This window comes from Polistes fuscatus, unplaced genomic scaffold (genome assembly GCF_010416935.1).
Source record: "Polistes fuscatus isolate 324 unplaced genomic scaffold, CU_Pfus_HIC Scaffold8, whole genome shotgun sequence".
Taxonomy (NCBI): Eukaryota; Metazoa; Arthropoda; class Insecta; order Hymenoptera; family Vespidae; genus Polistes; species Polistes fuscatus.
This window is the reverse complement of record NW_025113162.1, coordinates 7,583,577-7,706,586: the sequence shown is the minus strand read 5'-3', so window position 1 is coordinate 7,706,586 and position 123,010 is coordinate 7,583,577. Positions and strand designations below refer to the sequence as shown.

General features: G+C 29.3%; 18 protein-coding genes and 2 long non-coding RNA genes across 32 annotated transcripts in view; 10 read left to right on the top strand and 10 right to left on the bottom strand.

Moving 5' to 3' along the window:
- Window positions 1-8,338: 8,338 nt before the first annotated feature.
- LOC122525132 (kinesin-related protein 4) lies at window positions 8,339-18,365 on the bottom strand. Its single transcript, XM_043647769.1, is given in 7 exon segments — window positions 8,339-11,159; window positions 11,248-11,561; window positions 11,706-11,858; window positions 11,954-12,216; window positions 12,713-12,788; window positions 12,880-17,244; window positions 18,284-18,365. Coding segments are annotated over 6 exon segments (6,705 nt in total). The 5' UTR covers window positions 17,221-17,244; window positions 18,284-18,365; the 3' UTR covers window positions 8,339-9,601.
- A 345-nt stretch (window positions 18,366-18,710) lies between these two features.
- LOC122525137 (probable 39S ribosomal protein L49, mitochondrial) lies at window positions 18,711-20,240 on the top strand. The gene is made up of 3 exons (XM_043647774.1): window positions 18,711-19,006; window positions 19,683-19,869; window positions 19,961-20,240. The coding sequence occupies exons 1-3, from the start codon at window positions 18,905-18,907 to the stop codon at window positions 20,233-20,235; spliced, it is 564 nt and encodes a 187-aa protein (XP_043503709.1). The 5' UTR covers window positions 18,711-18,904; the 3' UTR covers window positions 20,236-20,240.
- A 342-nt stretch (window positions 20,241-20,582) lies between these two features.
- Window positions 20,583-23,389, bottom strand: LOC122525133 (elongation factor 1-gamma). The gene is made up of 8 exons (XM_043647770.1): window positions 23,115-23,389; window positions 22,839-22,988; window positions 22,633-22,696; window positions 22,421-22,563; window positions 21,809-22,111; window positions 21,429-21,725; window positions 21,174-21,326; window positions 20,583-21,089 (listed from the first exon to the last, which is right to left on the bottom strand). Exons 1-8 carry the CDS (start codon window positions 23,124-23,126, stop codon window positions 20,934-20,936), a joined length of 1,278 nt encoding a protein of 425 aa, XP_043503705.1. The 5' UTR covers window positions 23,127-23,389; the 3' UTR covers window positions 20,583-20,933.
- A 262-nt stretch (window positions 23,390-23,651) lies between these two features.
- On the top strand, window positions 23,652-24,932 carry LOC122525136 (26S proteasome non-ATPase regulatory subunit 8). The gene is made up of 3 exons (XM_043647773.1): window positions 23,652-23,929; window positions 24,095-24,167; window positions 24,247-24,932. The coding sequence occupies exons 1-3, from the start codon at window positions 23,822-23,824 to the stop codon at window positions 24,864-24,866; spliced, it is 801 nt and encodes a 266-aa protein (XP_043503708.1). The 5' UTR covers window positions 23,652-23,821; the 3' UTR covers window positions 24,867-24,932.
- A 323-nt stretch (window positions 24,933-25,255) lies between these two features.
- Window positions 25,256-27,020, top strand: LOC122525134 (actin-related protein 10). The gene is made up of 5 exons (XM_043647771.1): window positions 25,256-25,533; window positions 25,615-25,767; window positions 25,831-26,115; window positions 26,190-26,469; window positions 26,540-27,020. Exons 1-5 carry the CDS (start codon window positions 25,454-25,456, stop codon window positions 26,873-26,875), a joined length of 1,134 nt encoding a protein of 377 aa, XP_043503706.1. The 5' UTR covers window positions 25,256-25,453; the 3' UTR covers window positions 26,876-27,020.
- An 11-nt stretch (window positions 27,021-27,031) lies between these two features.
- LOC122525135 (eukaryotic translation initiation factor 3 subunit F) lies at window positions 27,032-28,443 on the bottom strand. Its single transcript, XM_043647772.1, has 5 exons — window positions 28,259-28,443; window positions 27,967-28,136; window positions 27,633-27,815; window positions 27,323-27,544; window positions 27,032-27,256 (listed from the first exon to the last, which is right to left on the bottom strand). Exons 1-5 carry the CDS (start codon window positions 28,365-28,367, stop codon window positions 27,083-27,085), a joined length of 858 nt encoding a protein of 285 aa, XP_043503707.1. The 5' UTR covers window positions 28,368-28,443; the 3' UTR covers window positions 27,032-27,082.
- Window positions 28,444-42,430: 13,987 nt separating this feature from the next.
- LOC122525066 (ATP-dependent DNA helicase DDX11) lies at window positions 42,431-46,701 on the top strand. 4 transcript variants are annotated; one of them, XM_043647638.1, is made up of 10 exons: window positions 42,431-42,714; window positions 42,788-43,493; window positions 43,565-44,041; window positions 44,152-44,696; window positions 44,774-44,997; window positions 45,077-45,256; window positions 45,338-45,422; window positions 45,534-45,664; window positions 45,751-46,042; window positions 46,602-46,701. In XM_043647638.1, the coding sequence occupies exons 2-9, from the start codon at window positions 42,811-42,813 to the stop codon at window positions 45,991-45,993; spliced, it is 2,568 nt and encodes an 855-aa protein (XP_043503573.1). In that variant the 5' UTR covers window positions 42,431-42,714; window positions 42,788-42,810; the 3' UTR covers window positions 45,994-46,042; window positions 46,602-46,701. The 4 variants fall into 4 exon arrangements, with proteins under 4 accessions (XP_043503573.1, XP_043503572.1, XP_043503575.1 ...); XM_043647637.1 differs by having other exon boundaries at window positions 42,783-43,493; XM_043647640.1 differs by lacking the exon at window positions 46,602-46,701 and adding an exon at window positions 46,138-46,275 and having other exon boundaries at window positions 42,783-43,493.
- Window positions 45,663-47,338, bottom strand: LOC122525070. Its single transcript, XM_043647646.1, has 8 exons — window positions 47,247-47,338; window positions 46,993-47,153; window positions 46,735-46,835; window positions 46,558-46,675; window positions 46,308-46,384; window positions 46,079-46,216; window positions 45,874-45,970; window positions 45,663-45,785 (listed from the first exon to the last, which is right to left on the bottom strand). The coding sequence occupies exons 2-6, from the start codon at window positions 47,098-47,100 to the stop codon at window positions 46,099-46,101; spliced, it is 522 nt and encodes a 173-aa protein (XP_043503581.1). The 5' UTR covers window positions 47,101-47,153; window positions 47,247-47,338; the 3' UTR covers window positions 45,663-45,785; window positions 45,874-45,970; window positions 46,079-46,098.
- Window positions 47,339-47,597: 259 nt separating this feature from the next.
- LOC122525065 (mitogen-activated protein kinase kinase kinase 11-like) lies at window positions 47,598-62,758 on the bottom strand. Of its 5 annotated transcripts, none has more exons than XM_043647636.1 (15): window positions 62,541-62,758; window positions 62,220-62,454; window positions 61,925-62,142; window positions 61,500-61,840; window positions 61,213-61,393; window positions 60,981-61,129; window positions 60,727-60,899; window positions 60,539-60,559; window positions 60,160-60,406; window positions 59,947-60,066; window positions 59,300-59,503; window positions 57,727-57,756; window positions 54,381-54,792; window positions 53,763-54,092; window positions 47,598-47,705 (listed from the first exon to the last, which is right to left on the bottom strand). In XM_043647636.1, exons 1-15 carry the CDS (start codon window positions 62,729-62,731, stop codon window positions 47,684-47,686), a joined length of 2,874 nt encoding a protein of 957 aa, XP_043503571.1. In that variant the 5' UTR covers window positions 62,732-62,758; the 3' UTR covers window positions 47,598-47,683. The 5 variants fall into 5 exon arrangements, with proteins under 5 accessions (XP_043503571.1, XP_043503566.1, XP_043503568.1 ...); XM_043647631.1 differs by lacking the exon at window positions 47,598-47,705 and adding an exon at window positions 52,764-53,678; XM_043647633.1 differs by lacking the exons at window positions 47,598-47,705; window positions 57,727-57,756 and adding an exon at window positions 52,764-53,678.
- LOC122525072 lies at window positions 55,271-56,993 on the top strand. The gene is made up of 2 exons (XR_006305704.1): window positions 55,271-55,349; window positions 55,777-56,993. It is a non-coding gene; the product is annotated as an uncharacterized LOC122525072 (long non-coding RNA).
- A 712-nt stretch (window positions 62,759-63,470) lies between the features above and the next one.
- LOC122525063 (pecanex-like protein 1) lies at window positions 63,471-72,791 on the top strand. 2 transcript variants are annotated; one of them, XM_043647630.1, is made up of 16 exons: window positions 63,471-63,781; window positions 63,870-64,268; window positions 64,460-64,706; window positions 64,934-65,212; window positions 65,285-65,637; window positions 65,772-65,915; window positions 65,998-66,245; window positions 66,316-66,575; window positions 66,887-70,122; window positions 70,210-70,671; window positions 70,756-70,900; window positions 71,000-71,258; window positions 71,448-71,801; window positions 71,875-71,987; window positions 72,062-72,327; window positions 72,469-72,791. In XM_043647630.1, the coding sequence occupies exons 2-16, from the start codon at window positions 64,116-64,118 to the stop codon at window positions 72,748-72,750; spliced, it is 6,801 nt and encodes a 2,266-aa protein (XP_043503565.1). In that variant the 5' UTR covers window positions 63,471-63,781; window positions 63,870-64,115; the 3' UTR covers window positions 72,751-72,791. The 2 variants fall into 2 exon arrangements, with proteins under 2 accessions (XP_043503565.1, XP_043503564.1); XM_043647629.1 differs by having other exon boundaries at window positions 63,471-64,268.
- A 2,056-nt stretch (window positions 72,792-74,847) lies between these two features.
- LOC122525071 (thioredoxin, mitochondrial) lies at window positions 74,848-79,808 on the bottom strand. Of its 3 annotated transcripts, none has more exons than XR_006305702.1 (5): window positions 79,719-79,808; window positions 76,743-76,832; window positions 76,323-76,530; window positions 76,036-76,185; window positions 75,732-75,918 (listed from the first exon to the last, which is right to left on the bottom strand). XR_006305702.1 is itself a non-coding variant. In XM_043647647.1 (3 exons), exon 3 carries the CDS (start codon window positions 75,794-75,796, stop codon window positions 75,317-75,319), a length of 480 nt encoding a protein of 159 aa, XP_043503582.1. In that variant the 5' UTR covers window positions 75,797-75,918; window positions 76,743-76,832; window positions 79,719-79,808; the 3' UTR covers window positions 74,848-75,316. The 3 variants fall into 3 exon arrangements, 1 of the variants encoding a protein (XP_043503582.1); XR_006305703.1 differs by lacking the exon at window positions 79,719-79,808 and adding an exon at window positions 76,984-77,134; XM_043647647.1 differs by lacking the exons at window positions 76,036-76,185; window positions 76,323-76,530 and having other exon boundaries at window positions 74,848-75,918.
- LOC122525068 (lysophospholipase-like protein 1) lies at window positions 77,337-78,645 on the top strand. The gene is made up of 4 exons (XM_043647643.1): window positions 77,337-77,684; window positions 77,822-77,946; window positions 78,052-78,312; window positions 78,414-78,645. Exons 1-4 carry the CDS (start codon window positions 77,597-77,599, stop codon window positions 78,636-78,638), a joined length of 699 nt encoding a protein of 232 aa, XP_043503578.1. The 5' UTR covers window positions 77,337-77,596; the 3' UTR covers window positions 78,639-78,645.
- Window positions 79,809-79,837: 29 nt separating the features above from the next.
- Window positions 79,838-85,365, top strand: LOC122525067. The gene is made up of 4 exons (XM_043647642.1): window positions 79,838-80,703; window positions 82,422-82,766; window positions 82,853-83,087; window positions 83,165-85,365. The coding sequence occupies exons 1-4, from the start codon at window positions 80,622-80,624 to the stop codon at window positions 84,096-84,098; spliced, it is 1,596 nt and encodes a 531-aa protein (XP_043503577.1). The 5' UTR covers window positions 79,838-80,621; the 3' UTR covers window positions 84,099-85,365.
- Window positions 85,366-85,453: 88 nt separating this feature from the next.
- LOC122525069 (RRP15-like protein) lies at window positions 85,454-86,818 on the bottom strand. The gene is made up of 3 exons (XM_043647644.1): window positions 86,325-86,818; window positions 86,025-86,241; window positions 85,454-85,877 (listed from the first exon to the last, which is right to left on the bottom strand). The coding sequence occupies exons 1-3, from the start codon at window positions 86,636-86,638 to the stop codon at window positions 85,749-85,751; spliced, it is 660 nt and encodes a 219-aa protein (XP_043503579.1). The 5' UTR covers window positions 86,639-86,818; the 3' UTR covers window positions 85,454-85,748.
- A 977-nt stretch (window positions 86,819-87,795) lies between these two features.
- On the bottom strand, window positions 87,796-89,603 carry LOC122525061 (nuclear inhibitor of protein phosphatase 1). 2 transcript variants are annotated; one of them, XM_043647626.1, is made up of 6 exons: window positions 89,402-89,603; window positions 89,218-89,291; window positions 88,974-89,127; window positions 88,672-88,892; window positions 88,381-88,584; window positions 87,796-88,287 (listed from the first exon to the last, which is right to left on the bottom strand). In XM_043647626.1, the coding sequence occupies exons 1-6, from the start codon at window positions 89,415-89,417 to the stop codon at window positions 87,925-87,927; spliced, it is 1,032 nt and encodes a 343-aa protein (XP_043503561.1). In that variant the 5' UTR covers window positions 89,418-89,603; the 3' UTR covers window positions 87,796-87,924. The 2 variants fall into 2 exon arrangements, with proteins under 2 accessions (XP_043503561.1, XP_043503560.1); XM_043647625.1 differs by having other exon boundaries at window positions 89,218-89,278.
- A 42-nt stretch (window positions 89,604-89,645) lies between these two features.
- Window positions 89,646-91,191, top strand: LOC122525062. 2 transcript variants are annotated; one of them, XM_043647628.1, is made up of 3 exons: window positions 89,646-90,044; window positions 90,541-90,711; window positions 90,792-91,191. In XM_043647628.1, the coding sequence occupies exons 2-3, from the start codon at window positions 90,552-90,554 to the stop codon at window positions 90,950-90,952; spliced, it is 321 nt and encodes a 106-aa protein (XP_043503563.1). In that variant the 5' UTR covers window positions 89,646-90,044; window positions 90,541-90,551; the 3' UTR covers window positions 90,953-91,191. The 2 variants fall into 2 exon arrangements, with proteins under 2 accessions (XP_043503563.1, XP_043503562.1); XM_043647627.1 differs by lacking the exon at window positions 89,646-90,044 and adding an exon at window positions 90,111-90,216.
- LOC122525060 (scaffold protein salvador-like) lies at window positions 90,694-93,399 on the bottom strand. Its single transcript, XM_043647624.1, has 7 exons — window positions 93,256-93,399; window positions 92,704-92,803; window positions 92,413-92,614; window positions 92,075-92,308; window positions 91,762-91,983; window positions 91,368-91,673; window positions 90,694-91,284 (listed from the first exon to the last, which is right to left on the bottom strand). The coding sequence occupies exons 2-7, from the start codon at window positions 92,792-92,794 to the stop codon at window positions 91,182-91,184; spliced, it is 1,158 nt and encodes a 385-aa protein (XP_043503559.1). The 5' UTR covers window positions 92,795-92,803; window positions 93,256-93,399; the 3' UTR covers window positions 90,694-91,181.
- A 3,679-nt stretch (window positions 93,400-97,078) lies between these two features.
- LOC122524893 (serine/threonine-protein phosphatase 2A 56 kDa regulatory subunit epsilon isoform) overlaps window positions 97,079-123,010 on the bottom strand; it is a 27,919-nt gene continuing 1,987 nt past the window's right edge. The window contains exons 2-9 of the mRNA XM_043647379.1: window positions 99,397-99,593; window positions 99,109-99,303; window positions 98,683-98,813; window positions 98,378-98,495; window positions 97,957-98,232; window positions 97,627-97,856; window positions 97,386-97,531; window positions 97,079-97,174 (exon numbers count right to left, since the gene is read on the bottom strand). Of these exons, the coding sequence (XP_043503314.1) occupies window positions 97,390-97,531; window positions 97,627-97,856; window positions 97,957-98,232; window positions 98,378-98,495; window positions 98,683-98,813; window positions 99,109-99,303; window positions 99,397-99,593 (1,289 nt within the window). The 3' untranslated portion in view covers window positions 97,079-97,174; window positions 97,386-97,389. The remainder of the gene's footprint in view (window positions 97,175-97,385; window positions 97,532-97,626; window positions 97,857-97,956; window positions 98,233-98,377; window positions 98,496-98,682; window positions 98,814-99,108; window positions 99,304-99,396; window positions 99,594-123,010) is intronic.
- On the top strand, window positions 109,718-121,757 carry LOC122524896. Its single transcript, XR_006305661.1, has 2 exons — window positions 109,718-109,992; window positions 121,616-121,757. It is a non-coding gene; the product is annotated as an uncharacterized LOC122524896 (long non-coding RNA).

Below are 123,010 nucleotides of genomic sequence, written 5' to 3'. Positions count from 1 at the left end.
TTTTTTTTTTTTTTATTGAGTCTTGCGAATATATATACAAAGGATCGAGAACTAATAATAATAATAATAATAATAATAATAATTATTTAATTATACGTTTAAAACTAAATAAAAACAATGGGTGGGGGGCGGTGAGGGGATGAGGGGGAGGGGGGGGGTTTACCATAATAATTATTAAAACGCGCGCTGATATTTAATTTAAATAACATAATTGTCGTAACTTTATATGCGTGTAATGCGTGTGTGATGAGCACATTATTGGTGTGCACAATTAAAATTAAAGGGGGCCCTAAAACCAGCCATTCGAAATGATCGAACATGAAGAATATCCGCGAATAAAATTACGTCAGATATTTTTATATATATATGTATGTATATGTGTCTGCTGCTGTTGTGTGTGTGTGTTTGTGACACATGATCGCCATATTTATTATTTTCCACGAGGATATTTGATCTTCGATAAAATATCAACGAAGAAAAATAAATCTTGATGGGGTAGGGGGTGAGGAACGAGGGGTGGTTGTTATGCGTGTATCTTTGAGAAAATTATAGGAAAAGACAAAAAAAAAAGAAATGAAAAATATATCGAAATCGTTAACTCGAGTTTAAGAATGATTAAATTAGGAAAGTTGTGCTCGTGAGATAACGTAATTGATAATAAATATTCGCTTATGATAGAAAATCTAATCGATCCGAGATGAGATCACTCGTTTCCTCGATTACACGAAAAAAACAAAAATACGATTCGGATGAAAATCGAGAGAAGAATAAACGAAAAAAGAAGAAATATATAAATCATTTAAGTATATTCGCGAATGATTGAAAACGTTGTTGTGCGTTTTTATCTATACCCGCGGCTCCTAATTTATCGTGAATCACATTTCTTGTTCTTTTTTTCTTTTTTTATTTATTTAACGCAAGTAAAAAGATACGATAGGATGGAAAAGATGATTCCCCGTCCTACTTCATAGAAAAAAAAAAAAAAAAAAAAAGAAATGTAAATTCTTTTTACATGTTACGATCTATACGACACAATGTTGTGTTTGTTTATGGTGTTTGATACAAAAATCGTATAAAAAATGTTGGTGCAATGATAATCGACGAAGAAGAAGAAGAAGAAGAAGAAGAAGAAGAAGAAGAAGAAGAAGAAGAAGAAATTGTATATAATATATAATTAATATTAATTTTTTTTTTACATTTTTATATATATATATAATTTATCTATACACGCGCGTATGCAATTGTTCGTATGCATTATTTTGTAGGTAAAATGATTTTCTCGATCGTTAAATGATTTGACAATTTCGCGTGCAACGTGCGACGACGACGTGTTACGTGCATCGTGTAACATATTTTAATCCTTTTTCTTTTCTTTTTTTTCATTGCAAACTTTCGTCGGTAAGAATAAGAAAAATCGTACGACGGGAAAAATTGTACAGCTTCACTTTTTTCCGAGCACAACTTTCGTTAACGTGGTGGAGGGGAGGGGAAAAAATAAAAGAAAAATATAACGGGGAGAAAAACAAAAACAACCCCTAAAACACGCTTCTTTTTTTTTTTTTTTCTTTTTTATCTACGAATAAATCGTCGTATCTTTGTCACCGTTCTCTCGTATTTTCTTTTCTCGATCGCAATTCGATTTCCAGCCATAGGAAAATTAATAAAACCAAAAAAGAAAAAAAAAGAAACAACGAAAATTCAATTCGCAATCGAACGTGTTGCGTTTTTTTTTTTTCAAAACGATAAACGGAAGTTAAACAAAAGATTCGCGTGAAAATCAACGAATGAAATTTTAAATAATCGTCATTTTGGTTTCTTCCTTCTTTCTTTGATTTTTTTCTTTTCTTCCTCCCCCCTCCCCTCCCCTCTCCCTCACCCCAAATTCTAATAAACACGCCGGCCTCTTCTTTTTTTCTTATTGCTTTGCCATTTTTATCATCGAACGAACAACGTTTCCCCATTTATTTTGCTAACTTTTTCTTCCATCTCTCTCTCTCTCTCTCTCTCTCACGCACACACGCTCCTTTTTTTTCAATAAACAATTCAAGAATTCTCATCGATTTTTTTTAATCTTCGTTATCAAAATTAATTTCCGATTGGTCGATTGTTAAAGAGGGGTGAAAGAGAGAGAGGGGAGGGGGAAGGAACACGTATTTCCTTCCCCCACTTATAATTTTTTCATTTCGCTAATATTCCTATTCGTTTGTGTTTTTTTTTTCCTTTTTTTATTTGTTTTGTTTGTTTGTTTGTTTGTTCTAAATCGGAATGAGGAACAAAAAAGGCCAAGCTTTATAACGCGTGACTCTTATATCAAAAAGATTATTATTTATTTAACAATAATTCGAAGAAACGTTGGATGTTCTTTTTCTGGATGCATTTTTTTTTTTCGATTTCTTTTTCTTTTTCGTTACGAATTTTTTATTCATCATCATTATCATCATCATTCATCATCCATATTATTATTATTATTTTACCCTACTACCATATACGTTGCGCCGAAATACAAAACTCATTGTTTTTTTTTCTTCTTTTTTCTTTTTCTTTTTCTTTTGCATCAAATAATAATAATAATTATTATAATAGTGAACACATTCGCGTCTTGTTGGAATTTTTTTTGTTTTTCTTTTTGTTTTTTATCTATATAATATTTATCATTTTATCGTTATGTGTGTACGTGTGTACGTGTGTGTGTGTTACGTGGTGTCTAGCTAAGTGTGTCTTTCCACGTGTTTCGAACTCGATCATCACACAGGCGAGTTTCTTTCGTTACTTTTTCAAAAATCGATTGCGGTATCATACATCATCATCATACACCACCATCATACATCATCATCATCATCATCCCTTTTCTTTGATTTCTCAATCCAAAATGAAACACGAAAATGATTTAACGGATAATAATATTACGTTCGATCGGATATCACATTGTTATACATTTTTTTTGTTTTCTTTCCTTTCCTCCTTTATCTTCTTTTTTTTTTTTTTACTATGAATCGAGTTCCCTTTAGTATGAAGCTAAAGACTGCGACGATAACTAAAATCATAGATAATAATAATAATAATAATAATAATAATAAATAATAATAATAATATAATAATTATTATAATATAGTAATATAATAAAATAATAATATAATAATAATAATAATAATAATAGTAATAATAATAGTATAATAATAATAAAGTAATCGATAAAAAAGAAAAAGAAAAAAGCACGAGATGTATTTACGATCAAATAAAAGCGATCATCGTGCGCGTGTGCAAAAATAAATAATTAAATTTAAAAAAAAAAAAAACAACCATTAACGATTGGGGGTAATACAAAAAAAAAGAAACAAAAAAAAAAGAAAAAATAAGAAAAAAAATTCCACATGCGGTTGTTCGATATTATTTCGATTCGACAATTTTCTACTATTCGTTTCTTTTCTAATTTTTCTCTCTCTCTCTATTTCATTTTATTTAATCATCGTGATAAGGAATGTGAAAAGGATCTCTCTCTCGAAAAAAAAAAAAAAAAAAAAAAAAAAAAAATAAGGCGAACAACTTAATATTTTTTTTTTTTTGTTTTTTTTTTTTTTTTCAGTTGGATCATATTAAAGGGCACTTGTTTCACGGTAAAAAAAAATGAAATTCGACGTCGATATGCATCGTTCGTTAATCATCCCTAAGTTGTTTATCATTATCTCACTCTCTCTTTCTATACACACACATACACACACACTATATATATATATATGTGTGTTTAACATCATCAACATACACTCTATCGTGCTCTACAATAATTACACTTTCGGTCAGCAGAAAAATAGAATTCTGAAAACTTAAACTCAGTACACTCGTTCGATCGCGTTTAATTTTCTTCTTCTTCTTTTTTTTTTTTTCCATTTTTTGTTGTTTTTTCTTGTCCTTAAACTCTTATTTAAATTATCTTTATAATAATTATATTTTTTCTTTAATCTTCGTCATCTTATTTATCGGTCCATCTATCCCATCTATGTTCTATCATATCCTATCTATCTATTTATCTCTTTCAAACCACCACATATACAAAGAAACATACGTACACTCGCACAAATATTTTCTCTATCTCTCTCTATCTCTCTCTCTCTCTCATTGTCATCACTGTCACTGTTAACTGTCATTCGCAAATTAAATATTGCCGAGAGGAGTGTAATAATCGAAAAATGATTTTTATTTCGAACAATGATCACTCGTAGAAATTATTAATCGTCTCACCGATGTTAATGAATTTAAAAAAAAAAAGAAAACGAAACAAAAGAAAAAGGGAAACAAAATATACGTCTAGTAAAAAAAGTACTCGATATGTTGTTCATTTTTTTTTTGTGTGTATATTATCTTTTAATATATTTAAATAAATGTTCTTTTGTAATATAATTAGCAAATAAAATTGTATTGTGTCGTTGAATAATATAACGTGATATATAACAATGTATGCGTAATTTTATCTAATTTTTTTTGTCAACTTTCGATTTTGCGATGAGTCAAGCGAATTTTTTTCAAAGTGATCGTGCTCAAATACCGAAATACAACGCGTTTGACGAGAAAATGAATTTTAATACGATCGCGATATTTGTATATTTACATAAATTAATTTTTATTTTTTTGCGTTTTTATGAGTAATAAACGTAGAAATAAATTCGGTGCCACGAAATAAATACGTCAATTGTTTTTAAAAGGCACCGAATTAATTTCTACGCGCGCGAATAAATACGTAAATGATGAACGTGTAAACGATAAAAAAAAATGACGATTTGCAATTACGAAAAAGTTTGAACACATCTGATGATGTAAAAAAAAAAGAAGAAAAACGTACTATTCGAAAAAAAAAAAAAAAAAATAGATAGATAAATAGATAGACAGATAGATGGATGATTAGAAAATGATATTGCTCGTTTTCTAAAATATATAAATCGACACGAATCCACACTCCTCCCGCAACTTTACAATTGTTTAAAACATTTTATCATAGCTTTCTCAGTTCGTAACAATAATTATCGATCGTCGAACTACCACCAGTTATTACACACTTTTATGATTCGATATACATATATTCACTATATATATATCTATATATTCGTATATATAGATTTATATATATAGATATATCAAAAATATCCTTAATAAAATAGAGCATTTATATATGTATAACGTACCGTCGAGTAGTACATTTTGTTGTTGTCTTATTATAGTTTTTTATCCACTATATATATATACGTATATGCATATAACGTTTATTATTATTTTATTATTATTATTACTCTTTTTCATTTTATATATATATATATATATAATATTAATATTATTATTTTAGTATATTATTATTAATATTATATATTATATTATTATATGCGTATTTTTTGTTTACTATACATGTAATATCCATTTGCGGCACATTTTCTAATTGCACCCGCTTCGTACATATATATAAATATATATATATATGTATGTTATGTATATATGCATGTATGCATGTGTCGCCACGTGAACAAATTTCATAATTAAAATAATCGTCATTTGATTCCATCACCCATTCGTTGCTCGATTCCCATTTATTCTTCTCTTATTCTTTTTATCTTTTATTAACTAAAGGATTAAATATATATATATGTGACAATTGCATATATATATGTATATATATACAATGTTAAATTTCTATGATTGAAAATTATTCTCCTGAAACAAAACTATTATTATATTCCTCTTCTTATATATATATTTTCTTTTTACTCCTTTTAGTTTTATCACCACCAGCAACACTTCTTTTATCTTTCCATCACTCTTATTCTTTCTCTCGAACGCACAAAACAATTTTTATTGAACATTTTTATTCGTTATAAATCCTATTAATTGTTTTTTTTTTTTTTTCACGAACAATGCTGTTTGTTCGTATCTAACATGAAAGTAATGAATTTAATCGATAAAAAGAATGATCGTAATACATCGAAATGAAATTATACTATTATCACTCGAATTTAAGGGAATAATATTCGAGAGCAATCAAGTAGAATCGATATATCACAAAGAGATCAGTTTTCATATTCGTTTTCATATGTATATGTGTATGCGTGTGTATATATATATGTGCCATGTGTGTTGATAGATTTAAAAAATAAAATAAAAAGAAAAAAAGAGAAAATTAATACATAATTAATTTATACATAGAATTTTTCTTCCTTTTTATTTCTCGTTTTCTTTTTTTTTTTTTTTTTTTTTTCGGGCTTCTTCTATTATATAATATCATAACAATTTATTTTTAATTCAACTTTATCATGATTTTTATTATAGAAACGAATATATATTAATACGTATGGGTATGTTTTTTTTTTTTTTTTTTTTTTTTTTTATATAATAATAAATAAAAGAATTTAACTTTTGTTATTACGAGTAATTAAATTCTATCCAACTTAACATAAGTGAGATCAGAAAAACAAAATTTGTTCGTTAAGTTAGAGAGGGTGGAATAAGGGTGGGGATTAAAATTACTTGTTAATTACAATCAATTTTATAAACAACGAAATGAACTGTAAAAATGTCAAATTAATTCGATTTATGGACATATATTCGAATAGGAAACTATCTCAACGCGTTTTCTACTTTCTTTTCTGCTCGATTATGATTCCTTTTTTCTTGTCGATTATTTTTTTTCTTTCTTCTTTTTTTCTCAAAGTAAGATATGAATTTCTCATAAGTCAGTTTTATTGCTCCGTATACTTACAGAAAATTCCCTTTTCTCAGTCTCTCAATGTCAAATTTTTCTTTCTCTTTCTCTCTCAATTTATACTCACAGACACGTACGTAGGACACACACACACACACGCACACATTCTTTACATAGGAAAATAATGCATTTGTTTCGATACCCCTTTTCGAAGCAATCTCTTAATTATATACTTTTAAGCATATTCCTTCTTCCTTTTAGCGAAATATTCTTAAACCCCGTTTTATTTTTCTCTAGTTTTAATTAATAGTTTCGAGAGTAGTTTATATCTAACGATTAAGTTGCATTTTTTTTTTTTTAAACAAAGAACAATAGTAGTTATTCTCTCGTTCTCTTTCCTTTTACTACTTCATAACTTTTTCACATAAGTTAATTTCTCAAAGAAAATATATATATATATTTATATAATATATATATAGATATCTATATATGTATGTACACGTACATACAAAAGCGAGTGTAAGATATTGGTCTATTATTATTATTATTATTTTATTGTTATTATTTATTTATTTATTATTATGTTCATTATTATTTATGTATTATTATTGTTGTTATTATTATTATTACTATTATTATTATTATTATTTACCATTATTATTTAGTCACAGATGCTTTTCTAGAGCGAATTTCTTCTCGATGCTCGTTTCTTCATCGTAGAAATATGATTTTTTTTCTTTTTCTTTCTTTTGCTATTCGTATAAATAAAAGCTAATAATATTAAGAGAAAAGAAAAAAAGAAAAAAAATAACCAGAATAGGACAAAATATTAAGGAAAAGAAAAATAAAATAATAATAATATATATTTTACAATGTTGATATCACGAACAAATATACGAACCATGCGAAAAGATAATTCTTCATTGTACAGCATGCATTTGTAGTTAAACGTTATTATTAATATTATTATTATTGTTATTATTATTATTATTATTATTAGGTGAAAAGACACTCTCATGATCTCTAATATTATTATTAATTGTTTTTTTTTAGTTTTCACGTGGCGACAGAGAAAACGTAAAAAGAAGAAAGACGTAAAAAGAAGAAAGTCCTTAAAGGTTTCTGACCTATTCTTTTTTTCTTGTTTTTTTTTTTTTGTTTGTTTTTGTTTTCATGTTACCCCGGTCGTAAATTGCGCATGTCCAGAGGTTACATATTAAGGAATCATACACAACGTGTTTGTTTTCTTTTCATAAGTCGTAATGGTGATTCGTTATCGGCTTAATTATACGAGTTAAAAACTAAAATAATTATTCAATATATCTATACAATGTGATATTGTAGTAACGTAATAAATAAGCTCAAGGTATACACTCTACTTCACATTAATAAAATTTGTCCGTATAATCATTACAAATCGTCATCACCACCCCAAATTTCATCATAACCATGATCTCCATTTTCCTCAAAATCGTCATCATTAATTACTCAATCGTCTTCATCGTTATCGTGAACCTTATTATCATCATAATCATTGTCAATCATTATATAATCGCTCTATGGACACAAACAGGCCAACATTACAATATACAATTTTTTCGGTTCGGAACTATATAGGCTTCTTTTCCTCACTACTTCTTCTTCTTTTTCTTCTCCCTCTTTTTCCTTTCTTTATTTCTTTCATCATTCCTTTAGTCTCAGAAAGCACTTCGTCTAGGATAAAATATGCTACCGTGTCGCTTTAAAAAGTATAACCCTTCCAAAAGGACGATATAATAATAAAATCGGCTGGTTGGCCATCATTGATCATTTTAATTAATAAGATCCTGTTAAACTTATTTAATAACGATCCATCTCGAACTGTGTCAGATCTGTTCGAATCTATTCAGTTCTGTTCGAATAACGTAAGCAAGACCTTTACGTTCTGAACCAGTATATCTAATGTATGCTACCTCTTATTCGTTAAACTTTTACACACAAGCAATGCAATAAAGAGCGATTTATAACCGGGTTATTTAATAATATAATCCTGAAAAGCACAGAAATTCATTCCGTACCCTTTGATTGTTCGTAACGTTCATTAATCATTATTTATTTAATGCACATCGTATACCGATAAAAACTAACGACTCCATTATCTGTGTTCATATATCTATATATCGGCACTTCTCGTGGGAAAATTAAAACAAATTTTACGAGTCAACTCGCTAAATTTGTTTACAGGTGAGAAACTTTGGTTGATGTAATCATTTTTTTAGAATCCAAATATTTTCATCATCATCATCATCTTCTTCTTCTTCTTCTTTCTCCCTCCTCTTCTTCTTCTTCCTCCCTCCTCTTCTTCATTCTTTTTCTTCAATTTACGCACGATTACTATACATTCTATATCTTTATAGTCTGTAATTCACAACGTACATACATCATACGCTCTATAATTTAATATATCTATAATATATATTTCTATATATATATTATATATATAGTTTCTTTCATCTTCTTAAGTAATATATCGTGTGTGTAAAATCGTGTGTTCTCCTTTTTTTATTATTCGAGTCACCGAAGCTCGGAGATAAAACTGCATCATTCACGACACTTTTATTTCAAGCATGCTGCTTGCTATTCTCGCCTATATCATCAACTTCGATTGTCTCTCTCCTCCTTCTCCTCCTCTGGTTTTTTTAACCCCTCAAGTAGGACTTTTATGAAAACGAAGATATTCGTAAGATCCTCTTATCGTGTTTTTTAATCCAAAGAAACCTCTTGAGAGAATCTATTTATATGGAGAGAGTGAAAACGTGTGCACTCTTCTTACGGGCCCAATTAGGCGGGAGAGGCAAGTTTTTTTCTTTGTTACAAAAAAAGGCGTTTGTATTTATTTATTTATTTTTTTACTTACTCCCCCCCTTTCCGTTTTATTAGCTCTCATTTTTCAGTAGGTCTCGTTACCGTTTGTGGTATTACTGTCAATGACTTTGGAATTTTTGGCAAAATGGGAATTGGCTTAGATGGCTTAGTCGTCACTTGTAGAGACTTTGGCAGATTAAGATTATGTAATAGGTTTTGAGTAGGATTGTTCTCGTTTGACGGACGCATGTCACATATAAGAGGTTCGAAATCACCTCTGGTCTGACGATTCAACATTTCTTGTTGCCTTCTCAAATGTTGTTGGAATTGGGTTTGAGCGACATATTGTACTGTTTTTTGCTATTGCATCGTAGATTTGAAATTCGGAGGAGAATTTGGATTACCCGATGGAGGTAGACCAGTAGGAGGACTTGCGCACTGTTTCTCACTAAACATTTGTTTTGGTTTCTTAAGATATTGTAGTCGCTTCAATTCCGAATCATTCATCTGGAACACTTTGCCACCCGAGGACATCGGTAATTTCGAGGCATCTTTACGTTTATTATTTCCATTGGGCGAACTTGTAGACGGTAAGCTAAGTCTTTGCACATTAGGAGGCGGTTTTTTAATGATCGATACACCTGAATTTAATTTTATTGCACGCGGTGGACTTCCTTTCGTCGTTAATTGAACCACCGGTGATTTCGTCGAACTTCCCATAAGTGGCAAGGAGTGTCTATCTCTTTCTCGCACGTATCCACCGCTCAAACGACGAGAATTATGAAATTCGTTTGATATCGGTTCCATTATCGGTTCGTCCATTTTTTCAGGACCTTCGTAGGATATCAATCTGTTTTGAACCGATGTCGACTAATTAATCGCATTTCGCGAAGCGTTAGGCGCCAAATTTAAATCGCCAGCCCTGTAATACTTTTCCAAAAGTATTAAATGTCTAAGGAAAGAACTTTGATTCCCGTCGGGTCTTTGTAACTCTTGCCATAAAAGTTTCGTATCTCTATCATATTGAATCATCGTTGCGCACTTTTCCCAACCCTGAGGAGTGATCTCTCGAACATTAGCAAATTCAATGTTAGCATGAAGATTCATTTCTTCTTCACCCGGGAAAAGAGTACGTACGCTTATAGAAGGATTAGCTCCGAGTCTTTGAACGACAGGAGTTATGTCGTTGCTCGTTCTTGCTTTTTTCGGTAATTTTGTCAAAGTTACCTCCTTGTCCATGGTAATAATCTCTACTACTTCGTTCGGAACATCGCAAGGCATTGTTCCGTCCGACGTATAATTATCTACTTCGATTATTTTTCTTTTCTTTATTAACTTGTCTGTTGTACCCTCAACGCAAAGGAACTGAATATCGGCAGGAATGGTGGTATCGTTCGTATTCATTTTGACAGAACGATTGTCATTGTCCGGTTCAGAATTTGTAACATCATTTTTAATAGGTTCAGGTGTTGATTTATCCGAGGCTGAATTTGTTGTTACATCCGGCGACTTGGAATTTCCATTCTTAGCTGAAGTACATTTAGCTTTTTTAGCTTTTTTATCTTTGTCTTTCGATTGACTATTAGAATCTTCTTCTTCATTCTCAAGTACCTCGATATCATGACTACGTAAGATTCTAAAAAATTACATGTTTTTGTACTATTTTCATAAGATCTTTACAAATGTAATCTGATCATATAAAATAAGTCAATGACACGACATACCTTTTCCGATAGCTCTTAAAGAACGACCTGTGATTTATGCCCATATTTTCAGGATCCTTGTATTTAATTTGCAATTGTGTGAAATATCGACACAATTTGCAAACAAATGTTCTCGCAGAAAGTGAAACGGGTATCGCCAGTTTCGGAAGTCGTTGATTTAATTCTACAGTTTCTCTTTCGGTTAACAGATGCGTATGATTTCTGGCCAGTCTTCGATTACAAAGGGCGCAAGTCAAAAATATTTCGACTTTACTGTAATGGACTACGCAAAATGACATAGATGTGTGTTGACTCGATTCCCAGTCAATATCAACCTGCAATTGCATTTTATTATTTAATTGTAAAAAATCAAAAACATGCATATTATATAATTAAAGTTAAATATTATTTATCTACAATAGAAACGTTAAATTGATAATTTATTGTCCGCAAATTTTACTAACGAAATAAATCAATACCTGAGTTTGAAGTCCAGCTTTAATTTTAAGTAACCAACGTCGTTTAACATTATGACGAGCAGGATCTCTACAATCACGAGCTGCACATTTTGATACCATCAATTGGCGATGCTTTTGTGGTTTAGCTTGCATGTTTGTTGGACTAGTGTTCGCCTATGTGAAGAAGAAATAATTCCATATAATTTCGATTAATTAATAACACAATAAAAAATTGATTGCTACATATTAATTATAATAATTGTTCATACCTTTCTATCTACATGACGATAACACGCGTCACACAGACAAGAATCCTTATTAAGGTGTCTTTCTATAATTAATATCTTCTTTCGTCTTTCATCCGATTTCATTTGTGCCAAATGCATAGGTGTATCCAAGGAACCAAATTTTCCAAAGCAATAACAACATACATCAGCACATAATCGTCCTGGATGAATAGAAAAAGAAGATGATTTTTCAGGAATAACGAGGGATTGACGATCCTTCGGCGGAGCTTCTTCGTTATCTTCATCTGTGATAATTAATAAGGTCGATTAATACATAATGAACAACAAAAAATTAGTAGATTTTCTAAGCAGGGTTTGGTAAGATATTACGAATAAAATATTTGTTTGAAATATTCAGCCGTAGAGCAAAATACTATTAGTTAGAAAACATTATCGTTATCTCTTTTTTTTGTTTTATCTTTTTTTTTTTTTGGTAATTTAAAGCAGTAGCAAAAGACAACATGCATAATTACTAGAAATACAAAACTATTTTTCAATTAAATTATAAGACTACAGATTCTCACAAAAAGGAATTGCCAAGCATTACATATTAAATGTTTGATTATAGTTTACACTTATAAATGTAAATTTGGTGTTAAATGTAATAATTAAGCAATCCTTTATGTCTTATCTGGTAAATAATATTTTTTACAGGACAGAAGAAAAGATATAAAAATATTGATAAAGCATTAAAGGGAAAGGATCGATTAACAATGTAGTTATTCCCACAACCAGGATTACCGCAAGAGTGTCTGTGGTTAGTAGTGAACTTTCGGTTCGCACCAGAGCTGCTATCTCCCAAACCACTGGTTCCAAACTGAAAAAAAAGAAATAAAAAATGAGAAAATTTATATGCTTTTATCGTTACCGTTTATTTCTATGTATTATTATATTGAATTTCATCTTACCTCCTTTTGTATGGTGTAAAAATCAGGTGAATCTCCTTCTCCGTCGGTACGTCCTTGCTTCAAAACCATTTTCAAAGGTGATCTCGATCGTTTTTTATCTTTTTCCTTCTCCTTTTGTACGCGAATCACAGTTTTTAATGTACCAGTATATTGTTCCTTTCTTGCTTTCTGATTGCTTAATCTTTCAGCAGCTTTTTCCAACGATTCCAAACCCAATAATCTCAGAATAGATTCTTTTTTAGCTTTATCCTCTGGCGTTTCTAAAATTTTCATAGCAAGATTAACGCTACTAGATGATTCATCCGAAGTAGATGTCTCATCTAAATCTTTTTGAGATACTTCTTCTATTTTACTAGATTTACACTCATCCAACAAATTGATGTCATTTCTTTCTTTTGACGAATCATTATCTGCTATCTGACTTGAAAGTCTTCCTTCTTTTTCTGATCTATTCGGTTCATTTGGAATTACTAGATCATTTTCCGATTTACTACGTAAATTATCATTTTTACCTTGGATTTTGTCCAAGCTATTACGACCACCACCTTCAGAGAAACCTCTAAAACTATCAGAACATTTAGCAAGATTGTCATAATCACTAAGGAATCTATTATTTTCATTGATCTTGGCTACTTCATTGTCGAGCAATGTTTCTTCTTTTTGCTGATCAGACTTTCTAATATCTCGTTTGGTTCGTTTATTTTTCAACGTATTATTTAATGACTGTTGATCTTCCTTACGTTTCTTAATTTCTCTACCACGCCTGGTACGAGTATGAGGCTCCAAAACATCACTAGTTTCAAATTCTATGGTGCTATTTTGAGATATGTCTGTTTCAGGAGTTTTACAAGTAGTTTCAGTACTTGCTTTCGGTTCTAAATTTTGTTTATTATCATTTTGTGCATTACATTCTTCTGTCGATTGACAATCACTTCCTGTACTAGATTTCGATGCATTTTCATGTTCTTTGTTACAGGAAGTTGGTCTTTTCTCAACTTTCTTTTGTTTATCACGTACCCTTAATACTCTCTTATTTTCTTCATTTGTAGCTTTAGATTCATCGTTATTCTTCTCGGAACATAATTTATTGCTCTTTTCTTCAACGGTTGTGTTCAAGGTATCATCTATTTTCTTATCAACCGTGTCTTCATTTGATTTTAACTTATTCGGGGATATTAATGTATCAATATTTTGATGTTTATTATCTTCTTTATCCTGACTAACAACATCCTTGACAGAATCATTCGTATCATTTATTTCTTTTCTTGAAGTACATATTGGAGATTTGTTAGAGACAGATATTGAATTTAAGTCACTATTTATGATTGGCAACTCGTGAGAATGATTTTTTTCATCGTTCTGATTTTCCAATAATTCAAAGGAAGCAGTGAGCATATCGACATTTTCTTTGACATTTTCTTTAACTTTGTCATGTTTATTAATCTCTTTTAATGAATGATCTCTTGTTTGACAAATCAACGCTTCTTTTATTTTATCTATAGTGAATTTTGATTTAGAATGTTCATCTTTTGTAACAAGAGAACTTTCTACATCTTTAACAATATCATTAGACGTGTCATTTGATTTTACATTTTCACCATTTATTTCTTTATTCTCTACTATTTCAGATAAAGCTGAAAGTTCATCTCCTTTTACTAATCTTTCAACATCAGAATAAATACTTTCCAAGGTTTCTGACTCCTCTGAACAATGACCCATACTTAAGCTTTCTACTTGAGGACAATTTATTTTATCAACTTCCGTGTTTGTTTCTATAGTTTCATTCTGTGCTTTAACCGATTCATTTATTTCTGCAGAAGATAATAAATTTGCAGTAGACTCATCAGTAACTTCCATTTTTTCAAGTTCTTTATTGCCTTCCTCGCTTTCACTCAATAGTTTCTTCTCTTCTTCTATGCATTCATTAATTTTTTCTTTAAGAGAATCATGCTTTTCAATTGGTTCATCAGATACAGTTGCCAATTTCTTCTCAATTTCAGACTCTTCAATGTTATCCTGAGAATTTTTATCATTTGACTTCCCGGATTTTCTCGACAAAGGAGGAGATACTTTCTTGCTACTATTTATCGATTGACTTTCCGTATCTTCTATTTGTTCTACTACCTTAGATGTAATATTTGAATCCTGACCAACTTCGCCACTTTCTTTAACATCTTTACATATATTTACTTCTTTACTAACTGTAGCTTGTGAAGGTTCATGAGAATTATGAGTTTTATTGATTGCTTCAATATTAGGAGTATCTTCCCTATCTTGAGTGTTTTGTGATTGAGTTTCAACCAATTCAATGTCACCCATGACTAGTTTCTCAATTTCTTTGGCAGTATCAGCCACTTTTGGTACCGAGTTCTCAGAACTTTCTGATTTACTCTCATTTTTAGATGCATTAGGTTTATCTTCATCGTTACTCTCTTCTAATCCCAATTTCTGAGATTCGGTACTTAATGGTGCAATGATTTCTTCCATCTTTGGAATTTCAAAATTTTTACCCAATCCAAGATTCTTTTCTGGACCAAACATTTTACTTTCAATTGATTTTGCAATTGTTAATTTAATACTCTCTATCATTTGATCTATTTGTGACTTTGGATTGCCATCGGATTTCTCTGTTCCATAAAAGGAATTAACGGTTTTCCTCATATCTATATTTACACTATTTCTTCGACCTTTAGACCTATCAGTTAGCTTGGACAAAATTGTGTCTTTTCTAACAAGATCTATATTACTAGTTTTCTTTATTTCTTCCAGTACTTCTACATTTTTAGGTGCTACACGTATTTCCTCAATCTTGATATCATCTACTTTTGTATCGTTATCCGTACTTCTGGCTTTTGTTTTTGAACGTAATATTGGTCCTATTTCACTTAATCTATCTACTCTCTCGCTATTATTATTGTTTTCTATTTCTATTCCAGTTTCACTTTCTGCATAATTCTTAGAGACTTCATCTTTACCCATAAGTTCCTCTTTTATCATTATTTGAGAGTAATTACCGCTAGATTCAGAAAAACAGGATTCTATATCTACATTCCCATCAGAAATCTGTTCTGTCAAAGTTTCAGATGCAGCAGGATCATCGGAATTTAATCTACGTCGTTTTTTAATCTCAACATCATTTGCAAACGACGTTTCTGAAAGTTGGCGCAATTTTCCATTTCGTAAACTCCTTTGGGTTAACAAAGCATTTGACCGTTTCCTTAATTGAATTGTAGTTTGAGTATGATTTCCTTGTTCTATGTCACCGCATTCTCCTTCCGACATAGTTCTTATATCATCGCAATCAGATTCCTTCTTTATTTCGCTTTCAGGACTAATATTTTCATCCACCAACATTTTCCTACTCCTTGTTATTTTTCCTTCTACTTTTTCTACAATACCTTGCTGACTATCTACTTCTGAATCACTCAACATTGAAGCTATTACTTCGTCGATAGTAAGATCAATAGAGCTCTTGTTATCTAAGACCGATTTAGATAATTTATTATGCACGCTTTTAATATTATTAAAAGAATCAGTATCTTTCGTTGTGCCTCTTTTACCTTTTAAATATTTATCCCCTTCTATGATTTTTGTATAATTTTCCTTCTCCTTTATAGTACTTTTTTTCAGTCCTGTATTTTTTAAAAGTTTGGCACTTCTAGGGGAAGAGTCCACAGTATCTATCAGTTTAGACCTCTTACTATATTTTGTATTACCTTTTGTATTCAAGTTAACAAGAGCGTCTTGATCTTTTTCTGAATTATCCTCGTTATTCTGTTCGCTGTTGGTAATCCTAGTCAAGGACTTGGTTTTCTTGGTCCTGAGATTAATCTTGGCACTTTTGTTGGTTATTTCAGCAGTTTTGCTACTTTCTAAATCGTTGATATAATTTTCCGTAGTTCTTAAATTGTTATCAGAAGATCTATCCTCCTCTTCCTCTTCTTCCTCCTCTTCTTCTTCTTCCGCTTTCTCTTCTATCGATTTAATTTTCCTCGCTTTGATACCTTTCTTGATATCAGAATTTATTCTGCATAAATTTTTACTTCCTACTTTTTTGGTAACTTTTGTCTTAATGAAATTATTAGGTTTTGATACTCTTAATTTCTGTTTACGCTTAAGGTTCTTCAAAACCTTCTTACGTGGCAAACTTGCTTCTAATTTTGCAGGAAGTTGACTGCCCGTTGCTACTGAATCAAAAATATCACGTGCAAGCTGCTGTTTTATATTGGACAAAGACTTGCCTTTTCTACTTTTGACTTCATTAGATGGCAAGCCAGAGTCATTATTCGCCTTCTGTTTTGATTTTGAAGGCGCTAAGGGTCGTTTTTCTCTGGATGCCATCTCACTTCAACCCACATTGGGCTCCTGAAAAATCACCTCTTGCTAGTTCTCTATTAATGAATAATGAAATTTTACCTACTACTAATTATAATATATTTGGAAAATTGAATAAATTGCAAATGTTTAAACTCGACCTAATTATGAAATATTATTAATAAATAATATATTGATATATTTTGTATATAATTTCTATTATTTATATAAATTTATATATATATATATACATTTATGCATCCAATATTTAAAAAAATTATATGTATATATAACATATACATATCATGGCGCCAAAGTATTTCAAAAAAGAAAAAAATAATCAAATAAATATATATATATATATTTTTTTTCTATACCTATAATATATTTCAATATTCCTTCTATGCAAATTTGACGAGGATGTCAAAGATATTTTCTATTTCAATTTATATTTATAAAATATCGTGCCGCATAAGATATTTCATTATGACGCGATCGTAGATCGAAATGTTAATTTAATGAATGAAAAGAAAAAAAATATATAGAAAGGGCACGAGATATAGTGTTACATATATGTATAATAAAATAAAATATTAGAAATACCTTTCCTCTTAAATATAAGGCAGGAACAACAAATGTATTGTACACCAAGTAGAAAAACTACATAATTCGTCTGGGCTGCGAATAGGTAAGCGACCGGTTGGGAAGTAGGGTTGATAGATGCGGCCCTGGCGTTCAGAAAAATTACGTGACAAACTTTGCATTTACACGGATACACGAAGCGCCTCTTCTCCGTAAAGGAACTCGGGTCCAAAATATTTCGAGCGATATCTGGCATAATAATGAACAGGTTATCAAAATTTTGGGCTCAAAAGAAAGGCCGTAAGGGGTATTAACTACCGAGTTAAAAAATCTGCCGATAAACGTGGCCGAAGTAATGAAAATAGAGGGATAAATAGTCGCGAAAAAATCGCCACGAATAAACAAAAGGTCGGCCCCGATTCGAAATTTCTAAAAACTAGCATGAGACGATAAAGATAATATCTTGATAAATAATGGGTCGATTAGTCGGTAGGACGATTTTACTTACCTCTGAGGCCAAAAATCGCGTCGAAGATCCGTGATTAACGTGAGAAAACAGGAAAAACAATGTCGTGAAAAACACAGTCCCGTTGCAGGGTGTCTGAACGCTGTCCTACTGTCCACAACTAACGCCACCTGCTGGTCGAATGCGCAACCTCTCCCACGTCCATAGTCCATTCAAGCTAATCTCATGACATTATTTCAAAGTATTTAACTACATAAACTTATAAATTGCCGTTATATATTCGTTATTTGCATTCTATAATATATCACTTCACTTTACTAACAAAAAATTGTGTAAAATGTTAAACCGATTATATGAAATAATCCACGATAAAGTAGCCAACAACGCGGCACTTCTAATCCTATGCTACATTCACGTTAACTAAAGCCGCTGAATATTATTGAAATTCTACCTTACAAAGAATGCCTCAACGTTCCGATTTTCTCCCCACGAACGTATCCTACCTGATACTGACAAAAACTTTCTCGAGAAAGTCGAAAATAATATGGGAGTAAGAAAGCGAGGGCGATAAAGAAAGCACGGTGAAACGCAGAGAGGAACGAAAAGGAAGACGCGCCCGTGCGCACCAATGGCGGCTACCGACCCTTATTTACCGAGCTCAAAATGGCTGCCCTTCGTATTTTCACACGCTCGTGCTTTCCAAAGATTTTACAAAGTTCCGCGGCCTTACAATCGATGAAACATCCCTCCCCGACTATCACCGAGGTACTAATTTTAACAATTATCTTTTTATATACTTATTCCATAACGTCTTGACTATTAATTAAGCCCAACTACCTTATCGCACCGTCTAACTGTAGTTAGTGATTTTCTCAGAACAACGATAGCGAAGGGCCTCACGTATTCTTACGGTGTGCGCGTGTATCCACTCTCTTGCAATAATTTACCAACACTCTCCTATGATATTATTCTTATCGCCTTTTTTACCTTACATTATATTTCTCTCTAATAAATAAATCCTTTATAAATGTTCAAAATTGTCTTATTTTTACTCAATAACTTGGAAAATATAACATAATAAGTATGAAATATCGAAAATTGCAACTTTGTGAAATCTCTTGTTACTATTATCTCATGGCAATTTTTCTTTTCTTCGAGATATCATTTTTTTTAATTTTAAATATAATACTAAAAACTAATTGTGTTAAACATTTGATATAATACTTTACAATACTTTTATTAAATTTATGTAGACGAATAATCGACTTTTCATAGAATATATATAATGATTGATAACAAAAAGAATATGGTTATTTTATTGATAGGTTTATGCTATAAAATTAAACTCTTTATATAATTAAAAATGTATCATTTTGATAAAATTATATATATCATGACAAAAGTATTAACAAAGATGTCATCTTTTTATTTTTTTTTTTAGATTTATAAGAGATGGAGTAGTTACAAATCTTCTCCTACATACAAAGATCCTTCTCATTACACCGACTATGAGATATCTACTGATCCAGTAGAATGGAGCTATGTAAACCGTTTAATGAGATATAAGGTCATACCAAAACCGAAAACTACTGATACAACTTTACCTTCGGGATGGAAGCCAGCAACTGGTTAGCATACTTTTGATTAGTACATACTTTACAATTGATATATAAATCTGTTGTCATAGATAATTATTTTAATTTTAATTTTATTTAACAGCGAAACCCAACGACTACCCTTACTTTGTACAGCGTACAAAAAATCATATGGTACCTGTTTATCTACAAAGATCATTTAGAGGAATGAGAAGAGTAACCTTTGTACGTAAGATAGAAGGAAATATTTGGAAATTAGAAAAAGAATTAAAGGAACATATTATAGCAACAAAGAAAAGGACAATCGGTTGTAGAGTAAATGAAATGGTCGGTGAAATTAGATTTAGAGGAGATTTTGTAACGTGTGTAAAACAATGGTTACTAGATAAAGGTTTTTAAATTTATATATGTTAATTTGATTTTATATTATAAATATAAGAATTAGGATATTTATAATGTAAATATGATTATGTAGGAACTGTTACAATATTTTCATGTATACTTGTAAAAATAAAAACTTTTATCATCTTATAACTTTTTTCTAATACCCAATAAAACAACTTAATAGCTCAAGCTAAAAATCTTATCAAACATTATTAAAATCAAACTAATTATTAAGCTTATTAATATTAATTTTAATAATAAATTGATAAAAACATGGAAACTTATGCTAATAAAATATTATGATCATTTATCTGTAATTTACTTATATATATGAAAATATATAAAGTAATAGGTAGAAACGCTTCTGTTATGTTCCATTCACAGGAGAATTTATTTTCATAAAGCAATTATAATAAAATCAGTACCCAGCATACTTTTATGTTTTAACTTAAAAAATCATCAAAGTTATAGTTTAATAAAGCTTTTGATAAAAATCTGATCACGGTACACATGAAATAACATATAAATATATGTTTTTTAAATAACATTATAGAGATCTCAGACAAAGAACATTAGTCAGTACATATGCTAAAAAATATATACTGGACATAGGACTAAAGGCTTTACAAGGACAAAGTTTAATAAATTCTGTCAGTTTTTACATTTATTGCCTCTGAATGGAGCGTTATGTATCTGTAAGCAAATTTTAAGTTTTACTTGAAGACTTTTCCTTGATTAAATTCACGTCCTTCTTTATCAGAACCAATCCAACTGAAGTACTGATGTACCAATTCCTTTGTCTTTTCATCGGTTGGATCTAATTTTGTCCAATTATACGACTCATAATCCACTTGCCAATCTGGACATAACTGCAAAAAAATCCATATATTTATTAAAAATATATTCATAAATTTTTTTTAAACAGTTGATTAGTAAGTACTGCATAAACATACTGTAAAAGCAAGTTCTTGTCCACGCCAAACCCATATACCACTAATAGTACTATCATTGTCTGTACCAAATAAGCAGGTACTGGCAAAAGAAGCTTTACGCATTTTATCTAGTCTTTGATACATTCCAGTAATAAGATTGCACGACATAAAAACCTAAACAGAAACAATTATGTGTATATAAACACGCTTATACAAATTCATATATAATTTAAATGAAATACTTTCATTGGAATTTAATTTTGTATATATACTCACTTTAGTTAATTCATTGTTGTATTTATATTCACTCAACCAGATGCTATAATGTTCTGGATCAAATTTCTGCCAAAAATATGGTATTGACTTCGACTCATCTTCATTGGAATAAAATCGCTTGAAATCATCAAGATCAAAAGAACCCTTTGGTAGAGTATCGAAAGGATTTGTTGTTTTAGGTTCCGCAGCTAAAGCTATTTCTACTGGATCAAGATCTTCATCTTTTGGCTCTTTTGACTCTTTTGACTCCTTCGATTCTTTCTTTGATTCCTTTTCTTTCTTTTCTTTTTTCGAAGGCTTTAAAATAAAATATATATATATATATACACCCATAATTTTAAAGATTATATAATAAAATATTTTGAAGACAGATTATACACCTTTCCTTGCATCTCAGCATACTTCTTAGGATTAAATTCTATAGCTTTTTCAGCCAATTTAAAGGCACCAATTACAGCAATAGATTCAGGTTGATAAATTACTGTCTGGAACCATCGGTTAACATTTTGGTATGGTTTGCGTAGATTTGGTTCAAGAACGTATTGATATAAATGGAGTAAAGTCATTGCTAAACAAATATCAGCTAAAGTTATTCGTTCTCCAACAACATAAGTTCTCGTAAGTAAATGAGAATTTAAAGTTGTTAAAGCTCGCTTCACATCTTCCTTAGCAGCTTCGATCGTCTGAAATAATAATGTTTTTGATTTTATTTACAGATACTAATATTTGCAATTTTTAAAAACGTACAAATAATTTATAATTTAAAGAGGTGTATGTATGCAATTGAACACAAGTACAAATATATATGTACACATGTACTTGTGAACAGATAGTATATGCAATTATTTATTTACCTCCTGTTGTTACAAACAATTGTCTGAATTAACAATTGTTGCCTTTGAAAGAGGACAAAGTTCAATATTTGTATTATAAAAGTATATGTATATATAAATATATGCAGCTACAAGTAATCATATATAATCATTTAGTACCTGTTTGTTGTATGGCATAATTCCAAGTAATGGGAATATCCAAGCACAACTGGGAGGAAGAATTTCTGAGTCAGCAAATCCACACCATTGGAAAATACTAGCTCTTTCAATATCAGTTTTTCCTCTTAATTGCTCATTGGCAACTGTTAAAGTGATAGTAATCAAATGAGATTAAGATGACAGTAATAAGGATCAAAAATAATTCTACTTACCATAATAAGCAATTGCATTACTTTCCGTAAGGTATTTTCCATCACTTGTTTCAAATGCCGGTACCTAAATGTTAATTAATATAGCAATTATATTATCATTATATAGTATTTAAAACATCTATTAAGAACTGATAGCAGCTGGTTAACAGAAGTTAACGAGACAACAGTTAAGAAGAAAAAATAATATGATATATGATCTAACTTACTTTACCAAGAGGAAACTTTTTTAAAAATGCTTCAGTTTTGTTAGTTTCTCCAAATACAAAGTCTTCGGCAACTTTAATCTGCGCGCCGGAGTATTGAGCAGCAATCAGAGCCTTATATGCCCTGAAATTATCTGGGTACGTGTAGAGGGTCTGGAAAAAAACATTAAGATATCAAAATTATCATATGTTAATAATCACGTTTAATACATCATAAATAATTATTGATGCATTCTAACGTCGATGATTATAGCTGAAAATTGCATGAATCTCACTTACTCCTGACGCCATTGTATCCAGTTAAGGGAACAGGAAGTTGAAGGCCGGTAGAGACCACACTGCTCGAATTTACTCCTCTGATTGAGATTCTACTTTCTAGTTCTTTTTCTTTCTTTTCACTTTACAATATGATTTTTTCAATATGAAGTTTTATAGCTCACTATGTTTATATGCATACAATATAACTATAAAATAAATAATAAATAACAATTATATTTTTATATTCATAAAAACTGCAATGACTTAAAGCGATTAAAGGAGCATATTCAACTACCACATACAGCTATGAACTGACAGGTTTCTTTTATCCGTTTTTTAAGTTTCTGTTGTAACACTTCTTACAGTTAAAGATTGCTGATTGGTCTTTGGTTGGATAATATGTTCATGTTATTGGTTGAAAAATACAACATTCTGCTAGTATTAATTCCACTATAGTGGACCAATCATATTCAACTTATTTATTAATTACAGGATTTTATTTATTTTCTTTATATAAGCATTAAAAATTGTAGTATTAAATACGATCAATGTCAAAATAAATATAAATAGAAATTGCGATATAAAATTGAATCAAATATAAATTTAAATAAAATATGTGTTCCAAAAGACAAGAAACTCATTCGAATAGTTTACCGAACGCATTGTAATATTTAGAACTGACTTTAGCAGAAAATTTTGCCAATGACATTTAATTCCTCGTAACAAACATGGCTGCGCTCAAGGAGGTTGTTTCTTTATACCAAAATTTAAAACAAGAGTGGACAAAAACACCTTGTAATTTAATAAAATGTGGCAAATTACTTAATCAATTAAAGGTGACAGTTCATCATCGTTATTTATTTAATAAGTTTTATATTTTTTTAAATGTAACCTCATTGTTACATTAATAGTGATTACATTTGTTTTATTCGTTTATTTGTTTAATTGTTTTTTTTGTATACATACAAAAAAAGATTTTATACATTGTTTAATTTATATAGGTGGGTCTCACGCATTTAATGTTCTTACCTACATCCAATAGTACAGCAAGCCAAAATGAATTGCTTATAGCGAGTATGTTACTTTTTTGTATGATACTATTATGATTGTTAATGTTTTATATTATCATTAAAATGTATATTTTTATTTACAGGAGATATATTAGAAATTGGTGCTCAGTGGAGTATAGCAGCAGAAGATATACCTTCTTTTGAAAGATATATGGCCCAATTAAAATGTTATTATTTTGATTACAAATCAGGATTACTTGAATCTGCTTACAAATATCAACTTTTGGGCCTAAATTTGTTATTCCTATTGTCTCAAAATCGTGTAGCAGAATTTCACACGGAATTAGAACTCCTGCCTTCCGATCAAATACAATCGAATCCTTATATTCGACATCCATTAAGTTTAGAACAATATTTGATGGAAGGTTCATATAACAAAATATTTTTAGCCAAAGGCAATGTACCAGCTGCATGTTATAACTTCTTCATTGATATATTATTAAATACTGTTCGTGATGAAATTGGAGCATGTATGGAAAGCGCATTCGACAAGATTTCTATTAATGATGCTTCTAGAATGCTTAATTTATCTACAGAGAAAGATATGAAAGCCTTTGCTACCAAGAAAAATTGGAATTTAGCTAAGGATGGATATTTTTACTTTAACACAACGCATGAAAAGAAAGCAGAAGAACCAATACCAAGTGCAGACTTAGCTACACTAGCTATAGATTATGCTAGAGAACTTGAGATGATTGTTTAATAAATTTATATATTTTTCTGTATTTTAATTAAATAAATAAAAAAATATAGTATATAAGAAACTACACTAATACTCTCTTCTTATATTTTCTTATTATTAAAAATATTATAATTTTGTTTTGTAATTATTTTTGTAATTGTTCATTTTTCTTTACTCTCTATATTAATATATATTTATTAAATTATTTCATATATTATTATTCAAATATAAACAAAAAATTTATCATGTGTTAATTAAATCATAAATTTTCCTTTTAATGAATTCATTTCATTGAATAAAAATAACGATCGATATTTGCTTATATTTTATAAAATTATCATTACACTTACTATGTTAATGGCTGCAATTCGACTTTTTCGAAATAACTAAAGAATTAATCTAGTAACTTTTGACCGTATGCAAACGGAGGAAGTGCAACACTGATTCTGACATACTTGTCATCTGTCAATATTTTTCACCAAGAACAGTGAAAAATAATTCTACACAAAGTTCTTACAAGGAATTTGTATCCAATTTATTTAAATGTATTCCGATAATTATTAAAATATTGTTGATTAAATTCTTATTTATTGATTATTAATACAAACATGCCTCGAGAATATGAAGGTGTTAGATATATTTCTGATAAACAAATGGTAATATTTGATATTGGCAGCGCATATACAAAGTAGGTAAATAAATAATTTTTTTATTTACTGCAATATATTTCTTGAATAATATGAAATAAAAAATAAAAAACACAAATTAGATTTGGTTATGCCGGAGAAACGGTGCCAAGAGGGATAATTAAAACAGAAGTCAAATGTGCTGAATCCAAGGATGTGAGAAAAATATTTGATTATTCGGATGTGGAGGATTTGTATCAACTTCTTGTTGAATTCCTCCATTTACTTTTCTTCAGGTAACATCATAGTATGCATCAAATTGAAATAATCATTTTAATGTTTTTCTATTTATTTAATAGGCATGTTGTTGTCAGCCCAAAAGATTCAAGAGTACTTATTGTAGAATCTTCATTAACTCCTTCTCAATTTAGAGATACTCTTGCTAAAGTAATGTTTCGACATTTTGAAATTGGCTCTTTGCTCTTTTTACCAACGCACTTAGCAACAATTAGTACATTAGGAACTGATACGGTCTTAGTATTAGATGTCGGTTATCAAGAGGCAACATTAATTCCTATCTATGAAGGTGTACCAATTTTAAAAGCGTGGCAAGCTCTACCACTAGGTGCTCAAGTTGTACATAAGTAAGTCATCTATCATAATCAATATCATATTTCTATTAATGTTTGGATAAAAAGATATGAATATTTTTCTTTAGAAATATAAAAACATATTTAGAGAAGAGTTTGCCTGATTATGATTTGACTGAAAAAATAATTGAAGATATAAAAGTGAGAACTTGTTTTGTTACTACATTGGAAAGATCTAAACAATTAGAATCTCAAGATCCTCCAGCTCCTCCGCCAGCAGTTAAATATCCTAGTATAAAAACCGTTACCATCCTGGGAGAAATAAGAGAAAAAGCTTATGAAGTACTATGGGAAAGAGATAATGATAATCTTAGTATACCAACTATGATTTTGGATGCTATTGTTAAAGTAAGCTAATATACTACATTATAACTTTATTTTCTATTATAATTATTTATTTATATATTTATATTTGTAGTGTCCGATAGACATAAGACGTGTCCTAGCAGAGAATATATTATTAATAGGGGGTACAGCAATGGCCAAAGGTTTTGCGAGTCGTTTAAAAGAAGAATTGTTATCTTTATTGAAAAGTGATTTATATGCTGAAAAATTAAAAATAAAAACATTTAAATTTCATTCAGCACCAAGTAAACCGAACTATACAGCTTGGTTAGGAGGAGCAATTTATGGTATTGCAGATTTCCCTTCAAGATGCCTAACAAAAGAAACTTATTTAAAATTAAACAGAGTTCCAGACTGGACTAATTTAATAGATAATCAAAAAGAAGATTCATTAATTTGTGAAATGTAATATATGTAATATAAGATATATCTTATATTTCTTATGTATTTATCTTTAACATATAGATTTAAATAAAAACATTTCTTAATATATCTTGAAAAAATAGTATGGAAATCTTATTCGTTGAATAAACAAACATATAAAGATCTAAAAACATCATTTTAATTGTATACTGTTATTATTTTTTTAATACAAGATGTTTATATGTTTCAAAAATTATAATGTTGTGAGCAATGTAAGCTTTTCATTAAGTTGCAATTGTGTTTTTATCAATTGTGACAATGCAACTACCATCAAGAGATCTTTTACATTGCTGTTGAACATATCATCGAATTGATCACAGCTCATTTTTGGTACCGAATGTACCATGTCCAAAAGAGCTCGACCAACCTAAAATAATTTATATTAACAATCTTGTTGTTATAATATTAATAATAAACAAAAAAATATATTTACCTGATTGTCTGGTGGTTGCTTTCCTGCAAGAACGTCATCGACATAATTAAGAACTTGTTCTAGCATCAAGGATAATTTAGAACTAGCTTCTGCGATTTGTGCAAGATCCATCATTGGTTCTATTCCTCCGCCAGCCTTAACACCAGGTATTGGTACATGAGATTGTAATTGTGTTTTTGAACACAATTGCAAACCTACAACTTCAGGTTCATAGCATGTAATCTAGAAATAAAATAAAAGCATAAATATAATAATAGTATATTTTACAATTTATTTAGAATAAAATATATTTTATTTTAATTATACACACCTGTACTTTTACCGGTGTAAACATTGAACCTTGTTTCCCTTTAGGTACTCCTAATGGAACGCATACGTAAGCTTTAATTGCCATTCTTGTAGTATTAGCTAAAGTAGTGTCAACTGTTAAATGAACTGGATTGTTACATTCTCGTACATAATATTCATGAATAACAGACGAATGAGTAGTAACCTGCAAGAACGGCATAATTTTTTTAATTTTTCTTAATAACAGATATTTCTTTAAATATTCATTTCTTTTTTATACAATTTTGATATTATACATGAGCAGTTGATAGGTCAAAACGATTGTGGCTAATATTTGAATGAAAAAATATTAATACCTCATTGCCCGTTGCCCACCAGCCAACAACATTTTCTTGAGCGTTGACCCTGTGATTCAACTCGTACAGGTCTACTCCATATGAAAGATCAGCTTCTACTTGACTTTCAGATTCTTTATGCGGCACACAGAAACAATTAGTAACTTCAACGACTCCCTTTTCTGAAGTACCTACAACATTTTTATACAATTCACATACAATTCACATGCAATATTGGTGCACGCATAACCTATTTAAATGTTACCACGATGCAACATCGTGGTGTATAACTATGTCAAAAAATAAATCATACCTAATAATGTACCAATTACACGTAAAGATTCAGCTTTTCGGCGTTCATATGCATCCACTATTTGAAACAAAACTACGGGATGAACTTTCACAGTTAAATTAAGAGCCATTATTAAAATGATATAAAACTGTATGTGACGGAACGAGAAAAGAACTTTGCACTTATGCAGGTGCTTTTAACTCTCGATCGCTACTTCGAGATATTTCGAGATAGATGGAATCGATGACATTCGATTATCGAATTATAAGTGATGACCAAGGAAAACATTTTTCTAATGTAATAAAGTAGAATATAAGAAGAATGCATTAGTGCATTGAAATAATTGTTAATTAATCGAAGTAAATGTGTATTGTTGTTTAAAATCACGGAGTATATGTCCGGAGAACCGTTCTCTTCGAAATCCAACGTTAGACTGTCATTGTCCTCTAGAAAATTACTTTTATTGAAAGTTGTTTATATGACTTTCCGAACGTTGCACATGTGTATAAAGGTAATAATGCACCTAATTACTAAAATTTAAGATTATAACCGTCTGATTTTAGTATTTTACCTCCGAATTAATCAATGCGCAGGAGCTGTTAAATAATTGCATAAAAATAATAAAAATACAAAAATCAGAGCGTTTACATCTTAATTTCTCTTTATTACAAATAAAATTCTCGGTACGTAAAAAAAAGTACATTAGTTTAAACATTTACATAAAAATGTAAAAATACTAAAATCAGAGCTTTTTAATCTTAAATTTTATTTATTAGATGAGATATTCCCTTTATACACATGCGCAACGTTTAAAAGTCATATAAACAACTTTCAATAAAAGTAATTTTCTAGAGGACAATGACTCAGTCCAACGGCGAATTTCGAAGAAGACGGTACATAGATCATATACTCCGAGTTTTTAAGCAACAATAGACACTTGCATCGATTAATTAACAATTATTATAATGCACTAATGCACTCTCTTTATGTTACAGCAGAATTTTATCTTCGGAGTCATCACTGCGCAGAAGCATTCAAATAATTATTTAGAATAGATAAAAATACGAAAATCATAACGTTTTAATCTTAAATTTTATTAAATAGGCTTTTTATACACATGCTCAACGTTCGGAAGGTCCTGTAAACAACTTTCACCAAAAGAATTTTAACAGAGGATAATTACTCAGTCTAACGACGAAATTCGAGGAGGAGGGATCACAGAACATATACTCCGAATTTTTAAGCAACAATAGACACTTGCATCGATTAATTAACAATTATTTTAATGCATTAATGCACTCTCTCTATGTTACAGCTGAATTTTACTCTCGAAGTCATCACTGCGCAGAAGCATTAAAATTATTACATAAAATAGATAAAATACGAAAATCATAACGTTTTAATCTTAAATTTTCTTAATTAGATTTATTATTCTTTTTATACACGTGCTCAACGTTCGGAAGGTCCTTTAAACAACTTTCACCAAAAGAATTTTAACAGAGGATAATTACTCAGTCTAACGACGAATTTCGAGGAGGAGGGATCACAGAACATATACACCGAACTTTTAGGCAACAATAGACGCTTGCATCGATTAATTAATAATTATTATAATGCACTAATGCACTGTCTTTATGTTACAGCAGAATTTTACCCACGAAGTCATCACTGCGCAGAAGCATTAAAATTATTACATAAAATAGACAAAAATACGAAAATCATACCGTTTTATTCTTAAATTTTCTTAATTAGATTTATTATTCTTTTTATACACGTGCTCAACGTTCGGAAGGTCCTGTAAACAACTTTCACCAAAAGAATTTTAACAGAGGACAATGACTCAGTCCAACGGCGAATTTCGAAGAAGACGGTACATAGATCATATACTCCGAGTTTTTAAGCAACAATAGACACTTGCATCGATTAATTAACAATTATTATAATGCACTAATGCACTGTCTTTATGTTACAGCTGAATTTTACTCTCGAAGTCATCACTGCGCAGAAGCATTAAAATTATTACATAAAATAGATAAAAATACGAAAATCATAACGTTTTAATCTTAAATTTTATTAAATAGGCTTTTTATACACATGCTCAACGTTCGGAAGGTCCTGTAAACAACTTTCACCAAAAGAATTCTAACAGAGGATAATTACTCAGTCTAACGACGAATTTCGAGGAGGAGGGATCACAGAAGATATACCCCGAGCTTTTTAACAACAATAGACATTTTATCGATTAATTAACAATTATTTTAATATTTTAATGAATTCTTATTATAATTAAGATTGTTTAAACGCATATATATTTATTTAAATATTACCTAACTTTTGACGTACTTTGAATATTAATTAATTTCTATTTTATGTTTTAATAGATGAAAATTTTACCCCTTCCCACCGAAGTCATCACTGCGCAAGAACGTAACAACAAATGTACATTAGTTTAAACAATTATACAAAAAATAAAAGAATATTAAAACGAGAACGTTATAATGTTAAATTTTATTGATTAATTTTATTGATTTTCTTTTATACACATGCGCAATTTTCGGAAAGTCACATAAACAACTTTCACCAAAAAAACTTTAACAGAGGATAATTACTCAGATCAACGGTGGATTTCGAGGAGGAGGGATCACAGAACATATACTCCGAGCTTTTAGACAACAATAGACATTTTTATCGATTAATTAACTATTATTTTAATATTTTAATGAATTCTTATTATAATTAAGATTGTTTAAACGCATATATATTTATTTAAATATTACCTAACTTTAGACGTACGTTGAATATTAATTAATTGCGATTTTATGTTTTAATAGATGAAAATTTTACCCCTTCCCACCGAAGTCATCACTGCGCAAGAACGTAACAACAAATGTACATTAGTTTAAACAATTATACAAAAAATAAAAGAATATTAAAACGAGAACGTTATAATGTTAAATTTTATTGATTAATTTTATTGATTTTCTTTTATACACATGCGCAATTTTCGGAAAGTCACATAAACAACTTTCACCAAAAAAACTTTAACAGAGGATAATTACTCAGATCAACGGTGGATTTCGAGGAGGAGGGATCAGAGAAGATATACTCCGAGCTTTTTAACAACAATAGACATTTTTATCGATTAATTAACTATTATTTTAATATTTTAATGAATTCTTATTATAATTAAGATTGTTTAAACGCATATATATTTATTTAAATATTACCTAACTTTTGACGTACGTTGAATATTAATTAATTGCGATTTTATGTTTTAATAGATGAAAATTTTACCCCTTCCCACCGAGGTCATCACTGCGCAAGAACATTACAACAAATGTACATATCTTTATTTTTGATTACAATAGACATTTCTATCTCTCGTTTAATTAACAATTATTTAAGATGTATTGAACAAAGTATTATTCTCTACTAATACTTATATATATAATTGCTTAAACATATACATACATTATTTTAAACATTACATACTCTCCTATTAATGTATTTTAAATATAGAAAATAATTTTAATATGAATTTATTTTTATGATTTTAGATGACTGTGTCTTCAACTTGGTTGCGTTCTTGGATTGTAACATAATTATAAACTTCTCCAATTACTTTGATTGTTTTTCAATCATTGTTATATAAAATTTAATATCAAACGTTTATTAAAATTTTATTATTTTTTTAGAAACAATTCAATGGGTAGCGGGTGGATTTCTTCTTCGCAAAGGGCGCCATTTGTTAAGAAGGAATTTACTTCAGGGATGCGACCCTGCCCACGCGAGCCTTGATTCTATCTTTCTCCCAAGGATAGAATCATGTCCTTTCCTCAGCTTTTTAAAGTGAAACACCCTATCCTTTTTTTTTAATTTTTTTTTTTATTTTACTTTGCTTTTTTTAACTCGCGATTTTGCAAGCATAGATGTGCACGTAGCATAGGAACTGAAACTGCATTAGAAGGGATGTCTACCACCGCTATTAGTAAGACGGGCCCAGGGATTCAGTTCCTCAAGCTTGCAGTAAATATAGTGCTGGTGGGCAAACTGTACGTGCAGCGTAAGTTCCTCGTAATATAGATTAGAGTCAGTGGATTAGTCCGACCGGTGGGATACCACTTAAAAAAAAAACGTAAAAAGTTTCACTTTAAAAAGCATACTTTTCAACTTCTTCCCTATCCCTTTGCTTTTTTTGTTGCAGGTTACATAGGAGGAGGACCACATCAGGACAGCACGAGGACCAAGCCAGGACAGCACGAGGACTTAGTTATAATAACGGATAGTGTAAGATAATTATTTGTATAATTAAATTTATAATTAAATGTATAATTACACGTATAATTTTAATCTATTTATTCTTCTCCCCTTAGCACATTATGACATTTATATTTAATGTATTTTATTTGTTCATAGGTTCCATGTTTATGCGATTCTATTCATGTTTCACTCCTCCTTTATCATTTTGATATCTGCTATTCTAATTTTCTCTTACTCCTCGATAATAATTGCAAGGATTTTCCGAATAAAACTCTTAGGATGGGGCCTAAGAGTGGGGCTTATTAAAAAACCTTCTCGGGACTTTCATCTTCTATGGTTTCAATTTAATTCGGATGGGGACATCTTCAGGATGCACATCCCGGGTCTTCAGAAGCGGTTACCTCCTCGTGGTTAGACCTGGGCAATGGTATTTTACTTTCAGTATAATGTTTAACATATTTTATATGTTAAACATTCCATTGCAAGTAAAATCCAGCTAAAGACCGCTTACCATAAACATTATAATCATAATTAGTTTCTTTCATTTTCCTAATTAATATCATATTACAATTCATTTCATTATTTTCCATTTAATACTCCTTTTATATTATATCCCACATTAAAATACTCGATTTATTTTATAGGAACACTAATCTCTTGTGCATTCTTTCAGACGTTTTTGACGTGCAGTGCGGTCGGTAAAGCACGTCTCGGTCGCGTTCGCGTTCGCGTCCGCGATAAAAAACTTTTTTACAGTTTTTTATTTTCGTTACCGTCCACCCATCGTCATCCTAAGGGTAGGAGACCCATCGGGCATTCATCACTGAAGATTAAAAGTAAGTATAATTTTTCTATGAAACATTTTCTATGATAAATTTTCAATAGTTTTCGATTCCGACGAAGATATTAATCGTTCTTTCTCATTTTCTGTTTCAGAACATCATTGCAATCGAGCGCGTAGGCAATGAGGTACTCGAGTGTTTGCATCGTTAAACAAAAATCGGAAATTTTTCGGGTAAAGAAACTCCGAAAGTTTCTTTTATTCGGTTTATACGTGTGCCATCGTCATCCTAAGGGTAGGAGACCCATCGGGCATTCATCACTGAAGATAAAAGGTAAATTAATTTTTCTATTAAATATATTTCCTTAATAATTACTTATAATTTTTAAACTATAACAATGATTCTAATCGTTTTGTTCTTTTCTCTCTTTTCAGAAGGCTAAGTGTTAGTGTTAGTGTTTGATATTTGAACTGCGTGCAATGCAGTTGTAAAAATTAGAATCAGTGTCGTGATCGCGATAAGAAACACGTAAGTTTCTGATTTTCGTTGGGACCGTCTACGGCATCGTCATCCTAAGGGTAGGAGACCCATCGGGCATTCATCAATCAAGATAGAAGGTAAATTCATTTTTCTATTAAACATTTCTTTAATAATTACTTATAATTTTTTACATGATAACAATGATTCTAATCGTTTTGTTCTTTTTTCTGTTTTCAGAGAGGTAAGCGAGTGTTAGTGTTTGATTTTTGAACTGCCCGCAATGCAGTTGTAAAAATTAGAGTCAGTGTTTGTGCGAATAATTAAAAAATACAATTTTTATCGCGAAGTAGAGTCAGTGTTTGTTCGAATAATTAAAATAAAATTTTTATCGCGAAGTAGAGTTATTGTTTGAACGAATAATTAAAATACAATTTTTATCGCGAAGTAGAGTCATGTTTGTTCGAATAATTAAAATAAATTTTTATCGCGGAGTAGAGTCAGTGCATTCGGTCATCGTCACCCTAAGGGTAGGAGACCCATCGTGCATTCATCAATGAAGATTAGAAGTAAGTATATTTTTCTATGAAACATTTTCTATGATAAATTTTCAATAGTTTTTGATTATGACGACGATATTAATCGTTCTTTTTCATTTTTGTTTCAGAGCATCATTGCAATTCGTGCGCGAAGCAATGTAACGGGAGTGTTTGATCGTTTATAATTATAATTTAAAATCACGGATTAGAAGCACGATCGTTCGTTAATAATAAATTCGGTCGCGTTTCGCGTTCGTGTTCGCGTTCGCGTTATTTTTGAGATTTATATATTCAATTAACTGCGAGCAATGCAGTTAATTGCATTAGAGTTTGTTCGTATAAAATTATAGTTTTTTAATTTGAAAACAGTCGTACAGACTGTTCGCGAAGTAGAGTCAGTGAAGTGCATCAGTGAAGTGACGCCTATCGGGAGTGAATTTTTGTGTTTGCATTGACTGCGTGCAATGCAGTCTTTGAATTAGATTGTAGAATCAGTGTTTGTACGAATAATTAAAGTAACATTTTAATCGCGAAGTAGAGTCAGTGACCGGGCGTAAATTAAATTCAAATCGTATCGCGTATGTAGATTCAGTGTTGTTCGCCGTATAAGAAAAATTTCGGTTTCGCGATAAGAAACTTTTTATAGTTTCTTATATTCGTTTACCGCGATATTAGAGTCACGGGAGTGCGAGGAAAAGTGCATCGAGGATTCTCCCATGGGTCTGATGACGAGGATGCAGCTGGACCATTTGCTACGAAGTAGGAGTGTTTTGGAGCCACCGCAGAACTTCTAATGCTATCTGTTCATATTGCATACATGCGTCATTTTATTTTAAAATGCCATATATATGTAATATAACATTTAGCAGGTCGTGAGTTAAAATTTAAAGTCCCTCCGGTGCTCAATCATGCCGAGGATGAAAGGTCCCAATCGGCACGAGTTACTGGTTGTAATTATTCCAAAAAATTATTGACGAGCACATGAGTTATTCCAAAAAAGGATTAATCCTTTTTTGAAATTGCTCATGAAAACTGTATATTTTATTGTATGTTGTATAATTAGTTTAGGATAGGTCTTCTTGTCTCATCGGTTAAATTCATTTAATTAACAGTGCAAATAATTAATGCACTTTTCCTTTTTATTACGTGTTTCGTTCGCGTTTAGTAATGGTGAAATCGAGTATTAATTTACTCGATTTCGTCCAACAAAGCATGTAATAAATGTCTTACATGCATTGCTTCGTACTTAGTTTATTTAATCGCGATTTTATTTTTCGATATAATAAAATAATGAGCAAGAAGACAAACCCATTCGCGACGGATAGACTCTGGCTATTAAGTGGTGGCTCAAAGCCCAGTTCTTTCATTAGAACAACCATTTAACGAAAGAGTCGTCCGAGATTTTTATTATTTTTTTTAAATTCTTAAAATCTTTTTAAAAGTCATTATAAATGACTTGTAGAGTCATAGCCCGCTTAGATTAATGAGAGAACATTTTTATATATTAATCAAATCTTAGATTAGGATTTTCAGCAATTAATTTACTAATCCCCGTTTCTCCCCCCTATACTTTCTGCGTTCTCATTTATACGTGTGCCCAGGTGTTACACGTATGGGTGAGAAACGGTTAGTATAGGTTTTTAGTTTTAAGTTTTTCCCCCTATTGGCGTCTGTCATTGTGCTAGTGATTGCACGGTGTACATTGCACATGTGTGTGCGGTTAGGAATGTGCATTGTACATCGTTTCGTGATACCTAATACCGCGCTTATTATTTTTTAAAGTTATTGAATAAAAATAACTTGTAGAGTCACGCGTACGATACGAAATTTTCTTTTTTAACAATCGTTTTGCATAGTAGAGTTACCGCATTTATTTGTGGAAACTATGATATACTCGTATATAACTAGTATGCAATATATACTAGTTTATACTTGTATTTTTGCATTAGTCATTTATGCAATAATCACTAGCCTTGACAGACGATTACAGCAATTGGTACGTACTCCCATAAATTTAGAAAACGCGTTTGAACTAGGGTGTCGGAGGTGCCCCGGGGCATGCTCTCTAGTTTAGGCTTTTGCACCCTGGTGGTATGTGTGAGAACCGTGGAGTGTGTGGGTGGGTATGCATGTGTATTATTTTGAGCGAATGTGAAACTTTAATTATAAGTAGGTAGGACCCCGGAATGGCACGTGGCATACTTGCACTTTTCAGTGCGAGTCCCCACCTCCGGGTTTTATACGGAATTGTCACAAAATTATATCTTTTTATTCTATCTTGCTTGATTTTTAAATCTTTTTTGTGACAATTCTGTAATATGTATTATGTATCATGATTCAAAGGGATTTGCAACCATTTATGAAATTCATTTCTATTTCGATTGTATCTCGAACGAGATAGAGTCGAAATCAAATCCACAAAACCTTTGATGAATTGATACTTAGTTTTAAGTATTATAACTAGCACTTCGCACTATCGCGATTTAGTCTTTGAAATGTTTCATATAATTCAATATAAAGAATAAATTAAATAAAAATATTGCAAAGAAATGCATTGCATTTTTAGTATTATTTTTATTTCAATTCGATTATATTACTCGATAGTAAAAGTGCGAAGTGTTAATAGGTCATCGATTAGCATAATTAACTGCTCGGACATTCGATTAAATGTGCTCGTGTAATATGTGCACAGTCGATGAACTTTTAAGTTCGTTGATTGTCCACGAGCTAGGATAGCTAACGGGAAACGCGAATGCATTTTGTAATAATTAATAAATAGAGTCACCCCCTTAACGAACATCGGAATTATTTGCATAAGATGTATGATGAAAGAAAATAAATGGAATTATTTCATATATATATTGTAATGTGAAATGTATTTCATTTATATTAGTGTAATAAGCAGTTGAGAGTAATTGGGTGAAAATGTCTTTAAGTCGTTTCTAAATTGTACGACCATAATCTGGCATATTATAACGGTTTGGTATTAGAATAGAATCGATACTTTACATAGTTAATAATATTCCTTTCGGCGATGAGATATCTCTCGACCAAAAGGTAATAATTATTTTCTATGTAAAAAGCTCAGGATGTTTTACTAATCACATTTTTCTTTCAGGGTTGTGTTAGGGTCGGTTAGGTTTTTTTATTATATAGAATCAGGGACGATTCTAATTCTATATCATTAATCGTTGTAATATGCCAAATTATGCGAATACTTTTTGGAACGATTGACGTTTTGGTCAAAGATTCTTTTCATGCTCGCACGTAGGGAATGTCCGACAGTAGGCTTGAAGAAAGAAGAGGCTAAAAGCCGAAGAGGCCCCCACTTAATTGTGGCTCAAGAGGGCAACTACAGACTTAATGAGTTATTTTCAAGTTCGACAGCATGGTTGAATCTTTTGAAAATAGCTCGTTGGTCATTTGATATTTTTATTGTTTTATTTTTTTGTTTTGCTCGTCAATAATTTATAATGGTTATTAAGAATGGTAATAATTAAAATAGTTTTCTTTTTGTTACAGGTGACCATCGTTGGATTTGCCATACCACCCACCAAATATCGAACATAATTTTTCCTAAAATAAATCGAGTATTAAGAAAATTTAATTTTATAAATGATATTTCATTTAAAAGATAGAAAATACTTTAAAATCATGATGGAGTACAATACCATTCCCGAATTCCCGCCCCAATATCATATCATTTTCTAATTTCCTATTACACACAGTTTCCCCACTTTTCATTCTTCATTTCATTCGTAGAAACTAATTATGTTATAATGTTTTTTAATGTCTCTTTTATTTATTTAGGTATTAAGATTTGATCAATTATTATGTTATATAATTAATTAATATTCCTTTTAGTTTGTTACAGGATATGATTAATTCCAATGCATTCATTGGATCTTTGCAAATCCAAACTAATCTTTCTTTTTTCTTTTTCAGTTTCGTTTCCAGTATTTTTTTTAATGGGTAGCAGGTAGATTCTTTCTTTGCGAAGAAAGGTCTACTTCAGGGATGCGACCCTGCCCACGCGAGCCTTGATTCTATCTTACTCCCAAAGATAGAATCATGTCCTTACCTAAAATTCCACCCACACCAAAGGATCCTTTTTTTGATATTTTGTTGGCAGGATGAATTATGGAGACAATGCAACACTCCATCCAAGAGAGAGGAGAAACCAATCAAAAGAGGACTGAGTTATCGTAAATGGTAGTATGAAATAATTATTTTTACAGATACCATGGAACAGTACAAAATCACGGAAAGTTCTATCTTTAAAGTTTTATTTTTTCTCTAGTTTTCTTTAGCAAAAAAAACCATGGAGACGATGCAAAATTCCGTTCAAGAAGAGGAGGAAATGGACTAAAAAAAGTCGAAGTAATATGGCAAACACGGTAATAGAAGATAATTATTTCAGAAAGAACTCGAAATATTTTAATTCGTTTATTGTTTTCCTAGTAGCAATGCACATTTATGATAGTTATTTTTAATGCATTTTCTTTTTTTACAGATACCATGGATCAGTCCAAATTTGTATAGATACCATGGATCATTCATTGCATTTTGGCAAATCTAAAATGATCTTTTCATTTTTGTTTCCAGGTTCGTTTCCAGGCCCACTTTTTTTCTTCATCCCTATCCCTTTGTTTTTTTTTGTTGCAGGTTCAATAAGAGGAGGACCAGAGGAGGACCATACTAGAACTTAGTTATAATAAAATAATAATGTATAATTTAATGTTTAATTTTAATTTGTTAATTTTTCTCCCCTTAGCATCGCACTCGTGTGATAATTATTTTTAATATATTTTTAATATATTTTTAATGAATTTTATTTGTACATAGGTACTATGTTATTTACATTCTATTGATGTTTAACAACCCGTATATCATTTTGTTATATGGTATTAAAACTTTTCTCTTAATTCTCGATAATAATTGCAATGATTTTCCGAATAAAACTCTTAGGGTGGGGCCTAAGAGTGGGGCTCATTAAAAAACGTTCTCGAGGTTTTCATTTTCTATGGTTTCGATTTAATTCGGATGGGGACATCTTCAGGATGCACACCCCGGGTCTTCAGAAGCGGTTACCTCCTCGTGGTTAGACCTGGGCAATGGTATTTTACTTTCAGTATAATGTTTAACATATTTTATATGTTATGCATTCCATTGCAAGTAAAATCTAGCCAAAGACCGCTTACTATAAACATTATAATTGTAATTAGTTTCTTTTAACTTCCCAATTAATACCATATTCTTTTACCCCTTTCCTTAGTTCCTTCTATCCATTTAATATACAGAAACTAATTACTTTATAATGTTTCTTTAATAATTCTTACATTTTTACAGGTATTCCTTACCTTTAATTTCCCCCACCAACCATCATACCTTCCCTATTTCTTTCACTTTCTTTCTTTTCCTTTATATTAAGTATGTTCACGTGAATTAGCATGCGTTCAAGTGAGTTTACTTAACTTTTGAGGTGGAACAACTTTTAGATTTGTTTTTTATTCGCGATTTGATATGCATAAAATATGCATTTAGCATAGGGACCGAAGCGACACGCATTGGCGATTCGGTCGCTATCCGTTAGTCAGGCCTCACCGGTCCTGCCGTTGGCACTATGGTCGGTCGTCTAGTGAAGCCTAGGTCCCTCGTAATATATATTACTAGAATTCGTTGTTTTTTTATTCGCGATTTGATATGCATAAAGTATGCATTTAGCATAGGGACCGAAGCGACACGCGTTGGCGATTCGGTCACTATCCGTTAGTCAGGCCTCAACCGTCTGCTGTTAGAGTAATGGTCGATCGTTGCGTGAAGCCTAGGTTTCTCGTAAAAAAAATTAGAGTCAGTGGATTAGTCCGATCGGGGGGAAACCACTTAAAACAAAAATCGCGAAAAGTTCCACCTCAAAAGTTCTACTTTTCCCTATTCTTTTCCTATTCCTTTTAATGTTTTCTTTGCAGGATGAACTATGATGCCAAATTCCGTCCAAGAGAAGGAGGAAACGAACCATAAGAGGACTGAGTTATGGTAAATGGTAGTAGAATATAATTATTTTTATAAGTAAATGAACTTTTATTAATTCGTTTATTGTTTCAGATAACAATTTCGACCAAGAGTAAGGGGATGTGGATTAGAAGATGGACCAGAAGTGGACTAAGTTATGGTAAATGGTAGTAAAAAATAATTATTTCTATAAGTAAATGAATGTTTTTAATCAGTTTATTGATTCATATGACCATTCCGTCCAAGAGGAGAGGAAAGTGGATTAGAAGATGACTAGAAGAGGATAGAGTAATGGTAAACGGTAATATAAAATAATTATTTCTCAATATAAATGAAGTATTTTAATCTATTTATTGATTTCCTCGTAGCATTGCACATGTATGATAGTTATTTTTAATGTATTTGCTTTATTTTTACAGATGCCATGGATCAACCAAAAATTATATGCATTTATTTTTATAATACTATATTTTAAGTAGATTGACAATTATTATATATAAAATATTCATTAATTGTAATTTCCGTATGCGTATTTATCGAAATTATATTAAAGTATATTAGTTTCCAAATAAAATCACCGATGTTACTTGAATTTTATTCAGATGCACTTCCCCGGTTTCATTTTCTTATTCAGTATTTAAACTTTTCTTTTTATTCTCCATAGTAATTGTAAGGATTTTCCGAATAAAACTCTTAGGGTGGGGCCTAAGAGTGGGGCTTATTAAAAAACCTTCTCGGGACTTTCATCTTCTTTGGTTTCCATTTAATTCGGATGGGGACATCTTCAGGATGCACATCCCGGGTCTTCAGAAGCGGTTACCTCCTCGTGGTTAGACCTGGGCAATGGTATTTTACTTTCAGTATAATGTTTAACATATTTTATATGTTAAACATTCCATTGCAAGTAAAATCTAGCTAAAGACCGCTTACCATATACATTATAATTGTAATTAGTTTCTTTTAAATCCCTAATTAATATCATATCCTTATTCCTTTTTCTCCTAGCTTCCTTTTATCCATTTAATATACAGAAACTAATTACTTTATAATGTTTTTTAATAACTTTTATGTACTTACAGATACCAGGGAGTAGTCAAAAATTATTATTAGAAATTAAAGTTGCGATGTATAAAAGAGATTGTGCATTCGATTCATTCATTTTATCTTTCTATGTATTTATTGTATTCTTGTCTTTTTTTTTAATTTAGTTAGACTTTTTTTTCTGTACCTGGTCAAAGACTATGGTTTTAAAGGGGTAAACTCGAGTCGTGTGTCGGAGCTGATACACACAATTTTTAAATTATTAGTCGTATATAAAGCACGTTCGTATGATTTACGTAAAGATTCCTTAATGATTAAATTATAATTTTTACTAAAAATATTTTGTACATACTTAAACTTTAACATTTCACGTAAATATGAATGACTATGAAGATGATTATTTAATTCAAACGGTGAGACAGTGGGCTACTCGAGTGAGCCACTATAGTGGCGCATCGACCTGGAAAAAATAATCGCAAAAGCCACTCTAGTGGCAGGTCGGCTAAGGCGATATCGGTAATTGCAGTGCTCTACCTTTATCTTATTTACCGTCGATAACGGTAGTGTTCTACTTTGGATATGTCGACAGTCGATAAGTCGCATTACCGACCGAGAAGAGCTGATGGTAAGTTACCATCAGAGTTACCGACCGAGAAGAGTTGATGGTAAATTACCATAAGAGTTACCGACAGTAGGAGAACCTTCATGGTAAATTACCATCAGAGTTACCGACAATAGGAAGACCGACAGTAGAAGAAACTAATTACTTTATAATATCTTTTAATAATTTTTATGTATTTATACAGATACCAGGGAGTTGTACAAAATTATAGAAATTAAAGTTGCGATGTATAAAAGAGATTGCATTCGATTCATTCATTGCATTGCACAGAAACATTAAAAAAAAAATGTACATTTGTTTAGACATTTACATAAAAATGAAAAAATGCTAAAATCAGAGCGTTTTATCTTAATTTCTCTTTATTACAAATAAAATTCTCGTTACACACATGCGCAACGTTAGGAAAATCACATAAATAAAATTTAATAAAACAAATTTGACACTGGTGGTCCCGGTAGTAACTAAGATGAATCTGGTTAGATAAAATAAAAGGACTTGTGTGTTTCTATGTACTCCTGTACTTCTTGATATTAGTATGTATAGTAATATATTATTTAGTAATTTCATAGAAATGCTTCTTAACATCCTCTGGCGGGAATTCTTTAGAATTTGCTTTTTATTTTTTTGTCCCACTGTTATTATATCCTTGTAACCGATAGGATTGTCAGAAAATGAAAATATATTTAAATATTATAAAATTCTAAATATTTTTTTACATGAATGATATGTAATATATTGAACAAGGTCTGTACTAGATTTAAGTTTATAATGTTCTAATTATATGTATAATTAATATATTTTTATTATGTTAGTTTAGATAACAATATATATATTTATAATATGGAAACTCCAGAAATATTTCCATTTCCTTTCACACCGTACAAAATTCAACAAGAATTTATGACAGAATTATATAAATGTATTGAAAATGGTAATATGGGAATATTTGAAAGTCCAACGGGAACAGGAAAATCATTGTCTGTCATTTGTGGTGCCTTAAAATGGTTATTAGATCATGAAAAACTACAGAAAGATGAACTTAATTCTGAAATTACTGATTTAGATAATAAGATTAAAATGATCGAAGATACATCCAATGATTGGTTTTCATGTCAGACCGAACAAATGGAATTTAATCTTAAAAAAAAAGAATTGCTATCTAAATTAGATGCTATTACCAAATACGAAAAGAAAATTCAACAATATAAAGAAAAAGTTAAAAAGAAGAATACAAAAGCAAAAATATCATATATTAAATTAAAATATAATCCTTACGATACACATATAGATGATAATGTATCGACTGATTCAGAAAATGATGAAATTGATAAGGATTTATTATTGGTAGATGAATTATCAGATTCAGAAAATTCAGCAGAAGAAGAAGAAGAAGTGGAGCAACAAAGTTTTCATACAAAAATTTATTTTTGTTCAAGAACTCATTCACAACTTTCTCAATTTGTTAAAGAATTAAAGAGAAGTCCTTATTCAGATAATGTAGCTGTAGTTACATTAGCTTCTAGGTAAGAGAGTTTTACGTTGAAAAATTTTATGATTTTATTAATTAAAATATAAATAATTATATTTATTTTAGGCAGAATTATTGTATTAATAAAAGTGTAAAGAAATTAAAACATATTAATCTTATCAATGAACATTGCTTACAATTACAAAAGAAAAAGACTACACGTAAAGAAGAAAAACATATTAAGAAATTAAAAGTAACAAACAGTTGTCCATTTTTATCAGGAAATCAGGAATCATTGATGGCTGAATTATTATCGGAAATTCATGATATCGAAGAAATTATTCAAAAAGGAGAAGAACTTGATGCTTGTCCATATTATACAGTAAGAAAATCTATTCAAGATGGTCAATTAATATTAGTACCATATAATTCTATTTTACATAAGAATACAAGAATTAGCTCAGGAATAAATTTAAAAGGAAATGTTTTAATAATCGATGAAGCTCATAATTTACTTGACGCTATTGAAAGAATGTACAGTGCTTCAATTACAGGAAGAAATATACTTCATGCTTATAATCAATTGTCACAGTATCAGAAAAAGTATTATATTTTATATTGTAATTATAAATATATTTTATATAAAATTGCAAATCTATTATATAATACTATTTTAAACAGCATCATTTAAATATTATAATAATTTATTTCAGATATCAAACTTTGTTTAATGCTAAAAACGTACTTCATTTAAACCAATTAAGCTTTTGTTTGAAAAAGTTTTTAACCGTTTTTGGAGCTACAACAAAATCCCTTCCAACTGATAATATCAGTGGTGATTTAACATCTAAATTGTATACTATACAGGAATTTGAAAGAACAACTGATATTGATACTTTGAATATCTTTGATTTAATAAGTTTTGTGAAAAAATCTAAACTTATTAATAAATTAAGAGGTTTCATAGAACAGTATGGCAATGATATTAAAATCCATGAAAATAATAAAAATAAAACTGGCATAACTGAATTCTTAAAGTCAATTAGTAATGTTAATAAAGAAGAAAACGTCGCAAGTACAGAAGTGGTGCAAAATGAAGATGAAACAAATAGTCCATTAACATTAATTCTTAGCTTTTTAGAATGTTTGGAAAACAATTGTGCTGATGGTCGTATAATTGCTATACCTGGTCCTACTGTTGGAAAGGGAATTTTAAAATTCCTTTTATTAAATCCAGCAGCTCATTTTCATGATGTTGGTACGTATATATGAAATATACTCTTTTATTGTTTAATATAAATAATAATAAATTTAAAGAAATTTTATTTTTTATAGTAACAGAGGCCAGAGCCGTAATATTAACTGGCGGAACCATGGAACCTATATCTGAATTTACTGAACAATTATTTTTAGCAGCGGGTGTTGAATCTGAACGAATTTTAACATTTTCCTGTGATCATGTAATACCTCAAGAAAATATTATATCCAACATTCTTATGTCTGGTCCAACTGGAGTAGAATTCGAATTTAATTTTAAAAATAGACAAAATACAAAACTAGTATGTGCATAATACTGTGATAGATTTCATTTTCATAAAACTAATGAAAAATTATGGTCTATTGTTTTTAAATTTACAGTTGGATGAGCTGGGAAGAATGCTAATAAATTTTTGCAATATTATACCAGCTGGTATTGTAATATTCTTGCCATCTTATGATTATGAGAATATAGTATACGAACATTTATATAAATCTGGTGTAATAACTAAAATTCGTTTAAAAAAGCAGATCTTCCGTGAACCAAAATCAACGTCTCAAGTATATACGTTTATTAATAATAAAATTGATATATATGTATATGTATATATATTATTTTTTAAAGAAATATATTTATTTCAGGTCAGTGATGTTTTAGAACAATACTCACGATGTATAAATTATCCACAAAGTCCACAAAATGGTTCATTATTATTTAGCGTTATTGGTAATATTAAATATTTTATTATACATCTTTTTCCACTATAAACTATTGTCACATTAAATTACAAATATGCATTTATATACATATACGATTTAAATGCGTTTTGTTTTTCAGGTGGCAAACTAAGTGAAGGATTAAATTTTTCTGATGATTTGGGAAGATGTATTATTGTTATTGGAATGCCATATCCTAATATTAAATCAATGGAATTGCAAGAAAAGATCAAATATTTAAACGAAAATGTTGTATGTACTAAATTTTATTTTTAAATCTTATATTCTTACAAAATTTTTGTGAATATCTCTCTTATCGTTGCTTTATACCAAAATAGAAATCAGATGCTGGACAGAATTTCTATGAAAATTCCTGCATGAAAGCAGTAAATCAATGCATTGGACGAGCTGTACGTCACATTAACGACTATTCAAGTGTAATATTAGTTGATAAACGTTACCGTAACAAAATGGAGGCACTACCTCGATGGATTCAGCGTTCATTAACAGTCAGTCAATCATTTGGAAATACAATAAGTATGGTAGCTAAATTTTTTGCTGCAAAAAAGAAGAAAATTTAGAAGATGTATTATTGGTGCGCCGTAATTTATTACAATGTATATATTATACGTGAGTATATTTTTTTTGTATCTATCTTTTACCTACATTTTATTTATGTATGGCTTTTATGTATCATATATATCCATATCTTTACATATAATTAGCCAGTTGTATTCCGAACTTATACGTGAGATCATGACAATACACTTGACCTGGATACAGAATAGCACATGGAAAATGTGCCTGAAAAAGTGTATATCATAATAAGCATTAGAAAAAATATATCTATCTCGTTAATAATATATATTTTCAACTTATTAATTAATATACATACATAATTAATAGCATTTGGATAATTCTGAGGTTGAATACTAAAAGCACAATTCTTTTTATAATGTGCTCCTTTTTTTCCTGTAAGAAAATCAAGTGGTTTTACATCAGATATTAAAAATTCCTCTCCGTTCTCTTTAATTTCTCCATTTGTATTCAAGTAATTGTTAATATTTTCATGATCTACCTTTAATCGTAATATTATATATTTATTTTAAATGTTCAATGATATTAAACAATTTTTCATTATTCACCTTTTCTTGATGCAAGAAATGATCGTATGTTTCAAATGTTGAAGGAGAGTATTGTTGTAGTAAACGTCCGCCAGTATAAAATTGAAGACCAGGCTGATCTGAGTAGACTTCCAGAACGCTAATAAATACAGTAAATATATTACAGTTCTATACTTTATAGAAATATCATTTATATACCGTCCAGATTTCATATGTAATGCTCGAGCAACAAATGAACTACCAGATTGCCAATTTTTTGTTATACAAAAGTTGTGATCAAAACCTTCTCCTGGAGGAACCTACAGAAAAAGAGAAGAAGATATGTATAGGTTCCTTATTTTTCATTTTTTTATATGCATGTATTTCTAAATATTTTAATAAATTTTTTTTATACTTTCCGTTACCCGTTTTTATTATTACACATATGCATAATTTTGTATATAATATAATACTTTCTCCATATATTCTCCTAGAAGTCTTGGTACACGTAGATCCATAATTGTTCCACCTACTCCTCTGATAGCTCCCGTTGGTATAGGATCTAAGTAATCTGCAAATGTCCATCGATCACAGTTCAATAATATCTTATGTTTTTTTAATTCTTTTTCACCGGCATCCTATATATAAATTATATATTATCTTACATATAATAATATATACGTGATAAGATAATAATTATTATTTAAAATAATCTCGCGTATTTTACTTACGTGTCCAGCAAGATTAAATAAAGAACCATGTGACATATTTATTATAGTTGATTTAGATGTTGTCGCACGCATATGTATTTCCAATTTATTATCTGGCGTTAATTTGAATCTTACTGTAGCTAATACTGCACCTGGATATCCTTCTTCTCCATCTTCACTTAAATAACTCATAACAACAGAACAACCGTCGATATGTGAGTTCCAAATTTGTCTACCAAATCCATTTGTCTAAAAAAATGTTTAAATGCATTTTTTATTATCTTTATTATTGCCTAATAGGAATACAAAAAAAAAAAGACTTATAACATTTTACCCCTCCATGTAAATGATGAATATTAAGATCATTCTTAGTTAATTGATAATCTTTATCTTTAATGCTAAAACAACCATTTTTTATACGATTTGTACATCTGCCTAATACACATCCAATAAATGGATTAAACACAGGATTCATGTAACCTGAAAATTAAATTTCTTTGCAAATACGTGAATAAGATGAATATATAAAATATAAAACGATAATATAAAAATAATAAAATATATTTTTTTAACTTATATATATATATAGATATCGTACTTTTTAAATCATCAAAGCCAAGAACAACGTCTGTACTATGACCAAATTTATCAGGACATTTAAGGGATATGATAGATGCACCCCATGTGATAACAGTAACTTCCATTCGGTTATTATTTATCATAGTATAAGACTTAACAATTATAGGCTTTAATTCATTCAAACTTTGTTCGCTATATTTAATTAAAGTTTCTAAAGATTCTTGCTCATAATTGGGGGTCTCTCCTCTGTATGTTTTATAATTTAATAAATCTATAAAAACCCGCCATATATACATAAATATATAAACGTACATAATATATTTTTATGCTTATTCTTGAAAAATATAAAACATACCAGGATTTATTTCTCCAAATACCCCTTCTACGATAACACTATTTTTACACCCACAGCCATAAGAATCCATGATATTTTCAAAATTTAATGCTTCTTTATTTTAAATATTATTTAACTGACGTTATTGTGTTATAATTAAACATATGATATTTATTTATTTAAAAAGAATTTTTAATATCACTTTATTTGTATTAACAGTAAATAAACTAAAAATTTGTTTTACTTATTGAAGTTTTTTATAAATAAAATACAAGTTGACAGTAGAATATCGTTGAATTTGCACAATCGCAAACGGTGATAAATAAGTTTTATTTTTTAATGAATATAATACACTGTAGCAAGCATTGTACATTCTTGCGGTTGAAAAAATCCGAAATCATTGACGTAGAGTAAATATCTTTGGTTCGATTTTTTCTAACATTTTCAATAAAAAAAAAAGGTTCAACAGAAGCTAAGAATTCAATAAATTTTTCGTCGTTATTTAAAATCATTTATTATAATGATAATAATTAATAATTAATAATAATAAAAATAATAATGATAATAATTATAATAATAATAATAATAATAATAATAATAAAATAATAATAATAATAATAATAATACGTTGCGTATAACATACGCTTGATGTTATGATAATAATTATATTATTATAATGCATATAAGTCCGATTATTATTTATAATTTATATAACTAATATTTAGAGAATAATGTACAATACTTGAAAAAATACATGAGTTTTTAGTGCATACATGTCATATTGAAAATTGTTCTTTTACGTTTTGTATACTATTATAATCTCGAAAAGCATTTTTACAAAAGCAATTGGTAGTAAGAAATTATTTTTCATTTTGCTAATGTAAAATTAGTCACAAATTAAATCTTTTGTGTCCACCAACAAAGAAAAAAAAAGCTTAAATTGCAATATCCAATATTATATTTGAAATTGTTTGTTTTTTTTTTCCTTTTTTTATTGTAATAATTATCTTAAACTTTTTTTATAATTATGTTCTTTTATAGATTTCTTAGTATTCAGAAATCCACACTCTGCGTTACTTTTATTTAAGGCGCACACCAAAGCAATCATTTGTTGCTTAAATACACGTGGAACACATTGCACTCAGCTGCTTAATTATATTCTTATGACTATTGAGTAGTTTAAATAATTCTCATATTTATATGGAATCGTGAGTTGTTTTTTCTTTTCTCATTTTTTTTTGTAAGCCTGTCTCCATAATAAAAACAAGAAATTGAAAAAAAAAAAATGTAACTTTATGAGAATGATCTATATATATGTATATTTGAAGAACTGTGATATCTCCCCATCATAATAAAATTATATTTTTATATATATATATTTATATTATATATTAAGTAAAACTACATTATCCTTCTACAGACAAGTACACGTACAAACATGAGGGGAACTATCACAGTACAAATGTTCAATCAGACATTTCATTTACAGTTAATTTCTTGGTCATAAATGTTATTGTACAAAATTATTAGATTGCAAGCAACACATGCAAGTTTGAATGTGAGTTATATCATTATATATTTACAATTTAATTTTATTTTATAAGAGATAGGTTTAATGTGTTTTGGGTGTATGTTTGTGTGTGTGTGTGTGTGTGTGTATGATTTGGTCATATTATATATATGAGAAAGAATTTAAATATAAATCGTACAACTCTATTTCTGCAAATAATTTTTATGTGCAGCATATAGCATTTGAACATTTCGTCAAATATAGTAATACTGTTGACCAAAAAAGATAATTTTTATAACTGATAAGTATTCTTTTTGTGTGTAATTTACTTTAAATATACCATTGAATATGTTAAATATCGCATCTGATAGAATACAAAATCTGATTCTTCTTCTATATAATTTAATCTAAACAAGTCATAATATATAAAAAATAAATATAGCTTAGACTAGCACAGGTGGCGATTGTACGCCGTTATATAATTCATACATCTATAGCTGCCGAACATCATAATCTCATAGAGAATTAAATTATTATAACTATTAATGTATTGATATTAGCATTCTAAAATTTTGTTAAATGTTTCTCGATTATTTTGGAAGCATTTTGAATTTTTGTGTCACTTACATTAAATATGTGATACTAGCACCGCGAAATGTCTTTGTATGGCACAGAAAGGTATACCCATTATAAATTATTCAGCTTCAGATTATTATGTGATATAACCAATTTACCTAAATCTTTCTCTATATTACATAATGTATATGTATATAATAAAATGCAAGATATCTCTTAAATGATTTATTTTATATAATAATGTGTCACTTTTCTGTACTTAACAAAGATAGAAATGCATACTGAACTTCCATAAATCTTTTCTTAACAAAGATCTCTCTAGTGAAATGTCATATTTGCATTTTAAACCAAATCGATCTCTCCAGATACGTTTTATAGATAATATACCGTTGATATTAATATAATAGATCAAAGAGATCTATCAGTAAAACTATAGTATATTACTACAACTTCAACAATTTAAAAACATTCCATTGTAAAAAATGATGCTTTATGATGAAGCACTTTCCTTTTCTTATTTTATCCTACTGTATTTTATGTACATTGCAGTATATCCTACAATACTGATTTTTATCAATCAGGAAAGTATCATGTTTATCCAATTGTACTTTTTTAAAAGAAAATTCCTATGTTTTGCATGTTGAGATGTAATTTCATGTGTAATTATAGAAATAAAGAAATTACTTTTGATTTGTATAAAACATAGTATAAAATATACGTAAAATATATAAATAGATTTTGATTGATTTTTAATATTAAATTAAAATCATATGTTAATTATTACCTGTTGCTAAGATTTGTAGCACTCATACTACATATATATAAGAGAATTTTGCACTGTATGAGCACGTACTACAAACTGTCTCCTATGTTTATACTTTCATACTTTAATTTTCATGTAGCAACTTTGCCTTATATGTGAGGGATGAATACTGATCTAATCCAACTCACTATGCGTACCATATAGTAATTTCAGGCACTACTTATTAATAATAAATTAACAATACATATCCTTACAATGTTTAGTTAGTTCTTTTAGTAGTTGATAAGTATATTAAGTGAATGACACATTCACTATTATCTTTCACACTTTCCAATTGTAATATATATCAAATTGAAAGTATATCTCTCAAAATTCTCTTTGATGAGTGCATTATATTTTATATGCATATTTGTATTACTATTGGCTTTCATATCTCCAAGGTGTATGTAGTATATTTGATTTAATTCTATATGCGCCTAAGAGATATGTATTATACAAATTGTACAAGGAATGTAGGCATAGTTGATCTAATATAAAGTGATAATTATCAATTAGTGCTTATTTGTATGTACAATATTGATTATTTATATGAGGTGTTTAAATTCTAAAATCACTTATAAACAGATTGTACCCTATATAACTGTACCATTTGTAGAGTACTATGCATGTTGACTACTATGATCTACAGGCACACTAACCAGTTCAATGCATGCTGTATTACATAAAAAAAGAAGTACTCTGACAAGTGTCTCAGTTGGGTACGCAATTTATCTTCAATGATAATTTATAAGTACATACAAATTCTTACTATACAACTTTTTATTATATATGTACCTATTATTTAGTATTATATATCTAATATCTTTCAATTCGAATGAGTATGCATATTCATCGTGTTGTATGCAACTTTACATGGGAAGATAATAAAATAATATTTGAAACCGCGGCGAAATACATCGTATAATAACATTGTGTATTTTTATGGCTCTATTATTACAGTGAGTAACTTTAAATTTTCGGATAACAAAACATTTTTTATTATCCGAATATTAAAATTACTTACTTGTATATAAAAAAATCTAGAATACCATATAATTCAGTGCCTATTATGATTCAAAATAAATATTACAATGGAAGTAGAATTATTATAAATGATATTACGAATAATTAAAGAATTACTGATGAATAAGTGTATAACAAATAGTTGTAAAAAATAATATTCATATATCTTATATAAATTTCATTGGAATGTTATTACTACAATACTGAACATTACTGCAACATATATATCTATATAATCGTGCTAATTAGGAAACAATATATCTTTAATTATTTCAGCCATTAATTAAAAGAACATATAAAAGTCTAATAAACATTTTTAATACAATTTTACTTTTAAGTAAATAGAAATTGTAATACAACAATATACATATTACTATTTGTTTCCACTTTTTTTATCAGTATTAATAAGGCATACACACATATATATGGAATGTATATATAAAGATATAAATAATATATGAAACTGTTTCTTTAAACCATACTACATAAATGTAGTTTCGTATTAGTCATTTGAATATATATATATTTCCATTATTTTCATGAATTATTGTGTAATGTAAATTGTAATGCAAGAGACACAATGATTCTTTGTTCATTATAAATAGATTAATATCTTATTAGAGAATCTTCTTAATTATCTCAACTAACAAGTTAACTGGAATGTAAAATATTCTTAGTGTACAAGATTTTCTGCAGTATTGTTATATGAAAACATTTTACAGGAGGCAGTGTTTTAATGACGTAGATCGTAATACATCGCACTTATAACATTCCTATTAAAGTATTTCGCCGCATTCCATTAATCTCTCAATTACTCAAATTACAGTGTATGATATTCTCGAAATGAATAGATTACAGTGGCTATTAACTCTTGCTATCTTCCCATTATTTTAAATAAGCCAGTGCTATGATAAAAATTCTCTTTCTAATTCAGAGATACTTGGTTTTCTATTTCTATTCGGACGTCGGTTAGCTTGTAAAGGTACTGTCGCATCTTGCGTTTGTCCATGTACAGGAATATCTAATAATGTTTCCCTATGATCGCGCGAAACTCCATCTCGATCAAATGTTACAGGAGAAAATCGAACTCTACTTATAGAAATTTGACTATCTTTTGCTGAAACATAACTCGAATCTTCCGACGTTAGTGAATCTGGTGGTGTAGGATTCGTTGGCGTACAAGACCCTGAATTATTTTTACTTGTACCTTTATTTGGGGAATTATAAGAATAATTAGATCGTTTCAAACTCGAGCGTAAACGAGTAACTACCTCAAGATTACTTGGACGTTCTCCAGAATTCGAATTTGATTCGTGAGAATTTTGACGCGATAGAAATGTCGAACCACATTCATGATTAAGGATACCAGAATTATATAATGCTATATTTGAGATAATGTTTGATGATCGCGGATAATAGGAACCTGGTGGATATAAAGAGTAAATTTCTTCATCCTCTAAACGAAATGTTGGATTAATGTTACTCTGACTTGATGTACTTGCATTGGAAACGTTCGATGAGGTGCGATGATGTGTGTAAGGAAGTCTTGATGTATGTCGAGCAGTATTGTTTATACTACTTGGATTGTCATATGCATGTTGAAATTCAAGACAGTCTAACATTCGATCACTATAAAAAAAAGAAAACAAAGATAAATGATTCATTTCTTTAAATTTCAGAAGAATATATTTTGAAATAATATTAAATACTTACTGATATTGTTCAAAATAAGGTGATTCAGGCGGATTACGTCTTGCCGATGGAACAACTGAATACATTGGTGGTCCATAATCAGGAAATAGTGCAACATTTCCCCTGTAAACTGTAGGTCCCCTTTCTATACGTTCGACTCTACCCGTTTCAGATGGGTATGTATCTTCATTACTTGTACTACTACTTTTTCTACGTGGGCTTGGTGTTGGGGCATTAGAACCTGTACTACTGACATAATGTTGTGGTGAATCTGTAAACCGTAAAGGTTTATCTGTTATGATACTAGGAGGAAGACCTGGAGCAATACCACCCATATTACTCAAAAATGGCCTGCAACAAAAAGTATTATTTAATAAAAGTAAATTTTTGATTAAAAAATTTATTGTATTGATATACAGTAGAGCTTCGATTATTGGAAAACGCTGTATTAGCTGAACAATATCTTTAAGTATTTGACTATTTGTACGCAATGTGTACTAATGATCAAATCAAAAGTTTCCCAAAATAAAAATTATCGTTTTATTATCCAAACATTTTATCTCCCAATTAGTTCCGATAATCGAAGCTCTACTGTACATTTAAAGTTTTGAAGTTTACACTCAGACCATAGAGGTGTACCTATAATGACGAGCTGGTCCATGATAAGTATTATGAGGATAACCACTGCTCGAACTAAATTCGTAGTCAGGGCCAAGGTAACTAGAATTACGATTTGATCCACTATCTGCATGAAACCACCATCTTGGTAGATCATCTTCGCATTCATTTAATCGTGGATGTAGTCTTGGATGAATTGGAGATATGTTTGACATTCGCACATCATACCCTGTCGCCACACCAGCCAACATGGCTGCGATATTGTATAATACCAGCTCAATTATGCTTAATTTTGGTTTTTTCATTTCACCATTGTATAGAGTAGGCATAGGAACAGGCATTGGCATGATGTAAGGACCAGTCAATCCAGGTGTTAAAGAATAATCCGGTGTTACCCATTCGGTTGAGATATCAGATGGTAATGCTGTATAATCTATAAAAAAACAATCATATTTCCATAATAATAAATATGTTGTCCATCTTAAAATTTATTGACATCATAGTTATATTTTTGTTTCATAATTTAATGTAAGTTTGTATATATGAAATGAGATTGATTATTCATAACTATTTTATTACAATGGTTATTGAACAAACGTTTTTCAAATTCATTTGTATGTCTTACCTTTATGAAGTATCTAATACAAAATTTTATTATTCCAGTAGTAATTTTTACCTTCAAAGATTTTTATTAATTAATAACAAAAAAGTATAAATAAGAAAATTTTTTATAAGCATAAAGTATGACATGCATATTTTATATTTGAAAAATATAATCTATACGTATATTTCTGTTAAAATCTAACAAGTTAATAAATTTATTCAAATAGGATTTTATTAGGAGAAATTATAATGATATTAATAATGTTATTTAGATTAAAAGTATCTAAGATATTATAATTAATTGAAGTATTTAATAGGAGATCCTGACTTGTTACAAAAATTAAATTAATAAAGAACATTCGTAACAAAGCAAGTAATATTCAATATGTAAGTGTAATATATTTTTAAATGATTATTTAATTAGTATTAGTATTTTTTTATATTGAATACTACATTGATATAAAATGTGGTACAATGTATTCATCTTGGGTGGGTTGAAAAATTTTGAACTTAACATAGAAACTATTTATTTTGATAAAATTCACTTTTATTACAAAAAAGAAATAGTAAAAGATTTTTTGTTGAGACTCAAAACTTTTCAATTTCCCCTTGTAGATATACACTATATAGGCAAAAATATTGCTTCAATATATCTCATAGATTGCATGCAGAAGTTGCATATTAATTTGAGACAATAAATGTAATATTAAACAAGTAAAAATGTAGTCATAATAATTTATTCGAAGTATATATGTATCTATTTTTAATTTAGCGTTTATATATACTTTGGCTCATGTCAATATTTAAATTTTAGCTTATACATCGAATAAGGAAAAAATATATGTTCAACATGCACGATGACGCAAAAAATGCAGATATTTTAATAAATGCAAGTGCAATATAAAGAAAGGTCTATGTAAGCAGATATGTATAGATGCATAAACCTAATTATGGTCATTTGTAATCTTTAGTTACAAGCATATCTTTAATTAATGATAATTTAGATGTATTCTAAGAATTTATGATTAAGTTGATTTATTAGAAATAACAGTCCTTTCTGTGCTTTTCGTATTATTCTGTAAATTATAAAATACAGAATATAATAGCATGAAGTGTGGAATACTTGCTTCACAGAGTCAATTCACGTTCGGAAGGACAGAAAAGGACCAAACCCAATTGGAGTTAATTAGGATTCTACTGGAAGCATGCAGGGAACTTTTTTACGCTCGGTTATTGCTATATACCCATAGTATTTAAGATTCAAAGTAACAAAAGTAAGTAAGGTTTTTCTTAGTTCCAATACGTATTCCATTCATTTATACTTTATCAATGATAAATTGATATTATTTTACATATAATGCAAATGTATTAAAAATATAATGCAAGCAAGTATATTTAAACATATTAGAGACATATATGACTACAATATTGTTATATACAATAGAAATTTTTGTCCAAATTATTTAATTTTCTGATCCTATTTAAAAAAGAGAAAAAATAAATATTCAAAGTGAAATCACAGGACCGAGCGTAAAAACCCGAGAGAAAAACGAAAAAACAAAATTCAATGTGTCCAACTGAAAAGGTTTTATTGAAAAAATTTCTATGTCTAAATACAAGTGTGTGCTTGTGGTCCATATATAATATGTGATGTGTGCAAATTCGTTTTTTTCTTTCTTTTAAAGATATTCGGAGTTTACTGTAAGTAATACTAAAACAAATCGCTGAAAGTTATTCTAACATGTAAACAATGTGCAATCAATTTAAATGCACATAATGCAATAAAAATAGCATAACTACTTTAATTATGAACAGTATCTCATATGTAAATCTTCTAATTCTGACTTAAGCTTCATTGTTATGACTAAATAGACACAACTTAATAACGCTCTAACACTGGAATACTATTAGAGTAAAACTGCTGTAATGGCAGAAGCGCACAGTTCTTTTCACATAGTAGTAGATTGTTAGCTCTGCTTGTTAGAATGTTATATACTCCAAATAATATAAGAAAAGAACCAACACCAGAAAGGCTGCATTTTTTTTCTTTGAGCTTCTTTTTTTTTTCCCATCAGCTTACATTAAGGCAATAAATAATTTATAGATTATTTTAGAATATCAAACGCAAGACTGCAATTTGTCGGCAATCATGTGTAAAGATAATCTTAGCTCAATGAAATATTTGATTTTATTTTAAATAAATCAGCCTATATTGACACCAACTTGTAATATTCTTTATAAAATACTTAAATTTATGCCTGTGGTCCCTCACCAAAGTTTATAAAGATCACTTTTTTCAAAACATGTAATAGTACATATTGTGCTAAGTGATTTTTTAAATGGTTTTATTCTTAAAAAGGCAGAGCTCCATTATCAAATAAAATAGCACAATTTTTTTATAAAATATCTGAAAATAGCTTACATAAATAGATATCTAGGAGCATTGTTGTTGTATGAGCAGTAGACAATGACAAGAATCATTGATTGGTGTATTCATGCATTACGTTTATATGATCAAGTTTAAGCACAATCTACGTAATACAACTTAGCAAGATAAAAATATTTTGTTATGAAAGTAAAAACACATTCTCTATTTGAGATCGCTGCTTCACTACATTACATAAAACTTTGTGAAAAAAAATTTAAAAAAAAAATAATAAAAAAGAAAATGAAATAAAATAAATAAAAATAAAAAAAAAAAAAACTTTTACATATATATATATATATCTCTATGTAATTCTTGCAATATTATGAGAAAACTTACGAGTGGGATAAATGCTTTCTTCAGAAAGGCCTGTGATAAACAGAAGATATGCTTGTTATAATAAAAAATAATTCAAGATATATAGCAAACTGAAGAAATTAGCTCATAAATCGATTTTCGAGTTTTAAATTCTAGTACTAAAAATTAAATTTAAGATATAATTGATTGATATTATACAATCATTTAATAATATATATAATATATATCTGTATAATAATATATAATATATATATATATATATTTAATAAAAATCTTCTATATAAATCATTTTTTTTTTACTTATATCTCATTTGTTCGAAAAAATGTTTCCATTGCAATACTCTTAGAAAATATAGGATCAATAGACATTAAGTTCTTCAGAATTTCCTGAAAACTCCTGGTAAAATGGTCTTTGAACTACCATCAGGATGTGAATGTTCACAAGTTTGAACACAAGAACAACTAGGTGAAGCAAAAGTAACACTATTAATTTCATCTTTCACAGGGCTATATAAACATTCGTTACTTTTAGACTTTTGATTGAATAAAGAATTCGGATCAAAGCTACGATCAAAAGACTGATCAGATTGATTCGACGATGTGTCTAATGTACTTACAACATTATCAAGTGACATTGGAGGCCTATTTGACTTGTTTTCTTGAAAATAACTTAATGAATTTTTCGACCTAGAACTATCGTTTGAATGTTCCGAATCAAAATTGCAAAGTTCCGATTCTAAACTCTCAAAGTCTATACCTTCGCGAGAATTTGCAGCTAAAAATTTAGGTACATTATTTTGATCAGAATCACGTCGACTAAATTGTGGAAAGGATATCATGTTTTCCAAAACGCTATATTCAACTTTAACAGTAGTTGATTTGTCATCGAGTGCATCACGACTACCCCAAGCTTTAACCTTATTAAACATTCTTAAAGGGCTTCTAGAGACGCGTGATTTATGATGTGATTTTTTACCTATAGAATTTTCCGGACTTGATTCTAAACCATCTGCATCGTTAATCTTGATGGTAACGGAATTTTTTCTTTCTGTACTACGTGGAGAATTTAATGAACTTTTTCTCGAACCAGAAGGTGAACGAAAGAAATCGGCTAACGATCCTAATCGTGATTCTGAGCTATCTCTACGCTTCGATTCTTTTGATTTGCTTCTATCACGTTTTTTATTCTTTACACGTTTTGCAGTACCTACCAAAGTAGATGCTACACTTTGAACAAAATTTGTAGAATAGGAATGTTCTACTTCGCTTGGTGCATATTTTGGAGATTTAGATGACATTGTTTTTAAAACACTTCCACCCGTAGGCATAATCTTCGTATAATTATCTAAAATAATTGAGTGCTCTTCTGAAAAGTGAGTCTTCAAATTGTTCTGTGATTTGTTCTCTATAACCATTGTTTCATATATATCATTATCCAGCATACAAAAGTCCTCCCCTATATTGTAATGTGTCGTACCTGTACTCTGCATAACATTATCGGAATTTTTGGAAATATCATTATAACTGCATCCTGGCTGATTGTTTGCTATTAAATTATTTGCTGAGGAGTACAATTTTCTGGAGGAGGGGTTACCTATTTCTTGCAGAAGCGGGGAACGATGTGCGCTTGCCAGCAAAGCTGTACGCAGTGGAGTCTTTTCAAGATCTGGCGCAGAACGAGACCAACGTTTGCCACCGGGCGATGCAGGATTTGGTGGTTGTGTGATTATAGCTCCACGCTCTCGTTGATGAAGAGTAGATGGTCCCCAAGTCTTACCCTTAACTCCATCTGCTGGTACTATAGATGGAAGACAAAAAACAAAACGCTACTCTACTAATACTAGCTACAAATTTCCTATCCTTTTCTTTTATTACATTTATTATTTTTATTTTTGAACTTTATATTGGTAATCTTAAAAAATTTCGTTAATATAATTCTTTGGCAATTATGTGTTCACGAATAACTATAGAAACTAATGCTTTTTTTTTTTTTTGTAAATAGAAGAAAAATAGAGGAACTACTAATAATAATTTACATAAATACTTTCTTTTGCTCACACCATGCTTGGCAAGAAAATATAAAATAAGTATAAATATATCTACAAAGCGCAAACATTGGAAACATCTAGTATGTTTAAGAAATTATGATCATATGTAATAAAAACACATCTGTATAATTTGAAAATAAAATAACATGAATAGTACTGTAACTTCACAAAGTTAGAGAAAATGTTAACTCACATGCAATTGCACGAAGTCTTGGAATACTAGGTGAACCTGGTGGACTGTTTGGTTTTGATGGATTTCTACCTTTCCCTCTGTCTAAGGCCGTATGCTGAACAGTTATCGTATGACGAAAATCTGAACAACAAGTATACCATATTTTTTTAGAACTACGCAAAAAAATGCAATATGATTAAATGCAAGAAATAAATAAAGAGATATATGATTTACCTGAAGGAGCACTAATATTACTTCCTGGTTCTTTTTTATTTAATTTTAATCTAGATTTTTTAAATTTACCACGCCTTTTATTCGGCGTAGGTGTATTTTGCTGTTGTATTATCATGACTGTTAGTTCACGTTCTAATAAATCTATTTCACGAGCCGCTAATTCTTGTTCTCGTTGTCGCAAATTTTCTTCGTGTTGTCGTTGTTGCACTTGTGCTTTTGTCAATTCCTCTTCTCTACAGCGCAATTCCTAAGAAATAAAAAAAATATAATAATTCGATCAAAAAATCGTACATTGTTGTGTGCTTTAACATATTTCCCATAAAAAATAATTTAAAACTCATATTATTGTACACATCCTTGTTAAGAATTCTTATCTTACCTCTTCGAGAGAACGGCATGCCTTTGTATAGCATTTAACATAATGATTAAATATTATTTTTTCGTTACAAGTAAATTTTAATTGAATTCCGATAGTAAAAAATAAGTAATATGATTTATTTTTAATTAATATTTTATTATACTACGTTACTATCGGAATATTATTTATGAATATAATACATTTATTACCTTCTCTTTCATGCGCAATCCATGAAGAACTTGTTCAATTTCAAGCCTCCAATTATCTTGCATTGTATGAAATGATTCATGTGGTGTTGCTGCAAATGCACTACGTACTTCGTCTAATGCTAATAAAATTTCCGCAAAACCAGGTCTGCAATGACTGTCTGACGACCAGCAAGCTGCATTGCAATTATCAGTATTAATATTTGTAATATTGAGTAAAACATATCAATGAATTATACTTTATTTTGAATTTTTACCTTCCATGAGACACCTCCAAGGTTGAGGACAAGTTGATGGAATTGGAAGCGTCAGTTTATTGACTGCAACACCATAAGCTACAGCTAATGCATCTATACCTTTATAGGGTGTTTCACCGGTTAACAATTCCCATAAAAGTACACCATAACTACAAATAATAATTATTAATCTAATTGTTTAGATTTAAACTAAAGCAATGTTAAATCAAAAGTAAGTAAATTTGAAACTGACCTCCAAACATCACTAGCTTTACTAAAAGTACTTTTTTTAATAACTTCTGGTGCCATCCAGGCATATGTTCCTGCAGCTGACATACGTGTGGTTTTATAAACTTCTCTAGCCAATCCAAAATCTGTTATTTTTAGTGTTTTATATTGAAGATCATCATTTTCTATTGGTTCACTTAGTAACACTATAATAAAAACATATTTAAAGTTAAAATTAATTTACCTTTAATTGTTAAACTTATTAATAATTATTATATAGAAAAAATATGTATGAAATATAACATATCCTACCATTAGAACTCTTTAAGTCTCTATGAATAAGACTGACAGGTGCTTTATTATGAAGATAATCCATACCACGTGCAATTTGAATTGCCCAATCTACAAGAACGTCCGGTCTGATTTTTCTACCACTTAAAACTCTATTTAAACTACCCCCTCTAGCGTATTCCATGACAAGACACATGTTTGGCATTTTCAAGCAAACACCTTCTAATTGCACAATATTTTCATGTTTTAATAACCAAAATAATTTTGCTTCTTGTCTGACATTTTCTAATATTACACTAGGTTCTTCGTCTGGATCCTGGCGAGCTGCTTTCACAGCTACTTCATGCTTCTGCCAAAACCCTCTGTAATGTAATAACATTAAAAAAACAATAATTTATATATATTTGTAATTAACATTGTTCACAATAATAGTCAATATATCATACCTATACACTTTACCAAAACCACCAACACCAATAACTTCTTCTAATTGCAATTCTTCAAAATCTATTTCAATTGGTTGAACCTTATCAATCACTGATGATACCCTATCGATACTCTCTACCTCGGCAACAAAATTAGCTGGAAAAATACCAACTTTCCCATGAATTTTTCCGGTCCACCATCCCTCATCACCTGAGATTTTAGAGTCCTTGGACAAAACCTAATGCAAATAAGTAAGACATTATTTTTACATCGAATACCATAAATATTGTTATGATTTTTAAATATATCGCATACCTCAACGGTTTCACCTCTTTGTAAAGATAACTCATCTTCACCTTGAGCAACATAATCAAATAGCGCAGTGAAAATAGTTGAACTATTATCCTGTCGTGAACGAGATGATGAATGCGTTCCATGAGATGGACTAGTTTGTTGAGAAACAGTTCTTGCCGTACCACCACTGTGTGTATCAGAAACACTGCTGTCTGACATATTGTTACTGGACGTTCGTCCATATAAATATCCGTAACTAAAAGGGAACAAATCAAATCACTTTGATACGTAATACCTTATAATATAAATCAACCATTGAACTAATACAAAATGATGATCAACCTGGTGGAATGATTGTTCCCTCTGTTTCCAGATTGATATCGTGGAGACAAGGTGGCTGTACTAGAAGTATGTGAATATGTAGAGCCATTCTCTGGATAAAGTAAAAACCGCTCGCTCCGATGACGAGCATCTGGTTGTCCGTGGTCCATCAAGGTAGACAAGCCCCTTGCCGATAGCCCGGCCGGCGGCATATGGATCAACACTTTCCGTAGTCTTTTAGTCCGTGCAAATCACAGTCTCTTATTTTTGCACCTCTAGACAATATTTGGTCTCTTTGATCACACATCACACAAAATAAAAAAGGAGTATCTCAAGGTTTCCCCATTGAAATAAAAATTAATTGAACAAAGTTATACCAATGAGTTCTCATTTATTCATTTTGCATAGAGTCTTAGAAAAGTTATCAGACTTTGAAAATAACTCTTTACCTATGTATCATGTAACTTTTAATAATGTTCGTGTAAGCGTGATACATGGTTGTGATACAAGTTATTAAACATCGTAGGTAAATGAATATTAAAATGAGAATTCGATATAACACTTAGGTTTCACGATAAACAACAAGCGGGGTGAAATAATGTAATCGGTATCGCTACCACCCCGTGGATAAAAACAATTTAGTAGGGGCCGGCATTTTGGCTGAGGAATTCACCGACGTCACATAAGGACTGTCAAAAGTGATGTCAATTATCTTTTTTATTTAGTCGCAATCGGTGGACAATAATTCGAAGAGGGTGGAATGACGAAAAGTTGTCTCGAAATTGTTCCACCGAAGTGTCGCGTCAGGGTGTGTATACCCACAAGCCACTGTTGACGAGAAGGATTCCTCTTCGGTTAAAAGTCTTCTGGTTAGTCGACGAATAAACCTTCGATGTGTTTTTCAAAGCATCGTGTTCCTCTCCACGAGGACGCGACGCTCCGCGTCAATCCGCAGGTTAAACGATAATTCCACATTTAATAAGATCAAATTGATGAGCGCTCATAGTGATAACCTAACGGACGCCATGTTTCGTTTGACGGCCCCACCGTTGACGTCGTGATACGTTCGACCGCGATTCACGGGTGGATATCCGAAAGGCTTTCCAACTTTAATGCAACTGCGATTCTTCGATAGTGTACCACCGACACAGAACAGAGCCTGTTCTCAATGCAACGATGACAATTCGAACGGCGGCCACACGAAAACGACACTATATCGATCTATTTTTCAAAACTATCTTACACGTGTTTTCATACCCTCGGTACTTGACATATTATTCTTTTATTTAATTTCAAATATAAAAAAGATAAGCTTATGATTATAACTGTTGTATGTATGTCTGTCGTTAGAAAAATTTATATCCACTCTCTAACCATGTGGTTTATGATCGCGATCATCTGAGAAATGAAGATGGCTGCGGAGCCACTGAATCGTGTGCGCCAAATCCATTGATTAATAAGAGAAAGACCATGTTGAGATTCGTTGTCACATTCTCCTTTGCCACGCGTTTTTTCTTATAGAGAGGATAAGACAAATATATAACCGTTGATCGTCAAGTGATGGGAAAATGGTGAAAAAGTGCTTTTACTATTGGTATGGGTTCGCAAACGCTGGAAATTTTAAGACAAGGCGTCTGGGCGAGCCTAACAGGAGGCTGGTTTTACGATCCACATCTCGATGTTTTCTCAAATACCTTTCATCTATATGTCTGGTTATTTTTGCTTTGTCTTCCATTTACAATATATCTCGTAAGTAATCCTAGTATGTGTTATTAACTCTACAATCAATAGTCTAAGAATAATAATATTTAGATCTTGCTTATCATTGGTTAAGACTGTAATACTTTATTATCTTATATGATTATATTTACATATTATTAAATGTCTTAAAGAATAATGATTTTTTTATTAAACATTTCATTAAAAATATTTTATTTTAGTATTTTCCACCAACATTATATGTTTGGTTAGCGTATTGTTCATCCATTGTTGTATTGTTTGGCACAATAAAATGCATAAATCATGCATTGCATTGTGTCTATGATACAACTGAATGTTTGGAAGAACCAGGTCAATCTATTAGTCAACAGAAATCTGAAAGTGAGAAAAAACGTGTGGCACGTAATAAACATAGAGAACAATTACAAGACCAAGTGGATCATGGTATAGAACTTCAAGTTTTAAATGGTATTTGTATAGAAGATCTTTTTATTTTTCTATTATATAAGTGTGTGAGATCAACAAATTTATTTTTCTTATATAATGGAAACTTACTTTTTACATTTCATTCTAAGAATTATATATTTTATCTTTATTCGCGTTATTTTTATCTTTATTTCTATATTATCGAAAATGAAAAATTGTTTAGATTTGTAATGAATTCTATTGGAAACTATTATCGATTGTATTTATAGGTAAAACTGATACTCCACCTGTGGAATGTTCATCTCGTAATTCTTTTATCGAGTCCAATATACAAAATGCAGATGCTGATAGTATAACATCGGAATATAATAGAGAAAAACCTAGTTCTACCATAGATTTAAAAGTTGAAATACATAGAAAAAATAGTTCGGAAAGTTCAGAAGAAGCACAGCAATTAGGCAAACCCATGGTAACAAGTATTAATGTACACGAAGCAGAATTAGTTTCTGCTCAATACCATGAACCACGTTTTAGGAATATAATAAATGGTAATTTATTAATAATCATTTACAGTGTCATTTAAAGTAATTTGCAATGTTACATATAACGATTATATCTAGAATGGAGATTGAAGCGACAAAAATGTGTAGTAATAGCAGAAGAAGATCGACCAGGTCCACGTAAATTGTGTAGACATGCATCCGAAGATTCTAGAAATCGGCATTCAAAACAGGGTAGCCTTGGAAAAACTGGATCTGAGAGCCAGATAAAACAAACTAGTTCCTTAGAATTAGAACATCATGGTGATGATTATCCTTATTGGAAATCAAATCAAAGTGTTCGAAGACTTAATTCAAACTCAATTCCAATGGAAACTCATTTAATAAATGACCATCCACAGAGTCTTGAAATTATATCGAAGAAAGAAGATGCGGATAAAAATAAAATTTCCTCGCATCCTCAATCATTAGAGGTAATAACTTTTTTTCTCTCTTTTGGTTTATAATTTATATTCTATATATTTTATATGTTATATATATGTATCCTTATGCTCCTTTTTATTTTATATTTTTTCATTTTTTGATACTATTGTATTTCAATTATCAGGTGATTACTAAAAAGCCACATCAACAACTTATTCATCCACAAAGTCTTGAAACTATTGGTGCCACTAACAAAAATGTAAATATTACAGATGATAATAATCTACCTTTACATCCACAAAGTCTTGAAACAATTAATACTAAAAAGGTGTGTTCAATATAGAATTTAAATGCAATGACTCTTTGTAAACATTTCAAAGTATCGGTAACCTGTTATTCATTTTATAAAGGTTTTACCTCAGAATACTTTAACAAGAAATCAATTACAATTATTACCATATCTCAGCTATGGATCTGAAATTGTTCATCCAATAGCAGAACAAAGTGATGAACAGTTTGCTAATGAAAGTTCTGGAGGCTTTAGTCTTGGAGACTCGTATAGTCCATTATTGACTAGAAAAACAACGAATGACAACACTACCACTTCTAATCGTGACAGAAGTCTTAGTACTAGTAGATTTGATGATAGATTTTCAAGGTAATTGTTTAATAATTAAAGAATTAAATTTTTGTATAGCAACAATATAAGATTACGTAATTGTTTTCAGATTTAATGGTGATACTATAGTTGACAATGACTCTGCAAATTCTCGTGATGCACTTCTTGAAGAGCCAAAATCTAGTGTTAAGAGAAGATATAGTAATGCGAGTCAAAGTAGTCATGAATATTCTGACGGAGAGAGACATAAAGATAAACGACATGAGAAAACAAAAAATATAGAAGATCCTCAAAACTCAGGCAGTGTAGTTGGAATAGACTGGTTATTTGAATGTAGTGATTACCCAATTGAACCATGGACAAGTAAAAGTAAGTACAACAGATGACATTTCCGTTTAAAAAGGACTGTCAAGGGGTAATGCTTTTTAATTTTCTGTGTTGCATTATTATCTTCTTTTAATTTATGCTGCCAGTATTTTGGACTTTAACTCGATCTGATGATACGGATACATCAGAAAGTCTACAGACAGCTAGTACTGATTGTAAGTTTGTGGTATTCCAAATTTAGTATATGCGAATGTAGAAAAGAAAATATAATATTAGTATGAATCGTCGATCCATTGAACTTTCCTATTTCTCGAATGTTAAATAAAATGAAGAAATTTTTTTGTTTTTTACAGATCTCCATACAAAAGAGCCAGATTCAGGTTCATCTAGTACAACAACTTTAAGCATAGAAAATGAAGTAAAACGAAAATTACTTCCGCAATTGGAAATAGATAGTAAACGTCATCAAGGCGCAATTCCAAAGCAAAGCCGTCCAAAACTTACTCAAGAAACAACAGATGACAACATCTCTTGCATTGAACAAATCAGACCGAAACCAAAACGAACAGTGGAAATTCGCAAAGAAAAAGATAGAAGAGAAACTAAATTTGAGCAAACTACTGGTTCAAATAATGAGTTGAGCACGCTATTACCTAGTCCTGCACCTCCATTATTGGCTGCATTATTAAATTCTGGCAGAGATTTGTCTGCTCAGTCTAGTACTGTATCTGATCTCAGACCTAATCGTAATTCTGAAACTAGAAATTCTCGAGCAAGGCAGAGTCGCTTGAAACGTTCGAATAGAACTCATAGAGGGCCAAGGCCTACTAGAGACGATAACGTTGTACCATTAACTGCTCTGTTTGGTTTAATATCTAACGGAGAATGTCATTTAGCCACTAATCATAACGACACGTCTGAAGGGGCTGTGCATTATTTTCGGGATGATAATGGAGGATGGTTGGCATATACCTTTGATGAAAAAGGTTCTGGTCTTGCCACAGCAACACAAATTCCTTCAAGTAATAATGAAAAATTATTGAATACTTTATTGCGTCAACAACTTAATCAAAATTTACATTATGATGCAAATTGGGAATTAACAGATTCATTAAGCAATAGTTACAGCAGTTTATCTTTAAATTCTGCTGGTTTGACAGTTATCATAGATACACCACCTGTTTTATCAAGTCCAGCGAGTAATCAGACCAAAATACAAAATTCATTACCATCAAACTTAATTTCTTCAAATGCTGGAAGTTCAAGCCAATGTCCAGTGGGAAATCCTGAATGTGATCAGCTTCATCATACTCTTATTTCGGACGCAATAACAGATAGAAATCGCAGATTACATAGTTTATTAGGAAATTTTAATTTATATTCTTATTCGGCAGATTCCAATAATCGTGTACCCGTATTAACATTACCTACACATCAAGAAGCTGACATAAACTCAAGCTTATCTTGGAATCGTTTTATAGATGGTTTAGATGGATCTGATACAAAACCTAAGCAAACAAGACATTATTATAAATGGAAAATAGGGAAATTACCACATGTTAAAGTGCGATTCGATAGACTGGCATTGTTAGCTCTGCTCGATCGTAATTTAACTGTTTTAGAAACAATTGTTTCTACGTTATTAGCTGTTATTGTTGCAGGTTTAGGTTTAATTTTACTTCAGCAAGGATTTTATCGAGATATTTTTGCGTTTATGTTTTGTTTTGTAACTGCTGGTTGTCAATATTCTTTATTAAAATCAGTTCAACCAGATGCTGCATCTCCGACGCATGGTTTTAATCGTATCATAGTATTTTCTAGGCCAGTATATTATATACTATGTTCAGGATTTATTTTAATCTTTAATGAATCTTTAAGAAATTTTAAAAGTTCAGAATTTCGTGTATATGGTTTACGTGTTATTGATTGTGATATCATATTACAAATAAGAAATGTTTTACTAATTTTTCTTCTTTGCTTCCCAATTGTATTCTCATTAGGTTTATTTCCACAGATAAACACTTTCCTAATGTACCTCTGTGAACATTTAGATATCCATTTATTTGGTGGAAATGCTGCTACCAGTTTGGTCTCTTCTATATACTGTCTTGCTCGTAGTATAATTACTGTTACTATATTGTATGGATTTGCATATGGTGCTCTTACTGAACCGAAATCTTCACAACATATCTTATTTTCTATCTTTGCTGGATTACTTGTAGCTATATCTTACCACCTAAGTAGATCATCTTCAGATCCAAGTGTTATTTGGGATATTGTAAAATCAAATCTTTGGCCTCCAGAAATGTACATTGAAGAGAAAGAAGCCAAGATTATAGAAAATACAACTCATAGAGATAATTTAACAACAACGTATAAAGAAGCTAAAATTAGAACATCTGGTAGAAAAAAAGATGTGAAAATAAAAGTTGGAGAACAGATGTCTGATTCAGAATTAGTTGACCCTCTTCCAGAGAAATTACGTGCAACTGTTAATGCTAGACTAAAAAATGATCTAATTGTCTGCGCCGTTATTGGAATTTTATCTTTTGGAATTCACTGCTCTACAGTATTCACTGCTTTACAACCAGAGTTAAATCCTGTATTGTGGGGTATCGTCAGTTGTTTAGGATTTCTTCTACATTATGTAGTACCACAACTTAGAAAACAATTACCATGGTTGTGTCTAGCAAGACCTGTCTTACGTAGTCACGAACATGCACAATTCGAAGTACGCGAGCCAGTTAAAATCATGTGGTTTGAGAAAGCATATGTTTGTTTGTGCTTTCTTGAGAGAAATATCCTTTATCCAATTGTATTTTTAGGTGCACTTACTGAATGTTCATCGAAGATAGTATCAAAATTTGGTGAAAATGTTGGAGCATTAATTATCGTTGTATGCGGCTTAAAATCTTTACGCTCGTCATATTCTGATCCGTCAACTCGTTATTTAGTTCTCGTTTTCGCTGTTCTTTTCTTTAAAATAGATTTTCGTGATTTAAGCGAAACTTTTTTAGTAGATTATTTTGTAACAGGTATAGCATTTGCCAAAATTTATGAATTGTTATTAAAGATACGATTTATTGTAACATATATTGCACCATGGCAGATCACTTGGGGTAGTGCTTTCCATGCTTTTGCCCAACCATTCTCCGTTCCGCATTCTGCAATGCTTTTTCTTCAAGCAGGTATATCTGCTATGTTAAGTACACCGTTAAATCCACTTTTAGGAAGTGCAATTTTTATATCATCGTATGTACGTCCAGTTAAATTTTGGGAACGTGATTATAAAACGAGAAGAGTTGATCACTCAAATACTCGAATGTCTTCACATTTAGATCGTAATTTAGGTGCAGATGATAATAATTTAAATTCTATATTTTATGAACAATTGACACGGTCTCTTCAGCATAGTCTTTATGGTGATCTTGCCCTCGGTCGTTGGGGTAATGTAGAGCAAGGAGATTGTTTTCTTTTAGCATCTGATTATCTAAATTGTTTAGTACATATAGTGCAATTAGGAAATGGTTTAGTTACTTTTCAATTAAGGGGTCTTGAGTTCAAAGGAACATACTGTCAACAAAGAGAGGTATTATTTATGTGACTATGTGTGTGCATTAACTATTGTTTTATAAATCTAATATCTAATTTTTTGTTTTTCTTTTTCTATTTGTAGGTCGAAGCAATATCTGAGGGTATTGAAGACAATGATAATTGTTGTTGTTGTGAAATGGGACATTTTTCAAATGTACTTAGCGTCAATGCAGCTTTTAGTCAGAGATGGCTTGCTTGGGAAGTTGCAAGTGCCAAGTATGTACTTGAAAGTTATTCGATTTCGGATAATTCAGCTGTATCAATGCTGCAAGTCTATGAATTTCGTAAAGTATTAATTACTTACTATGTCAAAAGTATTGTTTTCTATGCTCTTAAGTCTCCAAAATTAAAAACTTGGTTGGAAAATCAAGATATTGCTGACGCACTTAAAACAACATTGGAGAAAAAGTTTGCGGATCTTGACCCAGTTTTCAATATGAATATTGATGAAGACTTTGACTTTCGAGCAAGTGGTATTACAAGACATAGTTTTTGCAATGTTTACCTTGATTGGATACAATATTGTGCAACAAAGCATGATAAGGTATAATACTTTTTTACTATTCACTTTATAATACACGATTACTCTTAGGTCTGTTTTGATCTTGTATTGTACATATTTTTTCAGTCATTAGAAAGAACACGTGATTCAAATCTAGTATCACTTTGTCTGGGATTAAGTCTTTTAGGAAGACGGGTTTTAGGAGCTGCATCTCACAACACTGTGTCAAGCGTTGAATTCTTTTTATATGGTCTGCATGCACTATTTAAAGGTCTAGTATATTGTATATATATATATATATATATATTTATTTCATTTTATTTTACTTTTAGAAAATATAAAAATATTCATATATTTTATTGTGATACAGGAGATTTTCGAATAACATCACCACGAGATGAATGGGTACTTCATGATGTTGAATTACTAAGAAGTGTTGTAGCTAAAGGTGTAAGGATGGCCTTGAAATTACATCAAGATCATTTTATGAGTTCAGAACAATATATAGAATGCCGTGCTCTTTACGAAGCCATTGACAATCATGATAAAAATCTTGTGATTAGTCACGAAGCTGATCCTTTATGGAGAAATGCTGTTTTAAGCGGAGCACCTAGTCTTTTGGCACTTAGGTAGATAAAATATTTTTCTCTACATATAGTGAGTCACAAGAATATTGTTACCACTACTATAAATTTAAAAAAAAAACATTGTTTAAAATTTACAGTGGGAACGGGTACGAATACTCTTATGACTCATTGTATATTAAACTATTTAAATTTAAGAAATTTAATAGTATTTGATTACATATTGTTTCTTAGGCATGTACTTGATGATGGCATTGATGAATATAAAGTAATAATGCTTAATAAACGTTACTTAAGCTTTCGAGTAATTAAAATGAATCGTGAATGTGTTCGTGGTCTTTGGGCTGGTCAACAGCAAGAATTAGTATATTTAAGAAATCGTAATCCTGAACGTGGTTCTATACAGAACGCAAAACAGGCATTAAGAAATATAATTAATAGTTCTTGTGATCAACCAATTGGATATCCAATTTATGTTTCGCCATTAACTACAAGTTATGCAGAAACTAATGAACAGTTATGTTCCATAGTTGGAGGTCCTTTAAGTTTTGGTACCATTAAATCAACTGTATTAAAATTATGGCGAAGGTATAGTCTCTGTATAACAGATACGTAGGATTATGTATTATGAATATAAATATGACCAATATTTATATTCCAGAGTAAGAAGAAGATGTGGTCAAGGTTGTTCATCAGGTGGAACAGGATCGCAAGATGATGGAGGATTTGGAAATGATGCAGTATATTCTATGACTACATACAATATCCATTCCGGTATGCAGAAATATTACATTATATCTTTGTCTAAATATGAACAAACCATAATTATTTATCTATCTATATAATAGGATATGGACAATCAGGTCATAATACATCTGGGTCACAATCAATGGAATCTGGATGTCAAATTGGTGGTTCAACAGGACGTGGTTCTTTAAGTCGAGCAAATACAAATTCCCTTGGCGGTAATAGAGGTTCACTCGCTTCCGTTGGAAAGCCCACTAGCTCAACACTTGCCAGTTTGGCTGGACTTCTGGACATCAAAACTGAAAGTAAAAGCGAAACAAGCTTTTCCAATAAACTTGACAAAGAAGAAGTGTTTCAAAGAGTTCGTGTAAGTATAAGAAAATATTATATCAAGATCTAATTTGATTTATTTATTTTCCCAAATTTTTTTTTATCTATGCCTTCAAAATTAATCTTGAATATTTTATCTTTTTTTTTCTACTAAAGATTTGTTTTACTTATTTGATAGATTATGGACCCGAATCAAGTATATGATGCAATTAATCTTGGTCGTCGAATAGATGTAATTTGGCCGGATGAAAAAATGAGACAGCAAGGTGGTCGATCTGGTTGGCAACATTGGGTACCAGAAAGGGGAATGGAAGGGTGTGTTGTCCACCGTTGGTCACCAAATCATCGCGATCCAAATCGACGGTCACATGTTGATAAAGTTATATTGCTTGTTAAAATCGATGATAAATATGTTCCAATAGCAGAACAAGGAGTACGAGATCTGGGTGCAGAAGTTTAGTCAAATATTTTTCCATATATTATAAAATCATATTCTGATAATTCTATAGATCAATTTTTTAATCTATATATTACACTAATATATTAAAGTGTCGATTGTGGTAAATGCATTCCAACTTAGTAGAAATGGAGACTATTTTGAGTCATAAGAATATTTTTAAATTAATTCATTATTGATAAAGAGAATCACAAGTTTAGTTTGAATAATTATTTTTGACATAGCCAAGTATAATAATGCAATTTAATTTATTTTAAATCATAATTTTTTTTTCATTTGAATAACACCCCTGGAATAGAATCAAGAACTATCGTAAATATCAACACAAATAATAGATAGATATTTAATCCTGAGCATATGAAACTTACTTATAGATAAATATATTTTAATACTTTTTAACAAAACCAACTACAGAAACACTATTTTTCTTCATTTTCTTGAATACGTAAAAAGAATTATTGAGTTATGGAGTGCAAAGTAAATTGTATCATGTTGTACTATATTGTGTATTATATTACTATTAGTTGACTTACGAAATAGCATATAAATATGATGCTACTTGTTGTTAAATAAGTTGTAAAATTGCTTTTATAGGGTAAAAATTGTAAATATATTCATTCTTCACTAATTTTTGACATTAGAAATGTACATAATTTTAATAATTCAGGTACGATATAGTAGATATTATATTTGAATAACATATTTTTGCTGTTATTATTAAATAGAATGAATATATTCAATAACAACAAGAGGCATCAATAGAAAATTGTACATAAAACCATTTGTGTTTTTCTACATTTTGTTATATTTTTTTTAACTACTTGGTAGGGATGAATTGTAAATTGTAAATAAGAACACATTTGCAAAAATTAAAGCGTCCAAATGTATCTAATGAATGTATAATTTCATGGGGCCATACATTTGCCTCTACATACATATCGGTAAACTAAAACCAATAACATCTTATCTGTAATTTAAATAATACAATTTTATTTTTATGAGCAAAATAATTTTTTGAATTATTTAAAAACGCGCAATAGAAATAATAAATAGTATTAAGAAAGTTTCTTTCACTGCTGTAATATATTGTACAATATTTTGTTATTGCAACAAATTAAGTGCATGTTATTATATTCAAAGTTTTTCATTTAAATATTAAGATATTCCATTTAAAATTCCCAATATTTTGTTTATACTAGTACAGATCAGGTGTTAGGTGCAAATGTTAAATAATTACAGAATATATATATATGTATATACATATATACATGTATATATATATTACAGAACCTATATATATACCGGTTATCTACATTATAAGAATTATAAGATTACTTGCAAAAATTTCTTAAATTTTGCTATACATTTTTCTTATTAACTAACTATTCAATTATGTTAATAACTTTTTGCAAGTAATCAATGAAGAGTCACAATAATGCCTTATCATGGTGTTTTAAACACACCTGACTGATAAAAAACTTAGCTAGTCTTTTAATTAATAACACTTACATATTGCTTGCTGCCGGAACGAAAAGATACAAGCTCTATTATTAGAAATGATATGGATTGATAACTTTATTATATTGCTGGCTTAGTTTCATACATAGCTTGTACAGAATTGTTTTATTATTAAGAATAAATATAAAATTTTAATCGAATTAAATATTACTCTATTTGCATACCTGCATTTAAATATGACATTTATATTTTAATTTCAATAATCTCTTTAACATATTATTATATTTTTAATTCCATCTACAAATCTAAGTTTCAATATAAAAGCATAAAAGTAAGATAAAAGGAATAAACGATGTCACAAGTGCACTCTCTGTTTGAATAAACATCTCGAATTGTAAAAAACAACTGATATTTTATGTAAATAAATAAATTAATTTACTTTATAGTTACGTTACATCAGTATGATCAAATATTATAAAACATAATAAATAATAGAACATCATGTATGTTCTTAATAAACCAGAAAGTGTATATTCTACTTTAGTTCTATATAATAGTTTATTTTGTTAAAGTATACATAATTATTATTATATATTATTCACATTTTTAAAAGTACATTTTAAATTAATTGTAAATAGTTTCTTTTTCTTTACAAGAGAGCATTGTCGGTATAATCACTATAAGTTAAGTGCAGTTAGTTATACAATAGTAGTACTATATTTTAATGGTACAGTTTGTTATATATATTTATATAAAAGAAGGAAAAATTACATGGTCCACAGTTTCCTGAAATTAATCCCTAGTATCCTTAATCATTGTTCATTATAGGAACAATTTAATATTACTATATTGCATAGAAAGCTATTCTCAGTAGAAGAATACAAAGACATGTAATGATTATCCACGCTCTTGCTAAATACCTTACAATTTTTACTAATTTTATATCTATTATGAGTTGATATTTGTATAATCACAAATAATATCATGAAATAGATTTAAATCGTCACAAATATTACATAAATATTAATGATAAAAGAAATATGTATGCATACATTTACATAGTTTCATTTATATATGACTACATTTACACATATACATTATAAACATGCTTTTATGGTTTCACATTACTATCTTTTGAGTTCGTAGAATCGTCCACTTTCAAATTTACTGAATTACCTTCAACTTTTAAGTTTGCTGTATCACGAGCAGTTAACTTTTCTACAAATTTTTCTACCATTCCAACATCTTGTAAGCCAATAAATTTTTCTAAAACTAATCCATTTGATATTGCAAATACAGCAGGTACTGCTTTCACACTAAATACATCAGCTAAATCTGGATTTGATTCTAGATTAATAATAGCAAGATCTAATGTCTCTATAGGTTCAATAAGTTCTATTAATTTAGGTGTTAATACCGTACACGGATCGCACCAATCTGCATGAAAATTGACAACAACTGTCCCTTTACCATTCATTACTTTATCATTAAATTCGATATTACTATTTATCTCGTAAACTTTTTTCTTTTGATGAGATAATGAGATACGACGTACCCACATTGGAAATGATTTGTTAATATTCCGCAACATTATAAATTTGTGTTATTAATTTTATTTAACATAAAAAATCTGATCCGTTTATAATTACAATACTATATTTAATATATTTGTAGTTGGACAATTCACTGGACAGATTTTATCAAACTTGCAATCTAGAAGTAAATAAAAAATATATTTTTGTAAGTAAAATTTATAATACAAAAATATATATATATATATATACATTAAATTAGGACAATTATTTAGGAAATAGATAGTGTGACTAGTACCTTTAATAATCAGAAAATCCAATTAGATACGCGCACAGGTCTGACAGATTCTAGTAATTGAAATTTGATATATGCCAAAATTCCAATTATAGATGAAATCAGTAGTAAAGTAAATAATATTATACGCCAAATAAAAAGATGATCATAAGGCTAAAAAATATAAGTATACCAAAGATAATGCGGATAAGATAAAATGAGAGATAGCGATAAAAATATTCTAGCATATTGCTAGAGAAAAAGAATTAAATTACGTAAACTAAAGAAACATAATTATTTATTCTACGTACCTTTCTTTCATTGACATTAGGTTTATCGGAAGCTCGAGGAATACTGAACAAAATTATAGTAAGAAGACCTATGACAATTATGATAACCGAACCAATTTTCTTCTCTATTCGTAATGATATTAAAAAAGTTATTATTGCAATTGCCCATAAAATTAGAATCAAGAACAATCCCGTACCAATGCCAAATATCAAAGTAGACATATCTTTGCTAGGATAGACATAACCATAACACAATAATAAATAAATGATATATATAAAACATAAATATAAATATAACATAAGATAAAAGAAATATATAGTATTTGATGACTTTTCTTTCAAATTCTTATTCACTAATATATAGATATATATCTAGATATTATTTATATAATTATCAAGTATTTATATATAAACTTGTTTTTAAAATCCTATTGTACTCACTTCAATCCATCTTCTTTTCTATGTGAATTAAAAGTATTTTGAAGAAAAAATCACAGCTTATATTCTTCAGAAGTTACTTCCAGTGATACTCTAAAAAATAATAATAGAAACATTGTATATATATTCAACATATATTAACAATTTTTCTAGTTAAAATCAAACTTACACCAATTATATTAATAAATTTATTGTTAGTATAAAAATATGATGATCACATCACTGAATGTATATAAATACTTACTTCCAAATTTATCGAATAAATAAATTTGTAATCCATTTACAAACAGAAAATCTATACATACGTATGACATAATATATAATCATATTTATCTTTAGAAAATGTTTTATTCACAAAACTATATTACCGACAGTGCTGGACATATTACAACGGTCGGTAATGTAGTTCAATTCTATGTATGACAATTTTTATTTCTAAAAGTATATATTATACTTATATATCATAGATGTATATATATATATATATATACTTTTGCATTAATGTTTTTTTATCATAAATAAATTTGTAATAAAAAAAAGTATAAATGTGAAAATAAATGTAATTGTTCTTTTTTAATAAATATTTGATTTGTGCAGTGCATCTTATATTTTTAATTATTAGAATTCGCCTTATACTTAAATTAAAAATTAAAAATCGGAAATTCTTGCTATTGTTTCCAAGTTGCTATTGGTAATAATATTCTGTTCAAAAAACATTTAATATTCATTAAAATACTTACTCGACATTTTGTCAAATTGTGTTATAACCTGGACACTTATTATCATTTACAAAAATAACATTTAAAAGTTATTGAAATTAATATGACATATTAAAAAATAACGAGAACATTAAAGAAATGACTACAATTATGAAGCTATCAAATTTTAATACTGTGCCAGCTATAAAAAAACATACTGCTACTTTATTTTTCTTTCACGGTTCTGGTAAATAATATTTATATATATTGAATAAAATGATTAAAGATGGGAAAGAAAAAAAGTATAATGAAGAAAAGTTTACATAATGGCATGTTTTTCTTTTTTTGAATAAACATATAAGCATTCTAATTTTCTTATATCAGGAGATAGTGGAGAAAATGTGAAGGCATGGATTGACATACTATGCAGAAAAGAATTAAAGTTCCCTCATATAAAAATAGTTTATCCTACTGCACCTGCTCAACCTTATACGCCAAATAATGGAGTGGTAATATTTCAATTTTACTAATGTTTAATCAAGAAAAAGTTAAAATCGTTGTTTATGGAGACACCGTGCTGTAATACGCATTCAATAAAAATTATATTTTTATAGCTTAGCAATGTATGGTTTAATCGTAAAGATATTTCAAATAATGTTTCCGAAGAAGAACATTCCATCAGATCAATTTGTCATACCGTGATGGAATTAATAAATGCAGAACATTCTAATGGAATCCCATATAATAGAATAATTGTAGGTGGTTTTTCAATGGGTGGAGCATTGTCATTATATTTAGCATACAAATGTAATTTATCGTTAGGTGGTTGTATTGCAATGTCGTCATTTCTTAACAAAAATTCAATGGTATATCAGGTATGTATATATATATATTATAAAGATTTAATTATTACTTTGTACATTTAGTTAGAACATTATACTATTTATTCATTATTACATAAAATTTGTTATTACAGCATTTAGAAAATAATAAACCAAATGTGATGCCACCACTTTTGCAATTTCATGGTAGTTCGGATACACTAGTTCCAATTCAATGGGGGGAAGAAACTTATAACAATCTTAAAAAGCTTGGTGTAAATGCAACATTTGTTCCATTACAGAGAACAGAGCATGAATTAATTGAAACAGAAATTCAACAATTTATATATTGGGTTAATAATATTGTAAAAGAACAATAATTATATCATAAAAAATTATTTAACAAAAAAAAAAAAATATATATATATATGACTTTTATATAAATAAATAATATAATAAAATAAATAAATTTTTCTTATATATATATATATAATATAATTTATTTATGTAATATATGATACATTTTTGTTTTACTATTTATTTGTATTTTTCTTAATTGATGAAAATTCAAATAAATTTATTTAATATGATGTTAAAAGATGAAAATATTCTCATGTATATATATATTACATTACAATATCCATCCTAACAACAATGATATATATTCTGTTGAACTTTGATAATGACATAAGACATATATATTTAAAAAAAAATAATCATCAATTTTTATTTAACATTTTATTTGAAAGAAATATTACACTTAATGCTTGCTACGTACAATGCTTGATACGATCGATTCTACGATAATACAGAAAACCGTCACGTGTACCTCCCATTGAAGTGAGCGTACGTATTGACATTCGTTTATAATGTATTTTCTAAGTCGTGGTTTTTAGAGAAGACTAGTGATAGGTGTTCTTATTTAAGATATCCGTCGATAAAAACAATAAAAAGAAAATAACGGTGTGACAATGTCAATCATTGACCTACGCTTTAGAAGCACGTTCCTTGTAATATCCTTGAACATTCGTGCATTTTAATGAGAGTCTCAAAATGGATAAGATTATTCAAGTGCAGTCAGGATGTGAGATATAGGAATTTGAATGAAGGGTCTGAAATTGATGTAAAACTCATAAACATAGATAGATATACATATATATATATATAAATAAAAGAATAGTATATATCATATATATATATAGATATATATATATATATCTACCAGGGGAAAAGAATATCGACGTATTGCAAGATGCATTTATAAAGGTGTGTGTACACGAAATTGAAAGTGATCAATATTATCTGCATTTCTTCCAAATCTATATCTGCAGATTATTTAAAAAGATTGTTTATAATAACTTTTGTTAATTTCGACTGTTTAAGCAAAAATACAAAGTGAAAAGAGCGATAGTAATCAGAGAAGATAAAGATTATATATTTTAACCAGTTAAGGGACTCACCATCAATGTAAAAAAATCGAAAGCACGAAGGAAGAATAATCCTTTTGTAATTTAGAATGTTCGAAGCCGTATCGCTAGGTCTCGAAGCAGCAGGTTGATGAAAAGTGGTGAGGGAGAGGAGAGGGGTAGCAGTAAAATGGGTCGAGGGTCAAAATGGATCTCGTGTCAATGGCAGTGCGCAAGGCTCGACTCAACGTTCCGTATTCTTACGAAGAACTTCTTTCAATAAAGTGGTGAGAAAAAGTCGATCTAAAGATCGGCGTTAATTTAGAGCTATGACGATAATGAAATAATAATCAGAGAGTGACAACGGCAAACGAATCAAAACGATCGAAAATATATTCAATATCTTAACATTAGAGAGATTCTAACTTTATAAAGAAGAAGAAGAAGAAGAAAAGAAAGAAAGTAAAACGTGGATAAAAAATAATATCCGAAAGAAATGAGACGTCGGTGGTATTCAAATAGGACGAAAAACATCCTCGCTAAAACATCTAAGAAGAAATTTACTTGTTATTTGGTGGAATATTTTTAAGAATAAGGAATGTACCATGTACCCTTGTTGTGTACATCTTTTTATCAACGTTCCAACATTCAGTCGTCAGTGATAACTCAAGAAAACATCGTCGGAAAAGTTTAATATCCTTTTTCTTTAAGCAAGCGCACTCAATATAAGTTTACGGGAAAAAAAAAACGTCGATGAAGGATCGTTGTGGTCTCCTTTTGTACACCAGTTCCGGGGGGTGAACTCGAACGATATCGAGAACGGGTCGATCAAAGAATAATTACGACGACGTAGTGCAGAGTAGAAATTTTCTAAGAGGAACGGAAACAAACAAAATTTATTAAGAGAAGAAACATTGGTGCGGTGAAAGATCGTGAAAATATTTAACGGCCTCGTTGATGATTTACGGAACATTAGCTGTGACGGAGGAGTCAACTGCAACCACGGGGGCTATTTGGCTTCGCAATATCACCATCCAAGGTGAGATTGACGATATCATTGTGCAGTTATGGATAACGTTGGGATAATAATTGTGCGCCCTGCATTAATTGTGTTATTATCGATATGTGACACGCAAATGCGAAGTTTAAAAAATTCTCAAAATAAATTAGCTAGATAGAAAAGCTTTTGGAATTGTTAGATAAAAAATATAATCTTTTGTTTAACAAAGGATTAATTAATTTAATAAGTGATATTTTATAATCATCAGTTATTTGTCGATTCGATATTTTTCGTTGTATTGGGATGACAATATTTTTACGGTGCGCGTACAAATATTGTCATCTTTTAAATTATATCAATTATTCCTTCCTAAAAGAATTTTTTGTTTATTTTAATATTTTTATAATACAAAATTAAAAAGAAAAAAAGATATAAATTCAAAGAATTTCGTTTTCGATAATAATTGTATCGTTGTGTAGTTGCTTCATTGGCTCCGAAATTCTTTTGTTCTAAATCTTACACGTTCTATTTTACAGTAGTTTGTATGCTATTCAAGTGCGCCAAGTGTCGGCGCGATCGTAGCAATTCGCGTACAGCATACAATATTTTATACGAACAGCATAATGCGGGCATCGTCTAAATCTTTAAATGTAATACTCCTATTGATATTTAATTATATATTTTTTTTATAAACATTTCATTTGTTATCTATAAAATTATGACAAAGAAATATTTGATATCGATTAAACAAAATTCTTGACTTAATAGTTTCGTTCAATATCATCTAATGATATTGTTCGAACCGTATTTTGAAATATCTCTCTATAACACATTAAAATATTTTATTAAATAAATAATAGTATATTCTACCATATATTATAAAAAATATCACTTTCACTTACTTTCCATTTATAATAAAAGACCATAACCTGTATAATTAGCATGAAAGAGAGAGTTTTGACGTTGAGTATTCGGTACTGGTTTTTTTTTACTACAGAAGAATTATTTTTATACAGTATAAATATTCCTTAAATGGTCACTTTTGCTTTCACTATTTCGAAAAACAAAGTCGTTAATATAAATTTAATGATAAAATATTATTGGTACTTTTAACATCAATGCTGATCCATTCGAAACTGGAGAAAGGCCAAAAATATTTGATTATATGAGCATATTTATGCCGCATTGCAGAATATTTTACTTATACGTATTAGTTGCATCATTGTGTTAAAACGTGTGCACATATATAAATGTAATTTAATCAATAGTTATACTTAGTATATGAATTAATTATAAACATTATTAATTATTATTATAATATAATATAAATCTCGTATGTGGGATAATGTTCATTGAACGTAATATTTAAACTTTATATTTTTATGACAGACGAAAAACGGAACGTTAAACATTAAAGTAATTATATACAAGATATGCAATCGATTCGAGTCTTGTTGTATATTATCCGAAGTTAAAAATACTTTCTGTATACAAGTGACATCCGATAAGATGGGCACGGTTCCAGCTTAGCTGATTTGAATATCGATTCCTTTTTATATTTTATCTTCATAACAATACTCAAGATAGCGCGGGAAAACTAGCTCCGCCATGTTGAATTTTAATTTTTTTCAAATGACAATCCACCAGAGAGAATCGTATTTTTTTGAAACATGTTTGACGCGTTTGAAATTCTATTCATTATATTATATAATAAATCATTCTCTGAAATAATATACAAAAATATGATAACCTTTCAGGAGAGATGAGCAGTAGCAGCGGAAGTTTCGGGGTTGGTGTTGGCGTCGGTGTCGCCGGTGGACCAACTCTTGCTGCAGGACAACAGAGTCAAGGTGTTGCGGCTTTATTGGTGATGCTGGCTGTATTGTGTTTCATTTTTGCTTACTGTTGTTGGGGTGCTCCATTCTGTCGATCGCTTTGTAGACGACACTGCTGTTGTCGCTTGGAAGATCCTGAACCAGATTCACGTTTTGGTAATAGCGATCAAACGATGGTTGCTACACCAACGATCATTCTTTTACCACATGGTAGAATGCTAGTGGTTGATGGTACTATGTTCACGCAGTTCCAGGCCGATCCAACTGGTACGATAATATAAAATGAATTTTGATTATCTTCCTATGTAATTCAAATAAATCCTCAATTTACATATTATTTTATGTTGATGCAGGTTTGGATTTGGTTGAACTGGGTGATAGTGTACTTCGTGCACAAAGAAATCCGCGTAGTATTAATCGACATCAATTGCAAAACAGTCAAGGTAGTATATTGGAAATGGATGCTGAAACTCCTAGCAAAGATAGTTTAGGATCTATAGCGTGTTTTCCACCGCCTACTTACGAAAGCATTTACGGCAAAGAAGAGACTGATATGCCGCCTTCGTATTCTGACATACTATTGCATAGGTATAGAAGATTTAACTGCTGATATATATTATTCTCAAAATTAAATGTCGATAGATAATACATTCATTTCTTTTCAGGTTTGCTAATCTTCCTCACGAGTTAGAGATGCACGATTTTTGTCGTAACGACAAGGAAGAGATCGAAATGCAAAGTTTAGAAGATTGTCCTCATATAGTTGGTAATCCCACGAACGTATTGCCCTATCCTTTTTTAACAATAACGACTTTCTCCAGTCCAAGTTCCCCAAGAAGAACTGTCTCGAGAAATCCATCTATCATCAGTAATCCCTTGGATAATTATTACATGGACAACGATTTAGGGCTATATAGATTAAGCCAAGAAATGGTTCATCGTGTTTCAAGCAACGCTAATTTGAATACTTATAGAACTTCGCACGATGATATCACGTTTCAATTGTTTCATGAAAATGAAAATCGCCAAAGAGAAAATACAATAGATAATGAGAATCACCGGTTGAATTCACAAAACGTTAATCGAAACAACGAACAAAGATACGCCCATAGAGTGGATGAAATGGCAAACCCCGCATCTGAGAACGCGACAATGGAAAATGATATAATGAATACGAGAAATCGTGCACGAAGTATGTCGAGAATAAATAACGATAGTAATACGAATAGAGAACGTGTTTCTAGAGACAGTGATGAACCTGGTGTTGCTTTTGTCAGACACGTTAATTCTCACGAATCTGAGACTTCCCTGGACGTTCCACATGAAATGTGCAACGTAAATAGGGTTAACGAAATGTCTCAATCGCAATTGTATCATGGGGAACAATCGAGTGGAAGAAATGTTCATTTACAAAATACACAACAAACTAACGAAATTAACCAAAACAACGAAGCTAGTCCAAATGTAAGGTACCTTCATAGAAGCAGGCGAAGCGAGGATGAAAGTAGAACGCAAAATGCTGAAGATTCTGGATATCCTGATGATGATGCTGCTGGTAATTTTGGTGCTCTTGCTGATATTCGCGAGAGTAGAGTCTGATGAATTATTGCCAATTGGACAATTAATTTTTAGGATATTTTATGCTAACATCGCGCCCTACTTTTCATTATTTTATATACTTTCAAAATTCATTCGTTTTCTGATACACTTAACTTTAATGATAACGCACACGCAGTGGTATAGAGTAGTAACTAATGAAATAATGAATAAATGCCGATAACAGCTCTTAAAATTTATATGAAAAATTTTTACGATTATTAAAGCAGAGAATCTATTTACGCATTTATCATTAAAAAAAGCATACTGTTTTTTCTTAATATAACTTATACATAATATATATATTGTTATCTGAAATGTTTAGAAAATAGGTTAATATTTATTATGATATATAAATATTTATTGCGAGTGAGATCATTCTGTTGATATGAAATATCAAATTTCAAGTTACAAACCCTTTCTACTTGGTGTGCGATTATGTATATATATATATGTATATACATGTGTTATGTTGCATTACATTAAGCAATAGTAATATACTTCCTTTAAGAAGATTCAGTGAACATTATTATATATCACTATTATATGTCATATCTAATAATTGATAAATTTTTACTTAAAATCTGTTATAAATTATATTATATTATCTCCTGAAATAAGATTTATTTTAATAAAAATTGCTTAAAATTCTGGCGCTAAATGGTCCAGGTACGCCTGACAATATCTTTTAATAGATAATAATGAAAGTGTATAGTGATATCAATATCAATTAATTTAAAGACTCAAAAAAGTTATGTGTATTAGTACAGTGCCTAATATTTTGTTTTTTATATTTTATTATAAAACAACTGTATTGATTGTAAATTATTTTCAAAGGATATATATTTAACAATGTATACGCGTTTTGCACAAAATAATAATTTTAATTATTATTTCATAAATGTGTCAGGAAAGAAATCTCTAGATATTATGTTAATATACTTTTATGAAAGATTAATTTAATTATGCTAAATATCAGATTAAATGGAAACTAGAACAGGATGTACAATAAATATAAATTGAAATTGTTATCAGGAAAAGAATTGTTATAAAAATAAACATCTATAAAAAATAATAAATTTTTAAATATTACACAAGAACCTTGATTATTCATTTTTGTGTAATATAATAAGCATTGAGTTGTTGTCAAAATAATGTTAGTTCAGTCCGTCCACAGAAGTCTGTGTATGCACTATATTCGGCTTAATATCTTAAAAGTTTTGTATAAATCATAATTATCCTATAATAAAAATTATATGTTTTCCATTTACGTTATCTGTGTAAGTTTACTACTCTGTGATTATGAATTCTTTGTTTAATTTGGACAAACAAATAATAATCAACAATCAAAAAAAAAATAACAAGAAGAAGATTAGTACTCTGAGAGTACATACATAAATTAACTAGTCATTAATTCAAGACCATAAACTTGCACCATAAGTCGTTTAACTTCACATGGAAAATCAAATATGTATTATAATTATAATTTATACAGAAGAATTATATATACTGTACACATTATCATTGTTACCACGTAGTTTACAAAGGATTATTAAGCAGGCGTTATAAAAAAATAAAATAAAAACTTTAATAAGAGATATTTAATAATAATATTTTATATAAATAATTTATAAAATTATTTTTTTTTGTTTCCTATTCATCGTTATCTATATCTTCAGGCGCTGAAGAATCTTCATCATCTATTTGCTCTTTATCCCAATCTTTTAATTTAGCTCCCATAACAAAATCGTCTCGTAAAACAGACCATACTTTGTCCTCTTTCTGTATAAAAAATATTAAATTATAGAATTATACAAAAATGATTTTTTTTTATCACTGAATCAAGTTGTAATTTAAATACATTATATTTATAAGTAAATTTAGTATTATAACATAATATTTCATAGCGGATAGAGATAACAAACTTACATTCTCTGCATCATCTTCTTCTCTTTCAATTTGGCTTTTAATATTTTTGTCTACAGGAATACTTTTGGATTCTCCCATAAGTACATCCAAAAATGCACGTTTATCTATATTTTTTAATACTTGTTCGCGTTTCCTCTCTAAGGGTCCAGCATCTTGCAATTTTTGATTCGTGTCTGTTTGTTGTTGCCTTACCGCATTGAACAATTGTACCACGCCTCTAACATAAAGTTTAAAATTTGTTTGAGAAATTCAATATATAACATTACATCTTAATAATAAATAATAAATAATGGAAATTACTTTGTTGCAATTTTTTGGAGAAGTCTTTCACGTTCTCTATCAATAATAGATGGTTTCACCCTTATACCCAAATTATCCTTCTGTCTTGGTTTCTTTTTCAACAATAGATTTTCTTTACCTTCAATGGTCTCTGATTTGTCTTTTTCATTTTGAACTGTATCGATTTCCAGAGGTAGACTATCTTTCTTTTTCACTATATCATTATGCTTTTTAGCTTTAGATAACACAATTGTCTTTTTTCTTTTTGGTTTATTAGTTTTTAAAATTTTTTGGAGAGCATCTGCCCAGCCAGGATTAGATTCTGTAGTTGCCATTATTAAAAAGGTGATCTAACTAATATTACACTTTTAAATCACTGTCTTATTATTTTACTTATACATTAATGTTTATTACATTAATTGTAATTCGAAATCTTTTATAAGGTGAGGGTTATAAAAATGATGTTATGAGGTTATAAAAATTTCAATTTGATATATCTCAATAAATTAATATAGTAAAGTTAATGTATATTTGTTATTACGATATAAAAATAACATTAATGAATTATTACATTAATCACCAATTACTTCAACGTATGTTTTTATTTAATTTTGTTTTAACACGTGTTGTTGATGTAAACACTTGCACTAAACAGAACATTTGTGTATTGCCGACAGAGGGAACGATGGTAAAGGGATGATTGGCGTGAAATTTAAATATCATAAATTTTTAAAGCAAATTCAATTTGTTTTATAAAAAATGTTAACACATATAAAAGCTCGATAATTACATTATTAATATTAGTATTAAATTATTTTTTATGTACGTCGTTAGAATCAGGAAATATATTAATCTAAATAAAAACATTTTTATATTTAAATAAATCATTTATAAATATTTCTTCAAAATCTAAAATTATATAATACAGAATTATTAGTATTATCGTAATAATGATAGATGAATATTTTTACAATATTGTTTAATATTGGTTTTATATGATTATCAACAGTAATTCTTTGTCATCACACTTTGAAACATTCCTTTGTTTTTGTACATTAATAATTATTTAGTACCACACAAGATAGGTAGTAAATTCAATAATTTAAAGTGAATATTTTACACTAAATATATTATCACATTTGTAATTCAATTATTTTATACTTGTTATCTTCTTTTTAATAATTTGTATAATTGTACATAGTTAAAATATTAACAAATTAACATTATAGGTTTATTATACCTATATAAGTGAATATAATATTTTTTTATTTGTCTATTCTTTTGTATCATAAGACTGTAAAGTTGGTTAATGAAATTTTCTGTCATATACCAAAGTATTATTAAAATTATAATCTATTAATCAATATATATATATACAGGTGTTATTTATAAACATTTATATAGCACAAAAATTAAAAATGAGAATTAATATTACATAAAATTAATTTAATTACAAGTGACTGTTACAAAGGGATTATGAAGAAATAAAGAGTAACTAAAAATTATTTAATTAAATTATAACAGTCTTCACATATATTAAGCCTATAACGAATACAGCAACAAAGGAGCAAACTATATTTCTTATGTTCATAATTCCGAAAGTATAAAATTTTTAATACAATTATACCAAGAGCGATGGTATAGGTTTTTTTCCAGGCCATGCTTCTTTCGCATATTTTTTCTTTTTAGGCTCCATTGCACGTGGTTCTGTGGGACCTGAAATTTCTGGTACTTGTGGTACTTCGGGTTGTACAAGATTTGGAGTCATTTCAACTTCTGGTGCAGGATTTGGTAACGCAATACCAAGTCTAGATGTTAATGATGTTATAGCTGTAGAAAAAGGATTTATTGATAATGAGGAAGGTGTAAATTGTTCTGGTGGAAGATCATGATAAAGCTGTGGTGTGGTTGACGTAGGTTGTAAATGTTTTAAAGGGTGGTGATCTTCTGACAACGATATCAATCCACCTTCCATACGCATTCTCTATATTGTAAAATATAAAAACATGAGTTTATTTAACTAGTTAATAATTTCATCATATAAATTTATGTAGACTGTAATCATAAATACACAAACCTTGCTTGGAACTACAGTTGTTTGTACAAGATTACGAAATCTACCAACGGATGGATCTACATCCTCAGGGTTAATAACTTCTTCATCGTCATTAAAAGTAATGCCTTTTTTCTTTCTTTTTCTAGTACTTTTATGCATTTCATCATCTGAGATGCCAAGCATGGATATACGTCGGTTATGTGCTGTGTTGAATTCTGTTAAATTCTAAAAATTAATGTATTATTTAATTACTCTATGTTTTATATTATTACTACTTATTTCTTATATTTGTCGGATATAAAAGATACATACATCCAGTTCTGTTTCTGTTTCAGGTAAACCTAATAAACCTCCAGCATCTGCATCTTCTGAAAGTTTTTCTAATTCTTCAATAATGGCCCTCGTACCAGTTTGTGGTCGTTCTCTGATAATATAATATCGTGTAGATGCTCCAAAATGAAATGTAGTATCAATAGGAAGTTGAGTTGGTTTATGTGCTTCTAAGCGCATATTACCAATAAATGTTCCATGTGCTAGCGGATAAACAATGACAAATAACGTTAATGCATAATATAGAATATACAGAATAATTTCCTAGTCAACTAATAACTTACTACTGCCCAAGTCTACTAAAAATGCTCTGTGAAGATGTTTATGGTATACAAGTGCAGCATGAACTCGAGAACAGGAAGCATGATCGATACAAAAATCATTTAATTGTTGATTGCGGCCAAATAAATAACATCTTTTTTCGTCGACCATTAATTTCTATAATAAAAATGATATCTATTAAATATTTATCAATATATGTACTGTGCTTTTAAATTAAATTTAAATACTTGTAATATATTATTTTACCTGTATTAATTTGTCATTTTTTAGTACATCCAAATGTAAACCAACTGGAGGTTTACCAGCCCTGAAAACATAACCTATTCATGAATAAATATTCGAAAGCTATTACACCCATTTTATAAGGATAAGTCAATAATACACTTTTTTGGATAAATTATTATAAACATTATTAAAACTTGACACACACCAGTTTGGAACTTCATAGTGATTTGCCATAACTACTTGTTAATACAGAATAGTATTCAAAACAAGTAGAATCTTCCAATAAATTTAGAAACAGCCGTGTTTAATACTTTCAATAGTATAAGTATTTGTTTAGTTGAAATTTGTTGTGCAAAATCCACTGTATCGTTACCGATCAACATGTTGAGTAAACGTAGGTCGAGCAGACGCCATGTTTTCCATGATTAAAACATTTAAAGTTTTATTTGAAAGTTAAACAAAAATACTAATTTCGAGTTGTTATCTAATTAATTTCTATCATTAACTAATAAACATAGATATGGTATATAACGAATAAATTCTACCTTTATCTTTAAATTATTATACATTTTTCGAAAGAAGCAATAATAAATAATACGATGATTAAAAAAAAAGAAGAAAAAGCATTGCATTATATTCTATTGGTAACACTGGTTGCATTGGTCAACAGCGAGGTTTATGATTGATCTGATTATGATGTTTATTTTTTTCAATAAAATGATTTTGTAAATGTATAGCAATTTGATTCATTAATTAACAAATTAATAATTTGTCTGTGTTCATTTACAATTTATTTAAAAGGAACGCTTGTTAAACCTTTGTATTAGAGAACAATAGTGTCATCTATAGTGAGTTTTCATTGGAAAAGGAATAGTGTATTGAATTAAAATAAATTTATTTAAGTTTGTGTATTATATTATATATTAACGTTTTATATAAAATATGAATAATATTAATAATAACTTTTAGTGAATTATTTGTTGTCTGTTAATAAGTCAATCAAGTGAATTATATATTCAAGTCAGTATGCATATGATCATGTAGTTATATAAACGTTTTTATAAGGACACCTTATTATTTTCAAAATAATGTATATCACTATTCACGAATATCTAATGATTTTTAAAAAATTCATAAAATACTAAAAAAACTATTAGAATACATAAAAAAAAAAGAAATAAAAAACATAAGCAATACAAAGTAAAATTTAATAATGTATGTAAAGGTTATCTAATTGCAATAGTCTTGCATTTTATTTGATTGAAAATGAATTTACTTGGTATATTGTATAAATAATTCTATAAAAAAAATGTAATTTTTTTAAATAATTGCATTTGTTTCTAGATACGTAAAAAATGGCTTTCTCACGTTTATTTAAAAATTTAAGTCGAGCACAGAGAGAAAAAATACATTTTAGACTAGCTCTTCTTTATGCAGCATTATCTTGGAATGGATTTGCAGTAGGTCTATATATGTTAAGTAAGTCAACAAAGGAAATTCCTGGCGTACCAAAAGGTATTTTTCAATCTATTTAACTTTTATGCTGAGTTATCAAATATATTCGATGATTTAAATTTATATTATGAAATATATAGGTTTAGAAAAATTAGCTTCGCACAGTGATACAGCTCAAGTTATTCGATTTCAAGGATTCAATATTGTAGAAAATACTACATATGATAAACAACAAATAGATGAAATTCGTCAGAATATTTTAAATCCTCCTGTAGAAAAAGAATCACATGATTTTGATTGATTAACAATTAAAAATGCTTATTTTATTATAAGTATGATAATAAGAATATATATTATATATCAGATATATAATACTATATATATACGATGTATATAATATTAAAATATCATTAAAACAAGATTGCTGTTATTTACAAATTCCAAGAATATCAAAGTATTCGTTGTCACTAATTTAATAAAGGAACCAATAAGTCAGTCAATAAGATGTCTGCAATTGTATCATGTAAAAATTAAGGAAGAGATCGTCGTAAAGCTATTGCACCTGATGAAGAATTTCCTGTTTCAGGATTTAAATCTTTCAATCTTTGTTCCATTTCACATAACAAAGCTGACCTATTTAAATTTTCTAATATTATTTGCTTATATATAAATTAACTTTTAGATATGTATTATACAAAAATCTTTATATCACAAACCTGTATTCTTCATATCTCATAACTACTTCTTCTAATTCTTGTTTGTAAAGTCTTGTAAGCATAGCGTTAAAACAATCAAGTTCTGGTAAACGAAAGAGTTCCCACCGTAATTTACGATCTAATGCAATAGATGCTCTACTATACACATACAACCAATGAGGAATTTCTTCATTAAGATATGGATTAGCTGGTACTAAGACACTGTGAGAATGAAAATGAGTATGTCTAGGAGGTGATACTACTCTTATGGCTTGTACTTCGTGCGGATAACACGGATGCTCATATTGTGCTTGTCTTGTTATGTGACTGAAATTAATATGAGATTATTATTTATAGATAAGATAAAGTAAGTCCATTATAAAATAATATAGCAATATAATCATTAATTACTTACTTAACATAATAGACACCATATTCTGGTGATTCTATTCTCTCCCATCCAGTTGGTAAACCTTCCTTTTCTAGAGGATGCGACCAATGAGTAGTTTTTGTATTATGATCTATGTAATATTTTCTACCTCTAAGTGTAAAGTCTACCGACCAACCCGGTGGTAAAGGTAATTCTTCTTGTTGTTCGCTTCTAGAACTTGATCTTTCTGACTGACATCTACTATATCTTTACAAATGTTTACATTGTTTTTAGTTAAATAAAAACAATAATTAATCTCATTCATATTAATATATTAATACAATATTATTAACTATACCCAACATTTTGACGATATACTGATTGATTATATTCTTCGTAACCTGTGTCTGCATCAAATGTTAAATATGACACTTGTGGAGTTTGAACACGGTCTAAATGATATTCAGATCCAGCATATTGATTGACATAAGTATGAGATGCAGCAGGTGATAATCCCGAATGATACAACGGTGTAGCAGTACGAGAAGGCATACCTTCGTTTAATCCAGTATTAATAGAAAGACCTGCAAATCTAATAAAATTAAATATAGCAAATATTAATATCATTTTTGTAAATCCTAAATTAATGCAATATAAATAATACATTTTCATGTATGAAGCAATTAATATTATTACCTCTGCGCTAAATCTGGAATAGAACTATTTGGAGTATATTTTCCTTCGTGGCTACCTAATCCAACAGCACTCATTGTAGTTTTTGTATTTCCAAATTTTTGTACTATACTTGGTTGTTGCGGGATGGACATCGAAGATGGTATTGTGGGATGATTTCTTCGCCTTGCTCTCCTGTTTGGTTCTGTGGTCCACACATTAATAACTAACAAAACAATAATTGTTAATGTACTAGTAAACATTGAATCTTTGAGATGTTTTCTTTGAATAATCTAAAACAAAAATTTATCTTACTTGGCATTTCAGGCGGTGTCTCTTTCTTAATATATTTACCCACTACTCCTTCCTTAATTGTTCTTAAATCTTTATTTTTTCGTGACAACATTGTAATTGACTGTAAAATTATTCGTAATATATAATAATATAATAATCTAAAATATTTGTTTAATCTCTATAAACATATCAATAATAAATTGTTAACACATTTAAATAACTGTCAAAATTAGTGGTTACATTTTAATATCAATTTTTATTTATCGTATTTCATTAATACGATATATATATATTTTTTTTTATTAGAAATAAATTTTCATTTTGATCTATATAGATCATAAATATCGATATTTTATGTTTGAGTGATCGAGTAATGTAATCATATTGATCATATAGATTATATCTACATTTTTCAGTATAATAAGAACTATAAGAACATGTTAATTATGGTTTATATAGTAACAAAAAAAAATTAAATACAAAAGTCACTGATACAAAATGTTATAATACAAATTTAAAGATTAAAATTTGACAGTAGCATTGTGACATTTATCGTTAACGAATAAAATCAACCTATGAGCTATTATTGGAACATTCACTTCGTAACCCAAGGAGGGTAACCAATATGATTCCATCATGAGGATAACCAATATGATTGGTTAATTAAAGCGTTCTTATGATTCGGTAATACTTATTAGATACATAAGAAAATTCATAATTGCATTTAATTTAACACATTTTTCTTCGTCCTATAATTTATTAATATAAAATGCATTGAATGACCACTACAGTAAAAATATGAAAACATATTTGTACTCACTATTTCTTTTCTGCAATAATAGATAATGTTGCGTCATCATCAATTTTATATACAATTTCTTTAAAAAAAGAAAAAAAAAATCATCTGATTATTTTATATTTATTGATATGAATAAATAGTAAAATACTTACCCTCTATACTCACCATTAAATTATAATGAAAAATGGAAAATTTGTTTTTACCTTGAAGCCATAAGCATGATATGTAAACAATTTTTTTTCTCAGTATTGTTAATATCAACTTCATTATAATGATTATACGTTCATTCATTGAATAGTATTAATTGTTCAAATACTCTTTTAAAATAATTATTATACAGTGATAAATTTTATAATAACGATTCAATTATAATAAATGTGTTTGATATTGAACGTACTGCAGATATATTGTATCTATAGAGAGTAATGAAATTTAGATTAATTTATTGCTGGCTTTCTTTTTAGATTATTATGTAAAATTTGTCCTACTGCTTCTAATCTTCTCATAAGCACTATGTGTTTTTTTTTTTTTTTTTAGATATCAATGAATTATTTCCGTATTTAAATACTTGATAACAAATAGGATCACGCTGGGTTTTAGTTCTGCTCAATTTTGATTGGAATAACAGAAAAGAATAACGTTAGATAACTATCAATAAAAGTTATTTAATGATAGGTTTGTTTGTTAACTATCACAGTGCATCTCACGTTTTTGTATAGTTTCTTTTTACGTATATCGTGCATTTCTAGAATATTTATTAAGCCGAGGTAAAACAACTGTTTGATGCAGCTCCTTCCAAGTCTATGGTTTTTTTTCTTTTTTTTTTTTTTTGCAGCAGACGTGTATATAATATCCATACGTTGTTTTATTCTTATTATAGCTTCAATGTTTTTAAATAATGAATTCTACTGGTCCTATATGGTGGTAGAAATGCAATTGTCATGCTGTAAAAAAATATTGATATATTATGTGATTTCAATTTTTTCTTAATGAATCGTAACAGTATTACAATCTACATTATTTCTCTCTCTCTCTCTCTCTCTCTCCCTTTTTTTTTTTTATATATATATGTATCTATGTATGTATATATATATATATAAATTTATGATCAGAGACAATAATATCCCGTATTTCTGGCTTGACCGGTGATGTCTCCAACTCACAATGAAAATCAAATATCTAAATGACAATAAAATTGCGTACACAATGAAAAAAAGGAAAATCTGCAGGGCTAACAGGGATTAGGCCACGCATGAGAATAAACTACTTGGTTTTGATATTACAGTGACATTAAAAACAATTTGCATCAGAATGTAGTTCCTATTTTTTTTTTTTCCTTTAATTTATATTTGCATGTAAGCTGCATTGAAAAAAGTAACAGAGTAAAAATAAATTAGACATTCAATCAATAAAGTGCCTATTTACGCATTAAAGACTTTGTACGATACTACCTACGTTTCTCGGAGTTACATTACAGCATTTACAATAATTATGTACTTCACTTTCTTTCTAGCAACTAATTTCATTTCACGAAGCGAATGAGAAGTACAAAATAAAAAAGTATATTAAGAGACGGTACGATGAAAAATATTTGACGAACAATGTAAAACATGAAAGATAATAATAAATGTATATAGGTTTTTTCCAACTAGTTCATGAAAATATGAGCAAGTATGATTACTCAATGTTTAATCATCTATTTATTAATTGCTATTATTTGTTTGTTATTATTTATTATCATTAATTTTATTATTATTATTATTATTATTTTTTATTATTATCGTTATTATCACTATTACTATTTGTATTATTTATTATCAATATTATCATTATCGTTATTATTAATTATTATTATTATTATTATTATTATTATTATTATTATTATTATTATTATTATTATATTATTATGCAATCGTAAGAAATTTTAAAAACGATCCCACGTTTTCACGGTGGCCACAGTGGGAGCACAGCTCCGAATAAATCTTATGCACTGTAATCTCTATTAATCATTATATTTATAAGCAATGAATATTTTGGTACAATTAAATTTTTTTTATTTTTATTTTTACTGTATATAATTGTCCTTCTCATATCTTTTTTATCATTTTTTTTTCTCTTTTATTTAGGAAAAAACAAAAAGAAAAACCAAGAATCATACTTTTTTTTTTGTTTACTTTTTTCTCTTTTTTGGAGGATTGATTTCCCCTCCTCTCCGTCCCCGCTCCCTTCTTTCCCTTACTTCCACCGATTTCTCATCGTTATATCATTTTTGGATATGCCGTTATTATGCATACACCGTTTTTTCTTTTTCTTTGCTACTATCCTTTCTTTCGTGGAAAAAGTTAGTTTCCCCATTATTCTTAGTTGCTGCGCGTGCTTGCGTGCATGCATGCAGTCGGCGTAAACAACGTCAGTGATTCTTCGGTAGCGCATGAAGTTCGTTATGCATGTACTTAGTACGTATATACTTAAACACGCGTTTTTTTTTTTCTTTTTAATTGCCGCTTTTGGTATATTCTTGTAGTATGTACGAGTGCGTAATTTTTTTTTTTTTTATTATCAATATTACTATATTTTTATTATATATTGTATTATGTATATATATATATACATATATATATATGTATATATATTTATATTTATATTTATATATATATATGTATATATTTATATTTATATATATGTGTATATATATTTATATATATATATATATATTTACCTAATTTATTACGTTTTGTTATATTTATCATCATTAATACGAATATATAATACATTTTCAAACAATACCCTCCCTCCCGCTGGCTCCGTCGGAGGTGAGGATCATAGTAAAAGTCAGAGAGTCAGTCACAGGTAAACGAGACACTAGCCATTTTTATAGTTCGAAGCGTGATGTCACGTTGAAAAAAAAAGAAAAGAAAAGAATAAGAATAGAATAGAATAGAATAGAATAGAATAGAATAGTATAGAATAGAAAAAAAAGAAAAGAAAAGAGAGACAAAACGAAAGAAAAATAAAGGGGGATAATGATGAGACGAGGTTGGTTGGGGGTCGAGAAAAAAGGTTCATAACGATACTGCTGCATTCATTCAAATTTACATCCCGATCGTCCCCTCCCACTGAGCACAGCTGAAATCTTAGTTTTAAGAAAGGGACACACTAATATCCTCGTATTATGTGCTGACACTGAGAGTACATTATACAACTTAAATGATTGCTGATTTTCATCCAAAAAGAAAAATAAACATTAATGTACACAGAATAAAATTATTAAAAATTATCATCATCATCATCATCATCATCATCATCATCATCATTATCAATCATCATTATTAGTAAACAATAGAATTTTCTGCCTCCTCCTTCTTCTCTTCTTCCTGTTTCTGCTTCTGCTCCTCCTGCTCTCCTCCTTCTCCTTCTCTTCTTCTTATTCTTTCCTTCTTCCTTTTATTTATTTATTTATTTATTTTTAATTTTTATACGAACTCCATTTTGTCTTCCGAGCACGACTCTAACGAAAGAAATTGTATTTTACGTCAGAAATACCATAATAAGATATTTGTTTTCTTTCACTTTCTCTCCCCTTTTCTTTTCTGTCTCTTTCTTTCTAACAACGATAATTTCTTGCTTGTAGTGTATGGACAATCGACGTAAACTAAAGACTAATAATTGGGCAGCGTAATAGTGTATGTCCACCTGTAATAAAAAAACAAATACATACTTGTATAAATTAATGTTAATAAACTCATGCTTACCATTTAATAATGCGTGTAAATGTAATAATATTATATAAATAGACAAAATATATATATGATCATTTTTATCATATTTTATATTAAGAGTTTCCAAAAATATAAAATATTCTAAACAATTATTGTGTAATATTTTTAAAAATTAACATACGTACTAGCTCAGGGGCGGGTTCGCGTCGCAGGTGCAGTCGTGGCAGGAACAGAATTGTTGGATGTTTCTGTTAGTGCACCGCGTCGTTCTATTTCGAGTTCGTTTAATTTTTTCCATAACTCCTCTCTCTCTTTCTCCTTTTTCTTTTCTCTATTATGTATAAATGTATATATACACATATATACATATATATATATATATATAAAATAGTGTTAATAAAAGTGTATATACCATAATTTACTTACCTTTGCCTTTCAGACTTATAGCTGGCAGTAAGTTCATCAAATTGCTTGCTGTTCATTTCCATAAACGTTTTGAGTACATTATAAACAAGTGCTACAATTGTCTGATTCCAATGCTCCTTGCTAATTTTATACAATGCGGGGAACATGATCGCCATTATTACATGATTGTTTTCCTCTATCAACGACATTATATACTCATTATTCCAGAAATACAATGCTCTCTCTGCGACCTATGTATCACAATACACATAAATATTCAATTAATTACGTCACGCTACATTAATTATTCCAAATTTGAAATATAATTCCTAAATCGAGAAACTAATTTACCTGGAAATGCGGCGAGGATACGCAACGTGCGATTTGCCTAAACAAAGGCTCTTGGATTTTAACAAATTGGCTAGGTTCTATGACATCAAGTATTTCTTCAATCTCACCAAGGAACATTACCTCCTTCTGGCTGCACGTCTTAGGCCAGAATTTAAGGAGGCCTCGTACAACTGGTTCCGTTAAGGTTGCATCTTTCTCCAAGAATTGTACAACGCAATAAGCTAACTGTGCATGATAGAGCGATAAACACTTCACTTTGTGTAATGGTAATAACACCTATATATCACAAAGAAATCAATTGTTAGTGGTTAAAGGACATTTTTAATATAATCATACGATAAAACAAATAAGATATATTTATTTTGTAAAAATATTACTTCAAATTGAATAATGTCATTTTTGATATATAATCAAACTTTACCTTTATCAAGAACTGTTTGTGCTCTACCTTTAAAGGTAGAGCAAATCCATTAATGATGCTACCCAAAATTTCTAGAAGCTCACCAACTCCATTAAAGTGTTCCGTCTCATAGACGAACCTACAAAGAAAAATTAATTTCAATGTGTTTTTAATATGAATAAACAAACAGTTCTCCAATTATTAATCCTCTGCATTTCAAGTATTAGCCATTGATATGGCAAATATTGTTATAAATTTATTAAGTTTCGTGTATGTACACGTTAATATTCTAAATAAAATATAGTTAAAAGCAAATGAAAAAGTACCTCAGAAAAATGTTGTTAATTTGTTTGCGTATGAACGCTCGAAGACCGAGGAACTTGCCATAAATACGATGCAAAACGGTCTTAAGAAAGTCTCTTTCCCTAGGATCTTCCGAGTCGAATAATTCCAATAACTGTAATCATAAAATACGATTTAAATTGTCGTATATTTTCAACAAACGTAATTTAATATCTCCATAGAAAAAAAAAAAGAAAAAGTAAGTCCAGTAATTAAGAAAATAACTTTTTTTTTCTATACCAGTATTCTATTAATTCAAACGAAGCGTTAGACCTAAATTATTTATCAATCAATCAAATTAACAAAATACTTCTTTGAAGATAAAAAAAAAAACAAATGAATAATTATTCCACAGATATAGTAAAGTTATTAAACTTATTATATATTCATTTCATATATATGATTCTTACTTGTAAAACAAATTTTTGGTCAATGACTTTCTTGCCAATGGTAGGTTGGAAGTCTGAAGACTCGAGAAAGCGAAGAAAGAATTCGTAAACCAACTGAAGGTGGGGCCAGCTCGCCTCCAATGTTGGATCATCTTCCTCCGGATCAAAATCTGGATTTTCACTAGGTGGCAACGTACGGAAAAGGTTCGCTGATATCTATACAAATAAAATATACGAAATTATTATTAATATTATATATAAATAATAAAGAAATAATGTAAGAATATAAAATATAATAATGATACAGACCATCTTAATAATTTCTGGGTAAACAGGTTCGGTAAGAACGCCCCGTCCAGCCGTGATGTATTCCACCAATTCGTTGAGGGTACTGCGTTTAATTTCTTTCCCCTTGAGATCCGCCATTGGGTCCATAAAATCGAACGCCACACAGCATTGTCGAAGTTTTCTAATAAACAAATCTTCTTGCTCCGACGGCGTAACATCTGAAAAATGAATTTTATCATATTAAAGTTAACGCAAAATATTTCATAATAACTATTATAAATTAATTTATATTTTTATATGCTAAATAATAGTTTAAATAACTATTATACGTATCCAATAATTTATCACAATGGGGGGACTAATTGAACAAAAATTGGAAACAATTTTCTATTCCAATTATTTATATTATAAAATTAAATGTGTTTTTTTTTTAAATTTTCGAATTAGCTCATTGTCATAATTTAAAGGCAAGTATATATAGTTCGGATATAAATTTATATAATTAGTATTTATATTAATTATTATAAATAAAGTTCATGACCGAGTTATATATATATATAGTTTACTTTAAGGACATAAAGTATCGAGGGATTGACCAATCATTCTCAGATTTCCTTTAGCAAGAACGTGTCATTGTTGTGTTTCAATGAAGAACAGTATACATGTAGATACGTGAGAACACGTTCGTACATTCTGACCATTCATTAGTACCACCATTATGTCGTTACCGGTATTAATCGTGCGATATGCTATCTACCAGTCGCAAGAATGAAATATGAAAATGATATCATGAACCGTTACATGATCGTTAAATGGCTACTCAAAAAATACCTTTTACTATTTCAACTAATAAACAATACATATAAAAATTTATATAAATAAAAATAATCAATATAAATATAAATATTCCATCGATTTATATACTTCCTAAATTATACAAATATAATTGAAATGTAAAAAAATATTAAGTAAATTATATAGGGTGTCTGAATAAAATGTCTCAACAAAAGTGATAATTTAAGTGATCTCATATTTAACTGATACACCCCGTATAACGCGTTAAATGCTATAATTAGTAAAGTATCGAATAAAATGAATTTTGATTATTGATCGTTGATAGAATATAAAACAATATGTCCTCGTAATCGCACAAAGGGTATCTCTCCCCCTTCTTCGACCTTCTCCTCCTACTTTTCCTTTTCTAAAATACATAAATTAGAACACAGTCACCAAGACCTTTCATCTAAAGATTATCAAATGGATCAACGTGACCGATAATGCGGACAATAACAGTTCATATCCTCATTTTCATCCGATAAAAAGAGAGTTATCAATAAATTCATATTACATTCTTGAAATATAGGAATAAATTTTTGTTATGCATTGAAAATTTCTTAATTCATTGTTAATTTTTCACATTATATATATATGTTTGCAGTTTCTATTACAACAGACTGTGTTGGTTGATAAAAGGGATTACAACATAATACTGGCTACTCGGATAAAGTTCAAATCTTAAAAGTTATCTCATATTAGGAAAACGACTGAAGAATCATTATCTTTCATATTTAAAGTAACAATTACACACATGTTTGAGTAGTAGTCGACTTTTACCCCCAGGGAGTGTACACAAAATAAAAGTAAATAGAAAAAGTAAGATAATCGCTAAAACTAATAAATTATTATTGAATCATTGTTATTTTATTAATTCACTTTGTAATATCTATATTCGAACTATTTTTTTCATTGCAAATAAAGAAATAATTCTTGAGTGTTATTATAATGAATGTAACATTTCGCGCGAAAATATTGAACGAACTCGAAAGAGAGTCAAAAGAAAACTAGAAAAAAGAAAAAAAAAAGATAATTAAACAAGTATCAATGTGATCGTAAAAATGTATAATAACAATATCGTCTTCATTAAATTAATGAAATATACAAACCTATAATAATTTTAATTTAATTAGCTTTTCTTTTGATTAAAAAGTAACGCTTAGAGTATTGTATTATCTTGTAAAAAAAAAAAAGAAAAAGAAACTTTTAATTATATACATTTTAGATAATAAAAAAAAATATATATATATGCAATATAAATATAAAAATTAACGATTAAGAACAAATAGCCACACACCTTCGTGTTTAATGTCTAGAGACATTTGAGCCCAACAACAACACTAACAAAAAGTAATCATATTAAATTTTGTTTACCGACCGGAAATGCGTTCGCGAGGGATCCATTGATATTTATATGCGCACGCATAATCCTTCCTTTTTTTATCGATCGATTGATTCTTTCATAACCTGATCATGAACCCGTAAAAATATTAATTTTTTATAACGTCTACGTATATATATATAATAAAGAAAAAAAAAAAAGAGAGAAAATATTCAAATCGATTTCTTTACACAATACTGGCAAATCGAAGCGTTCGTCCGAGGAAAAAAAATTCGAATGGTGGCGCCCTCTCGTCGATAAAAAAGTTACTATTCATAACGGTTTCCGAGCCGCGGGTTTTATTGAATTCCTCAAACCCGGTCATCACAGATACAACCATGCAAATTTTATCCTATATAAATATACGATTCGTAAAATGTTTTAACATACGTTCTCTTTCATGTTTCTCTTTTTTTCTTTTTTTATTTTTTTTTTCTCTCTTTTGCCAACGAAAATATCAAAATAATATTTATTTCTTTACAGAGAATTCGATAACAAAAATGAACAAGAGAGAAAAAGAGAGATAAAAAGAGAATTAAATTGATTTAGAAAACAAAAGAATCGTTCTTTTTACAAATTTATGATAATTATAATCAATGACACATATTAATTTTTGCGTTAAATATTGTAGAACAAATGATACATTCTACGTGTTCATTTTTTAATATGGAAATGTGAACGATTTTTCGTATAAATTATATTTATAATCATTTTTTACCATTCACACATCTTTGAATTATCTTTTTACATTAATAACGTTAATTTACTTGCTCTCTCTTTTTCTTTTTTTTTCTTACTTTCTTCATAGTAATTATATGTTATCAACGACTACCTACATTTTAGTAATGTACGGAAGAAGAACCTTAATTTATTTTCCCTCGGATAAGAAACGCCTAGGCGTCAGGATTTTCAATTACCTATAATCCGTGTTAAAATGACCGAAGAGAGATATCTTCTCATCGGCAGATTACTCGACTTTCTGGAAGCCATTTTTCGTTCTTAACACTTCTACAATATGTTCTTTTATTATCACAATGAAATTATATAGTAAAAAAAGAAAAATGTCTTATTAATTTTGTTATATTTTATGACTTATATATAAAAATTCAAATTAGAAGCATGTAATTAATCACTAAATTAATTGAATTAATTTAAAAATTAGAAATGTATTAAGAAATGTTATTTTCATTTGAGATTATTGTACGATTCAAAAATATAATATGTGAAAATATATAATTCTTTCGTCTCTCTTTCACACGCAGGTTTAATAACGAAAAAGGAAAAATAAAGGGGGAAAAAAGGAAAAAGAAAGAAAAGCAGATGTTGTTTTCAATGTAGAAAAGGTTACGGATAAAGGCACTCGATATATGCTGTACGATACGCATGTGTATGCAAATATATATATATATATATATATACATAGATATATATGAGGAGATCAAAGTAAGTAAAATAAGCGTTACGAAAGATCCTTTTAACCAATGTAAAGTAACATAAACGGTCATGGTCTTTTCTATCTCTATCTATTATTATCATTCTCATTATCATTATCATCATTATCACTATCACTGTCACTATCACTACCACTCGATGGAATGATGTTTTTCCGTTATCACTTCAAGATATATCGTATCTTCAGATTACGAATAACGTCGTAAATATTTTGAAAAACGCGCGGAGTCAAAATGGCGTCGTGGCGGGTAACAATTTAAATTTGAATATTAGGCCAATTTACGTAGATATCTTAGCCAACCCTTAAAATAACAACAACAAAATTATCTAACCCATGAAAACAACTGTGTTACGTTATAAAATTAATTTTCAAAATGATCATTTCAATTTAATTTTATATATAATATCAATTAAACTATTCGCCATTTTAATATCGTTGAAACTGTATTCGTAAAACGGTTGACACGAAGAAATAAAATATATTCAAATACTCGATAAAAATGAAACGACTTTTTATTTTTCAAGAAAATGGAGGATATCTCTTCAAATTAAATTTATTTCAATTAGTAATATAATTGACAGTTTGATGCATAACTTGACCCAATTAAAAATTATATCCTAACGAGGAGTGTTTAAAAAGAAAAAACAAAACGAAAAATAGAAGAAAAAGAAAAAAACCATTTACGTTAAACACCAACGTGAGTAACGGAGGAAGATACGCGATGTACCTCTTTAATAATTCATCTTTGTAACGAACTCCTAAATGCCCCGCGGTTATGACACCGCCATATTGCGTTCCGTGCGATCGTCTTTTCTCGAACAGTTGGACGAGTAGAAGAATGTTGTGAAGTATTTTCCGTAAGTTCACAAGGAAAAAAAATCAGGAGGAATATTACAATATTCTTTTTTTTTCACACAGATGTACGTTAAATACAAAAAAAAAAACAAACAAACATTCATTTCTAATTGTAACAAAATTGAAAAAACACATAAGTACGTATTCGTCATTCGCAAAGATCGAAAAGAAAGATTCGAAAAACAATATCGAATATTCTTCCTCGTTTATATAATTGATCTTTTAAATGAACTTCTCCGACTGGTAAATAGAAAATAAAATGATCACGAAGTTTAAAAGAAAATATATATATATATATAGACAATAGACTCTGGTGAATTGAACTAATTTTGCTTTCGATCCGATTGTGTGCGTGCGTGTGCGTGTGTGTCGTCGTCGTCGCTACGAATCGAATTTGAATAAATTAAATTATACGGAAATGATTTAACGAGTGTACACGTTAGTTGTTGTTGTTGTTCTTATTGTTAAAACAACAATCGATGCGTGTCTAAAAGAAGAAGTTTAAATGTAAATCGTTGTCGATTATAATTCGACGACGGTTGAATTAAAATGTCTCGACGTGGCACATATATCTATAATTAATTATTTATATATCACGTTTTGTGTGTTTCCTTGATCTTTTCCTTGTTTTTTTTTTTTATTTCTTTTTTCTTTTCGTTAATTTAAATAGAGACTCTCTCGCATAACAAAATTATTTTTACGTTTTGATTCTTCGTCCATCTTCTCTCTTACTCTCTCTTTTATTTTTTTTTCTCTGTTGACGATTGCACTTCAAGAAGAACGATCGGCATTGCACGAACCTAATGCGCCGAAGATGATGAAACTCTAAATATGTTTTTTGGACCAGTTACAAGCTTCCCCCCATTCCGGGCACGATGTCAACTTTCGTGGCAAATTTTCTTACCGAAGTAGTGTGACGTAGAACGAGACTTCAGAAAGAAAGAAAGAAAAAAAGAAAAAGGAAAAAAAATTAATTCACCACATGTTGTGTAAATGCAAGATCATTCCTACATATCAAACTAATTAAACACGATAAAGTTCAAGTTTAACGATTCGTTTTAATCGAAATCAAATAAACGTATCGTTTATCGAAGAATAATTTAAATAACCTAATTGGAATATGAGTATCTCGATCAGTAGTCCATGGAATATTCGAAGAATATATTGTATTATTATTTTTATTGTTACAAAATCACGAGATACTTTATATTAATGATCTTGATAAATCTTAGCCCGAATTTATGCTTAATTAATAAGAAAGATCGCAAACAGATAAATGTCATAGGTTCAAGGGATTGAACCGATAAATAATTTTTCAATTTTCTCTTACTGATCCAATTTTATAAATTAATCGATTATTCAATAATTGATCGACGATCGGTGACGATACGTTTGAATAATAATGAATAGATTTTTAATTATATCAACCTTTTTGATTACAAAATTGTGTAAGCCGATCAAAAGTCATGTAATATTTTTTTTTCTTTTTTATTTTCTATGTTTTCATTATTCTACAAATTATTTCTCTATAAATGGGCAAAGAAAATATATTACTCTCGATATATATTTATTCTTAAATTAAAAATCTTGAAAAAAAAGAAAAGAAAGAAATAAAAATGTAATTTAATATCTCAAATAATTTGACTACTTTTTATGATATCACCTATTAATATATGTACACCCCCCCTCTCCGATAATTACGATAATGAATTAATCGTAAGATAAAATTGCTTTATATGCGATTAATATTATTAATTACAAATTAAATAATAAAATCAATTAGTGTTCTAATAAATTCTATGACTTAATTTAACCCTGTCGTTAATTATCAATACACATTTATAATTAAGTCATTACAAAGTTGGCTAGAAAAAAATAAAAGAAAATAAAAAAGAATAATCATTATTTATACAAAACAAAATAAACAAACAAACAAACAAAAAAGTAAAAACCTGAGAAGGTCGGTAAACGAGAAAATCGGTCGTAGTTGTGTGTGTGTATGTGTGTGTGTGTGTTTAATCGTGAACAATTCCAAAAATAGAGTTTATGCGCTGGCTGGTTGGCTGGCTGACTGGCTCGTTGCTTGTCGCTCGTTTCCGAGTTACGTGCACGATTATCTTCTAGCGTGTGTACGTATTTATAATTTCATTCATAACGTACAAAGTTAACTTTCACGTACTCCTCTCTCATATCGGTGTGTTGTCAGGACGGTATCAAAACCGCATCATAGCAGAAAACTAAACTTTTGTTGCTTGCGCGCGCGCGCGCACGCGCACGGTGTCTTTGTCATATAAATATTTTTATAAAATTCGTTCGAAGTGTCATCATTTTTCCCTAATTACTATGACGATAAATAATTTGACGAAGAGTATTCAACGATAAACTTTATAATAATACCGAGAAGAATACTTTTTCTCACCCCTGTCCCCCCCCTCGGCCCCCCTAGAATATAATTCTTTATCATTTCGTATGAATATTACAATCTAATTTAAACTGGATCGTATATTTTTTTTTCTTTTTTTTATAAACATTTTCTTCTCTTTTTTTTTGTTTTTTTTTTTTTGAATCAAAATTCGAAAGAATTTTTTTGACAAATTTCGTTGATTTTGCGACGAGAAGAGCTGCGGACGACTAATTTCTCTTAATTTAAGTCGATTGTGTTCTATGAAACAAGAAAAAGAAGATAAAATAAAAAGGAAGATGAAAAGTATAAAAAGAAATAAAAAAGGAAAGGGAAAAAAAAAACTGCAGCTTTCATCAGTGTTGGAATAAAAACTTGGAAGGGAATGAGGGGTGGCACGGAGATAATCCAAGGAAAGGTGTATGTATGTATGTGTGTGTGTGTGTGTGTGTATTTGTATCTTCAGGTCGACTGACTAATGGACCAACCAGCAGAAGAAACATTTTTTACATCTTCCACAAGCGAAGTTGACCCTTTGAACTTCCGATATGCACATACATGCATTTGAGAAAAAAAAGATGTAATTTAATCTTCATTTGACTAACTTTTTATAACCATCGAGAGATTTCGTTTGAAAAATTTACGCAAATATCAAATCTATCTATCTATCTGAAAAAAAAAAAAAAAACAATCGATCTTTTTATTGATGTTACATTTGAATTTATCAACATAATTATGTTATTTCTTTATGAGAAGTTTCTATTGAATTAATTTAATTGAAAATAATGGACTAGTGAAATAACTGATAAATTTAGTTTTTTTTTAAATTTTGACTTTTAGACCACTTTAATAATAATTATGAGCACACATGTGTAATACATATTCTAATAAATAAATAATGAAAAATAACGATTAATGTTAATGATAGAATTTTAAAACAAGAGAAATAGATAGAGAACGGGAAAACAGAAAAGTTAAGAAAGTAATTATAACAATGCCGATAGTAAAATCTCCATTTTCTTAAGTGCTACAAAACACCTAAATGTAAGTAATAAAAATACACATACACACATATATATATATATTTGTCCTGTGGTCGATTTATGGTTTGATTCATGGTGGAGAACAAAAAAATGCACTACGCGTAAATTTCTCGTGCTTAGAGGAACTTTTAAATAGTTACAAAAAAAAAAAAAAAAAAAAAAGAAAGGACATTAAAAAACAAAATAAAAAAGAAAGGAAAGATCCCTCGAGAGAAAGAGATAGACAGATAAAGGGTATAAGTGGTAGCGGTAAAGAGGGAGAAAAGTGAGTAAAAGAGAGAGAGAGAGAGAAGGGTAGAGGGGGTAGAAAAAGAGAGAGAGAGTGAGTGAGAGGGAACGGATCGAAGTGGTGCAAGTAGAAAAGGAATGGATGTAGTCGGACGAGACCACGGATTTGGTGTGCTACGTGTGGAGGATAGAGAAAAGGGCGGAGAGAGAGAGAGAGAGAAGGAGAGAGGGTGAGGGGATGAGGGTGAGGGTGAGAACCAACTCCCGACAAACCCCCAGAGAAGCGATGGCGGTGGGAGTATTGATCCGGAATGCCGGCGACTGCCCTTCCGGAACATGCTCTTCTTCTCTGCTACTCCTTTACCTTTCTTGCTTTCTCTATCATCCCCCTTCTTCTCAATGTTTTCTATCTATTCTTTTTCTTTCTTTCTTTCTTTAGCCCACTCATCCTTCTTTTCACCCTCTCCCAACATCAAACACCATTTAATCGCGTTTGCTCAAATCCTATAAGTTATCGAACTTACTGGAAATGTATTCATACAACATTTCATTCTTATCCAATGAAAAAACTTCCATTGATATAACGTGATCTGATTGGTCGAGAGATCGATCTCGGACTGGTACGGTCGTTGATCGTCATTGGTCGATTGTTTGATATGAAATAAAATCATATGATCGATAGTAATATTTAATATGATTAATTGATTATTATAAAACTTTGGAATGTATCTAATTAAATGTGTTAACGAACAGTGTTTTCTATCTATTCTTTTTCTTTCTTTCTTTCTTTAACCTACTCATCCTTCTTTTCATCCTCTCCCAACATCAAATACCATTTAATCGCGTTTGTTCAAATCCTATAAGTTATCGAACTTACTGGAAATGTATTCATACAACATTTTATTCTTATCCAATGAAAAAACTTCCATTGATATAACGTGATCTGATTGGTCGAGAGATCGATCTCAGACTGGTATGATCGTTGATCGTCATTGGTCGATTGTTTGATATGAAATAAAATCATATGATCGATAGTAATATTTAATATGATTAATTAATTATTATAAAACTTTGGAATGTATCTAATTAAATGTGTTAACGAACAGTGTTTTCTATCTATTCTTTTTCTTTCTTTCTTTCTTTAGCCTACTCATCCTTTTTTTCATCCTCTCCCAACATCAAATACCATTTAATCGCGTTTGCTCAAATCCTATAAGTTATCGAACTTACTGGAAATGTATTCATACAACATTTTATTCTTATCCAATCAAAAAACTTCCATTGATATAACGTGATCTGATTGGTCGAGAGATCGATCTCGGACTAGTATGGTCGTTGATTTGATATGAAATAAAACTCGATAGTAATATTTAATATGATTAATTGATTATTATAAAACTTTGGAATGTATCTAATTAAATGTGTTAACAAAACAATTACACATATTCTTGGTGCTGGGAAGTTGAATATAAATTATTATTATTCTTATTATTATTATTATTATTATTATTATTATTACGTCAATTTGTCTTTATCTCTTCTATTTGGAGCACTTGGAATTATTAACAAATCTGCAATTAAAATTAAAATCTTGACATTGTTTAAAATATACGTATCGTATAATTGATTTACATTTATTCAGAATCGTTACGACTTTATATCATATTTATCCATATATAAAAAGATATAAGAAAAGTGTATCATAAATAAACGAAACAAATTAGAGTGATATTTATAAGCATGAATAATACGATTCAATGTAAAAACAAAGGAGTACATCACATGATCACATTTTTAATTAAATTTCATTCCTAACATGATCACTCTCTCTTCACCCCTAATCTTTCACATATTAGTAATGATGAATTTATTTGTTAATAATTGAAATGTTTAGGAAACAAAATTTCAAGTTAACATGAAATATTTAGGAAACAAAATTTCATAGTTAACATTAAAAAAATAATAAAATGATCATATACACACATATATGTAAAATGTGTAAGTAAGATCGTAGAGAATATATGCGCAGGCGCATGGTTTTGCGTATACTCAAAGGTAAGTTAAAAGATAAAGAAAAGGTAAGAAGAAAGGTTGGTGGTATGCATGCATATTCGTTATGTAATTCTCATTAGCAGCACGAGCCACAAGGTAAGACGAAACTGTTTCTCCTCCTGTCTCCGCGATCATATACACAGGAAGGTCGACGTTCTGATGGTTTTGCTACGTGAACGTCATCATATGTGTGTGTTATATGTGTGTATATATTGTGTATATATGTACTGTCTGCCCTTGTGCATATGTGTATATGTATATGTTGTACGAACCGCCTCTGGATCAATCGCAAGTCCACTCACGGGTGTGTGGTGCACTTGCTGCTGCTGCTGCTGCACCTCAGCTGCATTTCGATCTACTCTTTAACAAGGTATTCTAGTTTCCAAGCTTACTAAAATCCTTTATTTTATTTTCATTTTTCTTTTTTATTTTTTATTCTTCTTTTTTTATTTTATTTTTATTTTGCATACCTCGTTTCTCTTTGTTTTCATTTTTAAAATATGATTTATCTATAATTAAATGTAATTTATGATAGTCGCAATTATGTATTCTCGTGCATAGTTATTTTTGAAATACTTATTTCTCCTTTGTTTTATTAAATAAAATGAATTTGCTTTTGTGAATTAAACGAGAATTCAATTATATTTAATTTCAAGAGAATGATTATTAACTTTACAGAGACATTGTATGATTATTATTATTATTTAAATCTATCACACATTAATGGATACATTGAAATCAATTTACTCTTTGTGAATTAAACGAGTATACAATTATATTTAATTTCAAGAAAATGATTATTAACTTTACAGAGAAATTGTATGATTATTATTATTTCAATCTATCACACATTAATGGATACATTGAAATCAATTTTCTTTTTATATTATTACATCATATCGATCAAATTTAACATAAATTGTTAATATATATATATATATAATACGTAATAATCTTTTCGAAATGACGAATCCCATAAATCAAATGTGTTGAAATGTTATCCGTTAAAATACACAATTCATAACAAGTCTACCGTTAACAATTTATCAAAAAGAAATATTTCGAAAAATATAGAAATGAAGAAAAAGAAAAACAATAAATCTTATTATTAAACATATTTATAGAAAGATTCGTTGAACGTTTGAAAAAATATATCTATCATCACGTTTATCGTTCTAACGAATAGAATGATGCACTAAGAGATATTGCAACTCCCCCCCCCCTTTCCTAAAAATCAAATACGATTAATACATTTTTTTATTTATAATAACAAAAATTGATTTAACTGTAATACCGATAATAATTTTGATTATCATTATAATTTATATTTATTATAATTTTAATTTTATAATATTATTATTTTAATTTTTATATTATATTTTTATATTTTTATTTTTTATAATTATCATTAAAATTTTAATTTTTTTATTTCATTTATAATTTTTATTAGAAATAATTTACCGATAATATAAAACATATAATTTTATTTGTATTCTATGTTAGGAGTATCTTGTTAAATGCAAATCTGTTTGTAACGGTATGTATGTTTACTTCATCTAAGAGAGAGAGAGAGAGAGAGAGAAAGAGAGAGAAAAGGTTTATTTTTGTTGAACAACATTATCGATCGGTTAAAATGAGACGAGCGTTCGAAAAGGACACACGAGATGATATCCGAGAGTTGTGTTGCTGCTCTGATGACGTTACCGTTAATGAGCACAAGGAAAAGAAAAGAAACAAACAAAAAACTAGGAAGGGAGAGAAAGAGGAATAGAAAGAAAAGAAAATAAGGGTTGACAAAGTGCTCACGCAATTGTTTTCTTTCTCTCGTTGACTATCATCATTCAAAGAAAAAAAAAAAGAAAATATTCCCCCAAATGCATACATGCATGCATAAATATCCTATTAATATTACCACTATCATAGAAAATGGGATAAAATTGAAGGGGATAACAACTATGGTTTTTATTTGAATAAAGTGCAATTCAACGAAGAGATAATAAAGTTGTATTATCGTTGAGTTAATTAGATATAGTCGAAGGCTTCCTTGTTTTTAAGATTCACTGAGAAATTCGAGTGAGTAAAATAAGGAAATAATTGTGTAATAGAATACGAACAATATTATTGCAATTTAGATGTTAATTTTTTACTATCATCGTTTGAAATTCTTTCTTCTAATTTAACAATTTATTTTCTACGATATTAATATGCGAATATAAATGTGTGTGTGATAATATTGTACTTTGATATTAAAACCTTTACGCAATCTTTTTCTAATCGTTAATTAACTAATATTGTTTTATATATTAATTATTAATTAACTAATTAGTGTGACACGAACGTTGCTCTTTTTCAATTACGTTAATAAACAAAAAAAAAATATATATATATATTTAAATAGTATCTTTAATTTTTGATAATGTTATCTTATAAATACATTGTATGTAAAAATTTCTTTATCTCGTTTGATCTAACAATCACACGAAAAAATATTCGGAGTGTAAAAAAAGGGTTTAAACAAAAATAAAATGACTGAAAATATAAACATCATTTTTTCCCAATTTATTTCGAATTTGCAAAATAACGCACAGAGAAACGAAAACCCTCGCGCACACTGTTATAAATTATTTTTCCTGTACGATTAATATTTTTTTCGCATATTTAATAATAAAACGATCGAAGATAAATAAAGTCATAGAATTTACATAAAAAAAAAAAATAGTTTTCTCCGTAAACGAAGTAAAATAAAGAGCGTATTGGCTTGGCTTCTGTAAATGAAAAAAAAGAAAAAGAAAAGAAAAAAATAAAATAGAAGAGAAGTAGAAACGTTCGATAGAAACGAAGAACGTAGGAGGAATAGATGTTTTTCCCTTTTTATTTTCCCTTTTCCTCTTTTCCTCACCCCTACAACCAAGCCCCTACCACCAAGCCCTTACCCCTCCCACCAATCCCAACCCCCTTCTCTTTATCTTTTTTTTTGTTTTTTTCTCGCCTGTACGCTTTTCGAACGTCACATCATCCAAGATCGTTCCGACCTACATTTGCTATCCTTTTTCTCTCTTTTTTTTTTCCTCTCTTTCTCTCTTTCTTTTATAACGAACTCTGGTAAAAAAAAAAAAAAAATGCGTCGACGAACTTTCACGAAAGGCGAAGGGAGCAGCAAGCAAACCCGATTAACTTCGAGTAAATAGATTTAACACACGGGGTACACACGACGATGGCACGCGTCCTCTACCACCATAAATATCTTTCATCGATCCTTTTCCTTGCGTTTATCGATTAATGTTTTTATCGGGTTTATTAAAGTTTAATGGAAAATCGTCAAACGCTCCAATTGATGATATGGGGGTGGGGGGTTGGGGTTGGGATAGGGTCGATAGAAAAAATCATTTTCTTTTCATTGCATTGGGAGATGATTTCTGTCCTCATTTTTTTTTCCCCATCAACGTGCGAGGTAATAATTTAAATAGGATTAATAATTATTAATATTATTAAATTATTAATATTATTTATATTATTATTATATATTATATTATATATTTATATTATTAATATTATTATTAAAATTATTAATAAAATATTAATAATTAATTAATATTTTTTTTCTTTTTTTTTCTTCTTTTTTTTTACGAGACGATAAAAATTATTAATTTTTCGAATACGTTTATTAATTCTCTCCTGACACGATATTTTGTTTCAACTATTGAAAATTATTTATCACGATATTATTTGTATCGATGTTAAAAAAAAAATTAGGTCGCAAAAATAAATAATCGTAACTAATAAGTATCAAAATAATATCGAAAAATTATTCGAAAACAACCGATGAAAAATAACCGATGAATATTATTAAGCGTTTGATATTAAATGAATGTCAATTTTCGAAATATAGAATTATGCAAATGTAAGGTCATATAGCGAAAGAATTGTTCCATGTAAGGAATATTAAACGACCATTCTCTCGTCCATATTTCGTACGTAAGCAGCACACGCGTGCACACGATGATATTTCAAATAAAAATTGAAATATCGCAGGAAGATAAAAATTCGTTTCTTCCAGAAATTCCCCATCCGCCACCCCTCTTGTATTTTTATCGAGATATTTTATATAAAAATTTCATGTAAAATGTAATATTTAATTTGAAAAAAAATTCAAAAATAAAAAGAAAAAAAAATGTAACACGAGAAATTTATTTCTTGATGTTTCAATACACGTAGCATCCATAATATGGATACTTTCATCGTTGAGAACAAAAAAAATATAGTAAGGAGAGAAAAAAGAAAATAAATAGATAAAAATATACAAGAAGAAATAGAAAAATAAAAAAATAAAATAAAAAAAGATAGTCAGCTGAAAGGAAGTCGAAAGAGCAATGACGTCACACGTAATGCAACACAATGACGCATCGTTACGAAAGCAAAGACGACGACTTACGTACGTTTTTCTCAATGCTTTTATTTTATTATTTTCCTTTTGACTTGCACACATAATTTAAACACCTAATACATATGCATATATATTTAAATACTCGTACCATTTGCCTAGGATAATCCTACGAACAAACAACAATAAGTTTCAAAGGGAATGAAATACAAAGAAAAAGAAAAGGGTGGAAAGAAAAAAAAAAAAGGGAAGAAAAATCTGTCTTATTCATCAAAGGGTGAATAACCTGCCGGTCAAAATGTTGCATCACTCCAGCATCCATTTTTCATAATTTTTTTTTATAATACATAATAACCTTTAAACGCATTTATAAATGATATTATATATCTGTGTTATTTTTTTTCTTCTAATTTTATTTAATTCATCGTTATAAAATTATTCGTTAATTTGTTTTATGTAATTTTTAATGATTTTTGTTCTTTTTTTTTATTATATTAATTGCAAGTAATATTTAATACAGTATTGGGATTGTGTGCACGAAAAGTTCCTACAGATTAATATTTTTATTATGCATACATTTTCTCTCTCTCTCTTTCTCTCTCTGAAAATTTACACGAACATTCTGGACAACTTAATGGAATAAGTATTGGGTTCCTTCGAAAAGTTTCGTGCCGATTTATACATAAAAGAAATTCGGCACGAACTTTTTACGAGTAATCCTGATATAATAATACTATATTATAATATATACCGGATGTTCAAAATATAGTGATATACGAGTAACATGAAAAAAGAAAAACTATAGCATTTCTAAACAAAATTGTCCGAACAAGATTTATACGATTTCAAGGCTAAAACATTGGCGACATTTAATATTTATTTTAATATCTATAACTCTAACATAATTATTTTTTTGTTATAAAAACCATCTAGTAATAATTCTAGTAATAGTCTAGTAATCCTAGTAATAGATCTAGTAATAATTTATAGTTATAAAAAATATCCTATTGTTTCAAAATAAATTTTTATATCAACAACGTAACAACATTCGAAGAAAAGTACAATTTTGAACAGATATATTATTTGAAAAATTAATCGTCCCAAAAATTCGTTAGAAAAATAATTGCATTTTATAACCAAAAAAAAAAGAAAAAATAAAATTAAGTCAACAAATTTTTTGATAATGAGAGAGAGAGAGAGAAACGATTTCGTCAAGTACATTGAACACTTGAACGATAATAGTGTGACCTCGACAATGACTCATAGGTCACCGTACTGACTCTTTCTCCTTCACCTAAGACTTTCCTTTTGCACACCGCGTATATCTCTGGCTTACGTTAGCCTATCAAGTAAAACCTGCACACGGTGGTATCGATTCCTGTGGCCTCATACTATCTCTCTCTTCCTCTCTCTTAGTCTGTATAGCTATCCTTTTCAACTCAAATCAGTACACACCTCTATAAACAAAATAATCGACAACTGTTAACGATCATTATTTTTATATTACAATTTGGAAAAATTTGTTCTTTCTCTTCCATTCTCATCCTATAAAATGCAAATTTTTTCTATGATAATAACAAATTATAAAAATTAATCAAACGTAAGGGTAACTGATTATTTCATCGTACGTATGAAATAATTTCAAATGATTTGAAAGAAATTCAATTTTAATTGATATATCATAATTGTTCAATGATCAAATTTTCAATGTCGACAACTGTTAACGATTATTATTTTTATATTACAATTTTGAAGAATTTGTTCTTTCTTTTCCATTCTCATCCTATAAAATGCAAATTTTTTTCTATGATAATAACAAAGTATAAAAATTAATCAAACGTAAGGGTAACTGATTATTTCATCGTACGTATGAAATAATTTCAAATGATTTGAAAGAAATTCAATTTTAATTGATATATCATAATTGTTCAATGATCAAATTTTCAATGTCGACAACTGTTAACGATTATTATTTTTATATTACAATTTTGAAGAATTTGTTCTTTCTTCCATTCTCATCCTATAAAATGCAAATTTTTTCTATGATAATAACAAATTATAAAAATTAATCTATCATAAGTGTCATTGATTATTTCATCGTACGTATGAAATAATTTCAAATGATTTGAAAGAAATTCAATTTTAATTGATATATCATAATCGTTCAAACATCAAATTTTCAATGTCGGATTATTTTGGTATTTTCTATCAATTTATTGTAAGATAAAAAAAGAAAAGTACAAGAGAATAAGAAGAAAAGTAGGACAGGAAAAGTAAAGAAGAAAATAATAAGAGAAATATCAAAGTCCAATAATAATGCGTTGGGTTTTATATATTAGGTCATTAAGTATGAAAGGTCTGTTATTAATTACTCTACTTTCAGTTCGAAATAATACATTTCATACTTAATGGACTAATACAAAACAACAATTTCTATATATATCCAGGAAATACTAATTAGTGTTTGATTAGAAAAAGGAAATGGGTCTTGGATGGTGGTGGTGGTTGTATTCTTGTCGTCTTTTATCAATGCATTTTCATTTGCACTTTCTAAATAATTTTTAATATTAATCACAGTGCTTGAGAAAAATATTAAAAAAAAAAAGAAAAAGAAATTAAATGTATTCCTACAATTTATCCTATTTAATTTTCATATATTTTTCTCTCGCAATAATTCGCAAACTTGGAAAAAAATATCTCGTAGTTAAAGGAAGATCAAAATTATTTTCGAGCTTAATAAAAGCATATTTTAATAATGATTCTCAGAATGACCATAATTAAAGTACAAAACGATAGCCATTGATTTTGGTCGTCGTTCAAATTTGCAACATTCGAAAGTAACTATTTATGATAGCTCGGTGTTTCGTGTATTCATATCCCAAGCAAGGACTACTTATGTAAGATTTCGAATAACATTATCAATATATATATTCCCTAACCCCCCCTCTCCACCCACCTCCCCCACCACTGAACCGGTCAGTTGTTATAGAATTGAAGTAGGTTCGTAAGTAAAGATAGTGGGCAGTCTTATCGAACAAAGAATAGAAATAGAACAATTTAGTATAGCATAGTACAACAGTTAGTATCTGCATAATGTCTTAACACTTACAATTAGCCAATCGAATGAAGAGATCCCTACCTTGAAGTAAATTACTTTACTCGTGCACATGCACACGCATAAAAACACACATTTCCTCGTTTTTTAAATTGAAAGTGTTCTCTGCTATCTTTTTAAAAAGAAAAAAATAATCAGTGGACACCCTAATGAACGTAATTAATAATTATTGAATATTTTTCTATATGTTTTATTCAAATGAATCCATTCGATATTTAACAACAACCATAGTCGTCTAACGTTGAAATGCAATTTAATTAATGATGATTATTATCTAATAATATTTCGTCATATTTATTATTATAAAAGATGCATTTAATTATTATACAATCTTTTATCTCAAATTATGAGATATACAATTAAAGATTTAAATATTTATAGAAATGTGTGTATTATAAATTTGAGATAGAAAGTAATTAGAAAGAAGAGTAATTACTTTCCACAGATATTTGAAATGAAAACAACGAAAATGAAGGAGATATTAACGTCATAATTATTTAAGTACGTTAAAAGTATAAATAATGAAAAACAAGGTCCGTATAAGAAAAATGTTTAAAATTACAACCGATCGAGATACGGTTTTAACATATTTCATTTGATATCATATAAATTACTTGCATAAACTAGACTCGGTTAATGCAACCCCCATCACCATCACCATAACCATCGTTGTATTCGTCGTTCATCTATTTAACTCACGTAGTCTCTCTCGTTTCTCTGCTTTTCCAAAGTAAAACCCCACCGGCTTTTCTCTTAACGCTCGTTTAATGGCTGCACTCCCATCCACCCACCACCCACCAATGTCAAACATACGAGAGAAACAAGTTTTACGACGATTTCTTTCTCTCTCTTTTTCTCTTCCTTTCTCGTTTCTTCATCATCATTCTTTCTGCAGTAGTTGATGGTACTTCGTTATTATCCGTAACGACTGAAGTGAACATTTTTGTCTCTCTTGATACTATAACTCGAATAAGAATTATTTACAGAATATCGGAATAACACGATATATCCAACACGTTTTAATGGATTAATATTATACGAATTTTTTTTTCTAGATATTTTTTTTTTCTCAACCATACCTTTCAAAATATTATATAAGAACATTATTATTATATATAAATATTATATATATTATTATATTAATTATATATTATTAATATTTTTATATATCATTTATAGATTATTTTATATATTATTAATTATTATTAAATATTATATATTAATATTTTTATATATTATTTATATATTATTTTATATATTATTAATTATTATTAAATATTATATATTATTTTATATATTATTAATTATTATATAATAATATTATATATTAATGTTATATATAAATATTATATAAAGAATATTACGAATACACATGTTTCTTATATATTCACACACATATTAATTTATATCTTTAAATTAATAATTATATTTAATTAATTAATAAAATGAGTAAGAGAGAGAGAGACAACTAACGATGATAGTTAAATGTAATTGTAAGTAGCTCTCGTAAAGTTTAAAATTGCAGTGTCATCCTTCTCTCCTGCATTGCGATGATCTTGACAATGACCGTGGCGATCAATGACGTCATCGATTAGGCGTAGTACCACATACACACACATATATATATACACATACACATACAAGTTCCGCGCGACTGAGAAAGTCAGAGCTAAACGAACGCGAAGGGTTCTCCATTTTCCCCTTCTCCTCCACCTCCACCTCCACCTCCTCCTCCTCCTCCTCTTCTTCTTCTATTACCGCATATCCACAGAGAATTCTCTGTGAATGAGGCTTTTACATTTCCCACACACACACACACACATATATACAAACACACACAATTCATTATTAAAGAAGAGAAGGAGAGAGGAAGGAAAGGAGAGAGAAATTAAGTTTTCTTCTAAATAAAATAATAATAATAATAATAATAATAATAATAATAATATAAAATAAAATACGCGGGGGCGCGCGTGTTTGTTTTTTAAGGTTGAAATGTTCGCGGCAAATAAAATAAAGAGATCGTTTATAAAAGAACAAAAAAAAACGAATCGTTAAAATAAAAGGGTCAAAATACAATAGGTTGGGACTTTTAAAATTGAAATTTTCAATGATTTCAAAAAAAAACACGAGACAAAATTGATTTGTCGATAGGATTCATCTAAATTTTCGTATAAATTAACGTTAATCTTTCTTTTTTTTTATATAGAAAATATATAATTCGACAAGAAGAAAAATAAAAAAAAAATAAAGAAAGATAATTGTTTAAAATAAAAAAAAATGTTTATATATATTTAAAAAAAAAAAAAATATGGCGTTTAGTCGAGCATGGACATCGATTTGCCCGGTGACACTACAGGAAACAGGGAGGTGGGAGAGGGGGGGGAGTGTACGAAATTAGTTCAATCTCGTGCGTGCGCGCGCGACAAGTGGAAAAACGTTTGTATAAAGCGATTGGATGAACAGAGAGAGAGAGAGAGAAAGAGAGAGAGAGAGAGAGAGAGAGAGAGAGAACAAGCGTAGGTGAAACTTGATATACGTGTAACAACGACGAACAAGTATAATATCAAGCTAGAAAAAAAAAAACATAAGGAAAAAAATGGAAGGATAATAAAAGAAACAAAAAAAATAATTGAGAAAAGAAAATAAATAAATCGAGAAAATTTGACCAAAAAAATGAATTTTTACGATTTAATATTCATCCTTATGCATTACTAGTTTTGTTTCAAATGATCAAGGACGATCAACCAATCGGTTATATATATATATATGTATATACACGTTAGACCGTATTTAAATCGCATTGGGGGGATTGTTTATATTATTTAAAGCTCTTACGAATAAAGAAAGTCGGCCGAGAAAATCCGATCGATCCTGATTAAGACCCACGATGCGAAATAATCAAACCTCTAAACGCGTCAGAGATCGTATTTGTGTGTGTGTGAGTGTGTATTTTACTTACGCGCGTGCGTGTACGTGTGTGTGTGTGTGTATCGATAAAAGAGATTCCATCGTGCCGACACGTTCAGAAAACGTCAGAACACTTCTGTACGATTAGAATTTCAAGGATTATTAAAGAAAAAAAAAAAAAATAGAAAAAAAAAGTAATAAAATACTAATAAGTGCTTCTTATTATTCGTCGGTACGATTTATCATTATTATTATTATTATTATTATATGATCAACCTGATTATTTCTAATTATTATTTAAAAACATTTGAATAGGATGATAATAAATATATCAATTGGGAAATTTTTCGTATAATCTCGTTTGAAAATCGTGTTTAATTTTTCTCAAGTTTTCTCATGACCTATTTAGCCATTACATGGGTTTTTTTTTCCTTCTTCTTCTTCTTCTTTCTTTTTCTTTTTTTTAAACAGCAAACGATTTATCAAGATCTATCGGTAACCGACGGTAAATTTTACCAGTCAAGTCCGATGTTGTTTGTCATGTCGTGTGGTCGATGACATTACATTATTTATTTATTTTTTTTTTTTCCTCATACAATTCTCAGTTCGACTTTCTTTGTTCCGTGGCATATCGAATAAAAAATAATAAAAAAAAGAAAAATTGAAACACCGAAATGAGATAATTATCGTTGAAAAAGTAAAAAGTATGTAATCTAAAATTAATGAATTAAGTAGCAATTAACGAACTTTAGCAACACCTGCACTTGCTTGTAAAATATAGCATAGGCTGTATTAAAGGTTCTTATCGATCGAACGTTTACAACGAGTGTCGTTAATTAAAAATCGAGTATTATATATATATAATATAGATTATATATAAAGTATATATTAATTTTAAGACTGAAATATCGTTTATATAAATAAATTCGAAATATCTAACGATAATCCAATAATCCACATTGCTCGATATTTCATTGAACAATAAGTGAAAAATAAAAGAAACCTCGGAGGATTGATTGTACATCGATACCCACGTAAAAAATAAGAACCCTCCAATCGGGATTTTAATCGGGAATTATTGCAACAGAAATTTATCAATCCCGACAGCAATGACTTTAAATTGAATTAAAAAATCTGTGAAAATTTTAATTAAAAAGAAAAGCAACAAAAAAAAGATATAAATAGCTTTATTTCTACTGGGTATATTTCGCGTGGTATCTCGTGGGTGTTTTTTTAAAATGGTTTATTTAATATTGAATAGAATTAAAAAAAAATAATAATTTTAAAATCTAAAATAGTAGTTCGGTTGTCTTATGAATTGTATAATCTAAAGGTGTTGTTCTGCAGATTAATAAATTTAACAAAATATGGATTACGAAAATAATGAATTAACGAAAATATTTCATTCATAATGAAATATCACGATAAGAAAAATGAAGGTCCCATCAAAAGAATATCTTGTTAACTGTGGTGTCGTGCTCGGTGATTCAGAAAGTTTCAAATACTTTGGCTTCCAATCGTGAGCCACCGTGAAATGTGGGCAGACATCGAGCATACACCTACGTGTTTCTAAATAAGGTTTATTCGTAGGTTGGTTTGAACACGGAGAAGAGACGGAAAATATGCCTCGTACAATCTTCCTCGCTCAAAAGCAACCTGACAGAGGCCTACCTATCAAGATGAAAAAGTGTACACGAATGAACAAGAAAGAGAAAAAGAAATAAAAACAAAATAAATGAAGAGAGAGAGAGAGAAAATAAGAGCGTTGAAATAAAATTAAAAAAAAAATAATAATTATTATTCGATAAATAGTCTTGAAACACGTTTCTCTTTTTATAACATTCCTTCAAAATAATTCCATGACGTTATTCGTAGAGGAATACGTTTAATTGGTGCACGTAATCATCCATTCGAAAATTGACCAATCGCTGTTGAGATAATACTCTCAAGGTAAGAGCGGAAAAATTCAAATACGCGATCCTCGGGCGAGAAATAAGAAAACAAAGTTAATTGTAAGAGTCATACGTTAAAATGCAATTAACATTGTTACACGCAAATTTGTGTTTATGATTAAGATCGTGAAAGTATAATACACACACATAAAACGAATGATTGTTATTTATATATTACGAAGAATGCGCGTACTATTTATTTCTCGTTAAAAGAAGGAAGGGAGAACAAAGTTCGTCGTTTTATTATATAAATACACGCAAAAAAGTAAGTAGTTATTATCGATCGATCGTTAAATACGCGTAAACAAGGATCGAGAACGTGTTACACACGTGCGTATACTCGTACATATAAGTTATGTGTCGGCAACGTAGACCTAGGGGAAGGTAGTAAGCAAAAGCGATGAAAGGAGGGGGTAGTGAAGGGAGTAGGTGGAAGGGAGAACAGAGACCACTGCCGTTTTATTGGCAGAGGTGAACGACTGCAAGGTGGACGCTTGTATTTCGTTTAAGCGTTCATCGTTCAAACAAACTGTAAGTTTCTAGGTCAAAGTAATGATTTCCGTACGTGATGCCCTAAAAATCCGCTACTTACAATTAGAAAAGGGGAATGCAAAAGGAAAAGGAAATGAAAAGAAAAAAAAGAGGAAAGTTAGGTGGCCCCGTGCTAGTTAGACAATGAGAGACCCGCAATAACGAGTTAACCATTCATTAAAGTGATTAACCGTCCAGTAATGCGAACACGCGATGATGATTAATGTGACCAATCGAAAAATACATTTCTGAAGGAAGGAAGATGTTTTTGGCCATCGTTAATTTAATCGTCTATTTTAAGTCATCTACAAGATTTCTTTGGGTCATAATTATCATCGATATATACATACTAATGCCAAATTTAATATCGTCTACTTTAATACTTTGAATGGTTTGCGATGATATGTGATGAATGTAGAATAAAGTGCGAAGAGATACGGATACAGATTCTTTTCTATATTCATCATTCTTGTTGAATCTTTTAATAACTCTCCTTTTAAAT

Bases quoted from the DNA above. Each gene is read 5' to 3' on its own strand.
- LOC122525137 (XM_043647774.1), top strand. From the start codon at position 18,905: ATGGCTGCCCTTCGTATTTTCACACGCTCGTGCTTTCCAAAGATTTTA. The intron at 19,007-19,682 runs GTACTAATTTTA...TTTTTTTTTTAG, and splicing joins CCTCCCCGACTATCACCGAG to ATTTATAAGAGATGGAGTAG. The intron at 19,870-19,960 runs GTTAGCATACTT...TTTATTTAACAG, and splicing joins GGGATGGAAGCCAGCAACTG to CGAAACCCAACGACTACCCT.
- LOC122525133 (XM_043647770.1), bottom strand. The intron at 22,112-22,420 runs GTACTAAATGAT...TTATTATTTCAG, and splicing joins TTATGCCATACAACAAACAG to ACGATCGAAGCTGCTAAGGA. The intron at 21,327-21,428 runs GTGAGTATATAT...GTTTCTGTTTAG, and splicing joins ACAACAATGAATTAACTAAA to GTTTTTATGTCGTGCAATCT.
- LOC122525136 (XM_043647773.1), top strand. From the start codon at position 23,822: ATGGCTGCGCTCAAGGAGGTTGTTTCTTTATACCAAAATTTAAAACAA. The intron at 23,930-24,094 runs GTGACAGTTCAT...TAATTTATATAG, and splicing joins AATTACTTAATCAATTAAAG to GTGGGTCTCACGCATTTAAT. The intron at 24,168-24,246 runs GTATGTTACTTT...TTTTATTTACAG, and splicing joins AAATGAATTGCTTATAGCGA to GAGATATATTAGAAATTGGT.
- LOC122525134 (XM_043647771.1), top strand. From the start codon at position 25,454: ATGCCTCGAGAATATGAAGGTGTTAGATATATTTCTGATAAACAAATG. The intron at 26,116-26,189 runs GTAAGTCATCTA...ATTTTTCTTTAG, and splicing joins GGTGCTCAAGTTGTACATAA to AAATATAAAAACATATTTAG. The intron at 26,470-26,539 runs GTAAGCTAATAT...TTATATTTGTAG, and splicing joins TTTTGGATGCTATTGTTAAA to TGTCCGATAGACATAAGACG.
- LOC122525135 (XM_043647772.1), bottom strand. From the start codon at position 28,367: ATGGCTCTTAATTTAACTGTGAAAGTTCATCCCGTAGTTTTGTTTCAA. The intron at 28,137-28,258 runs GTATGATTTATT...AAAATGTTGTAG, and splicing joins TGTAATTGGTACATTATTAG to GTACTTCAGAAAAGGGAGTC. The intron at 27,545-27,632 runs GTGTGTATAATT...TTTTATTTCTAG, and splicing joins TTACACCGGTAAAAGTACAG to ATTACATGCTATGAACCTGA.
- LOC122525066 (XM_043647638.1), top strand. From the start codon at position 42,811: ATGGAAACTCCAGAAATATTTCCATTTCCTTTCACACCGTACAAAATT. The intron at 43,494-43,564 runs GTAAGAGAGTTT...TATTTATTTTAG, and splicing joins GTAGTTACATTAGCTTCTAG to GCAGAATTATTGTATTAATA. The intron at 44,042-44,151 runs GTATTATATTTT...AATTTATTTCAG, and splicing joins TTGTCACAGTATCAGAAAAA to ATATCAAACTTTGTTTAATG.
- LOC122525070 (XM_043647646.1), bottom strand. From the start codon at position 47,100: ATGGACATTTGCAGATTACTTAGATCCTATACCAACGGGAGCTATCAG. The intron at 46,836-46,992 runs GAAAGTATTATA...CTTTTTCTGTAG, and splicing joins CTTCTAGGAGAATATATGGA to GTTCCTCCAGGAGAAGGTTT. The intron at 46,676-46,734 runs GTATATAAATGA...TGTATTTATTAG, and splicing joins TTACATATGAAATCTGGACG to CGTTCTGGAAGTCTACTCAG.
- LOC122525065 (XM_043647631.1), bottom strand. From the start codon at position 62,731: ATGCCGCCGGCCGGGCTATCGGCAAGGGGCTTGTCTACCTTGATGGAC. The intron at 57,757-59,299 runs GTAACCCCTCCT...TGTTTATCACAG, and splicing joins CCCGCTTCTGCAAGAAATAG to GCCTTTCTGAAGAAAGCATT. The intron at 54,093-54,380 runs GTACACCTCTAT...TTTTTGTTGCAG, and splicing joins GGACCAGCTCGTCATTATAG to GCCATTTTTGAGTAATATGG.
- LOC122525063 (XM_043647630.1), top strand. From the start codon at position 64,116: ATGGGTTCGCAAACGCTGGAAATTTTAAGACAAGGCGTCTGGGCGAGC. The intron at 64,707-64,933 runs GTATTTGTATAG...TTGTATTTATAG, and splicing joins AGAACTTCAAGTTTTAAATG to GTAAAACTGATACTCCACCT. The intron at 66,576-66,886 runs GTAAGTACAACA...TGTTTTTTACAG, and splicing joins TGAACCATGGACAAGTAAAA to ATCTCCATACAAAAGAGCCA.
- LOC122525071 (XM_043647647.1), bottom strand. From the start codon at position 75,796: ATGTTGCGGAATATTAACAAATCATTTCCAATGTGGGTACGTCGTATC.
- LOC122525068 (XM_043647643.1), top strand. From the start codon at position 77,597: ATGACTACAATTATGAAGCTATCAAATTTTAATACTGTGCCAGCTATA. The intron at 77,685-77,821 runs GTAAATAATATT...TTCTTATATCAG, and splicing joins ATTTTTCTTTCACGGTTCTG to GAGATAGTGGAGAAAATGTG. The intron at 77,947-78,051 runs GTAATATTTCAA...ATATTTTTATAG, and splicing joins ATACGCCAAATAATGGAGTG to CTTAGCAATGTATGGTTTAA.
- LOC122525067 (XM_043647642.1), top strand. From the start codon at position 80,622: ATGATTTACGGAACATTAGCTGTGACGGAGGAGTCAACTGCAACCACG. The intron at 80,704-82,421 runs GTGAGATTGACG...ATAACCTTTCAG, and splicing joins TCGCAATATCACCATCCAAG to GAGAGATGAGCAGTAGCAGC. The intron at 83,088-83,164 runs GTATAGAAGATT...ATTTCTTTTCAG, and splicing joins TCTGACATACTATTGCATAG to GTTTGCTAATCTTCCTCACG.
- LOC122525069 (XM_043647644.1), bottom strand. From the start codon at position 86,638: ATGGCAACTACAGAATCTAATCCTGGCTGGGCAGATGCTCTCCAAAAA. The intron at 86,242-86,324 runs GTAATTTCCATT...ACTTTATGTTAG, and splicing joins CTCCAAAAAATTGCAACAAA to AGGCGTGGTACAATTGTTCA. The intron at 85,878-86,024 runs GTAAGTTTGTTA...TTTTTTATACAG, and splicing joins AAGAAGATGATGCAGAGAAT to AAAGAGGACAAAGTATGGTC.
- LOC122525061 (XM_043647626.1), bottom strand. The intron at 88,585-88,671 runs GTATGTATCTTT...ATTAATTTTTAG, and splicing joins AAACAGAAACAGAACTGGAT to AATTTAACAGAATTCAACAC. The intron at 88,288-88,380 runs GTTTGTGTATTT...TTTACAATATAG, and splicing joins CAACTGTAGTTCCAAGCAAG to AGAATGCGTATGGAAGGTGG.
- LOC122525062 (XM_043647628.1), top strand. From the start codon at position 90,552: ATGGCTTTCTCACGTTTATTTAAAAATTTAAGTCGAGCACAGAGAGAA. The intron at 90,712-90,791 runs GTATTTTTCAAT...TGAAATATATAG, and splicing joins AATTCCTGGCGTACCAAAAG to GTTTAGAAAAATTAGCTTCG.
- LOC122525060 (XM_043647624.1), bottom strand. From the start codon at position 92,794: ATGTTGTCACGAAAAAATAAAGATTTAAGAACAATTAAGGAAGGAGTA. The intron at 92,615-92,703 runs GTAAGATAAATT...TTGTTTTGTTAG, and splicing joins GACACCGCCTGAAATGCCAA to TTATTAATGTGTGGACCACA. The intron at 92,309-92,412 runs GTAATAATATTA...TAATTTTATTAG, and splicing joins ATTCCAGATTTAGCGCAGAG to ATTTGCAGGTCTTTCTATTA.